At 34.2% G+C, this 143776-nt stretch overlaps 14 protein-coding genes, 1 long non-coding RNA gene, 1 other non-coding gene and 2 pseudogenes across 18 annotated transcripts; 10 read left to right on the top strand and 8 right to left on the bottom strand.

The window, feature by feature from the left end:
* Positions 1 to 793: 793 nt before the first annotated feature.
* On the top strand, positions 794 to 4863 carry LOC145601856 (AP2-like ethylene-responsive transcription factor CRL5; annotated as a pseudogene). Its single transcript, XR_014104453.1, has 8 exons — positions 794 to 1434; positions 1580 to 2222; positions 2334 to 2466; positions 2505 to 2802; positions 2904 to 2977; positions 3125 to 3175; positions 3258 to 3334; positions 3892 to 4863. The product of XR_014104453.1 is annotated as an AP2-like ethylene-responsive transcription factor CRL5 (transcript).
* A 6279-nt stretch (positions 4864 to 11142) lies between these two features.
* Positions 11143 to 12626, top strand: LOC145601607 (receptor-like protein 44). The gene has a single exon (XM_081657655.1). The coding sequence runs from the start codon at positions 11400 to 11402 to the stop codon at positions 12228 to 12230; it is 831 nt and encodes a 276-aa protein (XP_081513781.1). The 5' UTR covers positions 11143 to 11399; the 3' UTR covers positions 12231 to 12626.
* A 2860-nt stretch (positions 12627 to 15486) lies between these two features.
* Positions 15487 to 25315, top strand: LOC145601122 (DEAD-box ATP-dependent RNA helicase 16-like). Its single transcript, XM_081657065.1, has 15 exons — positions 15487 to 15717; positions 15804 to 15962; positions 16070 to 16159; positions 16258 to 16386; positions 16545 to 16645; positions 17885 to 17999; positions 18755 to 18886; positions 19124 to 19189; positions 19338 to 19514; positions 21027 to 21122; positions 22234 to 22371; positions 24120 to 24202; positions 24372 to 24409; positions 24493 to 24704; positions 24845 to 25315. Exons 1-15 carry the CDS (start codon positions 15553 to 15555, stop codon positions 24887 to 24889), a joined length of 1746 nt encoding a protein of 581 aa, XP_081513191.1. The 5' UTR covers positions 15487 to 15552; the 3' UTR covers positions 24890 to 25315.
* Positions 25316 to 26588: 1273 nt separating this feature from the next.
* On the top strand, positions 26589 to 31832 carry LOC145603016 (squalene monooxygenase SE1-like). The gene is made up of 8 exons (XM_081659150.1): positions 26589 to 27045; positions 28938 to 29049; positions 29184 to 29358; positions 29473 to 29641; positions 29818 to 30039; positions 30141 to 30416; positions 30578 to 30856; positions 31441 to 31832. Exons 1-8 carry the CDS (start codon positions 26800 to 26802, stop codon positions 31543 to 31545), a joined length of 1584 nt encoding a protein of 527 aa, XP_081515276.1. The 5' UTR covers positions 26589 to 26799; the 3' UTR covers positions 31546 to 31832.
* A 265-nt stretch (positions 31833 to 32097) lies between these two features.
* On the bottom strand, positions 32098 to 33519 carry LOC145602604 (uncharacterized). Its single transcript, XM_081658784.1, has one exon. The coding sequence runs from the start codon at positions 33517 to 33519 to the stop codon at positions 32098 to 32100; it is 1422 nt and encodes a 473-aa protein (XP_081514910.1).
* LOC145602603 (putative disease resistance protein RGA4) lies at positions 33519 to 34736 on the bottom strand. Its single transcript, XM_081658783.1, has one exon. It carries the CDS (start codon positions 34734 to 34736, stop codon positions 33519 to 33521), a length of 1218 nt encoding a protein of 405 aa, XP_081514909.1.
* Positions 34737 to 34784: 48 nt separating this feature from the next.
* Positions 34785 to 36196, bottom strand: LOC145602602 (disease resistance protein RGA2-like). The gene is made up of 2 exons (XM_081658782.1): positions 35524 to 36196; positions 34785 to 35086 (listed from the first exon to the last, which is right to left on the bottom strand). The coding sequence occupies exons 1-2, from the start codon at positions 36194 to 36196 to the stop codon at positions 34785 to 34787; spliced, it is 975 nt and encodes a 324-aa protein (XP_081514908.1).
* A 1032-nt stretch (positions 36197 to 37228) lies between these two features.
* On the bottom strand, positions 37229 to 39540 carry LOC145602980 (pentatricopeptide repeat-containing protein At3g49740 pseudogene; annotated as a pseudogene).
* Positions 39541 to 49048: 9508 nt separating this feature from the next.
* On the top strand, positions 49049 to 49154 carry LOC145603206 (small nucleolar RNA R71). The gene has a single exon (XR_014104737.1). It is a non-coding gene; the product is annotated as a small nucleolar RNA R71 (small nucleolar RNA).
* Positions 49155 to 70118: 20964 nt separating this feature from the next.
* LOC145601863 (putative pentatricopeptide repeat-containing protein At5g65820) lies at positions 70119 to 76000 on the top strand. The gene is made up of 2 exons (XM_081657946.1): positions 70119 to 72507; positions 75412 to 76000. Exon 1 carries the CDS (start codon positions 70466 to 70468, stop codon positions 72428 to 72430), a length of 1965 nt encoding a protein of 654 aa, XP_081514072.1. The 5' UTR covers positions 70119 to 70465; the 3' UTR covers positions 72431 to 72507; positions 75412 to 76000.
* Positions 73137 to 76540, bottom strand: LOC145601864 (DUF21 domain-containing protein At2g14520-like). Of its 2 annotated transcripts, XM_081657948.1 has the most exons (11): positions 76331 to 76540; positions 76030 to 76106; positions 75855 to 75938; positions 75653 to 75766; positions 75453 to 75539; positions 75209 to 75348; positions 75016 to 75103; positions 74687 to 74760; positions 74439 to 74560; positions 74076 to 74344; positions 73137 to 73989 (listed from the first exon to the last, which is right to left on the bottom strand). In XM_081657948.1, the coding sequence occupies exons 1-11, from the start codon at positions 76506 to 76508 to the stop codon at positions 73945 to 73947; spliced, it is 1278 nt and encodes a 425-aa protein (XP_081514074.1). In that variant the 5' UTR covers positions 76509 to 76540; the 3' UTR covers positions 73137 to 73944. The 2 variants fall into 2 exon arrangements, with proteins under 2 accessions (XP_081514074.1, XP_081514073.1); XM_081657947.1 differs by having other exon boundaries at positions 73137 to 74344.
* An 881-nt stretch (positions 76541 to 77421) lies between these two features.
* Positions 77422 to 82462, top strand: LOC145601666 (GTP-binding protein At3g49725, chloroplastic-like). The gene is made up of 13 exons (XM_081657717.1): positions 77422 to 77919; positions 78534 to 78598; positions 78710 to 78775; positions 78895 to 78984; positions 79130 to 79242; positions 79928 to 79996; positions 80450 to 80594; positions 80703 to 80758; positions 80841 to 80891; positions 81006 to 81060; positions 81144 to 81200; positions 81532 to 81651; positions 81747 to 82462. Exons 1-13 carry the CDS (start codon positions 77478 to 77480, stop codon positions 82227 to 82229), a joined length of 1812 nt encoding a protein of 603 aa, XP_081513843.1. The 5' UTR covers positions 77422 to 77477; the 3' UTR covers positions 82230 to 82462.
* A 2773-nt stretch (positions 82463 to 85235) lies between these two features.
* LOC145601099 (putative pectin methylesterase CGR2) lies at positions 85236 to 89341 on the top strand. The gene is made up of 7 exons (XM_081657034.1): positions 85236 to 85543; positions 86093 to 86274; positions 86469 to 86508; positions 86963 to 86992; positions 87596 to 87970; positions 88221 to 88276; positions 88977 to 89341. Exons 2-7 carry the CDS (start codon positions 86152 to 86154, stop codon positions 89127 to 89129), a joined length of 777 nt encoding a protein of 258 aa, XP_081513160.1. The 5' UTR covers positions 85236 to 85543; positions 86093 to 86151; the 3' UTR covers positions 89130 to 89341.
* Positions 89342 to 102668: 13327 nt separating this feature from the next.
* On the bottom strand, positions 102669 to 104957 carry LOC145602599 (ATP-dependent DNA helicase PIF1-like). The gene has a single exon (XM_081658781.1). It carries the CDS (start codon positions 104955 to 104957, stop codon positions 102669 to 102671), a length of 2289 nt encoding a protein of 762 aa, XP_081514907.1.
* Positions 104958 to 105083: 126 nt separating this feature from the next.
* Positions 105084 to 106226, bottom strand: LOC145602598 (uncharacterized). Its single transcript, XM_081658780.1, has 3 exons — positions 106089 to 106226; positions 105821 to 106004; positions 105084 to 105736 (listed from the first exon to the last, which is right to left on the bottom strand). Exons 1-3 carry the CDS (start codon positions 106224 to 106226, stop codon positions 105084 to 105086), a joined length of 975 nt encoding a protein of 324 aa, XP_081514906.1.
* A 7451-nt stretch (positions 106227 to 113677) lies between these two features.
* On the top strand, positions 113678 to 115883 carry LOC145601472 (1-aminocyclopropane-1-carboxylate synthase 9-like). Its single transcript, XM_081657489.1, has 3 exons — positions 113678 to 114096; positions 114205 to 114365; positions 114480 to 115883. The coding sequence occupies exons 1-3, from the start codon at positions 113818 to 113820 to the stop codon at positions 115444 to 115446; spliced, it is 1407 nt and encodes a 468-aa protein (XP_081513615.1). The 5' UTR covers positions 113678 to 113817; the 3' UTR covers positions 115447 to 115883.
* Positions 115884 to 129124: 13241 nt separating this feature from the next.
* Positions 129125 to 134442, top strand: LOC145601054 (uncharacterized). The gene is made up of 3 exons (XR_014104340.1): positions 129125 to 129578; positions 130166 to 130317; positions 134350 to 134442. It is a non-coding gene; the product is annotated as an uncharacterized LOC145601054 (long non-coding RNA).
* A 5668-nt stretch (positions 134443 to 140110) lies between these two features.
* LOC145602872 (transcription factor RAX1-like) lies at positions 140111 to 141742 on the bottom strand. The gene is made up of 3 exons (XM_081659025.1): positions 141525 to 141742; positions 141297 to 141426; positions 140111 to 140968 (listed from the first exon to the last, which is right to left on the bottom strand). Exons 1-3 carry the CDS (start codon positions 141658 to 141660, stop codon positions 140266 to 140268), a joined length of 969 nt encoding a protein of 322 aa, XP_081515151.1. The 5' UTR covers positions 141661 to 141742; the 3' UTR covers positions 140111 to 140265.
* Between the last annotated feature and the right edge of the window lie 2034 nt (positions 141743 to 143776).

Here is a 143776-nt window from a genome sequence, read left to right as displayed (position 1 = left end):
TTACTGTATTAGTCTATCCATTTGAGCTTGTCCTATAACACATATCCTTTGTTTAAAAAACTTACAAATTAAAGCTTATACTACCTTCGTCCCAGTTTATTTGCCTGTACAGTGTAAGGTTTATAGCGAGAGAAAAAATTGAATGGATAAGTAGTGGGATTCAACTTAAGAGAAAACATAGAGAAAAACATTTCTTTAATAGCAAATGGAGCTTTTAAGTTGATTAGAGAAATGAGTTAACTAGATTATAACATAAAAGTAGATACTCTATATATATATGTACGTGATAAATAAACAATTGAGGATAGAGGGGTACTAAAAGCCTAGTACGAAAACGAAATATATATCCCTTAGGTTGAGAAGAGAAGCAGTACTAAATAAATTTTACTATTTATGGCACTTTATATTGTATTCAATCGTTTAACTCATTTGTAGTAAAAAGTTGCAGCCTAATCCACCAGGTCTCTTCTTAATGAAAGTAGCAACTTAATTATTATTTTTTTTCAAAAAAAAAAAAGGAAAATTTGTGAATAAGAGAAGGGCGCGGGGTAAGAAGAGATAAAGCCAAAGTTGAAAGAAAGAAAGAAAACAATTAAAGAGAGAGAAAATAAAAGAATTGAAAGAAAGAAAGAAGAAATGTCTTTCTCAAACACAGATCCCTAAATGAATTGAAGTTGTTTGTTGCAGCAACAAGAAGGTTTTCATTGCCTCTCTTCTCCAACACTATCTCTACTTATATTTTTCTTTCTTCATTCTTTTTGCTTCATTTCATTTTTCTCTCACTTTTCAAATCCTTTTCTTTCCTCTCTCTAGGGATTGATTATCCATTGGATAATTTTAACTCTACTTGATTATTATTATTTTTATCATATCATTAGTTTTTATATTTTGGTCAATGATTGAGTTGTGTTTTTTTTTTTTTTTTTTTCTTTCTTGAGTAGAGCAATTTGACAACAAAACAACAACCTAGTTTAGTTATCATGAAGTCAATCAACAACAATGATGATGGAAGTAGCTGCAACCCCAACAACACCACCAACAACAACAACAATGGTTGGTTACTAGGTTTCTCACTTTCTCCTCAAATGAACAACATGACTCAACAACACCACCACCAACAACAACATCAACAACATCAAAATCCTAGTACTACTAGCTCAGTTTCAAGCTCACTAGCTACTTTAAACAGTTTATTCCCTTCTCATCACCTTTACCAACCAAACAACAACAATATCTACAATGTTAATTATTATGAAGGTGAAAACACTGATCATCAACTGCATGACAACAACAACAACAATAATAATAATAATAATAATAATAATCATAGCAGTAATCATCAACATCATAATAATAATCATCACAATTTGTTATACTCTCATCCTTTCTCTCTCATGCCTCTCAAATCTGATGGCTCCCTCTGCCTCCCTCAAGGTATCATATACTCTCACTTGTCTTTTACTCTTTGTTTTATTGCATGTTCCCAAATAATTAATAGTCACGTTCATAGTGTAATTTGAACACGACAAGTAAATAAAATCCGTATTTTTATTTTATTTTTGACTTTGAATGTGAAAAGGAATGGTGCAAGCTGCAATAGGGAATTGCTCTACTACAACAAGCTCTACCACAACAAATAATGGAACACCGAAACTTGAAGATTTCTTCGGCGGCGACCATCAACATCATTACGAGCAACAACAACAAGAAGTTGTGCACGTGCAACAATACCCATTTCACCCTCAGATAGTTGGAGATCATCAACTCCCACCACCAACAATGGGAGGAGAAACTGATCATGATCAAATATCAGCTGGGTTAAGGAATTGGGTACAACGGAGCTACATTGGTTGTATGGGATCAGTTGATCATCATCAAATCAACGGTGGAGATCAAACTGTGAGTGTGAGTAGTAGTGTTAGGCCTGGAAGTGGGCCTAGTGTTGGGCCTATGGGTGGGATAGGGTATGCTGATTTGCAATCACTGAGCTTGTCAATGAGTCCAGGGTCCCAGTCCAGCTGTGTGAGTGGGTCCCAACAACAACAACATCAGATAACACCCACCAATGTCACAGCCATGGCAGCTGAGTCGTCGTGTTTAGGGATTGAGATTAGTCGGAAAAGAGGAGGAGAGAGAATTGAGCATAGTACTAAGCAAATTGTTCATCGTAAATCTTTGGATACTTTTGGCCAAAGAACTTCTCAATATAGAGGTGTTACCAGGTATAATAATTAATATAATCTTTTTAATTTTTTTGTGTTTAATTTTACATTTATTTTTATTTTTAGTATGGTTTTAAAATGATTAATAATGTGACATGATTTGATGAACAGGCATAGATGGACAGGAAGATATGAAGCTCACTTGTGGGACAACAGTTGCAAGAAAGAAGGCCAAAGTAGAAAAGGGAGGCAAGGTTAGTCTTAATTCACACCTAACCCTTATCTTTTTTGTCACGTTCGTAATGTAATTTAAACTAGTTAAATATGACAACTAAATCCGAGCGTAAATAGTATGGTGTAAATTTTATCATTCTATAACTAACTTTGATTTTTTATTTTTTTTTCAATTTCGTTGTGGTGGCCTGGATGTCAAATTTTGCAGTATATCTAGGTAAGTCTTGCAGGAATATTTTCTTGATTTTTTTTCTATTTAAATTTTGTCTTGACACTTAAAATAAAGGAAATTCTAAAAAAAAAATGGACAATTATAGGAGGATATGATACAGAAGAGAAGGCAGCAAGAGCATATGATATGGCTGCACTCAAGTATTGGGGGTCCTCTACTCATATCAATTTTCCGGTATTCATTTTTTTTTAATTTTTATTATTATTGTTTGTTTTAAAGTAGACCAAAATTTCCTGTTTCTGAATATTTGGTTTTGAAATTGTTACTAAAAACAGTTGGACAATTACCAACAACAACTTGAAGACATGAAGAACATGACTAGGCAAGAATTTGTTGCTCATCTTAGAAGGTACAACATTTAATTACCTTCTATTTTTAACTTCTTATTAAAATGCACTAATTATATAATTATGTAATGTCATTTGCTATCATATGCCCATTTTAATTATCTTAGGTCAACAATTAATTATATGGTAATGTTATGTGTTTACTGCAGGAAAAGCAGTGGTTTTTCAAGAGGTGCATCAATCTATAGAGGAGTTACAAGGTAAAATGATTAGTCCTAGTTTAAACAATGCAACCACATTTAGTGCGAATGTATCATACTAATTTGATTGATTTTATTTCAGGCATCATCAGCATGGAAGATGGCAAGCACGAATCGGCCGAGTTGCCGGGAACAAAGACCTATACTTGGGAACATTCAGTGAGTTTTTTTCTCTAGTCCAAAATTAGTTAACACGCAATTGTTAGCAATAATCTAACAGTTGGTTAAATTAAAACTAAACCATGATAAAACTTTAATTATATTCACGTGTTTTGTAGTATAGAATATTTGATCAGCAAGTAATCATAATAATAATAATATTAAAGGGACTTCTTTATGATCTAGAAAAGGCCATCCTTTAAATCCACTAATAAGTGTATATCATCTTTTTGGACACTGGTGATATTATTATGATCATAATAATACTTGCGCAAGTATTACTACTATTACATGGGTCTTTTGATAAGGCTGTTCGTAAGAGAATATCTTTAAATCAATCCTTTTTTCTGTTGCCTTCTCAACATTCTTTCACTTTATTTTCTTAAAAAGCAAAGATCATCATACAAGAATTTAACTTGATCCTTTTTTTCTTTTCTTTTCTAAAAGAAACTCTTTTGTTTTTGTCTAGTACTAAAAAATTCTGTTTTTGTTTTTTAAGTGGATCAACTTGTTACTTTGATTATGAGTATTGAGTATGACTCCTTTTTTTTACTTAGGTACTCAAGAGGAAGCGGCCGAGGCGTATGACATTGCAGCAATTAAATTCAGAGGGACTAATGCTGTGACCAACTTTGACATAGCTAGGTACGACGTAGACCGTATCATGGCTAGTAGTACCCTGTTAGCTAGCGAGCTAGCTAGGCGTACCAAGGATCCACTCCCACTACCACCACCACCACCACCGGCACCAGAAAAGAACGTAAACGAGGAGGAACAAGAGAAACCTGATTGGAAAATCGTCCTTTACCATTCCTCTCAGGAACAACAACAGCAGCAGCAGCAGCAACAGATTGAGCAGGCCTCGATGGGAATGGGCTCAGCCCAAGCCCATGACACAATGCTGGGGTCAGCCCAACAAGAGATTGGTGGTGGGGCCCATTACTCTAACACGTCATCATTGGTTACTAGCTTAAGCAGCTCAAGAGAGGACAGTCCTGAGAAGAACACTAACAGCAGCTTGCCCTTGGCCTTCACAATGCCACCTTCAGCAACCAAATTGTTTGCTAATCCTGCAGCAAACATTGGCACTTGGATTAACCAACCCGTCGAGCTTAGGGCCCCTTCCATTTCCCTCCCTCAAATGCCAGTTTTCGCCGCTTGGGCAGATCTACACTAAGTACTCGTGTTTTGCTAGTGTTACCTATATTGCTAATTCCCTCGGATTATAGTCCTATACGTGTGAATTGGTACGTGGTACAATTTGCATTCCCATACCCGTACCACGACTAGGTAACATTGTTAGTTTTGGGGTATTTATCACGGTCATTAGATTTGGAGTAGTATTATTATTAACTAGTAGTAGTAATTAAGGTTAAGGAGGGTTAAATTTATTTCATGGTTTTTATTTGGATATGTAAGGTTAATTAATTTTATGTAGATCTTTTGATCAAAAACTGAAAGTAACAGTAAGGAAAGAAGAAAGCAATTTAAGCCTTTACAGGTGATCATTGAAATTCTATGAAATGAAATTTGACAAATGGGGACATAAATTCATCATTACATAGCATAATATAGCTTTCATTTTACCTAAGTAAATGACCAAATTATGCATAAAATTTGTTTTTTTGACTATGATATTTTTTTGTAAACACTTTTTGACTAACCCAAAAAAAAAAAAAAAGGAAATGAAATTTTAGTAAGTTCCTTTATTTTCCCCTCATCTATGGACATCATGATTACATATTTTATCTCTTTATCTTTAAAACACTTTGCTTTCTTCAAAGGTAACAGACATGTCATTCCCTGTGATTCAAAAAATAAGATTCCCAAATGACCAATTTTGTGATTAGATGTTATGTATATCTGCCAGTTTTCCTGTCATTTTTTTACTTTCATCTTTGTAATCTTGGGAACTAACATTTTTGCCATTTTCAGAATTTTTTCATATCAAAACTCTTCTTCCTGATAATCCATTAACTAGGATAAACGACAAGATTTTTGTAACTTTGTATAAGCGTGACTTGATGCATGTAATCTTTATGTGTGTGTGTGTTTTACACAGAAAAAGAAGTATAAAAAGGTGTAAATAAATCTTGTAAAATCTTTAGAAGAACTAGATTGTTTCCTTAATTTGATGCATAAATCTGTAAGACTACTAGCAACTCAATGAGTAGTTCATTCATTTGGAACCTCGATAATTCATCTTAGGGCTCAATTTTTTTTTTCCTTTTATTTCACGAGCTTATTATCTATTTTAGCACTTAGTTGAAAATTGCATGTTGAGCAAAATCTTACTTACAAAAGTACACATGATTTATAACATCAAAATAAGGTGATTTTATGACCTATTCTCGCGATTTAGTAGAAATAACTTTTTAAAATACATGTTGAGCATTATCTAATAAAAAAGTCCTCGTGATAATTTCGTGTTCCTATAACATCAAAATGAGGTCAAAGTACAATTAAACTAAAAGATTACTTCATGTCATAAAAAACTCGTACAGAAACTCCTTATTTCAAGTATAGACACAGTATAATAGCCTAAGATCGTGTTGGAAAATAAACCTAATTAATAAGTTAAAGTAATAAGCCTTATTTAGTACAAAGTTTAACTAGAGAATCTATAGCAAAAGTGGTACATGTTTACTTTTCTATATCATTGTTTCTTTTAATTTCTCCCCCTATATATATATGTAATGTGGTCTCTTAGGTTGTGAAAAACTTGTCATTGAGCTAAATAGGTACAAGTGTACAACCCTTACACAAGTAGACCATGGAAGATGGTGAGTCGTGCTTGGACCTCATTTCACGAAGATCAATACAAGGCACGAGGAGCATCTTGACTCCTTTTCTTATCAACTGATCAAAACACTTGTTGACTAGGTTAAGTATGAAACTGGCTTACATTACATTTTCATTACTTCCATTGTCTTGCATGCCATTTGTCATAAACTCATAAACCCATAAGGTCCAATAACTCCAATTGTTTTCTTTTGTTGCTAAACTGCTAGGCCCAATTGCATCATTGTTTACAAGACTGTTGAAGCCTCAGTAATCAGTAGGTGTTCGGCCCATTATTACCTTAATGGGTCAGGCAGCAAAGTTTATTAGCTGTAAAAATAACCATGAAACTAAAAGATACAGTAAAAAATTCATAGCAGTGGTATATTTTAAAAAAATATTAGTAAATAATTTTCACTCACTAATATTCAATGTTGAAATCAATACCCAAAAAAAAAAAAAAAAAAAAAAAGGGTGCTATATTTTAAAATAAAGTTTTCTTTGGCATATAAAATTTGGACTAGTCAACATAAACAAAAAGTAACATTATCTTCGTTAATATCTGGATCCTAAAATACCGAAAAAGACTTATCAATATATTGGTTCAATGAGACAAGGACTTATGTATGATCCAATATTTAGAAGGAGGCCCAACCTGTGCGAATTATACAAAATAGGACCAGGTCCAAATCTTTGAATATGAAAACAAAATATTTGGGACAAAAAAACAAATAGACCCGTGAATAATCCCCAATCATTTATACAAAAAGAGTTGATTAATACAGTATGTGCTTCAATTTCTATCTACAAATCAGCTTCCCAGGAGACACAAGAAAATTGAAATTTGTCTTGAAAATCAGCCAATCAATTTATTTGGCTTTCTTTTACTTTGTTATCCTCTCAAATTGCCCTAATTTGGACTTTGGGAGGCTTGTGTAATGTGTAATTGTGTTTCAATGAGAAAACGTATTGTTTTACACTTTTATATTAACGACGATTTTACCAGTTAAGTGTAGGCGTAGTAGTTAGAATTAAGAGTTTGTGTTCAAGTATAAACCTTTCCTATTTGAAAGTATAAATCTATTTCATGAAGTATCTTAAAAAATTACTAGTATAACTTTCTATAGAATGAGATCATCTAACTAATTAATTTGGTATGTAAAGAATATGAATATATGATGTTAAGTTGTTAACCACACATAGTAAAGTATTTACATTGGTTATCTTATTAAAGGGTTTTTTTTTTTTTTTTTTTTTTCCTTCCATTTGCATCCTAGTTGCTCCACCATTGGTCCATTAACACCTTTAACAAATTAATACACTAATACAAACGGAAACATTGAACATATATAAACATTGATTCAAGCATGTGTTAATATAATGGATTCTAATAATACTAACAAATATTAATATATCTCAAACGTCAACATCCCCAAATCCACCATTCTTTTTGGTTGAAATCATACGTTGATACATAGACGAAGTATACAATTTTATATTGAATATTAAATATATTACGATTATGATTGATATTCCATATTAGTTAGTATAATCCCTATTTGATTAATGAAAATTATCCTAAATACATAGCAGGCAGTCGATTTCCATTAATATTTCATAGATGAAAATAGTTAAAAACAAGAATGAACCAAAGAAAAAGAGGCAAATGGTTAATAAAATGAGCGCATATTACCTAACAAAAGCATATAATAATGTAAGGTAGCCCTCCAACATCTCCACTGGCCCATATCATGTATGTTTGGTGGATGAATAATGAATGTCAATGCAAATAAACTTACTTGTATTATTTGCTGTTAACTAAACTGGACTTGTCACATCCTAACTTAGCTTGGTTCTTTCCCTCTGTCTAGTCTCTTACGCATGACTTTTGAATACTCTACAATTTTGAATCTCCAAACTCTATTTATTACACACGTATTAACACACACCTACCAACAACATCATCATTATCATTTACTTCAGCATTTTAGCATTATAATTACCAAATCTTCAACCTGATTTTTTATGTTATGATTTAGGACATGTTTGAATTGAGGATCATGGATCTAAGATACATTAGAGCGATATTATTATTTAGTAAGTGGTACGGAGTACAAACATAAGAGAATAGACTAGAAAGGGTTGTTGAATGTGATGGTACGAGCTACGTACGTAGATCATTGTGGGATGATAGTGTATATGTAAGACCGTTAGTACATAAAATAGCTCACAAGTCGATCAACTTCGACTCAAGGCCATAATGAATATTCTTATGTATGGCCGTATGGGTAGTTAGATTTTGCTTTTAAGCATGTTTTTTAATACATGACTTATCAACTTTTATACTTCGGAAGTTCAGAATGTTTACTCGTTGATAAATTACATATGCAAAGTATTAAAATTTCATCGTTAAATTAATGTATTGACTAACATGAAAATCAAAACGTTGTGGCTAGAATTAGGAATTTTAGTGGAGGGTGGGACAAAGCACTAACCAGATCCTTTGGAATTAAACGAAAAGCGCAGTGTTGCTAAACTACTGCTGATTCATGTCGGACGTCATGGCTAAGTATATGAAAAATTAGTAGCACAAGAAACAGTGAAGCACCAAAGTAGATCATTTGTTGTGGAATAAATAGGACACATGGGTCCATTTAACTTGTATTCTGTGGTGTGATTGTGTTATGTTGTGCTTTGGACAATATACCCTAGTTTGTTAACTACATTAATTCTTAATTAACTCACATAATTATTTGTTGATACATTATGCTTGACAAGTACAACAGTACAACTGGATATTATTAGCATGTGCATACTTGTAAGTTCCAACCATAACACACCCTTAGCTGTAATGCTGTTAAAGATACTCCATTTTAAAATTAATCACAAATTTTTAATTCTACTAATCACAACTACTTTGTGAAAAATCTTCTCATATCTGAGACAAGAAGAAGGTCCGATCTGATGGATAGGATACTACATATTATAATTTGCTTGTACAGAAGATACATTAGCAATTTTTTGAACAACGGTGTATTAATAATGTATTCAATAATACTCGTAGTTTAAAAGTGATTTTTCTTGGTTCCAAGTGATTTTGATATCAATTATCATCATTCGCTCTTGTGACTCTCTAAACACCAAAAACATACAATACTCGTACTTCATATTAAACATTTCATGGTTGATAATCTTGACAGTATATGTACAAAGTATTTTAACGCAGGTTAATTGTTTTTCTTCTACGTATTTCAACTTTACTATAAAAATTTCCTGTCATGAAGATAATCACAAACTCGTGCAACTATGCAAAGCTTTTACTCCGTAAGTCATTAATGGCTAAGAAAAAGATCATGGTGCGTGACACACTCACGCATTATGCAATCATCAAAAGACTACTTTACCCTTTCAAAATAATTAAATAAAACATGGTTTTGACTACAACTTAAAAGCCACCAAATATGATTAGGATAAGCCCCGCCAAAGAATATAAAATATGTTTTGTGAACTTAATTCTTTATTCCATTGGACAAAAAGTATAATAAAATCACAAAGAGGACTGATTAAATCACCTATATTACGACTCGAAATTGCTAAAAAAGGGAGAAAAATCTTCTCCCTAATCACGCCTAAATGCACATGCTTGAGCGTATGATGTAATTCTTGCACCAAAAAGTTCTCCATTGTGCTCCTTTTGCAAAAAGCGAAATTATGATATCGATATGTTAGGGCAAATCTTAGATCTTATTTGTAGTATTACCTCCGTTGCATATTATTTTTTACAGATATTTTTCTTCTATACTGCTTTATGTTAAATTGCTACAAGTAATATGAAACGGAGGTAGTAAATTATTTTATATTTGTATTTTGTGTTTTTCTTTTCCAACTATTGAGATTTTAAAGTTGATCACTAAAGTGTGTTTTCTGCTTTAAAAGATGTAAATCTTAGGCTAATCATATGTGAAAATCATGGTATCACAAAATAAAACTGTGAAAATCATGCCTGGTGAATTTTATATAGACCTAATAAGTTAAAGTAATACTATATACTTTCGTAGTAAAAAAAGTTAAAGACGTAATAAGGGCCTAATTTCAGCTTAATTTCAGTTCAGTTCAGTTTATTTCAGCTCCAACTAGATCAATTCAGTTTAGCTCCTAATTTTATTCTCTTATAAAATATTCATTTCAGCTCAGTTCAGTTCCCTTCAATTCAGCTTAATTTAGTAAATGTGAACAGGCCCTAAACGACAATGAAAGCTAGAACAAATTGAATACAGAGTATTTTGAGAAGAGTATCAGAGAAGTATTAATTGACAGTACAATTACGAATAACGGTGTGCAACATTTGATTTTAACCGACATTTGGGTCAAGGTTTGATAAAGATGAAACGAATCAAGGGCTTTTAGTTTGATCCTTAGTCTTGTAAAAGATTTGAATTTTCTTTTCAATTCGGTCCAATTAGTTTCAATCGGTTCAACAAGTTCATAAGTTAAAATCAATTAACTTAAAAAAAAAGCACCATTATTCTCTAATATAGCAACGGATAAATCCCATTTTTTTAAAAGCTTATATAGTACTTCCTAGTTATTTAAAGTATCCCTAGAATTCCATTCATTTTTATTTCGGGTATTTTGAGATTCTCTCGGGATACAGATCTTGAATGTACTCGAACAGCCTGAGATACCTGCAAAAAATCGAATATTTTGTGACATGTTTGACATGAAATATGAGTAGAAAGTGTATAACTATTTTGAATAATATAAAACGGAGGTAGTAAATTCAAATCAATTCTAACAAAATAAATTTCTTAATATTTTTTTTTTTTGAAGACAACAAATTCCTTAATCTTTCAATGGATAATTTGTACTTTACGTTAAATCGTTGTAAATAATATAAAACGGATAATTTTTTTTAAGGTAAAGGGAAATGACTCGATGACACAACTCGCGCAAGCAAGTAGACTAGTAGAGAGGAAGTTGTGAGCAGAGGAATTTAGTGAAGTATAAAGAAGTGAAGAAATACAGTACTCCAGTACAGCGTTAGTTGTAAAAAGAAAGGGAAAGTTTAGAATGACGCATTAACCCTCGAATTCCATTCATTTCCATATTTCTTTCCTGAATTTCAGTTTTCACTTCTCTCCAGAAACCAACACAATACAAACTCAACCTCCCTCACATCTCCCACCTTCTCCACTCTCTCTCCAATTCATTTTAATCAAACTCCCCCAAAAAATAATATTAATCCACCAAATTCAAATTTAAATTTAAATTAAAATTCCAACCTATGAAAAAACACCACCACCGTATCTCCGGCGTGTTCTTACTCGTATTCTCTCTGTTCCTCCATGTTCACCCTTCAACCTCAGATCCAAGCGACGAAGCCTGCTTGTCCCAACTCTACGCTTCATTCGAAGACCCGGCCCATAATCTGAAAAACTGGACCCAACCCAACTTCGCCAACCCATGTAACGGGTTCGACTCTCACCTCCAAGGCGCCACTTGTAACAACGGCCGCATCTTCCGGCTTTCTCTCTCCTCCCTCTCTCTCCAAGGTACCATCTCCCCTTCTCTCTCTAAATGCACTAATCTCCAAACCCTCGACCTCTCCTCCAACTCTCTCTCCGGCGAGATCCCCGAAGAGTTAAAAGACCTTTCTAACCTCGCCGTACTTAATCTCTCCGGCAACCGTCTCTCCGGTCAGATCCCTCCTTCTCTCTACCTCTGCGCTTACCTTAATGTCATCGACTTACATGGGAACCAGCTAGTGGGGCCCATCCCTCAGCAGCTGGGTCTCCTTGTACGACTCAACACTTTCGATGTGTCGTATAATAAGTTGTCCGGGGTTATTCCGCCGTCGATTGGGAATCGGAGTGGGACGTTGCCCAGGTTTAATGCGACGTCGTTTCAAGGGAATAAGGATTTGTACGGTTACCCCTTGGAACCGTACAAAAATAGAGGGTTGTCTGTGATGGCGATAGTTGGAATTGGGCTTGGAAGTGGGCTTTTGAGCTTGATTGTTAGTTTTACAGTTGTTTGTATTTGGTTAAAGGTTTCTGAACAAAAGATGGCTGCTGCTGAAGAAGGCAAGATTAGCCACCATATGCCTGATTATTGATTTCTTTTTCTTTTTCTAATTTTTTTTTTTTATTTGCTGGGAAATTGTTTATTAGTATAAGATAAATATAGGTTGTTTAGTTGACATTTTTCCAGTTTGTATGAATTTGATCTTAGTTGCTACTGATCTTGATTGATTTTCAGAGGGTGGGGAATTGAGTTATGGTTTTTGTTGGTTGATTTGACTTCTTTTTTTTTTTTTTTTTTTTTTGGGGTGTTTTTTTAAGGAATTTTGTTTTTGTTTTTTTAGTTCGGAAATCGACAATGTACAGAGAAACGAATTGAACATGTGAGAGATTCATAAATTAGTACCAGTATATACGAGTTTATGTTGAATGCATTCATTATTTATTATTTATTTTTCTGAATTCTATCTTTTTCTTAATATTGTCGTGTTCGGGGTAAAAAATAATGTTGTGTATTTCAAATTTATGGCCTTGTTTGGCAATTACCGTCGTTATTTACCTAATATAATGAACATTCTCTTTGCCTTTCATTTAATTATTGGGTTTATTAGTTGATTTAATTGCCGATCATGCTAGTAGTTGAGAGTTTGAGACCTACAACTAATTTCGTATTATAAATTATGGCTGTCATGTTTTCCACCAAGATTATTATCTTTATCGAACTTAATTGTCTGAAATTATATTATCGGATTTGTCATGTACTATTGGAATTGTTCTTATCATCATATTATTTGACTATTAGTGAAATAAAGCCTAATTTCGCGATTGAATTTAAAAAAAGGTTAACGACGAGTCAATGAGTTTTGATGGATTTGAGGCAAATTGGCGGGCCTCTTTAAGTTTCCAAATACGACTATACGAGTACATGAGCAGTCCAACCATAGGCATGGTCATGGAATTTTGATGAGAATCATAAATTTGTTGAGATAGGAAGGCTAAGGACCACCCTATTATAGTTGAATACTAGTATACTACTTGAACCACAAGTTGTCATTTTCTGAGCGGGAAATTACGCAGGCTATGGAGAAAGTGACCGAAAGTTTCGTTGTTACTGTAATGCTTTAGTGCGTGATATCATTGGTATATTGCCATTCTGCTGGTATTTTTAGTAACGCTAATAATCATTCCACAGGGTCCTGTCGTCCCTAAATAACTCGAAGAATCAATTACAACTTACTTGTTCGTCAAAATCACATCAGATTAATTAGGCTTATAACTAGGATAAGTAATAAGGTATTGAAATATGGTAAAGGGATGACGTAGTAACAATCTTGATACACTAAACTACGTAAACTTACTAAACTCGGGTGAAAGAATAGTAGATTAGAGTACCTTTTAACGCGTAGTAAAAGTAAGGAGTGTTTCGATGTGTGGAGTGGCTCTTAGGATTGTTTTGGTAAATGCGAATATGGGGTGGTGGGAGACCAAGACCCTTTGGAATGGGGAGGAAACACTTTTGTTAATGTATGGGTTTCTTGAGATTCCATGGACGTGCTTTTTAGCCAGAAACATTCTCAAGGAGTATATTGCAGGTATTGTAGTATAATACTACTAGTATCACTACTATAGTTTGACCCACCTATCTACAGTACTCTCGTATTTTTTTAAGAAATATATTCAAGTTTTCCACTGTACTATTTTTAATTTTTTATTCATTTCTTCATTACATTGTTCACTTAAATTCTCTCTTTTCCCCCTCTTTAGCAAACATGAACACGACCTAGCTGCTGCTTGTTGGGTATAAATACACATGAAAATGTTCTGTGCACAATAAGTTAATGCTAATAGCCTAATGTTAGTAATGCACTTTTACCTCGATCATGTAACAGTATACTCCCTCGTTTATACAATTATTTTGGATATTCAGCATAGTTTGCTATCAAGACAGTGTATTTTTTTTTTAAATCTCTTGTGGTAATATTCGTCCCTATTTACGCATACAATATCTTAAAAATTTAATACAAGTGTCTTTAACATCTGTTGAAAATAAAGGTCAAAGACGTGACAGTTAAATCCAAAGGAATATATGATGCATTTACTACAAATTATTCCTTTTTCCGCCATACATATTCATAGTACATGCTTGTTCAAAATTGTTTTTATATTAAAAAAGTATATTATCCTCCCATTATTTGGCCATAAAAGCAGTCCTAATTTTAAATCTTCATTCCTTGATCAGATACTTGTATTTGACAATCTTGGTAGTGTAGCAATTTTGATCTCTAATAGTGTCTACCACTTTATCTATCCTAAACTCATATTTTTAAGAAATCTATCTTTAGAGGCCAATTGAAGCATAAAAACACAAACACCATCACCTTATGCTGAATGATGATAAATTGATAATACAAAATTTAACCATATGATCCAAATTAAGAAAGAGGTGTAATCACCCTTGTCATCCATAACTCTCAAATCCATTACTCTTCTTTTTTTTTGAAAGAAAGATCTCAAATCCATTACTCTTATTATACTACTAGTAATAACTAATTAATGCTAAAGTTTGAAAGTGATAATTGAACATGTGAAGATTAAAACACAACGAAACTTAAAAAACAACTTGATACTTAATACAACAATATAAAAAATATCAACATTGAGCTAATTGCAAAACGAGAAGAATACTTTAAATTGGAGGGAGTACTTCACTCAAATTATCATACACGATTGTACGCATCACATACATATAGGCAACTAGTACATTTTCTGTGCAATTGCACGATATAATAAGTTCTTATGATTTAAATATAATGTACAATAACATCACATTTAATCAAAAATATTCGTATGATTTATTGTAGGTTATACGAGTAAATTATAATAAAAAATATTATGCAATTTTGTCGCATTAGATAAAAAATACTCGTAAGATTTTTGTAAACAATAATTTAAGATAAAATTATTATGCACTCTAGTCACACAAAATAAAAAATATTCATAAGATTTTGATAGGCAACAAGAAAGTTCAACAATATACAGACTATATGTATTGACAATTGATTAAGGACATGTTTTCATACGATAATTTTCAGTTCAGTTTAGCTCTAATAATTTCGCTCCTAATTTCCTTCTCCTATAAAATATTAATTTCAATTCAGTTCATTTCAGCTCTAATAAAATGAGAACAGGCGTTAAGCATATAGCAGTAGTAGTCTACAAAAGCAAACATTGAACCTCTTTGCTTTTAGATATTTGGCCCAATCAGAAAGCCCTATACAATTCAATTGTAATATGGCCCGTGTAGATTAGTACCGGGTTCCACAAATCATTTCCCCTCTTTCTCCTAAGCGCTAAAACCCTAAACCCCAATTTCTCCCTTTACCACTCTTCTCTCTGATAATCTCCTAATCTTCATCAATGGAGAATTCATCAAATACTACCCAGAAAGAAGAAATTGAAGTAGACGAAGATAACAAGAGCTTCGAGGACCTAAGTTTGGATCCTCGTCTTCTTCGAGCACTTATTAAGAAAGGAATTGAAAAGCCTACACCAATTCAGCGTGTCGCCATTCCCCTAATTCTCGTAAGTTCTTCTTCTACATTCGTTAATCTTCAAATTGAACCCTAATTTTCAAGGAATTTGTTCAGAAATTGGGTGAATTTGAACAGGAAGGAAAGGATGTGGTTGCCAGAGCTAAAACTGGGTCGGGGAAGACATTTGCGTATTTACTTCCATTGCTCCAGAAACTATTTTCGGATACCGGATCGAATAACCGCCTCGGTCCTGCCGCATTAGTTCTTGTTCCCACCCGAGAATTATGTCACCAGGTTTTGAATTTAATTTATTTTTAGTGATTTATTCATTCTTTCATTTTTCTAATGTGGGTTTAATTTGGGGTTTTAGGGTTATTGATTTGTGATTAAAATTTATACAGGTTTATACTGAAGTGACGTCTATTATAGAATTGTGTAGAGCTCAGTTGAAAGTTGCTCAGCTTACTAGCACTATGTCAACTATTGAGATGGTTAGTTGTCATTTATAATCTTTTTTTTAGTTGTTCATTTTTGCTGTAATTCGAGCATGTTATTAATGTCAATTTCGTTTGTTTGTGAATTCTATCAGAAGCAGGCGCTGTCTGGTCCTGCGGATATTCTGGTGTCAACACCTGCTTGTGTGCATACTTGTTTGAAAGCTGGTGCTCTTCAACCGAAGGCCATTCAGGAATCACTTTCTATGCTCGTTCTCGATGAGGTTAATCTTGATTTTAGTATCTCTTTATTGTTAATAATGGCTGTCTCGTTTTTTTATAGAGCGGGCAAGCTGTGGAGAGTTGATGTATTAGTTTTAGGCTAGCAGTTATTTGTGGCAGTGATTATTTTCCGTATTTATAAACTTGTGTTTATGTTCAGGCAGATCTTCTGTTGTCTTATGGATATGAAGATGACCTAAGATCTCTTACAGCCCATGTCCCTAGACGTTGTCAGTGCCTCTTGATGTCTGCTACATCAAGGTTTGTTACTTTTTATATTTATTTATACTCCCTCCGTTACGATTTACTCGCAACAAAGAGGGAGTTTGCGGACTCCTAGGCAAAAGATGGTAAGTGTAATTAACAAAAAATAATGGCATGTGTTTAGTATTAATCCAACCCAAAAAAAAAAAAAAAAAAATCAAATACAACCACTTAGCACCTATCAGCAGCACCACCACCACCTAGCAGCAAACCACCACCACCACCTAGCAGCACCACCACCACCTAGCACCATACCACGACCACCACCACCACCACAATCGAACCCAGAACCACGATTTCGACCCACCACCATCCCTAATTTCGCCCACAACCACGATTTCGACCCACCACCGCCTCCGATTTCGACCCAACACCCCGATTTCGACCCAAAACCACGAATTTGACCCAGCACCACCCACGATTTAGCCCGCAACCCCGATTTCGACCCAGCTCCCAGCACGAACCACGAACCATATACAAACGAACCACCACCTATCACCAACCACCCACCACGAAGCCCGCGAACCCTCAACAAAACCATGGAACCTAGAAAACAATCAGATCTGGAAAATTACCAAGAGAAGTAAGAGATCGACAACCCCGATTTCTGGGTAAATAGAGCACCACAACAACCCCGATTTCTGGGTAAAGAGAGAGAGAAGGCGACGAAAACCAAGAGGATATCGATAGTGAGTTCCGGCGACAATAGATCGCCATGGTTGCGGTGGAGATTGGGAGAGATGAACAAAGAGAGAGAAATTTCTGGATAATTACAATGGAGTTGCGGTGGTAGTATGGTGGTGGTGGTGTTGGTGGTGGTTGCCAATTAAGATGATGATGAATTTGGATGGAAGGTGAATGATTTTGGTAGAAATGTTTAAGTTAATTAATGTTAGGGTTTAAGTTAATAAGATAAAATTAGAAGTTTAATTAGGGTGTTTAGAAAAAAAAAAGTATGGGTAATGTTGTAAAATCACACAAAAAAACTTACCATAAAGGGAAATAAATAAGTTTGTTGCAAGTAATGTGTACCGGCCATTTTTAGTAATTGTTGCGAGTAAATCGTAATGGAGGGAGTATTTTTTTCCTTGTTGATTCATGAATTTCTGTTATCTTTCTTGGCTCTTTAAGATTGATCAACGAATTAGTTTTTCTAGAGGTGGATTCCGTTGGGGATAACACTTTTATATGTATTTAATTATATGCCTGAGTAATATTTCTTTATTACCTATATAGTGCTGATGTTGAGAAGCTGAAGAAACTTATTCTACACAATCCCTATATTCTGACTTTGCCAGAGGTTGGTGGTACCAATGATGAACTTATTCCTAAAAACGTGCAACAATTTTGGGTAAGAGTTATTTTGTATGCATTATGATCTAATTATTATCCCATACTTCATTTTGATTGAGCATCCCTGTTTTGTGTCAGCCTAATTATGATGATATGTTAAGAATTATACTGAGGAATCATTAATAATCTCTGAAGAAACTCATAAAACTGGTTTGGGGATTTCAGAATTATTAGGACCTTTTGGGGAAAGAGTGCAAAGTGATAAAAAGATTTTTTAAATATGGATCTTCACATGGGAAAGACTTGTGACCCCCCAAAATTGAGACAGAGTCAATACTGAAGAGTAGGAAATGCCTACTGCATTAGTAATTTGAAGATATATACATGTTCTGTGTTTTTGTGATGGAGATAACTTCTATGTGGTTTGTCTCGGTGCCTTTGTTTTTTCAATTATACTATTTGTTTTGCGTTAGATATCGTTATGATTGTAGGGTTATATGAACACCAAGTTGATCTTTCTACTATTATCCTGTAAACAATAAGCAAACAAATTCTTGTTCTAATTATGACTCAAAAAGACTTTGCAGGAAGTTCTGTGAATTCAATATGTGTTCTGTTGTTTGTAAAATAAGTATACTCATGAACAGCTTCATCTCTCCACGTGTTTCCTCCTTGTGATTTTAATGTTTATGAAAGTTTAGGAATCATTGTGTTCCATTTTTTTTTTGCCCAAGATGTGTTTGGTGTCAGTTGTGGGTTATGTGCTTCTTTTATATTCTTTATGCAATAAATTTACTCTTTTTTTTTTTTTAGATTTCTTGCAGTGCTCATGATAAGTTCATCTACATTCTTGCTCTTTTAAAGCTGGAATTGGTTCAGAAGAAAGTACTCATCTTCACTAATACAATCGACATGGGATTTAGGTTAAAACTCTTTTTAGAAAAGGTATTGCTAATTCTTTTATAATACCTTTACAATGACTGATAATGATGTGCTCTATTTCGGGATGTTTGGCAAATGAACTTTCATTTTGATTATAAATGACTGAAGTGAGGATATAAAATTTGGGCCAAGTAATCATGAACCTTGCTCAAAGTTTGATTAAATGTGGCCACAATAGGTAATCTTGAGTACTGAATTCATGTCAAGATTTTTTTTTAAATATTTACATTTGTATGGCAGTTTGCTATCAGATCAGCTGTTCTAAATGCTGAGTTGCCCCAAAATTCTAGGCTTCATATGCTTGAGGTATAAGCTGTCTCCGCCATTGCTTTATCCTTCAATTCAGTTGGACTTTGTGCAACTTGTGCTTACCTAAGCCCTTGGCTGGCTATTTCCTTCAAAAATTTGGACTTTGGGACATTGGTTCTTGACCCTGTAGCTCTTTGTTGATCAGGAATTTAATGCAGGACTTTTTGACTACTTAATTGCAACTGATATCAGTCAAGCTGGAAAGGATCAGGAGGATAGTGAGAAAAAATCGGAAGGAAGAAAATCCAACAAACGCAGGAAGCCAAAATTAGATGCAGAATTTGGTGTAGTGAGAGGCATAGACTTCAAAAATGTGCACACGGTATATAATTTTATTTTATTTATTTTTTTTAATTTTTTTTTAATAATATATGCACTTTAGGTTGTTGATCTATGCTACTTTCATATATTCAAGGCCCTGTAAATCACATGTTATCTAACGTTTTGTTCATACGAGTCAATCTCTGTTTTAGCCTTTTGTGCTAGTGAACAGGTCTTTTCCCTGTGGTAGCATATGAGAAGGATCTCAGCTCCGACTTTTGCATAATTTAGTACTAGAGTAGCGTGTAACTACATGTTTGCTCTTAGGTGTATAGTTTGGTGGACTCTAATTTTAATTCAGAAATATTTATATACCTAACAAGACTTAAATTTGTGATCTGCAGCTCACATTCTCCCAACTAAATAAGGGTCTTTTTCGATCATTATGCAACTTGTTGGAAGGAGTAATAGATTGACTGTCAACAAAGTCCAACAAGTTTGTCGTTGGGATTTGTTGATGGTTTAGTCATCTTCCGCACATGTATTTTTATGATCCTAATCAATCTGTCATTGCTACTGTCAATCATTATTATTTGTAGTAGTTGTGTATTGATCAAAGTTTAAGGTTTTGGTTGCTTGTTACTACTTCTCTTGAGATTTTAGTTGTAGTGCATGATCTTGTTTTTACTTCTCAATGCTGTTATCCAAATTAGTTAATTTAATAATGATTTTATGTATGCACTAATAATTGTTAAGATTTTGATCTAGAATACTTGCATCTTGTTGGAAGATGTTATAAAAACACTCGGTGAATAAAAGTGAAATCGTAAAGGTTACAGCCAATCTGTAAGAACCATAAATTGATAGACAAACTGATTGTTACGAGTACCAGCTAAGTGGAAACTGATCATTACTCCACCGCGCATTTCTCTTTGCTATTTTCAAAGGGAAGACTTTTATTCAGCATTTTTATTCTTTGTTTTTGTTTTGTTTCTATTTGAAGTCAGTTTGTTTTTTGTTTTGTTTTTAAGTAGGGCTTTAGTTTGTCATATTAATAGAGATTAGATTCAAGTCTTAATTTACTTTTTTGATATGTGAAGTTGGGTAATTATAGTAATGTCAATGAAGATGGGGCATTTCCTAATTTTCTTTGCAAGCTATCTTTGGACAATTATGTTAACAAAAAACAGGATTTTGAATTTATGTGTTAATTCATTTCAATTATCTCCGTTCTTTGTTTAGGAGATATAAGCTTGAGATGAATAGGTTGTTGCTCTATGATGGAATTTGTCCTGGAAGCATTTGTAACATTAGCTGCAGAAATTCTTGATTGATCTCTGGGGCACATGATATGATTACTGTTTGATGCCAGAATGTGGTCATATTGACTCTTGAATTAGCTTTTTTGTGTATCACACAACATCAATTACATAATGTGCTGCTGCTATCTTATAGCTACATGCTATTCACACTTGACTTGGATAGAGTGATTATCTGCTTTGAATTACTTGAGTGGTCTTGTTGTAACACACTAACAACACCTGAACTTTCTCCTTTATTTGTTTGTTTATAGGTTATAAATTTTGAGATGCCTCAAAGTGTTGCTGGATACGTGCATCGAATTGGACGCACTGGAAGAGCTTTTACTACTGGAGCTTCTGTTTCTCTTGTAAGTTTCGTTAGGTAGCATCTACCTTGTTTTATATGAGCATTAAACAGTGACGATTTAGTGATTTCATTTTGTGACGACAGTCATATCTTTTAGTTAAATGCTGGAAAAAATGTTCAAGCAACACTTCCTGCTTCTTTTTTCTGTCCCTTATATTGGCTTAGGCATATAAATTCCTAATTTATAGACCCAGGATATGATAGGAACATGTACAAAATATATGCCAAACTCACTGGCAACTCCCATTTGATATATGGAGGAGTAATTAACCTTATATCATACCCGTTGCGGAGTGGTGACTTGACTCTTAAATCTCTCAATGGTGGTTCACATTTTAAGCTTCTCTATGTTTTGGGAAGATGTTTAAATAGTAGAGCAACCATTTTGTATCCGACACCTTGTCTTTTTTTTTTTTTAATTTGTCTTGTGTAATTCTAGAAATATTTATTATTGTCAAAAAAAACAAAACAAAAATAAAAATACAGTGAAGATATTGTCTGCTTTGATATGCAACATGTTCTGAAGTATGTTGATATGCATGTGGTTAGATGTTGCCTATTGCTTATGATGTTTACTCACCCTGGCCAGCTTTTTTGGGCTTTAGAACAAAATAATTTATGGATGGTGAAGAACAACATTACATTGAAATTGTGTCCTTTATGAGCTTCATGCTTATTAATTTTTTGATCCTTACTTGTAGATTGGTGAAACAATGCAGATGTAATCAACTGTTTATGCAGTGCAGTGCAGAGCTAAATTTTGCAAGTTCAACCCAATAATAAATTATGTGTGGCTTACCATGTGAAATTATTACAACTGCACTCACATATAATCAATCGAGTTTTCATTTTTTTTCTATGTTCTGGGAACCATATGGTTTATTTATAAACAAAAGTTGTGTCTTCACAGCGAGGAAGAACATATGTGTTATATTTACTGGTATTACTTGCTCATTGAGTTCAGTTCCTTAAATCATAACTGTTCAACATCTGATTTTTATTTTAATCTTATGTTTCTCCTATTTTGGTAACTTAACAATGAGCAGGCTTGTGCTTGATAAAATTATAAATGCTTTGGTTGTTGGTGTTCTGATATTTTCATTATATGGTAGGTCTCTCCAGATGAGATGGAAGCTTTTGATGAGCTAAAGGCCACATTAGCAGAGAAAGCAAGTGATGATACCAACTTTATTGCTCCATTTCCACTACTCACAAAGAATGCAGTGGAATCGTTGAGATATCGAGCTGAGGTATCTCTTTTGCATCTGTTTGTTACTTCATACACTGTATAACTAGTGTCAAATTTGTTTTTTGTGATTGAGGAAGGGGTTTGACTCAAATCTGAACAGTCAATATAGAAGATTGAAAGGAATGACCTCCACTGTCAAGAACTCCTCTTTGCTCTTTAGCCTTGCGCAATTAAAAATTACTTCTATCCTGAAATTGAGCACTTTTCATGATTTTTAATCCTTATACTGTTTTTAAAGTATATGGGTCAACAAAACTTTTTTCCTTAAATGTGACTGGCATAGATTTCCTCCTTTGCTTTATGAATTAGATTCAATAATTACTTTAATATAGTCAATTCGAGCCTTCATTATCATTGTGTTCACTCTTGATACTTTTCTATCATTAGTGTTTTCCTATCCTTCATTGGTCTCGCTTCTCTTTCTTTCAGTCCATTTCCAGTGGTATATGTGGTGATGTAGGTGGTCATTTTGACAAGTTTATCATATAAAGGATGGTATACCTCAGTACTTTGAAAGCCATCTCCATTAAAGAATAGTGATTCTTTGGAATAGATTGATTTTGGAGGTTAGGATTGTGAAAAAGACTGCTAGTCTATCTGTGCCAGAAGAATTGCTTAGCTTCTTTTGTTTGTATGAGTTATACTGCTCAGTGTTACAAGGTTCGCGGTACGTAGCCACGAATCGCGAACTGAGTCGCGCGTATTGGAAAGCGGAACAAACGCGACTTGGGTCGCTGGGGTTCGTGATCTGGATCGCTGAAGGAGGCGACTCTGGTAGCAGCTAAGCGGTTATTCTTCCTGTGCAACGTTCAATGGTTTCTTCCCAATATATCCAATGCATTTTCTCTCTCTTCTGATTTTATATCTTAGGAGTAGTTTTTTCTCTCTCCTCTCTCCTGTTTTACACAGTAGTACATAGGGTGGCGGCTAGGGTTCTAATCCAAATGGGCTTAAATCTTTGAGCTTTTTATTATACAAGTATATATTATGTACTCTATTTTCTTAAGCAATTCACTAACCTACATAAATTCAAGCTAGGATCGTACCTGATGCCACGTATCCGTTTCCGTACCGCGTTTCGAATCGAACCACGTACCTTGTAACATTGATACTGCTATAGTGCTTCTGAAGGGCTTATTCTTATGGGAGTGTCTTTGTTAGCAATTGTTGCTCTTGGGTTGACCTTGTAGATGTGATATGCAGACTGGAAACCAATGGAAGTTGGTTGCTGTATTAGGAAGTTAGGAACTGATTTGAAAATGGACCTCTATTCTTCAGATATTTTTGGTTGGCTAGAGGTTGAGAAAAAATTATATTGTTGGGAAAGGGTGTCGTGTATTCATCAAATTATAAAAGGACGAGATTGAGATAAAATGATTCTCGGGTGTTCATATGGTTTTTTGATTTATGGGTCAAAGCTGTATGATTGTTAATTTGTTAGCACCTATGTTCCTCGGACTCTTTCATTTACCTCACGTGTCCGTGTCGACACCGACACCAACACTTGGACACTTCATTTTTAACTAAAAACACAATTTTTTTCAAGAAAATGGGCGAGTCCGATACTTGGACACCCGTGCCTAATTGGACACTTCATCCGAGTCCAAGTAACATAGGTTAGCACAACTGCAGAAGTTATGTTCTTCATGTGTACACATTGTTGTTTTTGGAAGAGGAATAAATTGAGCTTACTTTTTTTCCCCCAAAAAGTCAAAGATATACTGTTGAAGCATTGGTTTCAATTTATAGGATGTGTTCAGGAGTGTGACTAGTTTTGCTGTACGAGAATCACGGGCACAAGATCTAAGGAATGAGATGCTCAACTCTGAAAAGTAAGTTTTGGCTTCTGCTGTATTGGCTATTTGTCACGCTTACTTTTATCTTAAAAGGACTGTTTGTACTTTGTGATTTGTGAAGCAATTCTATTCCTGTAGGGAAGCTATATGTTGTATTGACAGACTTGACACTGATCTTGTTGTTGCCGTGTAATTTTTTGTTCAGGTTGAAATCCCATTTTGAAGCTAATCCTAGAGATCTAGGTAACTAATAGTCTAGATAATTTGCAATTCCTGCTTAATTTTTTATATATTTGGATTTAAAAGAGAAAGTCTTGTCTACACAGATCTTTTAAAGCATGACAAAGTCCTCAGCAAGAAGGAACCTCCGGCGCATCTGCGTGATGTTCCTGAATATTTATTGGACCCAACCACACAAGAAGCAAGCAAGATTGTCAAACTTGCTCGAGCAGCAATGAGTAATAATAGAAAGCCTGGACAACAGGGTTTAAAGAGAAAATCGAGGAAGCGAGATCCCCTCAAGACGTTATCAGCCGAGGTATTTTCTTTTCATCTTTGGCAGAATCCTTCTTCATAGAGGAAAATGAAGACTTTTCCGAATCAGCTGTTCATTATTTCTGCTTAAAATGACAATTTAATTGAAGCAATGTAATTTTGATGTTTGCTTATTTATTGTAGGGACCAAAGCAACGAAAAAGGGTGAAGAGGAACAATCAGAAATGACCATGGATTTAGCTGAGAAATTATTCCAATTTTGGCATCATACTAAACGGCTTATACAAGTCTTGATATGGTAGGGAAATCAGGGTTCATAACTTGGCGCGATATACTGCTGAGAAATCTGTACTCCAGTTTGAACCTGCTGATGCTTCTCCAAATCTCCAGGCAGAGGAACCAAAATTCTGCTCATATACTCTGCATTTCCAGATTCATTTTGTTAGGTTGTAGAGAAAAATGTACTCCATCCGAAAATAAATATCACTATGATATGCAATTCGATGTTGTATAATGACAAACTAATTCGGATGAAGGTAATATTTATTCCCAATCTAATGCTGGCGTTTCTCAAGGTTTTTCATACCCATGTGTAATAGATTAATTTATCAAATTATATACTAGTAAGAAATTTTGGCTTTACGGTATCTGCTACTCTTCTAGCCCTCCTACTCTTCTTCAAGTCTGTATGCATTTGATATCCTTAAAGTATGCAACATATTTGGCCCATGTATTCATTGTGTATAATCGAAAATCCAATTCTAATATAGACTTAAAGCGCAGCATCTTGAGTATCGAAGGTAATTTCATGCATAACATGCTGTGGCTTGTGTATTGAGGGTAGTCAAATACGGATTGTATAGTCATTTCCTTTCACCGAGTACAATTTTTATTTTATTTTTATTTTTTTAATTTTATTTTTAAAAGTAAGATAAAAGATCCTACTGAACCGACACCTTTCACAGGTTTACCCGGCCTAGCACCGTAGGTCACTGCTTGAGAGTAGAGGGGGAGAGGTAAGGGAATCCCCTTACTCCCAAGCATTATCTAAATGATACTTGTATGAATAATTAGAGATTCCTTAATATGTACTTTGTATTACATAAAATCTACGCAACAATAATTTCCCTAGGAAAAAACTTTCATGGAAATTAAGTGTACACGAAAGTTAGGATAGTCTTCATATGGGCTATGCAACAATCATAATCGGAGTACTTGACTGCCATCGCCGTGTGGGGTCGTCCATTAAACACAAGCAATCAAAATGGAGAGACCATTCCTCGTTTCTATCTTGCACCTCGTGGGAAGCGTGGAGATCTCTCCCTTCTAAGAGTTCTAACGGCTGCTTGCCTAAATATTCTTGTAGTAGTAAATCTTTTACGCAGTCTGAAGTAGCATATGGGCTAACAATAGCTTACGTGTTTGATCCTAAATGGTGCTCCATGACTATAATGTATAAATTTAATTACTCTATTTGTTATTCCGTTCCATAATAATTGACTCACTTAAATTTGACTTTAATTTCTGTCTAAAAACATTTTTACGTGATACCATGATAGTACTTGTTTTGCATACACTACCCAAAGGCTAAAATCAAATTAATTTATGACTACAGTAGTAAAAAATAGTTACATAGTGTAAATTACTCTATATTATAGCACAAAGACGGTATAGTTAAGAAATAAAAATTACTCCATATAATTAAAAATCACGTGAATAAAACGGACCGTTTGCCGAGGAATCGAGACTCAAGAGTGTAATTCAAAAGTGAAAAGCAGTCACCTGAATAACCCGCGAAAGGAAAACAGACCCATGGTGTAGAACAAAACACGCATACAAGTACAACCTACCATAATTTTGGAGGAAATTAAATGAAACACTCTTTTTCCCCCAAAATTAAATCTAACCTGTATGACCCTTTAACGTCTTCTTCAACTATCTCTCTTCTTCATCTCCACCACAAATCCAAATCCCTACTTTTCAATCATTCATCCTTCTCAATTCCTCTCTCCTATAAATCATCTGCTATAACTGCATTCTCATTTTCTGGAGAAATCAATAACAATTATACTTATAATATCAAGAACAAGGGTAATTGGAGAGCAATTGAATTCGGAAATTTTGATTTCGTAACAAAAATGGTGGTAATTGATCAGTACATTGTTGGGATTTCCATAGTCTCTCTCCTAGGGTTTGTTCTCTTCTTCTCGCTTTTTCGTGACGTTAAATCTAAGAGCAAGAGAAAAGATGAACTAAATTCCGCCGGAATTCACTCGGAATCTGTTCGGAATTCTGATGAAGTTAGCTCTGTTTCCGACGAACCTGACGTCATCATCGTCGGCGCTGGCGTTGCTGGCGCTGCTCTTGCTTATACCCTTGCTAAGGTGATGCTTATACTACAATTATTTTCCTTTTTATTTTCAGGAATTATGATTGTTTGCCTGTCAAATTGTTGTTTGAGCTGCGTGGTTGAGTTTTTCTGGATATAAATTTCCACTTGTAATCTACTAGAGAAGTTCTGAACTCACATGGGATTTGATTGTTTAACTCTTAGTTTCAATTGATTATTATTGTTGTAGGAGACCGTGCAATTTCTGGATTTAGCTTCTTTATATTCAATTGTTTAAACCATTGGACTGTTCTAGTAGCATGTAAAATTAACAATATAATGTTCTTCTAGTCAAATGGGTTGAGTTAGTCGGTTTTGATTCGGGTCATAATTGTTTGAAACAATTCATCTGGAATCAATGTTCGAGTCAAACCCATTTTTAATGTTTTAAGTAGGAGTTTTCAAGTTTTGGGTTTAAAATTTGTGTTCGCATTTAGGTAAGCTTGAGTGAGATTACATAAGATTTCACCGTGCACGTGCCTTCATCTCTAGTTCCTTAGAGTGGTATGTGCCTATGTGGTCCTTGACTCCTTGTTAGTTGTTACAAATTTACAATGATAGAATCTGAACAATATGAGATAGACTGAGGAAGTAACGCTTTTCAATTTGTTAAAAGTTTTGTATATTTAGGATTAAAATAGCTCGTTAGTTTAGGTGATGTCAAGGTCCTGCACTTCTCTTGCAAATTTTAGTCTAGAAAAAACGTTAGATGACATTTGTTGCCTTTGTTACAACTGTAGTTGGGGACTATGAGTACATTGTCCTCACCTTATTATTTGAATTTATTGGGACTTATTTTGTTTGCAAAAGCAAAGAGTTGTCTATTGTATAGAATAGAATAAGACTCTGAAGCATGTTCTTTCTGTATTTTTGGTTACATTACCATCATCGGAGTTGGAAATATTGAGAAAATCTGCATGCGTTTTGCTTCATTTTACTGGTGAATTATGATGGTTATAATCTATCATCTATAATTGAACTTTTTCCCATAACAAATTAAGGTTTGCTACAATTGTAAGCTCAGTTATTTAATTATATGTTGGAGGGTACTTGACTTGCTTAAGTTCAAGAATTGTTGGTTATTAAGTTTTAGTGTGTTATTGCAAGTGTTTTGCCTTTGAGCAAGTTTGATTAAAGCTGAAATTCAAGACAAGGAGAGCTATGTTGAGTTGCTATGATTTTCCTTTCTTCAATGTTTGGGTATATACATGTAAGGGAGGTGCCTCATTGTGTGAGATCTAGAATTGGCGTACGTTGGCCTAAAGACTACATTAAGGTAGTGTAAAACTGTAAACTCCTAAACAGATTGTTTACCTTCTCTGGTTGCATATGGGGATGTTATTATCTCCCTTAGTTAGCTTTAAAGAGTGATTTCATAAAGTGAAATGGAAGATAGTTAGAATATCTTATTGCACCTATAATCTTGGAAATTTTAATTTAAGTATTTTTGCAGTTTATATATGGGCTAAAGTATATTGTTTTACGCACTTTACTCTTGTGTTGTATTTTGCTGTATATAATTTATTTTGAAGATAGATATTTTGACCTTTTTAGGTTTAAAACTTAAAACTTAAACTGCTAAATTCTTGGTTCTTGCCCTTGGGCATGCTTAGAATTGTAGAAGTAAGAAATTGCCAGTTATTTTCTCCTTTTTTTTGGTATGTTTTCCAATCAATATTTACTCCGTATAATCTAAATTTCTTAACTTTGATTTTTAAGTTGAAAAAAGTACATATTGACTGATAACATGAAATAACTTGTAGAAACCTTAATAGTCAAAATTATCAAATTCTACCGTCAAACGAAGACTATCTGTGTAAAACAAAAGGATTACTTGTTATCTTTTCTCCTCCTCTTTCCTGATCTAGACGTTTGCAGTGATTGCAGGATGGTCGGCGTGTTCATGTGATTGAAAGAGACTTAAGTGAACCTGACAGAATAGTTGGGGAGCTTCTACAGCCAGGAGGATACTTGAAATTGATTGAATTGGGCCTTGAGGGTATGCACAGATTCTGGTTTTGTTTTTATAATAGAGTCCTGCATTATTGTTTTCCAGAGTTTTTGCCTTCAATTATCTTCAGCAAGTGTTTTGGAGTTTTTCACTGTATTTATTCATCTCAATCTGAGTTTCAGACTGCGTTGGGAATATTGATGCACAGAGGGTGGTTGGATATGGTCTTTTCAAAGAAGGGAAGAAAATAAAACTGTCTTATCCCTTGGAACAGTTCGATTCAGATGTGTCTGGGAGGAGCTTTCACAATGGACGTTTCATACAGAGAATGAGAGAAAAGGCTGCTTCTCTTCCCAAGTACTTTTGTTCTCTCTTCTTGGTGTTTACTTTGTTTCGTTGGACAAAAGGTTTGCTATTGCATTATCTTTTGTACGAATTACTGAATCTCCATTTCCTTATTTTTTGTACCAGTGTGCGGTTGGAACAGGGAACAGTTACATCATTGCTTGAGGAAAAGGGAGTAGTCAAGGGGGTTCACTACAAGACCAAGAATGGTGAGGAGTTGAAGGTCTATGCACCTCTCACAGTTGTCTGTGATGGTTGCTTCTCGAATCTGAGACGTTCTCTTTGTTCCCCAAAGGTGATAGTTTCTTTGTAAAGTCTTAACTATGGTCATTGTCTCATGATACTCTATAAATCTTTCTTTATGTCTTTAAACTTGAGGACTTAATTTAAATGTACCGAACAAATTATATCTAGTTTTTGCTTTTCCCTGTTAGATGCTTCTCTTGCTTACTGTGTTGTCTCATTTCATAGGTTGAAGTGCCTTCACACTTTGTGGGGTTGGTGCTGGAGAACTGCCAACTGCCTTATGCGAATCATGGACATGTTATTTTAGCGGACCCTTCACCTGTTTTGTTTTACCCTATTAGTAGTACAGAAGTCCGTTGCTTGGTTGATGTACCAGCAGGGGACAAGTTGCCTTCTATTGCTAATGGTGAAATGGCCAAGTATCTGAAGACAGTGGTGGCGCCTCAGGTACGGTGGCAATATATATGCTGTCTTGTTACTTTCTGGTTCTTTTGGTAATTAGAATCCTTCCGGCATCATGATTCCAACAATTTATGTTACTGCTTCAGGTTCCTGCTCAAATTAGAGATTCATTTGTAGCAGCAGTTGACAAGGGGAATATAAGAACAATGCCTAATAGAAGCATGCCTGCTACTCCTCAGCCTACTCCTGGAGCCTTACTAATGGGCGATGCTTTCAACATGCGACATCCTTTAACTGGAGGTGGGATGACAGTGGCATTGTCTGATGTTGTTGTACTCCGAGACCTTCTGAGGCCTTTGAAGGACCTAAATGATGCAGATTCGTTGTGCCATTATCTGGAGTCTTTTTACACCTTGCGCAAGGTATATGCATGCATCATGTAAACATGACAACAATTACATGCACGCACACACAATTACATGATATACTCAAATTGAAAATGTGCGTGTGCGCGTGTTTAAACTGGATTAATATACTCAAACTTGATATACTAATAAGTATTAAATATCAACCTTTCTTGCAGCCTGTGGCATCCACAATCAACACTTTGGCAGGTGCCCTGTATAAGGTGTTTTGTGCTTCACCTGACGAAGCTCACAAGGAAATGCGTGAGGCTTGCTTTGACTATTTAAGCCTTGGAGGAGTGTTCTCAAATGGCCCAATTGCTTTACTCTCTGGTCTAAATCCTCGGCCATTGAGCTTAGTAGCTCACTTCTTTGCTGTGGCTATATATGGTGTTGGTCGCCTGTTGATTCCTTTTCCTTCAATAAAGGGACTTTGGCTTGGCATAAGATTGCTATCGGTATGGCATTTCTTCTCCATATGTAGTCTGATTTTAGTCTCATGTTACACGTGTTTTTGTAGCAAATTGCAGCTGATTTATGCTCTATTCGCCAAACCTAGCTTATAAGTATCTTCAAAGTTATTAAGTAAAAAGGGGGTTATTACTAGTTGAAGTTAAAATCTGTTAAATTAGCAATTGTTTTGGTTAAACTAGCTGTTGAACTAGATGAAAATTGCAAACCAAAGTCAAAGGTCATTATCTTTATGTCGGCATCAGATTGGAGTAGGTGTTTATGGACAAAGACAATATTAGAAATTAAAAAACATGTCGACCAGTAAGAGGAGCGCCTCCATTCCAGACCAGTAGCACCTAAACAATTTCCTTCAAGTACTAGTAGCCAAATTTAAATACTCCAATCCGTGGCTGTTATTTTTACCTTAGCTTAGCTGGAATGACTGCCAAAGACTTTGATTCCAGTCCCTTGTGAGAACCTTCATAGTTGTGGCTACCTTTTTGTTTCCCTCTTCTGCTAGCTATGTTCAATGAAGAGTACATATTTTCTTTGCCAAGCTGATTGAGAAAATCGTTAATCTCTGTTGCAGGGTGCAGCCGGGATCATCTTTCCTATAATGAAGGCAGAGGGACTGAGGCAAATGTTTTTCCCTGCAACTGTTCCAGCATATCATAGGCGTATTCATGTAAAGTGATGTTTCTAAAACAGTAAAGAAGATAGTTCACGCATCCAAAATTGCCTGCTATGGTGGTGCTGAATATACTAGTCTCTTTGAAAGTTAATCAGGCTTGTTCTTTATAAGCTCCTATTAAGAGCAAACTGGAGATAATTGTATTAAGATACCACTCCTATTTATTGAACTTCATTCATGATTATCAAAACTGTCATGAACTGTTTTATATGTATATTTTTCCATTGTGAATGTTAAACTTTCTACTTATGTATTTTTATTACGTATTTACATTTTGGATCTTAACCATATACTATTACTCGTACTAGTATACCACTTGCTGTCTAACTGTTTGATTAGGCCTAGAGCTCCCAATTAAATATCAGCCATTTTTTTTTTCCCATTCAAGCATCCTTTGGAAGCATAGCTCAAAAGAAAAAAGCACTTTTTCAAAAACGGAGAAGGCAAATGGTTGCAACTGAGCTTCAACGATGGCAATATTCCAGAAGCAAATATAAATGTTAGAAATGTATAAATACAGAAGCCGAAATTTTACATGAAAAATAAAATTTAAATTCATTTGTTAATGTCAACTTGAATGTGGGAAATCTTGTGATGCTCTGTGCCATTGATCTTGATGGCTTCCTCCAGCAGGGGGCATTCATTAATTATAATCCATAATTTGGTGAGTTGCTTCATAGCATCCTCTGCCGCTAATTTCTTCAACTTGTTGCATTTGGAAAGGACCAACAGTTGGAGAGATGAAAGGTCTCCTATCCAATCCGGAAGACTTTCCAGATGCTCAAAGCCAGTAATATATAATCGTTGCAGCGTCTTAAAGTGTTGAAGTTGTTCTGGAAGATTAATATTCGCATGTTGGTTTATCCAACCATACACCAACAAAGTTTTGAGAGAAGTGATTTTCAAAAGGGGACTTATATCTGGAAAATGATCTAGCTGATCATAACTCCCAATGTGTAGCACTTGAAGACAAGGAAGAAGGGGAGGCAACTGACGTATCATCTTGGGCATACCTCCTATATCAACAACAGTAAGACGAGTCAATGCTGTCAGGTCAGGGAGCGTCTCAATTTTTGGACATCTATGAATCGTCAATTCTTTTAGCGACGTGCAGCATTGCAGACCCTCTGGAGGATACTTTAAATTATCATTCAAGACAATTTGAAGATTACGCAATGAGGCTAGACCGCTGAGGTTGGGTAGAGACTCCAGGTTAGAACAACAACGTATATCCAACATTTCTAGACAACCCAACTTTGATAGGCGCTCTGGCAAGCAAGTCAGATTCTGGCAGTTTTCAATGTGCAATGTTCGGAGAGATGTGCAATACTCAATCAACTTCAGAGATAGACTTGTGAGCTCCACCACCTTTTCGATATGAAGATTCTTCAGGCAAGCACGGCTACTTTCATTGTCAAGTATGTTTAACACAGGAAGACCACAAATGTTGATTTTCACAATTAGCTTTGTAAGAGAGGGGAACCTACTTGGAGCTATTCTCAATTTTGGGCAGTCTTCCATAACTAATTCTTCCAGAGAAGGAAAGATAGTCATTGATGGCCTCGCCCTAGAGCACGGTTCACCCCATTCTGTTAAATTCTCAAGCCCACAAAGTTGAAGTATTTTCAAGCTTGAAAAGTATACGACCCCTAAGTTGGAATTGCTACCTGCATCCTCAGTTAATTCCTCAGCATTACAGTACAACTCTGCACCTATGTGCTCCAACCTATCCATATTTCTGATCCGAAGCCTTTCAAGAGAAGGCAGATTCCCCAATGTTGGCAATGTTTGGCACCTCTTACAATCACTAAGCTCTATAATCTTTACCAGGTTGTAGACTGCCCCCATTCTCATAAACCAAGATGGAAATTTCTCACCTCCATACCTTTTGAGTAACAAAACTCTCAAATTACGGGTTGGGTACAAGTCATCTAACACCTCCTCATGCTTTACCCAGTCACTGTCACTATTCCACATTAGCCCAAACTTCTTAACTCTCGATTTCTCTGATATCTTTGCATTTTCAGCATCAGTTTGCTCTTGATGAGTTCAAGGCCGTGAATTTTCAAAAAGCCACTCACGTGAGGCAAATATCCCAATTCTGAAATCTGAAATCCCCCGTCACTTACCCACAGAGGTGGAAGGGTTTGCAAACACCTCAACTGCTTAATCATCCCTGCTGGAACTTGGATCATGCTGTTAAAAAAAAGATGCCTCAGATTAACCAAATTAGCTAATCCTCGAGGTAACTCCTTTAACAGTTCACAATCTCTTAGAACCAAAACTTGTAGGTTGTATAATTTTGTGATAAATTCAGGCAACACCTTAATTGGAATACTTACCAAACTAAGGTTCTTTAAACACTTCAATCCAGGAATAGATTTTGGAACATCTTCTAGACGTACCTTGTGTAATTCTAACACACGTATATACTTGACATACTCTAATAATCCTCTAGGTAAACTCTCAACGATGCATAGTGAGCGTAAATTTTCAACAACTGATCTTTGCAAAAAATCTGATGTCCCTTCCACGTGTCCATATATAGCCACATGTCGAACATCAGATATGGTGGTTGTCGCCTGTTTACCTTCTTCCAATAACAATGTCTCGTGCCTAGAAACTGATGTTGCTAGGTCATGCACTAGGTCATGCATAGTGTATAGTAGTACTACATCTCCAACTTCATCCCTTTCTACTTCCTGTAAGAAGGAAATGTTTAGCAACAAATTAATATATCCTTCAGCAATATCCTCCATCAATTCTCTACTATCAGATTGTTCAATTATGCCCAGAGCCATCCATCTACATTTCAACCATATTTTACCCATTGTCTCGCTCTTTGTATGCACAGCACAAAAGGAAAAGCACTTCTTCAAAAATGGAGATGGCAAATGGTTGTAGCTGAGCTTCAACGATGGTAATATTCCAGTATCATCATCCTGTGGTAAATCCCATAGCTCGCTTTGCTCAATGTTCTCCCACTCGTAAGAATGTTGTTTAGTTTGCAATATTCCTCCAATGGTCTTTATTGCTAGAGGATTTCCCTTACATTTCCGAACAATCTTTTCACCAGTGGTTTCCAACATAGATATGTTTTCCAGAGACTTATTTGCAAAGGCAACTTGTTTAAACGAAGACCAACTATCATCTTTTGAGAGCTCTGGCAATTCATGAGTTGAAGACGTGTGCATTGTCTGTGCAACATGTTTATCTCTAGTTGTTACCAAAATCATGCTTTCCTAAGAACCACCAATACTTTCCAGTGAACTTTTCATTGCATTCCAAAGACCTTGATGGGTATTCCAAACATCATCCAGCACAAGTAAGTATCTCTTTCCATAAAGTTTTTCACCGAGTTTTCTTATTACTATTTCGCTGCTGGCATCCCTACTATTGCTTCCATTGACAAACTCCAGCATACTAACTAAAATCTTTCGGATGTCATAATCTTGTGATACAACAACCCAAATTCGTTGTGCAAAATGATCCGTCACTTGTTTGTTCACCAAAACCTTTTTTGCTAGTACAGTTTTGCCCAAACCTATGCATCAAATTTTTATAGCATCAATATCTTTAACGGATGGATGAGAAGGATGAATTTTACAAAAGGTTTTCACTAAATATGCATATATTTTTCCACTAAATATGCAAAAATGATTTTTGAATTGACAAAATTTATCAATTTTTTGATAACAGAAATTATGCACGTTATATTCAAAATTTTTGCACATCAAATTTGATTTTTTTTTTTTTTATATTTGTATTTTCACATTTAACTAAAAAAAAATATGTACATTTAGTTTAAAATATATGCACATAAAATCCTTCTTATCATTCTCATTATAAAGAATTTCTCATTTAACCTTAATTATCCAGAATTAAATACGAAGCCTGATTAAAGTTTTAGTCATGGTCAACAGTTACTGTTGGATTACCCTACCGAATAATATGGTAAAAAAAAATGAGTAATAAGATTACCTCCAACTCCAACAACTGCAATGACAGATATATGGTCGTTGTCATGATTGGATGATCCGCATAGCTTATCCACCAGCAATGCCTCGTCGTGATCCCTCCCTATGATGTTATGGAGATCAACATGCTCTCGAGTTTGTTGTAACAGACCTTTAGCTGAACCTGAACCCAATTCGAAACCCCTGGAGGGGAGCTGCGTACCAGAGTAAGAAGTACCAGCACCAGCAACAGCAGCAGTAATATTGACAACGGTGTGAGCATCTCGCTCAGCCTCTTCAATGGCCTTGATGACTCTGTTAATCCGGTGAGCCATGGATTGCCGGGAGATGATGGGGTTGGATGATGAGAAAAAGAAACAGACCCTTCTTTTCAAAGGGATCTTTGAACCAAGCCCTCTTCGGACTTTCTCATAGGCTAAAAGATCAAAGATATCTTCAGCATCATAGGCTATGCGTTGCACTTTTTTCAACCACAGCTGAACAGGGCTGCTTATTGGTTTATGAGAAGACCAATTCTCAACACCACTGTGCAGCAATGTGCTTTGTATCATCTGCAGCTTTTCGACCAACTTGTTTAGGTCATCCTTAAACCCCAGAGCTAGGGTCATCTCTTCCGTTGCCCTTCCGGCCACTATCTTCAGAATAGAGGTGGCCGCATCTGCCAAAATGCCCTCCATTATTTTTCAGAGAAAGCTTTTGATCGATTTCAATTCAACGTACTTTTTAAGGGAGAGTTGAGTGAGTGTTTGTAGAGGTGTTCTACGTTAATGCCGCTATAAGATCATTGGCCAAAATTGAAGATGTTAGATGTATATATAGATTGAGATAACTTAGAGAATAGTTTTCAGAAATTATGTCAATTTAATTTGCATCCATTCTTTACGTGATCAAAGAAAAACTATAAACAAAGAAAAGTAGCAATACTTTATTCATAAATCATTTCCCACACTAAGCATATTTATTATTTCATGTATGTGTTCATCAGTTAAAAGGGAGGAGAAATATCAAATTCGAACCTCACCGCAGGTTTAGTACACTTGACTTTGTTTAAATGAGAAAAGTATCAGAATCTGTAAAATTCATCAAGAAAAGCATCTAAAGTTTTGATGACATACTTTATTATTCTTCGTGATCAAGTTAATTTGAAAGAAGATACAATAGTACCTTATTCCTCAAAACGAGCCCTTGGTATATTTTATTAAGATCATTTTTTTTTTTTTTTAATCTATTTTACGTTCACAGATATAGAGATATACTCATTTTAAGAAGCATCTTATAAACTGTAAAAAAAAAAGCAAAGGGGCAAAAAATATATAGGAACAGAGGGAATACATACAGTGGATGGATGGTGTAGGTCGATTTGTTTTAATACAACGCCAGATTGCTACCTGCTAAAGCTAATAATCTGTGCTATTCCCATAAAAACAATAAACAAGGACTACAGTCAGACAAAGATGCTGAATATATTAAGGGGATTGAGCTTGGTTAGTGTATGTATGCAGTGAGGGTGTGAGGCAGTAGCAAGCAATATCAATGGACCACAGAACTAAAGGAGGCGGCATCTCAGGAGATGTACGATTTCTGAAACGATTGTCCAAGGTCGTCCTCTTTCCTCTTGAATTTTCTGCATTAAGAGCTCTGATTATTTTGTTCACTATCTACTAAAACCACCCCAAACCAAGCTGGCGCTAATGAAGTTGTATTAAAGAAGATGGTGTAATTACATTTACTTCACTTCATATGAAGGGTGACTTAGGGATTTTCTAAGCAAAGCTCAACAACAGTATCTTTTTGTCAAATTGATTTTTCGACATTACTATGGCTTGATCCAACTGCACCCAGGTTGCTTTACAACACGAACTGTTTTCATCAACTCCCTAACTTGAGCTGCATCTTCCCATTGTCCAGCGTTTGCATGAATATTTGACAGCAATACATAAACTGATGGGTCGTTTTTCTCAGTTTGAAGAAGCAACCCAGCAACAATCCTTCCTAGCCTTACGTTTCCATAGACAGCACATGCACTAAACAAAGTCCACCAAATATTGGGATTAGCCTTGTAATCCTCACTCTCAATTAGTCTCTCCATCTCATCAACATATCCAGCTCTCCCTAACAGGTCTACAAGGCAAGAAAAGTGATCTACTCCAGGTTCCAATCCATAATCATTGATCATTGCATTAAATATGCGAATGCCATCGCAAATTAGACCAGTACGGCAGCAAGCAGATAAAACAGCAGTAAAAGTGGCTTGGTCAGGTTTAAGCCCAATCTCATTATGCATCAATGTGAAGTACCTGACAGCTTGTTTCCCCTCTCCATATTGTGCTAATGCAGAAATGATGGCATTCCAACTCACAATGTTCTTTGTGCTCATGCATTTAAATACCTTAACAGACCAATCCAGGAGCCCACTTTTTGCATACATGGTGATGAGGCCATTTCCCAAGGAAATTTCATTTATAAATAATCGTCTTAGGATGTAGCAATGGACCTGCTTTCCATGACTTAAGGCTGAAACACTGGAACAGATGCTCAATACAATAGTTAGAGTGTATACATCTGGTCTAATTTTTGACTTCTGCAGCTGAAGAAACAGTTCAAGAGCCTGCACAGGGTATCCATTTAACAAGAATCCCGAAATAATTGCATTCCAGGTAATCAGATTCTTAGAGTGCATGCTGCAGAATATTTGACAGGCCAGATCAATGTCACCTTGCTTACAGCATGCAGACACCAAAGCATTAATAACTTCACTTGTTAAACTGAGCCCATTTTTCAGCACAAGGGCATAGATCATCTGGACAATTTCTAAGCTACCTGAGCTAGCTAAGAGGGCTCCGATTGTATACTCGTCTGGTACAAACCCAGTCCTCTGCATCTCCATATAAGCTAAGATTGCTAATTCCATATCATTGTTATGAGCATATCCAGCTATCATAGTGTTCCATGAAACAACATCCTTCACTTCCAATTTTTCAAATATTTTTCTAACAGAATCTAATAAATCATGTTCAGCATACATGGCCATGGCAACATTGCTCACAGCTGTGCAAGTTTCATAACCTGCCTTAACAGCCTGAGCATGTAACTGGAGGCACATGTCGAGTACCAAACCCGAGCTCATTAGGCTCACAAAAGTTAATTCAGTAGGTCTTAACCGAGCCTCTAACATTTCTTGAAATATAACCAAAGCCTCTTCCTTCCTCTCAAGACTTGCCAACCCATTGATCATTGCATTATAGGTAATCACATCGCGCACCATCTCATATGCATCTTCAAAAACTTTACGAGCATCAATGGAATTTCCAGAGTTAAAATACATTGTAAGCAAAGAATTAACCGCCGAGCTCCAACCCAAAAACCCACTCTTAAAGACCAACGAATGCACTTGCTTCCCAAAGCCATGTAATTCGACAACAGAACACAAGCTAAGAACGCAAGCAAAAGTGTAATTATCATGCCTCACACCCAATATATGCATCCTCCTAAACAAGTCAAATGCAACATCATCATACCCAATTTCAGAACAACCAGTAATTACAGCATTCCAAGGTGCAACATTTCTCAGAGGCATTTCATCAAGCAGTTGGCAGGCATAATCAACCTGACCCAACTTAGTATATGCAGATAACAAAGTAGTCCAAGAGTAATTATCAGGGGTACCCAATTCAGAAAAGACGGTTCTAACAGAACCCAAGTCCTCAGTTTTGGCATAGAGTGAAAGGAGAGTGTTTGAGACATGGGGGAAACCTTTAAGTCCAGTGAAAATGGCATGAGCATGAAGCTGGTTTCCAAATCTGGAGTTGGGTATGTTGGCAGAGGAAGTTAGAGCAGAAGAGAGAGAATAATGATCTGGGTTCAAGCTATCAGATGAATGAATTTGCAGGAAAAGAGAGAGACAATCATGGTGACGATTTGAGCGGGTAAGTTTCGACAATTGGGAGTTGAGTTTTATGAGTTGTTTTGCGGCATCCTGTGTTACAAGTTTAGCTCTTTGGGTGTGGCATACCAAATTCATTAGCTTGTTGCATCAGAGTCAAGAGCTAATTACCAATTAGTAACGATAGGCCATTGCCCCATATATACTCAACATCAATGCTAAATTGATAATCAAAGTTATCAAACACGATAACACATCTCGACTCGACCTACCCCGCAAAATTAGCGGGTTTGGGTAGCAATTCTGAGCTTAGAGTTCTATTAAGTTTAACTTGAAATTGGATAAAAATTTCATATGTGGGCACAACTTTAGGCGTAAACAGTTCAAAGTTCGCTTCTTTAACTCGATATTATGCGGATTCAGGCATAACTCACCATTACTTGAATTGGGATTACTTTATTTTAGCCAAAACGTGAACCAACCCATGATCAGCTCCATTTTAAATAGATTAGGCAATTTTAATATGATATGACTAGTCTTTAAAACAAAAATTAACATAATATGACTAGTTGACCACATAAAGAGAAACTCTCAGACTCAACATGATACGAGCACAAATCAAACTTAAATATAAGCAGAATAAGTATACTACTCATATTGTTTTGAAAAAATAGGAGGCAAAGATTGGCTTGCTCGATCGCTCCAGATTATCCAAATATTGGCTCGTTCGAGATCATTAGAGGTTGACTCATTTTGACCAGGTCACATAAAGGTGTAATTATTCTTTTTTTTTTTTTTGAAATAAGTAAAACTAAAACATCATTTAATTGCCCCTTCCTCCTTCTGACCTTCAGTCTTCACTGTCGGGATACATCTTAGGGTCATATAATGACGTTTGAAATCATATATGACCATTATATGTTGTCAAAAATGTCCGTGATAGTCTTGAGTTCACGAAATCGGTACAAGTTTCGAACTGGTCAAATATTCTAAAATTGAAGGCTATTATCCACGATTTTTGAGGAAATTTTGATGTTACGGTGCCCGGTGGCGAAACGTCTTGAGACCCTGGAGAATACATCTAAGGGTCATATAATGACGTTTGAAATCATATATGTCCATTATATAATGTCAAAAATGTCCGTGGTAGGCTAGAGTTCACGAAATCGGTACAAGTTTCGAACGGGTAAATTGATCATTTTAAGACAAATTGGATGGTTCCACCCAACCAATAGGATTCCCGGAGACTATTAGAGACCATGGTAAACATGTCAAAAAAATTTATTTTCAGGAGTAAAAAGGTCAAAAAATTCCAAAATTGAAGCTATTATCCACGCTTTTTGAGGAATTTTTGATGTTACGGGACCCGGTGGCGAAAAGTCTTTAGACCTTGGGGGATACATCTTATGGTCATTGTAATACCCCGTATTTTCATACGTATTTTCTAATTAATTAGTTAAGAAGTATTTTATAAAAAGGGTATTTAATAAATTTATTATTTGGAGCCAAAATAATATTTGAATTTTGGCGCCAAAAGCATTTTGAAAACTGATGGGCGTTAGAACGGTCGCTCATTCCACACTCAATCAAACACATTTATTAACAAACACCTTACAAACCAAGCATAATGACAAGTAAGAGTTCGGTCCACAAGGAACGGGATATGGTTGCTAAAGATCTTAACACTTAAGCTAATTCGAAGTCAATGGTGAATTGGGTTTCGTCAAGTAGACAAACAAACTATGGTTCTAAATCAATGGATTAAAGACACTAGGGAATGGAATCCACTCAACCAAGGCAATTAAGCAAACGGGAGTAAAATAGACAAGTTATAGCAAGGACTATATGTAAAATCAACCTCATGCAATAGGAAAACAACTCACACTACTAAACTTAGATTCCTCATTAGTCTAGCAATAGATGATACATAATCAAATTACAATAAGTAATGACATACTCAATTTACACTTCCATGTCAAATTAGGCACATCATGCTATCAAATTCCTAAGTCAAGGGTAGCTAATCCTATCATGAAGAACTAACAAGCAATCTCATATAATCAATTTAATTGCAATACAAACATCAATGTTCCTCCCATATTTGCATAACTAACCCAAAAGGTTGAGCTTCACCCAACCCCTAGCAAGAAGACTACTCACAACTCATATTTATAAACATGCAATCAACAATTAGGGTTCTAACTACTTCAATAATTGGAAGAAAGTGGTTAACGATTGAAATAACTATCATCCAATAACAAATTACCAAGAACTTAAGAAGATTTAAATGACATGCAAAAGCAAATGAAATCAGAAATTAAGTAGAAAAAGGTTGGAGAAATTACTAATTGAAGCTTGAAATTGAATAACAATGGAGGAACTTGTCTTCTACAATGATTGAGATTGAGAATTCCCAACTAATAATTGAATCTAACTAATGATTTGAGAGAATTTATGTTTCTACAACTACAAACTAAAAGGAAGCTCTGAAAACTTGGATCCCCCTTTACAATAGAGTCTAAGGGGGTATTTATATGACCCTCAAATAAAAAGGACGGAGAAAACAAGAGTCGGGATTTTCTGCAGGTGCGCACGGACGTGCCAGGGGTGGCACGGACGTGCAGCCAAGGTGGCACGGACGTGCCACCCTAAGCACGGACGTGCAGATTCGGGCAGTAGCTCAGATTTGGCCAGGCTAACTGCACGGCCGTGCAGTTTATGGCACGGACGTGCTGGCTGAGATGCACGGACGTGCTGAATCCTTGCACGTCCGTGCCAAATCGGGCAGTAGCAAAGTTTGACTGAGACTGTCCTGCACGGCCGTGCAGGACATGGCACGTCCGTGCAGGATCTTCTAGGCCCTTTTCTTCACATTCTCTTCAGTTTTGCTCCTTTGTTACGGCTTCTGAACTTGGTTTGTCATCCATATGCTTCAAATCATCGGTTTTTGGTCCTGAAAACTCAACAAAAACACTAAAAACCCGTGAAGCAAGGGATACACAAAAATTGAATGAAAATAGGATAGAAAGTGAACCAAAATGCTAACATTTCAAGTAAACAAGGTTCAAAAATCACCCTAAAATCGTATCAAATAACAAGTTATCAAATCCCCCCAAGCTAAGTTTTTGCTAGTCCTCGAGCAAAACAAACATGCCAAATTAAGAAGGAAGATTACTTGCTAATGATCAAACCAAGGAGAGAAAACTCAAACACAAATCCGCATGGCAAGAACCATAAACACTTTTAGCACAAGTGAAAGCAATTTAAACCCCTAAGTCGCCTAAGAGGACGAGTTTTTATCTCGTGAGGGTTTCCCTTGAGCTTAACCCACAACTCACACAAACCACACCAACTGACATAGCACATTGTTGTCCTCAAAGTGGTCAAAACACACAAAACCGATATTTTTATTGCCCAAGTCAACTCATCGGGATACAAAACACAAGCAAAACAAGTGAGCAACTTTCAAGAATTACCGTTCATACAAATGTGCACCTAAGTTGGGGGTAGAGAGGCGAACTAAGCAAGGCTGCACTAGGATACTTCGTTATACCTTTTACTAGTTCATTAGAGCACGTCTAGATAGTCCAAAGTTGCAAAGCCCTTTCAACTACGCTCTAATTCGGGAATTTACACAAGAAACTTCAAAATAGAAAGCGTGTGGGAGGCATCCACAAATTGACCTCTAGAATAGAAAAAGTGAAAATTTTGAGGATTTTGGAGGAGTTTTATTTATTTATTTATTTTCACTTCTCCACTCTCCCCCTCTTTTTTTTTTTTTTTTTTTTTTTTTCATTCATTGCCCTCGCCTCTTTTAACTTTGAGCGGCTCTTTCTTTTATTCGAAACATGTGGCTTATTATGCCACTTATTACACAAGATATGCATAGAACTAATTCCCTAGCAGAGTTTCGTTTCGGGGAGGAAGGGAGACACACCAAGGGCACAAGGGACCGCAATTTGATTCAAACATATCCTACTTTGGGCAAATTAGACAATATCCTATGCTAGACGTGCAATTGAGCATTCATCGGTTTTCATTTCATATACACTAGTGCAATCGAGATTAATAAGCCTCTAAATGACCCCAACTCTTGCACACACCCTTCTAAAAGAACTTTACTCATCACTCAAGAGTCAAGCAAGCAAATCGTATAAGCATCGTCATTTGAGTCTCATCCAAGGGCTATTTTTCGGTTTTTTTTTTTTTTTTTTTTTTTTTTTTTTTTTTTAACTAAAAGTAAGGCATAGTAATAATAATAAAATTATTATTATCACCATTATTATCATTATTATTTAAAAAATTGCCTACTACTTCCTTTTCACAAAAACCTTTTCGTACTTCCCTTTTCATCAACACCTACAAAAGACATTGAAAGAAAAGTTAGTAATAATAAAGTGATGGAAATTAAGTAATAGCTTATTGAGAGAGAGAGTTGAGATACTCGGGTTGCCTCCCGGAAGCGCTATTTTAACGTCACTAGCTTGACGACCTCCACACCTAGGAGATAAGATTACATTGAGTTGATTCTAAAACACCCACATGAGCACCCTCGTAGTAAAGCTTGAGGCGATGCCCATTCACCTTGAAAAATCTCTTGCCGTCCATATCCCAAACTTCCACGGCTCCATGAGGAAACACTTCCTTGACGACAAAAGGCCCACTCCACCTTGATAAAAGTTTCCCGGGAAACAATTTCATCCTAGAGTTATAGAGGAGTACCTTATCGCCCTTTTGAAATGCTTTCTTTTCAATGTTCCGGTCGTGGCAATCCTTAGTGCGATTCTTATAGTTCCTGGCACACTCATAGGCTTCCAACCTTAGCTCTTCAAGCTCATGCAAATCAAGCCATCTTTGCTCTCCCGCGCTAGCCAAGTCGAAATTAATCTTCTTGATCGCCCATTGGGTTCGGTGCTCAAGCTCCACCGGTAGATGACAAGATTTTCCATACACTAGCCGGTATGGAGTTGTGCCTATTGGGGTCTTGTACGCCGTCCTATATGCCCATAGAGCGTCGTCAAGCTTTTCCGACCAATCCTTCCTATTCTTAGCAACCGTCTTCTCGAGGATTAGCTTTATTTGACGGTTAGACACTTCCGCTTGTCCACTTGTTTGTGGATGATAGGTAAGGCCGAATCTTTGGTGGACCCCGTGCTTTCTTAGCATCTTTTGAAAAGCACTATGAACAAAATGTGAACCATTATCACTCACCACCGCCCTTGGAATACCGAATCTTGGGAATATGACTTTTTTGAACATCTTCATGACAACCTTGTGGTCATTGGTTGGGGAGGCAATGGCTTCCACCCATTTTGATACATAGTCGACCGCCACAAGGATGTATTGATTTCCATGAGAATTCGGGAATGACCCCATGAAATCCATACCCCAAACATCAAATACCTCAAGCTCAAGAATCGGTTGTTGGGGCATCTCATTGCGCTTGGATATGTTGCCGGTTCGTTGACACCGGTCACAAGTCTTCACAAATCCCCAAGCGTCCTTGAAAATGTGAGGCCACCACAACCCGCTATGCAAGATTTTCAATGCAGTTTTGTTGGCTCCCATATGCCCTCCACATGGATCGGAATGGCACATCTTGAGCACTTCTTGCACTTGTTCATCCGGGACACACCTACGGAGCAAACCATCTACTCCTCGTTTGTAGAGAATGGGATCATCCCATACATAATGTCTTGCTTCTCTTTTTAGCTTCTTCCTTTGATTCTTGGAGAAATCGGGTGGACATTCTCCACAAGCCAAGTAGTTCACCAAGTCGGCGAACCAAGGAAGCTCCTTTTCATTCAAAATGTAAAGCACATCATCTCTCAATTCATCACATATAGGGATTTCATCATCGCTAGCTTGCACATTCTCTAGTCGGGAAAGATGGTCCGCAACCACATTCTCGGCCCCCTTTTTATCACGGATTTCAACATCAAATTGTTGGAGAGATAAGACCCACCGAAGAAGACGTGGCTTGGATTCTTTCTTTGCAATAAGGTACCTAATGGCTGCGTGATCGGTATAGACAATAGTTTTGGAACCAATGAGGTAGTTCCAAAACTTCTCAAAAGCATGAACCACGGCAAGAAACTCTTTCTCCGTTGTGGTGTAGTTCCGTTGAGCTTCATTCAAGGTCTTAGACATGTAGTAAATCACGTGAAGCTTCTTCTCTACCCTTTGCCCCAATACTCCTCCAATCGCAACATCACTTGCATCGCACATAAGTTCAAATGGCAAATCCCATCTTGGCCCTTGTACAATTGGAGCTGAGATTAAGGCCTCCTTTAATTTGTTGAAAGCTTGGAGACACTTTTCATCAAAAATAAAGATGGCATCCTTTTGAAGAAGAGCATTTAGGGGTCTAGCAATTTGTGAGAAATCCTTGATGAATCTTCTGTAGAACCCGGCATGCCCCAAAAATGACCTTACTCCTCTCACATTGATTGGTGGCGGTAGCTTCTCTATCACTTCAACTTTGGCCTTGTCAACCTCAATCCCTTTGCTCGAAATCTTGTGACCAAGGACAATTCCCTCTTCCACCATAAAGTGGCATTTTTCCCAATTCAAAACCAAATTGACCTTCTCACATCTTGCCAAGCACTTGCCCAAGTTGGACAAACAATCCTCGAATGAAAGGCCCCCTACCGAGAAGTCATCCATGAAAACTTCCATTTCGGCTTCAAGCATGTCCCCAAAAATACTCATCATGCATCTTTGGAAGGTTGCCGGTGCGTTGCAAAGCCCGAAGGGCATCCTCCTATATGCAAAAGTTCCATAGGGACAAGTAAAAGTTGTTTTCTCTTGATCATCCGGGTTTATAGGGATTTGAAAGAAACCCGAATAACCATCAAGAAAGCAGTAATACTTGTGCTTGGTTAGTCTTTCAAGCATTTGGTCGATAAAAGGGAGAGGAAAATGATCCTTGTTGGTGGATGCATTTAGACGTCTATAGTCTATGCACATCCTCCAACCGGTCACCGTTCTAGTTGAAATGAGATCACCATTCTCATTTTCAACTACGGTCATTCCTCCCTTTTTAGGGACCACATGAACGGGGGAAACCCACCTAGAACTCGAAATGGGGAAGATGATGCCGGCATCAAGGAGTTTGGTGATTTCTTTCTTCACCACCTCCCCCATTTGAGGATTGAGTTTCCTTTGCCTCTCAATGGAAGGCTTAGCACCCTCCTCAAGTGTTATGTGGTGCATACATAAAGCGGGACTAATACCTTTGAGGTTATCTATGGTATAGCCTAAAGCACCTTGGTGGTCTCTCAAAACACCACATAACATTTGAGTTTGGCACTCATTCAAAGAAGAATTCACAATAACCGGAAAAGTTGAATTGGGGCCCAAAAACTCATACCTTAGGTGTGATGGTAGAGGTTTCAACTCTACCATTGGAACACCCTTACCTTCTCTTGAGGTAGCTACTTCTAGTGCATCATGTGTTGTGATTCCCATGCACACTTGCTCATCGCTTGATTCCGTACTTCCTTCAAGCATCTCCTCATACAATGCCATCTCTTTGCTTTGGTCACCTATCTTTTCCTTGTTCAAAAGGACATTCTCAAGGGCATCATTAGTAGTGAGCAAGTGCTCATGCATGGAAGTTACAATAGGATCAATAGTATCAATCATCATGCAATTATCAAGATTAGAGCTTGGATATTTCATGCTCTCATTCAAGTCAAATTCTATTACCTCATCTCCTACTTTTAGTGAAATTTTAGCACTTTTAACATCTATTAAAGCACCCGAAGTAGCAAGAAAAGGTCTTCCTAGAATTATTGGAATGTTAACATCTTCGTCCATCTCTAACACAACAAAATCCACCGGGATTACAAACTTTCCTACCCTTAGAGGAACATCCTCTACCTTACCCTTTGGGAATTTAATAGAGCGATCGGCCAATTGTAGGGTGATGTTGGTGGGTAGAAGTTCCCCTATCCCAAGTCTTTGGTATACCGAGTATGGCATTAGGCTAACACTAGCCCCTAGGTCACACAAAGCATTATCAATTTGCATCTTGTATATCGCACATGGGATAGAAAAGTTACCGGGGTCTTTCAACTTGGGTGGCATCTTATTCATGATAATAGCACTACAATTCTCGGTGAGATTCACCGTTTCAACCAATTCACACTTTCTCCTTCCACTCAAAATGTCTTTTAAAAACCTAGCATAATTAGGCATTTGCTTGATAGCGTCGGTAAAAGGAATTGAAAGATGAATTTGCTTCAATGTCTCAAGAAACTTCCCAAATTGCACATCTAATTTGTTTCTAACAAATTTATGAGGATATGGTAGCCTTTGCAATTGTTTTGTTTCCCTCTCTTTTTCTCTTTTCTCTTGACTCTCTTTCTCAAAATCATTCTCTTTTTCACATTCTTTTTCTTTCTCACATTCTTTTTCTCTTTCACTCTCTTGATTTTTCTCTTTTTCTTGCTCACAATCACTCTCAAAGGGAGGCTCACTCATGTTTACTCTCTCATTGCTTTTCTTAGGAACACTATCTTCCAACACCTTCCCACTCCTAGTAGATATGGCATTAACGGGCCTCTTAGGATCTAGTCCTTGGGGTGGAAGTTTGGAAGTGCTAGCCCCTTCCTTCAAAGCATTGGACAATTGTGAAATTTGAGTTTCAAGCATTTTATTATGAGTCATTACTTCATTAAACTTCTTGTCACTCGTGGCCATGAAAGTGTTGAACATTTTAGCTTGACTTTCCATCATTTCCTCTAGATTAGACTTACTAGGTGATGCTTGGGCATAATAGTTATCTTGGGGAGCTCTATTACCTCTCACATTTGAATTGGAAGCATTTTGATTAGAAAAACCTCTATTGTTATTGTTGTTCCAATTATTCCTATTATTAGAGTTCCCCCCTTGGTGATATTGGCCTTGATTCCCATAATTCCCTTGATTATTATGGTTATGGTTACCATAACCACCTTGTTGGTTGTAGTTACCTTGGGGATTTTGGTCCCTTTGGTTCCTATTACCCCATTGGTTTTGGTTATGGTAATCATAATCATTTCCTCTTTGATTATAAGCATTTCCCCCTTGTTCCCTTCGATTAGGTGGTAAATATCTTTGATTGTCATTCCTATGTCTATTATCATAAGACAAAGCATTGACCTGTTCATTTTCATTATCATTACCCTCTTCATAATGGGATTGGGGTTGGGAATCATAATTACAAGAAGAGGTATCATGGTCATATGACCCACAATTTTCACAAAACAAACACCCATGTGGCATGTTATTAGATGTAGAAGGAGAAGAGTTAGAATTCATACCTCTCCCCTTAGATTGGGAGGGATGCTCTTGTTGTGAAGTGGAAGTCTCTAGCTTTGCCTTGATAGATGTCATCTCCTTGCCAAGATTGGCTATTTGAGATGTCAAATTATTGATGGCGTTTAGGTGATCGACGGAGTAGACTGCATTCCCTCCTTTGCTTAAAGACTCCCTCTCTCCTTCTTGCCAATCCATGTGGTGTCTCACCACATCCTCAATTATCTCGATGACTTGTTCCTCCGTTTTGTTCATAATCGGGCCACCCGCTCCCGCATCCAAGCTCGTCTTTCCTTGTGGGCTCAATCCCCCATAGAAAATTTGAAGCACTTGATATGATGGAATGCCATGATGAGGGCACTCCCTTTGATATTCTTTGTATCGTTCCCATGCCTCATATATGGTTTCACTACCCCTTTGACGGAAGCCTTGGATCAAAGCCCTTGCTTCGGCCGTCTTCTTTTGAGAATAGAATCTTCCTAAGAAGGCCGTGGTGACCTCGTCCCAAGTTCTCAAGGAGTTAGGCCTCACCTCCTTCTCAAGCCATTCAAGAGCCCTTCCTATCAAAGAAAAAGGACATAGCTTTAGTCTCACAAACTCTTGAGTTACCCCATTTACCTTGATTGTGTTGCAATATTTCTCGAACTCGTTCAAGTGTGCAAGAGGGCTCTCATGTTTTGCTCCACTATATTGCCTCCTTTCAATCAAATTTATCATCGCGGGCCGAATCTCGAAGTCATTGGCTTGAGTGACGGGTGGAGCAATGCCGCTTGAAGCTCTATAAGCTCCCGGAGTTCCCAACTCCTTTAAAGGTCTTTGAGGTGGTGGTTCCGCGTCACCCATTTGATCTCGATCCTCCTCGAAATTGGTCTCTCTAGTTGGGGGAGTAATGAACGGCCTAGAACCGGTTTTTTTTCTCCTTCTATAAGTTTGCTCAATCTCGGGATCGTAAGGTACCAAGATCCTGTTATGAGTTCTGCGCATACACTCTCAACAAACGCAATTAGTACCAAGGCTACAAGTGTAGCCAAAAAGAAACAATTCTTTTTGAAATTTTTATGGTTTATGGTGAACTAGACTCAAGTAATCAATTAGCAATCAACAACACCGCTCCCCGGCAACGGCGCCATTTTGATGGGCGTTAGAACGGTCGCTCATTCCACACTCAATCAAACACATTTATTAACAAACACCTTACAAACCAAGCATAATGACAAGTAAGAGTTCGGTCCACAAGGAACGGGATATGGTTGCTAAAGATCTTAACACTTAAGCTAATTCGAAGTCAATGGTGAATTGGGTTTCGTCAAGTAGACAAACAAACTATGGTTCTAAATCAATGGATTAAAGACACTAGGGAATGGAATCCACTCAACCAAGGCAATTAAGCAAACGGGAGTAAAATAGACAAGTTATAGCAAGGACTATATGTAAAATCAACCTCATGCAATAGGAAAACAACTCACACTACTAAACTTAGATTCCTCATTAGTCTAGCAATAGATGATACATAATCAAATTACAATAAGTAATGACATACTCAATTTACACTTCCATGTCAAATTAGGCACATCATGCTATCAAATTCCTAAGTCAAGGGTAGCTAATCCTATCATGAAGAACTAACAAGCAATCTCATATAATCAATTTAATTGCAATACAAACATCAATGTTCCTCCCATATTTGCATAACTAACCCAAAAGGTTGAGCTTCACCCAACCCCTAGCAAGAAGACTACTCACAACTCATATTTATAAACATGCAATCAACAATTAGGGTTCTAACTACTTCAATAATTGGGAGAAAGTGGTTAACGATTGAAATAACTATCATCCAATAACAAATTACCAAGAACTTAAGAAGATTTAAATGACATGCAAAAGCAAATGAAATCAGAAATTAAGTAGAAAAAGGTTGGAGAAATTACTAATTGAAGCTTGAATTGAATAACAATGGAAGAACTTGTCTTCTACAATGATTGAGATTGAGAATTCCCAACTAATAATTGAATCTAACTAATGATTTGAGAGAATTTATGTTTCTACAACTACAAACTAAAAGGAAGCTCTGAAAACTTGGATCCCCCTTTACAATAGAGTCTAAGGGGGTATTTATATGACCCTCAAATAAAAAGGACGGAGAAAACAAGAGTCGGGATTTTCTGCAGGTGCGCACGGACGTGCCAGGGGTGGCACGGACGTGCAGCCAAGGTGGCACGGACGTGCCACCCTAAGCACGGACGTGCAGATTCGGGCAGTAGCTCAGATTTGGCCAGGCTAACTGCACGGCCGTGCAGTTTATGGCACGGACGTGCTGGCTGAGATGCACGGACGTGCTGAATCCTTGCACGTCCGTGCCAAATCGGGCAGTAGCAAAGTTTGACTGAGACTGTCCTGCACGGCCGTGCAGGACATGGCACGTCCGTGCAGGATCTTCTAGGCCCTTTTCTTCACATTCTCTTCAGTTTTGCTCCTTTGTTACGGCTTCTGAACTTGGTTTGTCATCCATATGCTTCAAATCATCGGTTTTTGGTCCTGAAAACTCAACAAAAACACTAAAAACCCGTGAAGCAAGGGATACACAAAAATTGAATGAAAATAGGATAGAAAGTGAACCAAAATGCTAACATTTCAAGTAAACAAGGTTCAAAAATCACCCTAAAATCGTATCAAATAACAAGTTATCAAAAACTAATCATTATTTTGGATAAGATTTATTATCCATTTATCTTATCTTAAAAACCGGATTATTTACATATTTCGGATATTTTAATTAAAGCAAAATTATATTTTATTTATTATATTAAATGGCCGAAAATTCCCATGTATTTAGCTAGGAAATTTGGATTTTCTATGTATAGAAAATCTGATTTTCTTAGTTAATTATTGGTGAATAATTGGTAATTAATTAATTATTTAATTATTCTATATTATTTACACAATTATTTTTATTCCTTAAACCGAGCAAAATCTTCCTAAATACTAGTAAGAGAATCTTCTATTTTCCTTAATTCTAATTCTCCATATTTTTAGTATCTAATCATCATATTCTCTTGCCTTTTGTTCCTCTTGATTATTCCCCATGTAATTCTAATTTCCTTATTATTTTTCATGACATACATACATTCCATATTCAAGTATATACAATCACCTTAATATCCAAACTTTCCTTAATTCTTTATTCACTTCTCCAAGTAATCTCTTAAACCCTAATTACCATAATTCTTCCTACATTTTCCTACCATAATTCATGCTCATACTAGCCTATAAATACCCCTTCATACCTCTCACATTCTTCACACCAATTCTCTTCTTTTCTTCTCCTCAATTTTACACAAATCATCCCGTTTATCTTTGAAGCCAATTTTCGGGCACTTCTGGTCAGTTTTTGGGGTATTGACGTTTCACAGAAGATTGTTCCTCTCGAAAAATCCTTGAGGTTAGGCTCAAGAATCACCCAATTCGGAGTTATATCAAAGGAGTTATAGCCTCTGCAAGTTCTGCCTATTATTTCCTACGCAAATTCAATTCTTCTCTTTTCCTTGGTTTCTTATCTTTTCTTCTTCTCTTCTCTTATTTAATTATTATTATTATTATTATGGGAGATTAATATAAAATTATTATGAGTAGTTTTAATTATATAAAATCATATATTTAATGATGTTTATGAGAAAATAAATTAAAAGGTTCATGTACATATAGTTGAGGGTTTTTAATTATTTGTTAACCTTATATTGATTAAGGTTATATTTATTTGTAGGGTGTGTTTGATCAAGATTCTTGAGGTTCTTTTGGTGTGTTTTGCTATGAGGTTCTTTTGGTGTGTTTGCTAAGCAAGGATCAAGGTACGTTAGGTGGCTAGATACCTTTGAAAGTGATTGGTTTGAATAACATGTTTTATATGATTTGATTGGTGATTGAATTAAATTGATTTGAATTATGATTTTGAAATAAATTATGTTTGAAGGTATTGATTTTAATAAAAGTATTTTTAAACGATTGATTTTTAAATCATGTTTTGAATGGTTTGATCGAATTACTTATCATGTTTAAAGGAATTGATTTGAAAAGTTTATTGAATTAAATAGAAGGTTTTTCAAGGAAGAGTTATTGATTTTGAAAAGTATTAATATGAGATTTTATTCTCAAGTATTTATTTAAAAGGTTTGATTTTGAAAGTATGTGGAAGGAGTTTGAATTATATTGGAATTATTGGATATTAAAAGGATTTATATTGAACCATTGAAATATTATTATTATTAATGCTTTATAAGCATGTTGGTAATCCCACTATGAGGATTTGGTTTATTGATAAGACTATGGACTTTGTATGACCTAGTATTTCCTCAAGAATAGCCTTGTAATATAAGGAGACTAGCTTGGGGGGTGTGCACACTTGGGTGAGAAATTGGATTTAAAGAAATTGGTTCAAAAAGGAATTAGATTTTTAAAGGAATTGGTTTATCAATTATTTTGAATGTTGAATCATTGGAATTGGTTTTGAATCATGAGTTTTGGAATTATTGGATTAATTATTGGAATTGGTTTAAAGCATGTTTGCGAATAAATTGAGTTTACATTATCTTGCACTTATCGTACTTAGCATAATTTGCTAATCCGTATTTCTTATCTGTTTTGGTTCGCCCTGTTTACCGTAATGGTAAGCAGTGTTGACTATTTTCAGGTGGAGTCATGAATGTGCATATGGGAGTCCCGGGATTTGCTTCACCTAGTTTAGGAATGTTGGTCTTGTGTTTATTTTGAGTACTCATAGCAATATTACTATTTTTATAAGTATTTATAAAGAAAGTTGAGTTTCCGCTGCAAAGTATTGGTTTATTTTAGTAAGTTTGAGTAGCCTTGCGTAATCACGCGGCGGTAATACGCCTAAGTCTATCTCTACGGTATAATTATACGTATTATACTGGTATTTCCGTAGAGGGAGATTTGGGGTGTTACAGTTATATAATGACGTTTGAAATCATATATGACCATTATATGTTGTCAAAAATGGCCGTAGTAGGCTTGAGTTCATGAAATCGGTACAAGTTTCGAACGAGTAAATTGACCGCTTAAGACAAATTGGATGGTTCCACTCACCCAATTGAACTCTCGGAGGGTATTAAGGACCATGGTAAACATCTCGGCAATTTTTATTTTCGGGGGAAAAAAGGTCAAAAATTTCCAAAATTGAAGGCTATTATCAACGCTTTTTGAGGAATTTTTTATGTTACGGGGCCCGGTGGAGAAAAATCTTGAGACCCTAAGGGATACATCTTAGGGTCATATAATGACGTTTGGAATCATATATGACCATTATATGTTGTCAAAAATGTCCGTGGTAGGCTTGAGTTCAGGAAATCGGTACAAGTTTCGAACGGGTAAATGATCGTTTTAAGACAAATTGGATGGTTCCACCCAACCAATAGGACTCCCGAAGGGTATAAGGGACCATGGTAAACATGTTGATAATTTTTATTTTCAGGAGAAAAAAGGTCAAAAAATTCCAAGATTAAAGGCTATTATCCACGCTTTTTGAGGAATTTTTGCTATTACGGGGCCTGGTAGCGAAAAGTCTTGAGACCCGGGGAATACATCTTAGGGTCATATAACGACATTTGGAATCATATATGACCATTATATAATGTCAAAATTTCCGTGGTAGGGTAGAGTTCACGAAACCAGTACAAGTTTCGAACGGTTGAAATTGACCGTTTTAAGACAAATTGGATTGTTCCACCCACCCAATTGGACTCTCGGAGGGTATTAGGGACCATGATAAACATCTCGGCAATTTTTATTTTCGGGCGAAAAAAGGTCAAAAAATTCTAAAATTGAAGGCTATTATCCACGCTTTTTGAGGAATTTTTGATGTTACGGGGCCGGTGTCGAATAGTTTTGAGACCCTGGGGGATACATCTTAGGGTCATATAATGACGTTTGAAATCATATATATATGACCATTATATGTTGTAAAGAATGTTCGTGATAGGCTTGACTTCACGAAATTGGTACAAGTTTCGAATGGATAAATTGACCGTTTAAAGGCAAATAGGATGGTTCCACCAACCTAATTGGACTCTCGGAGGTTATTAGGGACCATGGTAAACATCTTGGAAATTTTTATTTCCAGGCAAAAAAAGGTCGAAAAATTCTAAAATTGAAAGCTATTATCCACGATTTTTGAGGAATTTTTGATGTTACGGGGCCCGGTGGCGAAAATTTTTGAGACGCTGGTGGATACATCATCTTAGGGTAATATAATGACGTTTGAAATCATATTTGACCATTATATGTTGTCAAAAATGGCCGTAAAAGGCTTGAGTTCACGAAATCAGTAAAATTTTCGAACGGATAACTTGACCGTTTTAAGACAAATTGGGTTGTTCCACCCATCCAATTGGACTCCCGGAGGGTATTATGGACCATGGTAAACATCTCGGTAATTTTTATTTCCGAGAGAAAAAAGGTCAAAAAATTCTAAATTTGAAGGCTTATTATACACGATTTTTGAGAAATTTTTGATGGTACGGGGCCCGGTGTCGAAAAATCTTGAGACCTAGGGGGGATACATTTTAGGGTCATATAATGACATTTGAAATCATATATGACCATTATATGATGTCAAAAATGGCCGTGGTAGGCTTGATTCACGAAATTGGTAAAATTTTCGAACGGGTAAATTGACCGTTTTAAGACAAATTGGGTTGTTCCACCCACTCAATTGGACTCCCGAAGGATATTAGGGACCATGGTAAAACTCTCGGCAATTTTTATTTCCGGACGAAAAAAGGTTAAAAACTTCTAAAATAGAAAGCTATTATCCACGATTTTTAAGGAATTTTTGATGTTACGGGCCCGGTGGTGAAAAGTCTCGAGACTCTCGGGGATACATCTAAGGGGTCATATAATGACGTTTGGAATCATATATGACCATTATATGTTGTCAAAAATGGCCGTAGTAGGCTTGAGTTCACGAAATCGGTATAATTTTCGAACGGGTAAATTGACCGTTTTAAGACTAATTGGATTGTTCCACCCACCCAATTGGATTCCTGGAGGATAGTAGGGACCATGGTAAACATCTCGGCGATTTTTATTTCCGAGAGAAAAAAGGTCAAAAAATTCGAAAATTGAAGGCTATTATCCACGCTTTTTGAGGAATTTTTAATGTTACGGGGCCGGTGTCGAAAAGTCTTGAGACCCTGGGGGATACATCTTAGGGTCATATAATGACGTTTGAAATTATATATGACCATTATATGTTGTAAAAAATGTCCGTGATAGGCTTGACTTCACGAAATTGGTACAAGTTTCGAATGGGTAAATTGACCGTTTAAAGGCAAATTGGATGGTTCCACCAACGTAATTGGAATCTCGGAGGTTATTAGGGACCATGGTAAATATCTCGTTAATTTTTATTTCCAGGAAAAAAAAGGTCAAAAAATTCTAAAATTGAAGGCTAATTATCCACGATTTTTGAGGAATTTTTGATGTTACGGGGCCCGGTGGCGAAAAGTTTTGAGACGCTGGTGGATACATCTTAGGGTCATATAATGACGTTTGGAATCATATTTGACCATTATATGTTGTCAAAAATGGCCGTAAAAGGCTTGAGTTCACGAAATCAGTAAAATTTTCGAACGGGTAAATTGACCGTTTTAAGACAAATTGGGTTGTTCCACCCACCCAATTGGACTCCCGGAGGGTAATAGGGACCATGGTAAACATCTCGGTAATTTTTATTTCCGAGAGAAAAATGATCAAAAAATTCTAAAATTGAAGGCTATACACGATTTTTGAGAAATTTTTTATGGTACAGGGCCCGGTGTCGAAAATTCTTGAGACCTTGGGGGATACATCTTAGGGTCATATAATGACGTTTGAAATCATATTTGACCATTATATGTTGTCAAAAATGGCCGTAAAAGGCTTGAGTTCACGAAATCAGTAAAATTTTCGAACGGGTAACTTGACCGTTTTAAGACAAATTGGGTTGTTCCACCCACCCAATTGGACTCCCGGAGGGCATTAGGGACCATGGTAAAAATCTCAACAATTTTTATTTCTGGACGAAAAAAGGTTAAAAAATTCTAAAATAGAAGGCTATTATCCACGATTTTTAAGGAAATTTTGATGTTACGGGCCCGGTGGTGAAAAGTCTTGAGACTCTGGGGGATACATCTAAGGGGTCATATAATGACGTTTAGAATCATATATGACCATGATATTGTAACACCCCAATAATTCTCTCTTAAAAACCTGTGAGAAACCTGTAAATAACCTGAACAAATCCAAGAGAATTACTGGTGTGCTACCGCCACGTGTTCAAACGTTAAGGCTATCTCAGAAGTTAGCAGCGGAAAACCAAAACAGTTTTAAATAAACCTCAAAGCAAAGTATTTAAATCAAAATAAGTATTACAAGTTGGAACCTTTAAGGCCCTTATTCAAAACCCAAAAGTAATAGTAAGTAATTAAAATTCAGTGTTAAGACAAACTTAAACCAAGAGAAATAGTGTCAAATAAAATCGAGTTAAATAAAATCAAACTTGCAAGGAACGCGAAAATAAGCAACCAACTCTCTACTCAAGATCCCACAACCCTGATGAATGCTGCATGTGAGAGAACCTGTGGTTATTCTGCTCCCCAATATTACAAGTGTAAAAATTGGATCGTCACAGGGTCATTTGAAGGCGAAGGCCATGACCAAAGAAGGACACACACACACAAAAGCACGCAATCAGCTAAGCTGAGTACATACAAGCTGCAAAGCAAAATAAGGAAGTACTTAACATGCTACTAATAATCAATCATACGCATCATTAAATCACAAACTCAACACACGACTCGATTATTTAATTTATTAAGACTCCACTAGCTAATAGTAGCGAACTCATTTCAATTTATTCATTGGATTTAGCAATAGACAAGGTTGTCCAACCCATGTCCCATTTGGAACATCAATAAAGAAAACCCCATGCCTCCTTTCGGAAACATCAATAAACATCCAACGACCACGGGCGCGACTCCGTGACCGTAGTTAGTATGAGATCTCACCTAACTCCTAGTTTTGAAAAAGTATTTGAAATAAGAGACTCGTAGATCAGACGGCCTCGAGAAAAGTACACGGCTAATACCCCATGTACCCCAACCCCTGATTGTCATTACTCCAGAAGTGCACCAATTCAGAGTTTTATTGCTCATCCATCTTGCACTTTACGTGATTTACATGTTTAGACTTGGTGATGACTCACATGCATAACAATTCAATCAATCCAATATCAATTAAATCAAGTAAAACAACTTTTCACTTTCAATTCTTGATTTATTAGTGGCAAGCAATATTTATTATTTATTCTTTTACTACCTCGGTGTATAAACACCTTGAGTGCATAAGGCACCCCAAACTCTTGACCTTGTCTTATAAGACATGAACCATTCCTTTACTCATCCTATTTCATTAAATCATGAATAAGTAATAATTAAATCATTTCACCAATCACATACCTTTGCCTCTAAGCACACCTTGCATAATTAGTACATAACCAAAAATTGCAATAAGAAATAGTGCACATCAAATGAAATTCACAATGTATAACTAAACAATTTCACCCAGTCATCCCTAGACATGATGCTAAGTTCTCGATCCATCCTTAAACATGCACCTAAAAGCAAGGTTTTGTAACTTGTACGTACCTTGAGTAAACAATTCGATTGGCCACTTTAAAGACTAGAAATCACCTTCTACAAAGTCCTCTCCTAAACCAAATAATAAAGAATAAATCAATACCAAAGCAATTAAAATTACAGCAATACTAAAGTATTTAAAAACCTCTCAAACCATTAAAATAAAGTCCTTAAATTAATCCAATTAGCCAAAACTAATAGTACAACATCCCAGCTACAAGTTTAGGTGTTAAAATCATGAAAATATAGTGTTTAATAATAAATTACAGCAACTTTAAAGTGGTTAAATAAATCTGAAAATTTGGTTTAAGCATATAAAATAACCCCATAAGCATAATTATTTGAAAAAGCCATCATATAGCAATTTAGTGTGTTAAAAACCCAAAAATACATCAATTCAACGCAATTAGAGGCTTCAAAATAGAAGATACAAAATCTGAAAATTTATTAATAATCAAAATAATTGAACTTCAACATAATTTACATATAATATAATTAGATAATTTAATTAGTACGTTTTAAACCCTAAAACCATGAAAAATCAACGTTTAAACCCTAAATTTATAATTAAACCAAATCTGAAAATTCATTAAATAAATTAAACATGATGAAACTCATAAATTTATAAACTTTAATAACCCAAGTATAAAATCAAACCATGATAATAATAATTCATGAACAAAATTTCAATAAAGATTAAAACTTTAATTAAAAAGTAATAAGAACAAGAGAAGGAGAAATAAGGGAAGAAGAAAGGGAGGAGGAAGCAAACTGCAGGGGGGGTGGCAGCAGGTGGTCGGCGGCAGGGTGGTGGACGGCGGCAGGGTAGTGGCGGCGGCAGGGCAGCAGGGCAGCGGGTTTTTTTTTTTTTTTTTTCTTCTTCTCTTCGTGAAAGCAGTAGGAGGAAGGAGAGTGAAAGTTTGTTTGTTTTTTTTTTTTTTTTACGTGAGAAGTGAGGGAGGAGGGGTATAAGGGTTTTTATTTTGGGCTTTTTAATTTCCTAATTAAATTAGGAGTGGTATTCCTAAATAGACTAGGATTATTTGTAAATCAATAATAAAAAAAACACTACTCTATTTAAAAACCTCCATAAAATAATTTATTTAATAAAATTACCATAAATATAATTACAAGAATAACATATAATTAAATTGTAATTAAATTAAAATGTGGGGGATTACAGATATGTTGTCAAAAATGGCCGTAGTAGGCTTGAGTTCACGTAATCGGTACAAATTTCGAACGGGTAAATTGACCGTTTTAAGATTAATTGGATTGTTCCACCCACCCAATTGGACTCTTGGAGGATAGTAGGGACCATGGTATACATCTCGGCGATTTTTATTTCCGAGAGAAAAAAGGCTAAAGAATTCTAAAATTGAAGGCTATTATCCACGATTTTTAAGGAATTTTTTATGTTTAGGGGCCCGGTGGCGAAAAGTCTTGAGACCGGTGGGGATACATCTTAGGGTCATACAATGACGTTTGAAATCATATATGACCATTATATAATTTCAAAAATGTCCGTGGTAGGCTTGAGTTCACGAAATCGGTACAAGTTTCGAACGGGTAAATTGATCGTTTTAAGACAAATTGGATGGTTCCATCCAACTAATAGGACTCCTGAAGGGTATTAGGGACCATGGTAAACATGTCGATAATTTTTATTTTCAGGGGAATAAAGGTCAAAAAATTCCAAGATTGAAGTCTATTATCTACGCTTTTTGAGGAATGCTGTTACGAGGCCCGGTGGCGAAAAGTCTTGAGACCTTTGGGGATACATCTTAGGGTCATATAACGACGTTTGGAATCATATATGACCATTATATAATGTCAAAAATGTACGTGGTAGGCTTGAGTTCACGAAACCAGTACAAGTTTCGAATGGTTGAAATTGACCGTTTTAAGACAAATTGGATTGCCTCCGAGAGTCCAATTGGGTGGGTTGAACAATCCAATTTGTCTTAAAACGGTCAATTTACCCATTTGAAACTTAAATGATGACTATGGCTTGTAATATTCTTGCTATTCCGGTTTCTTCTGTTGCTTTTGAGTCCGCTTTTAGCACGGGAGGACGTGTTCTAGATTCCTTTCGCACTTCTTTGAGCACAAAAATGGTAGAAGCTCTTGTTTGTGGCCAAGATTGGATGCGTAGCTCTAGTGTCCCTATTACTATAGAGGAAAGCTTTCTTGAGTTGGAAAGTATGGAAGAAGAAGTTGATTTAATATACTTTATATATAACTTTATTTTACTACTTTGTTATACATAATATATTTGATATGTAATTATTTTTTTGCATTATTCGGTTTTGTAGGAATTAAAGACTTGGTTTTGGAGCAACCAACGATTATTATTGATGAGACAATTGAAGTTTCGGATCTCACGAGTGAATGAAACACGACCTCCAATCCCATTTTAATTTGCATTGTGGCTTTGTTATATTATTGTACTTTGTAATTTGTATGTTTTTAATTATGTAATTAAAGACTTCCCCTAAACTTTAGCTTTTACTAGTACTTTAATATGTTAATACATGTAGTTTAATATGTTAAAACAGGTTATAAACAGCAGGTTTTTACTAAAATGTAGCAGGTACTCAAGGGCTACATTTTACAGAATAGTATTTCTAGAAATGCCTGAACAGATTTTACAGGATTTCTAGCAGAACATGTTTTTTTTTTTTTTTTTTTTAAATATATAGTCAATCACTATAAATCTGGAAATCTGGAATTTTTACACAAAAAATGCAGCAGGTTTTTTTATTAAAATAAATCAAATTACAACAGGTATTAATACATAAAATTAAGTAAAAATTATTAAAAAAAAAAACCAAATAGAGATCCGGGTACCCATGTCCCGACCCGAATAATCCGGGTACCCGGGGACATGGGACAACTTATCAAGTACCTGAAACTCCGGGTACTCGGGTGTTCGGGTACCCGAAAACCCGGGTACTCGGATTAGGGACCATGATAAATATCTCGGCAATTTTTATTTTCGGGCGAAAAAAGGTGAAAAAATTCTAAAATTGAAGGCTATATTATCCTTGATTTTTGAGGAATTTTTGATGTTACGGGGCCGGTGTCAAAAACTCCTGAGACCCTGGGGAATATATCTTAGGGTCATATAATAATGTTTGGAATCACATATGACTATTATATGTTGTCAAAAATGTCCGTGATAGTTTTGAGTTCACGAAATCGGTACAAGTTTCGAATGCGTAAATTGACAATTTTATGACAAATTGGATTGTTCCACCCACCCAATTGGAATCCCGGAGGGTATTAGGGACCATGGTAAATGTAACACCCCAATAATTCTCTCTTTAAACCTCTGAGGACCCTGAACAATATTCAAGAGAATTACTGGCGTGCTACCGCCACGTGTTCAAACGTTAAGGCTTTATCAGAAAATAGCAGCGGAAAAACTAAATCAGTTATAAATAAGTTTCAAAACCAACGAATGAAACCAAATTAAGTCATACAACTTGGAACCATTAAGGCCCTTATTCAAAACCCAATAAAAGTAGTAAGTGATTAAATTCAGTGTTCAAATAAATTCAAACCCAAAAGAAATAGTGTCGAATAAAATCGAATTAAAATAAATTCAAACTTGCAAAAGAAATAAAATGAAACAACCAACTCTCTACTCAAGATCCCACAACCCTGATGAATGCTGCATGTGTAAGAACCTGTGGTAATTCTGCTCCCCAATATTACAAGTGTAAAAATTGGATCGTCACAGGGTCATTGAAAGGCGAAGGCCATGACCAAAGAAAGACACACAAAGCACGCAATCAGCAAAGCTGAGTACATACAAGCTGCAAAATAAATTAAGAATTCCATAACATACTACTAATAATCAATCATCATGCATCATTAAATTATAGACTCAACACACGACTCAACTATTTATATTACTAAGACTCCATTAATTAATAATAGGTAAATCATTATTTTTATTCATTGGATTACGCAATAGACAAGGTTGTCCAACCCATGCTCCATTTGGAACATCAATAAAAGAAAACCCCATGCCTCCTTTCGGAAACATCAATAAACATCCAACGACCACGGGCGCGACTCCGTGACCGTAGTTAGTATGAGATCTCACCTAACTCCTAGTTTTGAAAAATATTTGAAATAAGAGACTCGTAGATCAGACGGCCTCGAGAAAAGTACACGGCTAATACCCCATGTACCCCAACCCCTGATTGTCATTACTCCAGAAGTGCACCAATCCAGAGTTTTATTGCTCATCCATCTTGCACTTTACGTGATTTACAGGTTTAGACTTGGTGATGACTCATATGCATAACAATACAATCAATCCAATATCAATTCAATCAAGTAAAGCAACTTTTCAATTTCAATTCTTGATTTATTAGTGGCAAGCAACATTTATTATTTATTCCTTTACTACCTCGGTGTATAAACACCTTGAGTGCATAAGGCACCCCAAACTCTTAACCTTGTCTTATAAGACATGAACCATTCCTTTACTCATCCTATTTCATTAAATCATGAATGAGTAATAATTAAGTCATTTCACCAATCACATACCTTTGCCTCTAAGCGCACCTTGCATAATTAGAACATAACCAATAATTACAATAAGGAATAGTGCACGTCAAAGGAAATTCACAATGTATAACCAAACAATTTAACCCAGTCATCCCTAGACATGATACTAAGTTCTCGATCCGTCCTTAAACATGCACCTAAAAGCAAGGTTTTGTAACTTGTACGTACCTTGAGCAAACGAATTGGTATGCCACTTTACTAACTAGAAATCACCTTCAATAAACTCCTCTCCTAAGCCAAATAATAACATCTCAATCAATACCCAATCAATTAAATTTACAGCAATACTAACTTACTTTAAAACCTTCAAAATCCAAATCAAACAACACTTTAAAACCTTCCCTTTTGTTAAAATTAAAGGCTTATATATAGTTCTTTAAATTTTTCTTCATAAAAACCTTAAAATACACTCTTATACATGAAATTACAGCAAGTTCAAAGTCTAATAAAAATCTGAAAATTATATAAAAACCCCTAAAATCTCTCTTTTTAATGGGTGATTAAACCCTCTTTATAAAACATCAAAAGTAGTACTTAGAAACTATTTCCAACACTTGAAACTTCAATAAAAACATATATTTATGCTTAATTAACTTTAAACATAATTAATTTTATTAATCAAACTCAAGGATAATATTTTAAGTATGTAAAAACTTCGTTAAAACCAAAAACTGCCCGAAAATCATATTTAGAGGCTGAATTTGGCCTCGAGAGGGTGGTGCTCACTACCAAAGGTAGTGAGTCTTTCTTAAAACGTGGTTTCCACATGGAAAACACTACTTTTTTGTCAAAATCGGATGAGTTTAGAACCTGGTCGGGATTAAAACGGGATTAATATTAACGAACGGAAATCTAAAAATTAAAACACGAATCTATGTGTTCAAAATAATCTGGAATTAAGTTAAACTAATCAGTAGTTATAATCACCAAAATTTCAAAACATCATTACTATAAAAGCCCTAAATCAATTGTTCATAAAAACCCTAAAATCATGATTTTCAATAAATTGAAACCCTAGGTTTATAATTCATAAAATATGAAATTTATAACATAAATATAATCTGAAATTTATAATCTTTATACCATTAAAATATAATTTGATACTAAAAATATAATCTTTATACTAAAATCAAAACCCAAAACAATTAAATTAACATTAAGCAAAATAATGAAACAAAGGAGGATGAAAATAAGACTAACCTTTTTGTGTGGGAAATTTTTGGAGATTCATGGGATATTTATAGGAGAGAATTATTGTAGGGTAAAAAGAAAGATTGGGCCTCATAAAAATAATGGGTCGATTAAGTAAACAAATGGGTTAGGCTTGTATGATTGGACATAAATTGTAGAATAAAGGTGCATAAAATAATTTGTTCAAATAATTTTCGACCCAGATTAATAATTTGAAACTTTTGAAATTAAATTATGAAAAATAACAAATAAATATTATAAATAAAATAAATTTTCATTTATAAAATATTTAAAAATACGGGGGATTACAATCTACCCCTCTTAAAAGAAGTTTCGCCCTCGAAACTTAACCCAAAAGCCATAAATTTTCCAAAACCATTCAAACTTTTGTGTTTTATACTGCTGTAAATTGATTGATTCTCAACATGCACACTCAACAAACTGAACTTTATGCTTAATAGACTCATACTTGGCCAAAGTTTACATACTTTAATTGCATGTAAATACAACAATAGTGCATATTAATAAGCAAAATAATGCAAACTCAAGCAATAAATAGCATAATTGAGGTAAAAAGCGCGAAATTACATCGCATTCTACCCCTCTTAAAGAAAAGAGTTACGCCCCCGTAACTCACCACAATAATATCATTAGGCATTTCTTTTTCATTTCTTCTTTCTGCAATAATTTATCCATAACTTGTTATTCTATAATTTCCTCAAATTTGAATAGCTCAAATCATAGGCACTCAATAATCTCTTTAGCTCTCCTTAGCTAACAACCAAAGGCTATTAAGAGCTGTAAAAATCTTACAGGTGACACTATATTTCAAATGAATCTCCAATGTAAACAATATATACGCAATCTCAAGATCATGGTAGGGTAATTGGTCTCATAAGATTTGTCTTGGCAAGAAGCATTATCATTTTTTTCCATTTTGTTGCAACACACATCCATTAAGTAAAAACTTCAAGGCCACCACTCCTATTAGGCAAGACTAAAACAAGTGCAACGATTAAATGTTCTTTAAGAGTTAAAAGGCTTGTTTACACTTCTCATCTCATTCAAACTAACTCTCTTTCATCAATGTATATACAACAATCCTCAAAAGTCCTTTACAGCCCTCTTTAAACATCTAATCCCAATAAACAACTTATATCGGTCACATTGTTAGGTGTAGACCACTTACTCACCACTTGAATTTTTTTGTCCCAAAATGAAACTTACTTTCATTAATAAAAATTCACACTTCGAAAACTGAGCATATTACAAGTCGTCCCTAAAATGTCACAGAATCCTCAAATGTCTATTATAATTCTCCTCACTCTTCAAGTATAGCAAGATATCATTAATAAAGCCATATATATATATCGAATTACTGTACTCATGGAAATACTCGATTCATTAAATCCATAATGATTGTTAATACATTATTAACCCAAAAGGCCTGATTTATATTTCCATGTTTATAAATCCATGGGCTCCTCAAAATTTTTTTTTTTCTCTCCAGCTTGGTTTTCAAATTCTCCTAACGAAAGTCAATTGTCTCACGAATCGTATCCCTATTCTCTTTCCACCAAAGTTATGCTCCTCAAATTCTCATGGCAATTCAAAACAACAAAAACTCATCTTTCACTACCTAGTTCTACAAAAAAGCAGGGTCTCCACTCTCCTTAAAGTATGCGGCTTGACCAAAGCAAAATTCATACACTCTTCTCGCGTAGTTTATCATCACCAAATATATATATTCATCAATTCTCCAAGTATATTCCTAATTTGATCATAAGGTTTCTCAAATAAACACTCATTGGTTGCAAAAATTGAAGGAGATATTAAATAATAAAAATATAGATCTTACCAATAACCTAAAGCACCAAATAAATAATAAATAACATCATTAAATAAGCATAACCAAATAGTCACATGCTTCATATAATGATCATCCATACATACACATTACATTGCACAAATCATCACAAATTAATCTATATTGTATTCTTTAATCCTTACACATGATTCTAGGTGATCACAACACCCAAATTTGCATGATTATATAAAACATATACAATTAAATATAACTTGCATAAAAACTACATTCAAAATAAATGGCACCAAGAATTAAATTATAATGCACATAGAAAGAAATCATCTGTCCTATATGCCCTTCTTAAGACTACCCAAATCTCACACATAAAATAAAATAAATAATACTAAGGATCAAAGAATAAAATAAGTACGCAGATTCAACTAATTTAAAAAATAATTAATAACATAGTAATTTATAAAAATACATATATTTTATTTAAACTGCCGAATTATTTTAATTAAAATAAAATAATTTTTTTGAAATTAAAGTTTAACCTTAAATCACGTCATAAAATCCAGAATCATAAGATTTAAAACATTAGGCGCCCAAAAACTTTTAAAGTAACTTTAGTGGTAATTAAATCGAACCAAAGCTAGAGCAGAATTACCACAGGTTCTTACACATGCAGCATTCATCAGGGTTGTGGGATCTTGAGTAGAGAGTTGGTTGTTTCATTTTATTTCTTTTGCAAGTTTGAATTTATTTTAATTCGATTTTATTCGACACTATTTCTTTTGGGTTTGAATTTATTTGAACACTGAATTTAATCACTTACTACTTTTATTGGGTTTTGAATAAGGGCCTTAATGGTTCCAAGTTGTATGACTTAATTTGGTTTCATTCGTTGGTTTTGAAACTTATTTATAACTGATTTAGTTTTTCCGCTGCTATTTTCTGATAAAGCCTTAACGTTTGAACACGTGGCGGTAGCACGCCAGTAATTCTCTTGAATATTGTTCAGGGTCCTCAGAGGTTTAAAGAGAGAATTATTGGGGTGTTACAGTAAATTTCTTGGCAATTTTTATTTTTGACGAAATATGGTCAAAATTTTCTAAAATCGAAGGGTATTATCCACGATTTTTGAGGAATTTTTTATGTTACGGGGCCCGGTGACGAAAAGTCTTGAGACGCCGGGGGATACATCTAAAGGTCATATAATGACTTTTGGAATCATATTTGACCATTATATATTGTCAAAAATGGCCGTAATAGGCTTGAGTTCACTAAATCAGTACAAGTTTCGAACGGGTAAATTAACCATTTTAAGACAAATTGGGTTGTTCCACCCACCCAATTGCACTCCCGGAGGGTATAAGGGACCATGGTAAACATCTCGGCAATTTTATTTCTGAGAGAAAAAAGGTCAAAAAATTCTAAAATTGAAGGCTATTATCCACGATTTTTGAGAAATTTTTTATGGTACGGGGCCCGGTGGTGAAAAGTCTTGAGACCCTGGGGAATACATCTTAGGGTCATATAATGACTGTTGAAATCATATATGACCATTATATAATGTCAAAAATGTCCGTGGTAGGCTTGAGTTCACGAAATCAGTACAAGTTTTGAACAGGTAAATTGATCGTTTTAAGACAAATTGGATGGTTCCACCCAACCAATGAGACTACCGGAGACTATTAGGAACCATGGTAAACATGTCGACAATTTTTATTTTCAGGGGAAAAAGGAAAAAAATTTCCAAAATTGAAAGTTATTATCCACGCTTTTTGAGGAATTTTTGCTATTACGGGGCCCGGTGGCGAAAATTCTTGAGACCCTAGGGGATACATCTTAGGGTCATATAATGACGTTTGGAATCCTATATGACCATTATATGATGTCAAAAATGTCCATGGTAGGTTTGAGTTCACGAAATTAATACAAGTTTCGAACGGGTAATTGACTGTTTTAAGATAAATTGGATGGATGCACCCAACTAATAGTTTTCCGGGATACTATTAGGGACCATGGTAAACATGTCGAGAATTTTTATTTTCAGGGGAAAAAAGTCAAAAATTTCCAAAATTGAAGGCTAATATCCACGTTTTTTGAGGAATTTTTGATGGTACGGGGTCTGGTGGCGAAAAGTCTTGAGACTGTGGGGGATATATCTTAGGGTCATATAATGACGTTTGGAATCATATATGACCATTTTATGTTTTCAAATATGGTCGTAGTTGGCTTGAGTTCTTGAAATCAGTACAAGTTACGAACGGGTAAATTGACCGTTTTAAGACAAATTGGATTATTCTACCCACCCAATTGGACTACCGGAGGGTATAAGGGACCATAGTAAATATCTCGGCAATTTTTATTTTAGGGCGAAAAAAGGTTAAAAAATTCTAAATTAGAAGGCTATTATCCAAGGAGCACGGTTTTTGAGGAATTTTTGATGTTACGGGCCCGGTGGCGAAAAGTCTTGAGACTATGGGGGATACATTTAAGGGGTCATATAATGACGTTTGGAATCATATATGACTATTATATGTTGTCAAAAATGGCCGTAGTAGGCTTGAGTTCAAGAAAACGGTACAATTTTCGAACGGGTAAATTGACCGTTTTAAGACAAATTGGATTGTTCCAGTCACCCAATTGGACTCGCGGAGGATATTAGGGACCATGGTAAATATCTCGGCAATTTTTAGTTCCGAGAGAAAAAAAGGGTCAAAAAATTCTAAAATTGAAGGCTATTATCCACGATTTTTAAGGAATTTTTGATGTTACGGAGCCCGGTGGCGAAAAGTCTTGAGACCCTGGGGGATACATCTTAGGGTCATATAATGACGTTTGAAATCATATATGACCATTATATAATGTCAAAAATGTCCGTGGTAGGATTGAGTTCACGAAATCGGTACATGTTTCGAACGGGTAAATTGATCGTTTTAAGACAAATTGGATTGTTCCACCCAACCAAACGGACTCCCGGAGACTATTAGGGACCATGGTAAACATGTCGACAATTTTTAGTTTCAGGGGAAAAAGGTTAAAAAATTCCATGATTGAAGGCTATTATCCACGATTTTTTAGGAATTTTTTATGTTACGGGGCTCGGTGGCGAAAAGTCTTGAGACCCTGTGGGATACATCTTAGGGTTATATAATCACTTTTGGAATCAAATATGACCATTATACGTTGTCAAAAATGTCCGTAGTAGGCTTGAGTTCACAAAAAAACGGACAATTTTCAAACGGGTAAATTGACCGTTTTAAGACAAATTGGATGGTTCCACCCACCCAATTAGACTCCCTGAGGGTATTAGGGACTATGGTAAACATCTCGGCAATTTTTATTTCCGGGCGAAAAAAGTCAAAAAATTTCAAAATTAAAGGCTATAGTCTATGCTTTTTGAGGAATTTATGATGTTACGAGGCCCGATGGCGAAAAGTTTTGAGAACTTAATGGATACATTTTAGGGTCATATAATGACGTTTGGAATCATATATACCATTATATGTTGTCAAATGTCCGTGGTAGAATTGAGTTTACGAAATCGGTACAAGTTTCAAACGGGTAAATTGACCGTTTTAAGGCAAATTGGATGGTTCCATTCCAACCAATTGGACTCGCGGAGGATATTAGGGACCATGGTAAACATCTCGGCAATTTTTATTTCTTGCGAAAAAAGGTCTAAAAATTCCATAATTCAAGGCTATTATCCACGCTTTTTGAGGAATTTATGGTGTTGCAGGGCCCGGTGGCGATAAGTCTATATCCTAGGGGATACATCTTAGGGTCATATTATGACGTTTGGAATCATATATGATTATTACAGGTTGTCAAAAATATCTGTGGTAGGCTTGAGTTTATGAAATGGGTACAAGTTTCGAATGGGTATATTGACAGTTTTAAGGTAAATTGGATGGTTCCAGCCACCCATTTGGACTACCAGAGGTATTAGGGACCATGGTAAACATCTCGGCAGTTTTTATTTCCGTGCGAAATAAGGTCAAAAATTTTCAAAATTAAAGGTTATTATCCATGAGTTTTGAGGAATTTTTGATGTTATGGGAGCCGGTGGCGAAAAGTCTAGAGATCCTTGGGATAGTTCATTCTCCAACTTCAATCACCTCATTCTGTTTGTCTTTCATGGTGCTCATGTGAAGTCGTGAGGAAAAGCGGTATCCTTAAAACCCTAATCAACAGAAAAAACTGTCAACGACAGAAAAACCAGAAATTTCATCTAATATTCTCAGCTTTCGTGATCCTAACTTATAGAGAGATTAGAAAGGGAAGATAATAACAATTTGTCATAGCTTTGCTGAAGCCATCAAACTCCTGAACAGGTAAAAATGTCATCTTTTATGTGTTAATAGCATCTCAACTCCATTGATTCGACTCTAGGATTTCAATTAAGATTTCGTTTTTGAATTTTGATTGAATTTATTGATTCAAGTTATCAACCACATTGGTAAATTGAGAGGGAGAGAAAATGCGTAGATTATCATTGTATATCTGCAAGAACAGTCATCCTTCTCTGTTATTACCCTCTGAATACTATGCTGGATTAACATTTGTTGCCAATTACTCCAACACTTCTTCCCCTTCTAATAAATTCCCAGTTCGTCAAAATCAATTACCCCAACTCAATCCTGAATTTATGAACCCGAAAAATGGGTTTGGATTGGTTCATTTGGATAGTGATTCACAAAACAGTATTGCCCATGATCGTAAATTTGATGAATTTGAGGCTGATGTTGAAAAAATTTATCGAATTTTGAGGAAGTTCCACTCTAGGGTTCCAAAATTGGAGCTTGCTTTACAAGAATCTGGTATAATTATGCGTCTCGGGCTAACGGAACGGGTATTAAACCGATGTGGGGATGCGGGGAATTTAGCTTATCAGTTTTTCATATGGGCATCGAAGCAGCCTGGTTACAGGCATAGTTATGATGTCTATAAGGCCATGGTTAGGACTTTAGCCAAAATGAGGCAGTTCGGAACGGTTTGGGCAATAATAGAGGAAATGAGGAGGGAGAGTCCGCGGTTGATTACCCCAGATGTGTTTGTTGTGTTGATGAGAAGGTTTGCTTCTGCAAGGATGGTTAAGAAGGCAGTTGATGTGTTAGATGAGATGCCTAAATACGGGTGTGAGCCTGACGAGTATGTCTTTGGGTGTTTGCTGGATGCGTTGGCTAAGAATGGTAGTGTCAAGGAGGCAGCCTCACTTTTTGAGGATATGAGGATGAGGTTTACGCCAAGCCTCAAGCATTTTACTTCCTTGCTGTATGGATGGTGTAAAGAAGGGAAACTGTTGGAAGCAAAGCATGTCTTGGTCCAAATGAGGGAGGCCGGGTTTGAACCAGATATAGTAGTCTACAATAATTTGCTTAACGGCTATGCAGTGGCTGGGAAGATGGCTGATGCTTATGATCTTTTGAAAGAAATGAGGAGGAAGGGTTGTGAGCCAAATGCAGCATCTTACACAGTATTGATCCAGGCGCTTTGTTCCATGGAGAAAACCGAGGAAGCAATGCTAGTCTTTTATGACATGGAGAAAAGTGATTGTGATGCTGATATCATAACCTATAATGCCTTGATTAGTGGATTATGCAAGTGCAGAAAAATTGATAAAGCCTATGAGCTTCTAGATACTATGCTTCGGCGAGGCCACACCCCTGATCAAACTACTTATCTGCATATACTTTTGGCTCATGAGAAAAAGGAGCAGTTTGAAGAGTGTAAGGAGCTTGTGGATGAGATGAAAAAAATTGGTTGCTTTCCAGATACTAAAATATACAATACCTTGATCCGTTTGGCATACAAGTTGGGGGAGGTAAAAGAAGGTATTGAACTTTGGAATGAGATGGAGGCAAGTAGACTTAGTCCTGGGATAGATAGCTTCACTATAATGATTCATGGTCTTGTTGAGCAGGATTGTCTAGTCGAAGCTTGTGACTATTTCAAGGAAATGATTAACAGAGGGCTTTTATCTGCTCCCCAGTATGGTACTTTTAAGGACCTACTGAACTCCCTTTTACGAGCTGAAAAGCTTGAATTAGCTAAAGATGTGTGGGAATGTATCATTGTAAAAGGATGTGAGTTGAATGTCTATGCATGGACAATCTGGATCCATGCACTCTTCTCAAAGGGGCATGTGAAAGAGGCATGTTCTTATTGCTTGGAAATGATGGATGCAGATGTGATGCCAGAGCCCAGCACTTTTGCAAAATTAATGAAGGGCCTGAAAAAACTGTATAACAGACAAATTGCTGCAGAAATAACAGAAAAGGTGAGGAAGATGGCAGCTGATAGACAGATTACCTTCAAAATGTACAAAAGAAGGGGAGAGAGGGATTTGAAGGAGAAAGATAAAGCAAAAACTGATGGAAGAAAGAGGATGGCTCGTCGACGTCAGTGGGGCCAAGGTCGTAGTAAAGTTGACATTGTTATTTGATGAATGGTGCGTGAGCTTTAAAAGCTAAACTTAGATGGAGTTCTGTTTGTAAATTGGAAACATGAGCCCCATATCAGGTACATTTTCTTGCCAACCACAACTCATTAACTTCTGTTATGCCTTGTTTACTTTTTCAATCATAGTTAGTTTCACCTTTATGTAATTTCCAGAACCTTTAAAGAAGATGCCTTCTATTCTGTCAATTTTGTAACCCAACGTTTTTCTACTTTTGTTGTCATAATGTAAGTCATTTATGTCTTTCAAAATATTTCTCAGATAGGAAAGCTGATATCTGTACCTCCTTAGACTGTTAGTCAATCTCTGGATTGCATACTGATTGACTTGGTTCTGTGTGAAGCTTAGTTCTACCAACTACTTATCCCAAGACAGTTAGAGTATTAGGCCCATATGCTCTTGATTGTGCATATATTCTACATTTCTATGGATAATTGGACATAATACTCAAGGGAACTGCATTCTGTACTAGTTGTGCCTAGAGGCTAGATCAGTCTTTTGAGGGAGCAGGATGTTCTATAGGACTATATTAGAGTAAAGCAACGTGAATAAGGAAAGTGGGAGGACAGGAAGTCAAGGAATTTTTATTTTGAATATAAATAGGTTTTTTCCAACAGACATGCGACTTACTGTATTAGAAATAATTTTTGGTTTTCTTGGTTTTATTTGCTGCGCAATATTGGAGATTTGACATTGCTTGGCTTGAGCAATGGGAGGGACTTCTCAGAGTGCTTTACCTGTATAGGAGGTTCTCTATATTGCAGATCCTTATGGCTGTATCACCTGTATGCATGTTTGGAGTTCTGAATAAGTCTACTCCTGTTGAGGGAATAAACTGCACTTCTTGTTAATTGCCATAATCTGAATCAGAGCTGATTTTGAGGGTTGTGCTGATCTAGATAACATAGGTAAGCAAAGGTCTCAAAGTTGAACCATGTTTCTATTTCTTCCATGGCCACAGCAGCACAACCTTATTTTATGCTGATCCCTTGTAAATGTGATGCTTGATTTGGTTTTTATGCCCATAATCCCATTCCTAGTGTTCTGGTAACTTATGCTTTTGTGTGTGTGAACTCTGTGAAGTGGCTTCAATAGGCATCGTATCCCTACTCATTCAGTCATGCCTTTTATGCATCAACCTGAATGCTGTTAATCTCACACAGGTTCTCATTGTGGTTATGCTGTTATGGGTCATTCCTGTTGAGCTTAGCATTTGTGTAATACAGAAATTATCAACAATTAACCCTCCTTTTTACACCAAAATAACAGGAATGTAAATATTGTTTGCAAGAGCAAAGTACAGTTATTTAAAAGAAATACAGAAATCATACTAGTTTGAAATATCAGTATCAATACTTCCAGAATATTATATTACAGCATGATTTTCTTTTTTATTGTCACCACAAAAAAAAAAAAAAAAATAAAAAAAAAAAATTCTGGTTAAAGAATAAACTTCGCAACTAAAGCAGCTATGTTAGCACCTGATCCTGATTCCTGTGTTATAAATTCTCTTGTCTGTAATCAGTCTCATCATATATTTCCTCCTGCACATACAACAGAACCAGGAATATAGAAGGTTTAGAATCTTGGCATATATTGAATAGTTATATGCTTTTATAATGTGACTCACCTGTAGCAGTTCTTCTATGACATCTTCCATTGTGATTATGCCGATAGCTTCTCCATCTCCTGAGAGCTCAGAAAGTTGTTTCTCTTTGATGTCCAAAATTTCAGATTCCACATTTTTTGACCACTTTTTTCCTTTAGAAGTTTCTCTATGAAATTCATGAGTAGTCTTAGGCAAGCTCTTCAACTTCTTCAGTGACCTCTTGCTTCTCAATTGCTTTTCTTGGGGTAGTTGTTTTCCATCCTTCTCCACTTTCACCTCTCTCAAAGGTTCTATAAATTTATCATAATTGAGGAAGGAAATAAATTGGATGGAAGTTAAGAACTTAAGACATTAGCTTTTAGAGCATAAATGTACATTGCATACCTTCCTGTGGATGTTTGCTGGCTGACAGCTCTGAGTCACTATTTCTAACAACAACAGCCATATGACTATGGCCTTTTTGGAATTCATTGAGTATGTCATACAAAGGCATGTTTTCTGAAACCCTGGGATAGAAAGCTAAATTATGAGATAAAAACTTAGCACCTCTTTTCTAAGAATTTGTATTATGGCATGCATGCTGCATGCCACATTCTAGCCTTATATTTTATCTGTGTAAAAAGCTATTGTACCTTGGGATTTTGCGAAATGTGACATTCTTTACCGGCACCTTGTCTTCTGGGTTAATACTCAGCAAATTCTTCACCTGCATTGGCAAGAAGCCATTGGAGTAAGAGGGCAAGACATAAACTGCACCTGCCTGAATTTTTTGTATTTATCCTTATGAAAGCAATATGCATTGACAAGAAGCTGTCACTGACAGCTTCATTACTACAACTTCATGGTATCTCAAATTCTCAACATGTTTCAAGTTTACTAAAGATCATCACAATCAATTCTGCATAGAAGTGAAACTGGATTTGTCAATTTTACAACTTCAAAGATAAAAGTGAAAAAGTACCAGGACAAGGCCTATGATATTTGTTGGATTCTCATAATAAACTGGAACCCTGCTATGTCCTTTATCCAATATCATATTCATCAAATTCCTGTCATATTACAAAGAAAATATGAGATTTTACTGCTTGGACCCCGACATATTCATTTCCATCAGATTCAAACTTCCAAAGAGATCTTGTGATAATAAAGTTCACCTGTCAAGATTAGAATTAATATCGATGGCAAAAGTGTTTTCTATAGGAGTCATAGCATCTCTTGCAGTTTTTTCTGTGAGTCCAAGTGCTCCACCTATGATAGTAGTCTCATCATGGGTAAGTTCTCCTCCTTTTCCTGCCTGTTCAGCTCATATGTATAGAATATGGATTATCAGCTTATGTTTCGTTGTCTTGTTTACCAGGTTTCTGTTCATTAAGGAATAAATTGTAAGGTGCAGCCTACCTCATTTCCATGCAAGTCAACTAGAGTTTTCAATTCAGCTCGCCGAAACATTGCTTTGTGTCTCTTCCCCAACAAAAGGTCCAATAGCTGGTAAAGGAGAGAAAATGAGGAAAGGACGTATGTAGATTCTGAAATATACCTGTTATTTGGAAGGGAAAATAAGGAGAGAAATGGAGAGCATATTGAGTTAGTTCTATCACCTTGCTTATCGGATATGCAACAGGGAAACAAATCCAGACAAGAACTCGAACAAGAGGGGCAACAGCAGCACCAATTGCCAAGCCATACCGCGAGCAAACAGCTTGTGGGATGATCTGTAGTGCAACATAATATTAGTTTAAATCTGATTCTGGTTTCCAATCTTGGTTAAGAGTACTAGTTATAGGCTTATAGAGATCCCACCTCACCAAACAATAGTATCAGTGTCACTGAAAGAAGAATAGCACCCCAGGCTGCAACCAAACTGTCAAGAAATATAGGAAGGGCCTACAACAATGTCATTTTTATCAGTTTTACTTTTTTGCATACATACCAAAATACTGATCTTATTCAACACTCTTTCTTTATGGTAAATTACCTCCATGGCTGCTGCATTGCAAATTAAGAGGGTGCAGAGCAACAAGTGCTGTCTCTGGACAACAGGTAATATCTTTGCTGCATACAAAAAAAACTTACTACTGTTAAATGAATGAATTGTACTGGTTTCAAAAAAAAAAAAAAAAAAAAAAAAAAAAAAAAAAAAAAAAAAAAAAGAATTTTGCTGCAACTGTTCATTAAACTATAACATAAACTATATCTGGTTGAAGAGAACAGGGCTTTACTATTCTTTTAATTAACAATTTTAAAGACGAAGCAAAGAAACAAGGTGTGGAAATTACCAGCATTTTTACGATCAGAGGGAGATCCAGCTTTAGCTATCACTTCAAGGTCTACAAGACTGAGGGACATGAGTCCCAGGGTGAGTCCAGACATCAACCCAGCAAACACTACCAGTATGAAGCATATCGCGATTCGTATGAAGAATTGTGAACTGCAACACGAATACTGCACTGCCATTCAACTTCACTGCCTCGCTTTTATTCCTTTCTTTCTCGTATTGATTATGAGCTCTCAGGTTTTTCTGATCAAATGAAAGTGAAAGAAAGAGAGTTCAATGATTTTAACAGTCTTGATTGAGATAATGTTTCAAGATTTTTTCAAATACTGGAAACGTCTGGAACCGGAAGCTGACAACTTTTTGCCTGTATTCTCTTGGTTGCTTATATTGAAAGAAAGGACAATTTTTTAAGGCCCGCCAAAAGTGTAAATCAAGAGTTAAGCTGGAATAAAAGTAGGTTTGATTTGATGAACAGAATCAGCAGAAATCTTTTGAAATGAGGAAGATTTGGTGCTGTTCCTGATTCCCTGCTTTGTTGTGTACAAGCATATATCCACAACTCACCATCTTCTATTTTGGGCTATGTCAGCATGTCACCTGTAAATTCTAGCATGTCTGATAGTATTGTTTAATGCTATATTTATCTTTTTGTCAATGTGTCAAGGAATTCTTGATCTACTTATCTCTACACAAATAAAAACCCGAAACATCAGTTGAGAGTAAAATTGCGAACTTTACCTTATTTTGCACAATTTAACACAATAGACATAGTATTGGGTCATGCCGCTAATGGGCAGCATGGCCCAAAGTAGGTCACCTCCTTTCTTAATTACGAGTAAATGAGTAATACGAAGAAGTTAGATCATGCCAGCTTATGTGTTATGACTTATAAGTCGCCTGTCTTGCCATTTTGATCTGTACTAAACACGGTCCAACAATGACCAAGGAGACTTGAGCCACCAACGGGCTTTAGTCGGACCATGCCTCGAGTGTGATACAGCCCACTGGAACCATCTATTGCCAGATTCGCCAATGTTAAACCTTTTTTTTTTGAAAGCATGTTAAACCTCCTCAACATCTACGACTACAAGTCTCATTCAGTGATCTAATTTTCACAGCAACATTCATCAAGAAACAAGAAAACAAGCATGATAAACAAGAATCAATTAGCAATCAAAGGAATTTCCCTTCTACAATCACAACTCAGGCGGCTTTCTCAACTTCAATCCCGTCATTTCTTCTCTCAATTTTCTCTCTCCTCACCACCTTCTTCTTCCCCTGCAATCCCTTCTTCAAACCCATCTCTCAAAACCCCATTTTGCCCCTTCTCTCACACACCCTCTTTGTGTAGAAACTCAAATGAGGAAGACCCAAATCGAGGTTCTGAAGGTACTCCGAAGCTTTTGGTGGTTCAGCCACGTGTCCGACCAAATGCCAATTTACAGGCCAAGCTTAACGAAGCTCTTAACCTGGCTAATTCGTTGGATGAGCAAAGAGATGGTTACTTTTCTACTGATTTGAGTCTGAAACAATCGCCCCCGCATGTTGTTGTTCAGAACCCACTTTCTAGTTCCGGCAAGGGCCGCTCAGGTTGCTTCTTAGTCTTTTGATCTAATTTCGCAAAATTCCCTTCTAATTTAGTATTTTGTTAAATGTAACCATAAGGGGTTACGTAGGAATTTATGACAAAATCACGTGTCGTCATATCTTATTTCTTATCTTTAGTGTAGGCAGTTGGGTTTTAAATGGGGGTGGGGTAATCCAAAGTAGAACACTGGGTTGATATGTGTTAAGCAATGTACTTCGTAGTAAATTGGTAAAAATGTCATGTACTCATATGTACGTTTGCGGCATTTTCTTGTATGTGCTTTTGATTTACTCTCTTGATCCTGAAATAAAGTCACACAATGCTGTTTTGGGATAATTAGAAAAAGTTGTCACCTTTACTAAAATCGTAATGGCTTATGGTTTTTCCTTGAGCTGTTGGAATAGTATGAGAATTATTGATTTGAGAAGGTTTAGTTTGATGATGAACATAGACAGTGATTGTGAAATAATGCCTGATATATTTGAGTTTGACATAAATTGGTGAGTTGAGGGATGGGGTGAATAATATTGTGATGGTTTTGATTTGGTGTATCTGTGTATATGTTGAAGATAAGAGTGTGTAGATCATTTTGATAATGCACTTAATACATGTGCAGATACATTCTTTGGACCGGGGACAGTGGAAAACGTTAAATGCCATATACATGCCATTGAATCAGAGGCAAGGAACTTATAATCTTATTTGATGTCTGTACAAGTGTCAAGTGATACTATATCACTTACATATTATGGATTAGCTGTGTTCTGATCCATTATCATTATGTTCACGTAGCAAGGTGAAATGGATGCTGTATTTGTCAATGCAATACTGTCTGCAATTCAGCAGAGAAATCTGGAAGTAAGTTGCTTAACTTGTACTTTGTATTTTTTCAATGAACCAAGTAAAATATTGCAAGGGAAAATTTTAATTGTTGTAGTATATTGAGTACTTATGAGTGAGCATTCATTCTGTTGTAGAGGGCTTGGGAGAAACCTGTGTTAGATCGTGTGGGCCTTATTATTGAGATTTTTAATGCTCATGCATACACTAAGGAAGCAAAACTTCAGGTATAGTAGTTATTGTTTTCATTTATTCGTTTTCTGTGGTTTCCCTGATTAAATCAGAAGTTAATAAGTTATTACCTTGCATTTATCAAGATATGACTTTGTTTTGGAACTAGCCAATTTTCTTCTGATCTTTTTAGACTTTCAGGCTGAGTTAGCAGCTATAATGTATAAGAAGAGTCGGCTTGTTCGAGTACGGGCTTCTGATGGACGTTACACTTTTGGAACAAAAGGAGAAGCTGAAGTTGTGAGTGCTCGAGGGTAAGTCCCCTACCCTCTTTATACAGAATTGTCTATGTATACTCTGGAAGTTTAATTGAAGCTTAGAATTTGTTGGGCTGGTGGCTAAGAAAGTTGATTTCTGTAATTTTGCCATTGTTAAAAGTAAGCTAAGTTGCTTTCTAGTTTTCACGAAACTTGATGTCTAATGCCAGATCTTAATACTAAACAGCAGGAGAATGACAAACTTGTGAAGGACACAATGACAATTTTGATCTGTTTTATTAAGTTAGTTATACTTGATCAGGATTTAGATTGTTCTTGGTTATTGCATCCTAATTCCCAAAGTCGAGTGGGCTGCGTATGGATTTCTGATTTATAGTCTCTATGGGCCTATGGGGTAGGTGTCCTTGAAAAATGAGATTAATAACTGATCGAGTAGTACATGATGATTTTGGGCCCTTCTAAACAATGTTGTTTCATTTGTCTGTTTCATTGTGTCCTTGTTATCTTCTGACATGAGCCAGTAACCGATTTTACCTGGGCCATCCTGGCAATGAAATCATGAAAACTGTTCTGCTGCAGTGGGGACCCTTCACATGTTATTGAGGTCTATGTCTCAGCTGTTTCTCATTTTAGCTTATAACCTTTTGAGCTTGATTTTATTCATTGGTCTCAATGGTCTGTAATTGAAAGCATTTCTAATTTGCATTATTTCCCATTACAGGAGAGGAAGTGGTGGTCGTGGTTTTATAAGTGGTGCTGGGGAAACCGAGCTTGAGCTTCAACGTCGAAGGTTTACTTCTTAAATCAGATTTTACTAAAACTTTATGAACTTGGTGATTACTTTTCTTGTCATGTGAAGGGTTGTATTTGTTAATGAAGGATGCAGTGCATATTGCTATGTGTTAATAATAAATCATATCGAGCATCATACCTGTCTAGTTGTTTCTTAGTCTTTCTACATATAAACCCTGATTTGTGTGGATCATGGTTGAATCTTACAAATTGTGTGATCAATGCTAGACTGCTAGTCCTGAAAGCAGTGTACAGGCTAAATCACACACTTTGGAGGAGCTCTAGCTTTTTTGCATGGAAGTGTACCTAGGACTTTCTCATCGCACTATATACTTCTCCATGAGCAACTCTGTTACATTACCTCATGCTTGGACGACATGTTTATATTAGTATGTGCGGATAAGCTTCTACTGAAATTGCAGTGAACTTAATTTTGGACTTACAATGGCAGAATCTCAGAAAGAAGGAAGCGCCTGCTGGCTGAAATTGAAGAAGTTCGTAAAACACGTGCTGTGCAGCGTGCTGGTCGAAGAAAGCAAGGTGTTTTAGATGCTCCAGGGCTTGCCACTGTTGCTGTAGTTGGGTACACTAATGCTGTCAGTGATCAACACCTCCTACACTAAAGTTTTCCCTTGCCTTTCTTTTGCATCTCAGAGATGAATTATTTATCTTATGTTTTTGATTGGATAATTCTTCAACTACAGGGGAAGTCTACTTTAGTTAGTGCGCTCTCAGATAGTGATCTGTATAGCGATGATAGGTAAATTCATTATCATAATTCAAAAGTGCTTCTTTTACATATGGTGTAAAATTATATCACCATGTTGGTTCAATGTGTGCAGATTGTTTGCGACAGTTGACCCAAGAGTCAGAGGTGTTGCTCTTCCTTCTGGGTAATTAACTGCATAGGGAGTCCCCAACATTCATTTCCTGTGGCTGGTTTTGGAGTATGGTGAAGTAATATGGCATCAAATTAGACCTAACCTTATGAGATTATTTATTTTCAGGAGGAAGGTCTTGCTTAGTGATACAGTGGGATTTATCTCAGATTTGCCGGTTCAAGTGAGTTGACAGGACATGTAGCTTATACTTGTCCTTATTTAGAATATGTGGTATATTAAAATTCTAATGTGCATAATTTGCAGCTAATTGAAGCATTTCATGCTACCTTGGAAGAAGTTGCTGAAGCAGATCTACTTGTGGTAATTGTCTTGTATATCTAGATTTTGCATTGTCAATGCTATTTTCATTAATGATCTGGGAACCAACAAGGTAGCTCTATCTTGTAGTTTAGACCACGAGGTAGTAAACTAGAAATCCTACCAGTTACAGTGTTTGGGGATGGGGTTTTCCCTTGCCCACGCCCCCTTCCCTTCAGCATGGCCTGCAAATCTGGGCTGAGTTCCATAGGGATCTGGCATAATAGGATTTTCTATATCTTCCCCAAAAATTGCATAAATGATTTATAACTGAATGTGCTTCGCTCAATGATCATGAAACTTTTTGGTGATTGATTATGCACATGATGGACAGCATGTTTTGGATTCCAGTGCATTGAATCTTGAGGAGCAACGAGAAGCTGTATTAGATGTCTTGCGACAAATAGGTGTTTCAGGGAAAAAGATTGAAGACATGATTGAGGTTTGGAACAAGGTACATCGATATCTTAAATCTTTCCAATTCTTTATTTTTTCTCATTCTCCATTGATATTATATGATGAATTAAATTTTTAAAAATAATTTCTCAGATTGATGTTGAAAGAGATACAGACACTGGGGTTGGAAATTTCAACGATGACAATGACTACAGGTTCGTACAGGATGAAGATGAAATAAATGATGAACAACTGCAGGAAGAAAAAGAGGAGAACCAACAAAATGACGACTCAAGTGAATGGCTTGGATCAAGGAATGGCAATGAAGATGAGGGAGATCAACTTAGCTCTTCTAAGATTTTGACTGGAGTAATTGATCAGAAAATAGAATCCTTAAATGAAGCAAGCATGAAGGAAGATGGCCCAGACACTCATTCCGAAAGTAAACACATTCCACATGTCAAAACTTCTGCAGTAACAGGGGTAGGATTGCAAGAGCTGCTTGAGCTCATTGACGATAAGCTGGTGCAGATAGACAAGGAGCAACGTTCTTCACAGAGAGTACTGGAGAAGAGTGAATTTGACCGTAAGTGGCGGCCTATTCAAGCTGAGAAGGTGGGTATTGCCGTGGAATAATAACGTGCTTTTTTTCCCTTCATAATAGGCACAACTCGTACAACCATACAAATAATGTGCATGTTGGTTATACTCCATACTAGTTAATAGTAACTAACTGTCAAAGAGGTTACCAAAAAATGTCGGTCTTTTATTTTCATGTAGAATTTTGTATCTTACAAGTAGCCCAACTATTGTTAGTTCTCTTGTTACGATTTTCTATCACATAAATAATGTAGTTGGATGTTGAACTGCTTTTGTTGATTTGGAATACTTGATTAGGAAGAGTCAGTGTTGTATACTACGTATATAGAATTAGAAAGTATAGATTCCTATCATTAAGTTGGTTTTTGAGCACTATCTGGAGAGTTAGGGCATGGAGGGTTAGAGTGATGGTAAGTTAATTTAGCTATGTAAAAAGTGTCAATTTGGTGGCATTTCACCTAAATTATTCTGACTAAAGGAAAAAAAAATCCATGGTTCAATAATTTATTTTAAGTGAATGTTTGGTATTGGTGTGAATATTGAAAAGGAAATAAATGAAAATAGCACAGTGCCTAGCTAAGTGTTGGGGTGTTTGATGGTGCAAGGGGGTGTGAGGGCATGGGCACAAGACATGTGCACCCAAGGCCAAGGCATACAAACAGATATTCTTGGCATTTGAGGGTATGTCGTCTTTGCCTTAAAACATGATAATTAAGGATGGAAAAGACATGAATGAGACTGTTCGGACACTAAGTATGACTCTCTAAGTCCTTTGGGAATCCTAGAAGTATCGGGATGCATAATCTTGCCAAGTGAAAAAGTGATCTATGGAAGCCAAATTTGAAGGCTTTAATACACGAAATCGAAGCAATTTAGGAGGTTTCGGGACCCGGTGTCAAAAATTCACGAGATAATATGGGATGCCTCCCGGGGTCATATAATGTTGTTTAGACTCATATACGACCATTATTCAGCTACATAAAGGCCCCATGAAAGCTTATAGCCAATACAAGTGGCATGTACGAAAACTCAAAATTGACAATTTTAAGGCAAAGTGGATGGTTCCATCTACACAAATGGACTCTCGGGGTCTGTTGGTGTCTATGGGAATCATTTTGGCAATTTTTTTTTTCAGGTCCAAGGCGTCGAAAAATTTCAAGATACTAGGGAATACATTTTGGGTTCATATAATGTCATTTGGAACCATATATGATCATTATATGTTGTGATAAATGTCCGTGGTGGCCTTGAGTTAATTGATGAAATCGGCCTAAGTTGTAAACAAGTAAATGGACTGTTTAAAAGCAAATTGAATGGTTTCACCCACCCAAATGGACTCCCAGTGTGTATTGGGGTCCATGGGAAGCATTTCAGCAATTTATTTTTTGGGTCCAAAGTTGTCCAATTGAAAGATAATACACGATTTTTGGTTAAATTTGAAATTTTTTTTCCAAAAATAAACTAAATGTGTGAGGTGGCCCCAGGGATCATATAAGTTGGTTTGAAATCATAAAACACCTATAAAGATGTTTATAAGGTCTCAAATACGAGTTTTGTTTGATTGAATTGTGTTGCTATTTCGAAATTATGTTACATTATTATTGGTAGTAGAAGAGATGTTTCCAATAATAACCCATGTCTCATATGGACTCATTCATCTTCTTTTGTATTGTTTGTTATTCCCAAATTTATTATAATGTTGATTTTCAATATTATGTACTATTTAATATATTTCGAAAATTGAAGGCTTCAACTCACGCTTTTTAGCCAAATTTGGAAATTATTAAAAACAAAAAATGAAGTAGATGTAAGAGATGTCTCCCAGCTAGGGTCACAAAAGCTGGTTTAGAACCATTATAAGCTTACCAATTTATCTATAAAGTCCTAAAATTGAATTTGGTTCTATTACAAGGTTATTTTGAAAATCTCGAATGTCAGCTACTCAACCATTTATTTTCCTTAAATCTTCCATTAAACTTAAAATATCCTCTTGAGGTCTCATAGGGTCCATGGGAAGCACCTCGTCAAAATTATCTTAAACTAAAGCCTATAATCCACATTTTTGAACAAATTTCGAAAAAATTTTGCAAAATTGAAATGGATTTGGGAGGTATCCTGGGTTACAAAAGTTGGCTTTAGACTAAAACAAATATGCCATTAGATCTATAAAGTCTCAAAAATAAGTTTGGCTCCATTATGAGGCTATTTCAATCTTGGCCTCTTAGGGGAGAGTTGCCCAACCTTTTTCTCTCCCTTAGAAATCCCAAATGACCTCTTGAGATCTAGTGGGATCTATGAAAAGCCTCTCATCCTCCTTCCTTTTTAGATGCAGAAAAGTTGAAAATTATTCAAAATTGAAGGCTATAATCTACACTTTTGAACTAATTTTGGAATTTTTTCCAAATTTCAAGTGGATATAGGTGGTGTTTATGTAAGTTATAAAGTTGGTTTGAAACCATTATAAGCCTACCAATATGTTAATTAAGGCCTGTTTTCTTCAACTTAATTTCAGTTTAGTTCAGTTCCTAATTTCCTTCTCTCATAAACAATTCAGTTCAATTCAGCTCAGTTTAGTAAATCAGAACAGACCCTAAGTCCTCGTTATGAGTTTGGTTCGGTTATAAATCTATTTCGAAAATTTGTTATAGTAGTAGTAGTTACAAGCTGCAAGCTTCCATAATAGGCAGTTATTAACAACATATGGGCTGTTTGGCTGACTGTTACATAGTTTAATCCCTTTCAAGATCTACACAAAAATCTGTATATATAAAAGTACTACATAATGAAAACCTCCTTCCTAGGACACCTTGTACATTGCTTTAACAAATGTAAAATGTCTGAATAAGATCGATGAAACAAGGACAAAAGTACCCCTTTAGATACAAGTAATTGCATCAACGCCGACACTTCTTAACACACAGCAACAGCAACAGCAACAGCAAGTGGGCAGCAGTGAGTGTGAAGAGTGAGAAATAAAGTTGCAATCTTTAAAAATAAAATAAAATAAAATAAAATAAAATAAAATGAAATGAAATGAAATGAGCCTTTAACAATGGCTTATTCTGCGCCCCACCGCGTATTATAAGATCTTCACTCTCTTCTGATCTTCTCTTTCCACCTTTCATACAATAAACGCGCTCTATCACTCTGTTTTCCCTCTTTCTCTCTCCTCTTTAAACAACACTATCTTCACTCTCTCTTACTTTTTTCGCATTTTCTAAAATACCCAACTCATTTTTACATTCTTTATCAAATACCCACTAATTTTATACTTGCAAGATAGGAAATTTTTAAGTGGATCTGGATTTATAAGTGCATCAAATTATTCAATTGTTGGATTGGTTAATGTGGTAATCTCAAACCCCATTTCTTGTGATTTCTATTTCTTTTAGTTGTGATTAGTAATTTGTTAAACTGGGTTCTTCGTTTTTTGCGGAATTGATATTTTATTTTATTTTTATGGATCTGTATTGCTTCAACATCTGTTTATTTATTTATTTATTGTTACATTTTTATATGGTTTTTAGTCAAGGGCGAATCTATATGGTTAATAATTCGATTCTTTGAATTTCTTAGTTGGTAAGATCTGTGATGCTATGCTTGATTGATGAATTGCATATATTATACTAAAAAATGTTGTGCACATTTATATGATGATTAGTAATAATGGGGTTCGATTAAATTTTGGTGCTTGGTAGAATAATATCTTGATTTATCTATGTATTGATGTGTTTATTTCTGATTTTATAATAGTTTGAGTTATATACAATTCGCCAGCTTTTAATCAAAGATCTCGTTTTTGATAATGTGGATTCTTCTTGAGATGGTTCACTCTTAGATGTAGTAAACTTGATTTGTAGCTTAACTCATGTTATGTTTTTCATTATCTTTAATCTCAGGTAAACTTGTATCATCTACATACATTGGAGTATAATTTTACTGTAAACAGAAAGAAGTCATGTCAAGGAGACCTGTAAATCCTACTCGCCGTTTGGTGGGCAATGGAGGGTTTCCGCTAGCAGGAGCGTTCCCATCAAAGACACGCTCATCTCCCTTGGTTTCGGTGACCCTTGTTGCGTTGGTACGTCTTTGACATTCTAGCAGTTGCTTCATCAATTGACTGTATCTTCACCAGATTAATGTTTTTACGTCGTTTATAATTATATCATAATCATCTGATACCATGTATCCTGTCCATTTGTCTAGATATATTGATACATGATATGTGTACTTCATAGATTTTGCTTCTAACCCTATCAATATTTTTGTTTGCAGGGTGTATTTCTTATTGTTGGGTATCTATACAGTGGCTCAGGTGCGTCTTGCATTCTGCTCTATTTTTTTCGTAACTGTTATCTTATATGCCTATGATATGATCATATTGAACTGTATCCGATTGACATCAATCCTTTCTAGATTCCATATTTCTTTACAGAAAAGCTGCAATTCTTCCTATCTTTTAGTATTTTGGTGGAGTAGATATGTTCCATAAACATGTTTACTAATCCTTGAGCTGTAGATTGAACATTGAAACTCTTCTAGACTACATTGAACAAGGACATGCAATTGCCTAGCTGATTTCTTAAACAAATTACATTTTTGCTTCTTGTTTTTATGGAAATTTTACGTCTCCGTTCCATCTTTTTCTTCTTGCTTATACAGTGCCTCCTTAAGCATTTGATGTCAATCTTCAACCCTTCCTTGGTTCCCTCCTCCCCCTAAGGATTATTTAGTGATCACGTATTGAATTGGTTTTTTGTATCTTGCAGGTAAAAAAGACATTGTTAGCAGAATTGAAGGTAGATACACTTGCTCATTTCAAACATTTGATTGATTTCCTAGCACATATCTTCTATTGGTTTCGTTGATTCATGTCTCATTCAGTTTAATATTTTGTATGATTTGTTTGCTTTTCTTCTGTGTATATAAAGGAAAAGAAGCTATGTAATCTTTCTCTTGATTGACATAAATTGTGTCCGCAGTTATCAATTGTCAGTCAGAACCAAAATTATGCTAAGCTCTTTAATGCAAATAGGTTTCCACTTCTTTTTTTTTTTTTTTTTTTTTTTTGGATAGCAAGCAAATTGAATTTCTAGGTTTTTTAGCTCTTTTAAATCAAAATCTACTTTCTGTATAACAGAAAACTTCGCCTCTTTGTATGAAGCTTCTGGTCAATGGTTTAAATATACATTTCTAGAGGTTTTGCTTGGAAAAGCAGTTCAGCAACACTTAGTCTGCACCGCAGCCCAGTAGTTAGCAACTAGACATTTTTTGTTTGTTTTTACATAATTTGTTCACCTCTAGTAGTCTGGTTACTCTTTCTACTTTCCGATTTTAGCCTTTGCTCTGATTGATGTAACTGATTTCTGAGATGTAACTTTTATTTTTCATCTCTTATGCAGGTGAGTTTTCTGGAACACTCGAACTTCAGAAGGCAATACCTCTGCTGAAGAAAGCTTACAGTGATGGCATGCACAAGGTTTTGCATGTTGGGCCTGATACTTGTTCTGTGGTCTCTAAGCTATTAAAAGAAGAGGATACTGAGGCATGGGGTGTGGAACCATATGACCTAGAGGATGCTGATTCAAACTGCAAAAGTCTTGTGCGAAAGGGCATTGTGCGTGTTGCTGATATCAAATTCCCATTGCCATACAGATCACAATCATTTTCATTGGTTATCGTCTCAGATGCATTAGATTACCTCTCACCAAAGTATCTGAACAAAACTCTTCCAGAATTAGCAAGAGTGGCTTCTGATAGCATAGTAATATTCACTGGTATGGCAATATCTTTTTTTTTTCCTCATTCAATTTTATTTCTTAAAGCATTGCAGCAACTCATTGGAAAGATTGTGCCTTCTTTAAATAATTTCATGGTTTCATACATGCGGGCCTTTAATGCAAGCTTTGAGATGAATTCTAATAAACTTTTGTAGATTCCTTGATGCTGCTGCTTGAAAGGCCACTTTGCTTAGCTATCAAACTTTTGTTTAGTTACCTATCTAATGTTATATACATATATTTGTAGGTTTTCCTGGTCAGCAGAGAGCCAGAGTTACAGAGCTGTCCAAATTCGGACGCCCGGTGAGTTCCCAGTGACTCTTACCCAATACCCAATCATTGTTTATTTCAGAATTTGATCTGCATAGTGTTAATTGTTAACAACAACAAAGCCATAGCCTTTTCCTAAAGAGAAATTGGGTCAGCTGCATGAACCAGTAGTCTATCTTATGAAGTCATCCACAAAGACTCTCTCCATTCGCTCTATTGTTAATTTTTGACATACAGTATAATTTGAAATGGATCTCATTACTTGCTACCCTCTTCTGAAAGTTTGAATTAGGAAATATAATTTCAAATGTTTCCATCCCTTGAATTGGCTATTTCTCATCATTGGATCCCCAAGGAAAAAAAAAAAAAAAGGAGGGAAACAAAAGAGATTACCAGCTTGGCCTGAAATGAAAGGTGGATTATAGATAGAGATGGTATATCCATCTCAGTATAAAATGTATCCTTTACATACATAGGGCCGATAGGGGCATTATGAGGTTTTCCTGACTAATGGGGGGTATTGGTATTTTTTTTTTTAAAAAAAAAATAAAGAATCCTTTGATACTGGGTGAATTTGTCTATATATGAGATAAGATCATCTTGACTCAGGTGTTTGGTCTAATATGCTAATTATCAATTTTGACTAGCGTGCAAAGTGCAAACTTTTAAGCTGCTTAATATGTGGGAAGCCTCAAGTGAAATGACACTTTGTTTCTGATGATTCTTCCTGTAGGCTAAAATGCGCAGTCAGTCCTGGTGGGTGAAGTTTTTTGTTCAGATTGGTTTGGACGTAAATGAAGCTGCTGCCAAAAAGTTTGATCAAGCTAGCATCAAAGAGTCATACAAGCCAAGCTGCCAAGTATTCCACCTGAAATCGTTTCATTAACATTGCAAGGGCTTTAGCCTTTTTAGGTGCTTGATGCATATTAATAGAAAGGGTGCTTCAACACAGAGTATACACCTTATGTTGTGTAGTGCTAGTTTGGTGTAGGATACGTTGATTCAAAATCACTTTTTGTTGTGTTATTCACTGTTTTACAAATCCATACATTCAATATTTATTAATCAAAGTGCGGAAATTATTTATTTTATGGTTTATGTACTGATTAGCAATTCAGAAGTATTTTTTGTTTTTGAACTGAAAAAACTGTCTTACAATCCTCCTCTTTCCTTGATGAATGAATACTATCTACCTCGTAGATGGAAGGTGAGAACTCGATCAATAAATTCGCTTGACTATGCTTTGTGAGAGAAGGAACAGTGATGTTATAATAAACTCACTTCATAGTGCATGAGTTTGTTTAGGGATGTTAAGCTAATAAGATAGCTTAAAATGGCCACTCCAGAGCCTAAATATGATGCAATAGACTAGCATTTATGCGTATTGTAGCATCATTTTAACAAGATAATTCTCATCAAAATATTCTCAAGAAATCAAAAGAATAGAATGTATGGGCGTAAGAGTAGGGCAATCTTTTATGCAAATAATAACGCAATATGATGTCAACTAATTTAGTTAGTTAAAGTCTTGATAAGTACATGGTAGTGACTTGGGATTAAGTCTCGTCTACATCATTGCCCTTTATAGTTTTTTCTAGTCTAGACGCACAAAAAAAAAAAAAAAAAAAAAAAAAAAAAAAAGGGTAATATATCTTTCAGTGTGTAGAAAATTTTCTATCTGTTACTATTACGAGTAATACTTTATGATCTACGGAGTACAAAGAATACTCAGTAAATTAACATAAATTTAATAGTGAAACCTTTAAAACCATGCGATTGAACTTATACTATACTATTTTTACTAGTTAAACTGCAGCACCTTGAGCTTCAAAAGTGCTGGGACACTTGCAGAATACTCAGTTACATCATTGAAACATCATGAGCTAAGGTGAAAGAAACTGCACAAATTGAAACATCCAAAATATGTGTTGGTCCACCTTTGAATTTCTTCATTGCATATTTTCTTATGGACCAAAACAATGAAATTGAGGTGGAACCCTCAAATGTTGGAATAAAAAGTCCAATGGGCAATTTGGTTCTACTGACTAATTTTATTTGGATTTCTAGGAAATCAACTTGAGTCTATACCAAGCGTGACTTAAATCAAACCTTATTCGAATTCACGGTCCAGCTCAAAAATCCGATGTGACAACTCTAAAATTTTACGAAGTCATGATTCGGCTGAAAAACCCAATATGAAAACTCTAATTTCAAGTAAACAAGGGAGCGGAAAGATAATACTTCAATGAAGGTGATTGACTAAGCGCTTGCTCACGAACGTGTGGCGAATTCTAAACTACGGAGTACCTTTTTTTGTTCAATGAAATCATGTTCTTACGCTTTCTATGTGGTCATAGATTTGCCAACTCTGATCATAAGTACATAGTGAGGAAAACTAACTCATCGACGATGAGGGAGATTGACAAAAGCTCAATACTGACTGGGGCAAATTTCAAACTACAAGAGTTTGCTTTATAGTTCCAAAGTATCAATGTTCCTTATCTTTCTGTACAGTCTAAAATTTGTCAACTGCCATGCAACTATGGTAGCTTTAAAAGTCAATCCGTCTCTGTTGGCTAATAAGTATTATGATGAAATGCTTGTATAATCTAACCATAACACATTATTGCCGTATGAATGTCATTTATCATATTTTTTTTAATTCTAACGGATAGTAGTTAAAAGTCTGAGATTGAATACCGTCTACATTACTAACTTTTGTAAAATTGTAAACATTAAAAGGAAAAAAAAACATTTCTATTGATTTTACCATGGTAAAACACATACATTAAGCAATGTTCCTTACTACCACAAGTCCACAAGCAAGAAATGAGATTTGATCTTCATAATGTTGGCCTTATACTCTTATAATCCAGGTTTTGTGGTCCAAACCCAGTTTTTTGTTTTCTCTTAAGGAAATGTTTCTTTGGAACCATTCCTTTTAAATTGAAACAGTGTAAAACTACCCCACCCACTAACCTGGGTTTTTTATTCGGGCCAGACAAGCCCAGCTTCATTTTGTATATGTTTCGGATGCCTCTTACAAAGTCCAGATGGACTAAGACCCATGTAGCTTTATCCTATTAGAAATTTAAAATAACACAATAGTACACTACATGTGTAGTTAGAATGTTAGATTAAGAAGATAAGGACAACAATATCTTACATGTATAGTAGTTCATATACAGACAATAATTTTTTATATTGAGTAAGGCCGTAAGGATGAGATTGGTGAGGTTCGTATTTTATACTTGTACTTTATACAATTGCATTGGATGCCTTCACATAAAATAAGTTGCGAGTATTGTGACATTTAATACTTAAATATATAAGACTTTTAATGTAGGACGATTGAAAGAAATGTAACATTATATGCTATTACTTGTATAGCGTAAAACTTTGATCTATGAAGTTTATGGAATTCACTGATTCACACTTCACATCAGGCAATGATTGTGTGCAAAAATAATGCAAAATTGCTAGAAGATACACTATTTCCCCACCAAAGAGGGATTTTAATGCTTTATCATCTACCTCCTCTGAATTGTCTCTATCCTAATATTATTAAGTAGCTTCAAATAAGTGTATCTTTCACTGGATGTTATATGTTCTCTCTTAATCAATGCTTTATATTTTAAAAATAAGGAAATCATTTCGTCATTTAGATATTTATTTATAAATTACTGCTTTACGTAAGAAAAAAAAACCTACTAATACTACGTAAGATACCGGTGTTTCTAAAAAACCGGTGCATGCATGATGATGAGAAATGAGTTTATACTCACTCGTATTTTACCTAAGCCATCGCAGTTCACTTATATATACGTGTGTGTAAGGACGTTATCGAGGCAATTGAGTACCTCGATTGCATTGTACACTGATCTAAATATTTTTGCTATCTTAGATATAGAGTAATTTGTAATCATCCATCTTTATTAAAATGAATACTGATTTTTACTCTATATAAATTTTGTGCAATGTAATATTCCTTGTTAAGAGCGAGCCCACAACACCACAAAGCCACAAGGAGATCAGGTGGGAGATTTATGGCACAACCACAAGGATGGATTTTAATTGGTCCTTGAGTTAGGGTTTCTCCCTTCTCCCATCCCCTCTCCACATAGTAGCCCACGTTGTCTTAATGAAAGCTATATCTCTCATTTTTCAAAATATTAGGTAATACTACTTGACCTTTGTTACAAATATTTGATCATATATGTTATCATATATTCCACGTTAGAAGTATCTATATATAACGACGATCATGTGAAAAAAAAAAATTATGAAAATGCAAGTAATAATAAGAAGATTTCTAGATCACACTACTACATGAAGTTATGTTAACTCTAACAACTTTTTTAAAGTCTAACTCTAACAACTTTATTAACAATTGATGTCAAAGATTAAAACGTACAAAATACATGTTATCCAAATACGAATTAGTATAATAATTGTCGAAGTAAAATTGTCAAAGTTGCAGAAAGAGTGAAGACTGAACTAAAAATGCCCGAAAACAGCCAAGAAGTCCTTGTAATACCAGCTATTTTTAGATGCTGATTTAGTAGAATTAAAGTCCATCCAATTAAGAACCAAGTGTTTCTTTCAGAACAGTTGCATTTTTTTGTCTTGAAATATTCAAATACTTCTATTGTTATTATTATTATTATTCATTTCTTAACAGTTGGCATGAAAGATGAAGCCATTTTCATGTGATAGTCTTCTTCATCTTGTACGTACTATCACTTGCATTGCTTGCTTAATTACTTAGGAACTTGTTATATATATATATATATATATATATATATATATATATATATATATATATATATATATATATATATATATATATATATATATATATATATATATATATATATATATATATATATATATTAGCTCATTTTGCACCTAATTAATATCTTTGTTTTTGGGCGGTTCCATGCAACGGGGACAATACATCTCCAGCATTGTTTGACTAAGACACTCTTTCATTTAATCTCACGATATTGATCGCTATTTTAATTTTCTCGATCTTTCTCTTTACTTAGCTATATTCGTAAAGGATTGAAAACGTCGCGTCATGTTTAACATAACTCTTTAAATGGTATCGAGTCGTGATGAAAATTATTTTTAAAACATATTTTAGAGTGTGATAATATTACATTTCTATACTTTTTTTTATAGCTCATACATACATAAGTTATATTCGATTCAGTATTTTCTCACCTAAGAGATTAATCTCCATAATTTTTCTCAATCTTTGTCCTCACTAATGAATTCATCGATAGAAAAAATATCAATGTGCACATCAAAACATTGTCCTGTGTTTACAAAAATGTATTTAGTACTTAACAAATTAACATATACTCCGTACTAGAATATAAGTACATGTACTTAAATCAACTAGGAAGAGATTAACCGATCTTTGTATTTCTCTATAAAGTATACTTAACATATGTTAGTAGAAATAAATATATTATACATAGTACGGAACATTAAAAAAAATGTAACGTAGAAAAAAAAAAAAGTCAAATTTTCAACGGATAAACCACATTGACGAATAAATAGATATGTTCAAGTTTTCGTATCATAAGAGAGTAGTTACATGTCATGTGTAAATTTGGTCAGCAATAATCAACATAGAAATAGGACCAGCCAAATCTTATTATTGAGGGTCGAAGAGACCAACTGCAAGATTTCAAGGGCAATAGCTACATCCTACATGTCTTAATAATGTACATCTTGATATGCAGTTGAAGCACTTAAATGAAACAATTTAAGGTCAAATGATAAGATTCATAAAATTATTATTAACAATAATAATGTTAGTTCAACATGTATTAATTATCTAATAATTCTTGAGAAGTTGAGATCAGATTACATGAGATCTGCTAATTATGCATAATAATTCAATTGGAAGAGGCATAAAATATAGTGATATGTATTCTTTCAAAAAAAAAAAAAAAAAAAATATAGTGATATGTATATAGTATTACACAAGAATTTCTCAACATGGCATAACATAAGTAACCAATAATTATGTTATGATGATCATAATATAAAATGATATAATCTATCTATGATAAAAACTCTAGTCAAATCAACAACAAACGTATTGTATTTGTAGAATCCATACGAAATAATTCTCCCAAAAGATATGGCATGAAATTGCGATACTGTTTGCAAAATAAGCTACTCATCATGATCAACTGCCTCTCTTAATTTAGAATAAGGTTGGTTGATTCTAATTAATCATTCCCCACATGTTTGGTCATAATCGCTAGTTATTGTAAAATTGGCATGCTGCCCCCACATGTTTTGCTATAAGGAATTCACATATTTCACCAGAGAGAGATTTTTAGGCCCGTTTTCTTGAACTCATTTTCATTTCATTTTTCAATTCAATTCAATTTAATTTAGATCTTCTTCTAATCACCTGATTTTCACATATTTAAACTTAACCGGACTTATATGAACTTATCTAAAATTTTTTAAACATAACTTATCTAAAAGTATTAAAACTTATTTTAGTTGTAATTTGAACTTAGATACCTTATCAAAATCTTTTTTCCCTAAACTGAACGTATCTAAACTGAACTTATCTTAGTCCTGAAATAAGTGAAAACAAGGTGAATAAAACAGACCTTTAGTTAGTTCAGTAAGTTTCCTTTTTATATTTCAGTTCAAATCAGATCAAATGTAATATTGTTGATACTAAAGGTAAGCCTAAGCTAAGCTAGTATAGAATATATGAAGACAAATTTAAAGGACCTACTGATATCATTCAATTGTAAGTAGAGAAGAACAAAAATAAGGCATGGTCATGTCCCCTTCTAGGAATATTAAAGGATACCACCTTGGACGTTGAGGTGTTTCATGGTCTCCTAATATTTGGTTAGTAAGAATAGTCATACTACAAAACTATAGAGTCAATTTGTCACATCTAAATTAACATGTCAAATAGGTCGGATTATCTAATTAATTTCAAGGCAAAAAATTTCAAATCACATCAAATTTGTTTCAAGATCAAAGGACTTTGATTCAAATCAAGTCTATTTATAAATAGTTCACCACGTATTTGTTCGGATAATTTAGATATATGGATACATAAATTTGATTTTTGACAAATCTATTTACATCAAATCAATATTAACTTATTATGAACTCAACCTAATACATGCGAAGTATGTTTTTACTCCATATGTGATATGTATATAGTTGTATCATTATAATATTTATCCACCTTGTAAAAAATTTATTGCTAGTAAGTATAATTTATACCAATTTAACTTTTACTGATTTAATTATTTTTCATAACATATTGAATACACATTTATTCTTGGAAGGTATTGTTGGGAATGGAATGGGGACACCACATTGACCAATTCACATGTCGTAACGAAATTCTTAAAACACTATCCATGTGGTCCTTTCAATAATACTCCCGCCTCTTTTTTTTCCCGCCTTATTCTACGCCATTTCTCCTTGGGTTAGCAAATTAAAATTCATTACATGTAGTCAATGAATAGATTGTTAAATCCAACTACCCGCATTTTTAAATTAAACGACATATTTCTTTTAATTTGACCTTCTATGAATAGTTAATTTAACATTTTAGTTACAATGTAACGTCTATTTGTATCATAAATTTAATACTAAACTAAGCATAAGAAACTAATGAGAATGAAGTATGTACATCTATAAGTCCTATAACCTTTTCATAAAGAATAAAAGAAGCAATAATAATAGAACATTCGGCTTGTCAACTCACATCATATAATGAACAATAACTAATAGAGCATAAAAACAATCGTGGGCTTCAACCATAATTAAGGTTAAGTGTTTTTGGTGTAAATTAAAATCAATTAACATATATAGTATATATCAAGAGCCAACGGGATGAAGGTCACGAGTTCAAATTTCATATACCCCTCTTTTTAATTAACTTCTAGTTGAGTTGATCCTTTAACAATAACAAATTATAGGCGAATTTCATTCACTTAGTTCTACTTAAAGTATACGAACCATTTATCTTAATTTACTTTGTAATAATATTTGCACTGGTAAATTGAATTCAAATAACTCTTATTAACTTTTATGATAACTTATCTCATTTCACTTACATGTAAAATAATCATTGGGAAAAAAACGAGCATAAAAAAACCCAAGCTTTCAAAATTTTGACTAGCCTAGAAGGAGCACACATAGAAAAGCATCCCACATTCCCACGCTTATGCAATATTTTGGTGATGGTCTGGCCATTGGGAGACTAATACCATATGAGTGACACTTAAAAATTGTTGGAGTCTAAAGCAAGATATCTTTCTACCAAATAATTCAATTGGAAAACTTTTCCTAAACAATATTATAAATCCAATTAGCTTAAAAAGTTAGTGACCAAGTTTAAAAGTAGTTAAATAATACACCTCTAATAGCCTAATCTAGTATTCTCCAACATGAACGTAACAAAGGTTACTTCCCATGCAACTTCCTCAAGCAAAAGATGGAATAATTAGTCAAAAATATATCAGTCGTCAGATAAATTTAAGTAGCTGTTTCTCACTGAATCTGGTATATGGGAGATTTGTTGAAGCACAATAAGAATATTTCTTGAGATTCTACCTTTTGATTTTTGTTATTTGGGTGGAAGAAACTGCAAGAATGTTAAAAAGTAGGAAACATAAATCGGTAGTAAGAGATTTCTATTCTATCTTTTTCCTAACTCAATCAATTTTCATTAACAAAATCTGGAAAGTATGATCATTTATTCAGAACTTTGTCACACTGCATTTACATGATCAAGATCTTGCTCCGTGTTTTGCCTCTATCGCCTTGACTAGTTAATTATTGATTAATTACCAACATTAATTCAGATGTTTATTTATTTTAATTTAATTAGGTTGTATTAGTATGTACGGACTCTATCTGTCTATGTGTCTCAGCTAAGCTAGTACATACGCATGCTTATTAATTAGACGTTGTCAAATATTGTGACCGGATAATCTGAAATTAGGTTCCCAAATCATACTTCATATTTGATTATTTAGCCGTTGCTTTTGAAATTTCGGTCATTCTTTGTAAAAATAGCTAGTACTTGCCTACTTGGTACTTTAGCAACATTTTAAGAAAATGGTGTAAATAAGGTACAAGCGAGTCAACTTTGTCAGGAAACAGTCTAAAAAATTCGAAGTACAAATCAAGATCAATGAGTGAAACTACAATAAAATGACCGAGGGACTATAGTTTACATATCTATCTTTATGTCGACTTTAACCAACAATTAAAGACACTCAATTATTCACGAGACAATATAAAAATTTAGAGTATATATGTACGAGTCAATCCTAATAATTAAACAATTACGACTATATTTTATGTTATTACCCTCTTTCAATAATTAGTAAGTTTGAACACCTTAATGATTGTGTATACTTAATTACAATATTAAAATTTGGCAACTTCATGTTAATAACAAGATCTCTCATGTGTAAATTGCGACTAATTGTCTCACATAGAAGAGGGTAGGGAAGGATAATCAACTTAGTTATAGCAATATTGATCATTTCGGTAATTTTAAGATGCATTATGTTAAGATTGTATGTGCCTGGTTAGACTTTCTTAAACATCTGTAGCATATTAATATATTATCCATTATTTCCCCTCAACATAAGTATATTTTTTTTGCCAAATAAAGGAAGTTCCTTACTAGAAGTTCAAGCTCAAATCTAGGAGCGCCTATTGTTACAATTTCCTATCTTCTCAAATCAAAACTTTTAATCATTCTAAATTTTGCCTTGAAAGGTGAAAATATATAATTACCTCTAACAACTACAAAATCTAGTTAGTTCATAATGTCCTTATATTTTTATTTAATTTTTTCTAGAGTTATTATTACTATTCCATCATTCATCATATAAGTGAGGTTGACCAATTATCAGCCCTTTGAACTTTAAATGGGCCCCTCATTATTCAGGTAGCTACAAAACCAACGGGCCGTTTGATTGGTTTGCAGTTGTTGAGTTTGATCATATTTGGAAGTATAAGATTAATAATTAATCTTAATTAAAAGTTAGATTAGTTCACACAGACGGCTTCAATTTAATCGGCAGTTGCTAATTAACTACTTCATGACGCGCAATTCTGTTGATCTCAAATAATAAGTATGTTTGGAGCATTGCATCATTTGCATGAATATATACAATACTAAGTACTTATTTTTATATATTCTTGACTTTCTGACCTAATTGAAAAACGAAAAGAAAAAAATAAATAAATACATTAGATTCGCCGAAATCTCTAAATTATGCACAGGTATCATAGGTACAAGGTAGGAGACACACGCAAAATTGCGTGTGCAAGATAAGAAAGCTATATGACTCGATATTCATTTTTATTTTCCGAAATATTATCTTCTAAATTCTAAATATAAGTGACTTTATAAATTGATGAAATCATGGATATGACTTCCTTTAAAAAAAGTTAAAAAATAAAAAATAAAAAAAAAAATAGTTAGCTTTTAACTTTTAATAAACAATGGCAGTTTATTATTATTATTATTATTATTATTATTATTATTTATATTGATGGTAGTTATTTTCAAAAAAAATGAAGGTAGTTTTTTTTTTTTTAATAAAAGATGAGAGGGGTATTTTGGGAAGGAAAAATTTATCACCCAAAACCCCCTTTCACTTTATATATTACTATAGATAAGAAAGAGGTCAACGGCCTCAAAGATGAAGTTTATTATCCAAACTTGACTACCAAAAAATACGGTATTTCTTATTATCGACTTGGAGTATACCTATAAAGTACAGTTAATTGATTAGCAAAATTTGGCATATTTTTGGACATTTCATGTTACCTTTGCCTAATTGGAGCAATTAATACTACATCACATGAAAAGAGTAGGCAGTATGGTGATTTTTTTTGTTCATTCGTACTTTTTCATAATACATAATTGGCCCGTATAATTACTTCAACACTTCATTAGATTAAAAGCTAGTACATTGGACTCAATCTTTCACCAAAGTTTGTCTTTATGAAGTACATGAGAATTTCTTCCAATTGAAGAGAGCTTCAATATCTGGAACTATGTTGACTAATAGGCATAAAAAATTGAAATGAACTACAACATTTAATTTTATCCCACTTGATGCTCATTTCTTAGCCATTTTAACACAAGCCACCAATTCAACATACTTGTTTGATGTTTTGCCCTCCGACTTTGTCGACTACATGTGAAAAGGAAATTATCTTTTTTCCTGGAAACCAATGAATATAAGAATTTAATTTCAAGTACATTTCCCTTTTTTTCATTGTGTTAAATTTCAACACTCACCTACTTCAATGAATTAAGTTAAAGTACATTAGCCGTCATACAATTTTAAGGTATGTTCAACAGAATAATGATTTAAGACTAAATATGTGGAAATAATATGATAGAGTATAAAGTATTATGCAGTTGTTTGCGACGAATTAAAACACATATTCAAATATGTAATACAAAAAAAGAGAATGCTTAATAATTCTTTGACATTTTGAAGAACTAATTTCTCTATTGTGATTTGAGATTCTCAATCACCAAATTTTAAAAAAGTGATGTATGTTTTAAAATAGCTAATTAGCCAAGTACGTAATTAGTATAAACCTAATCCTAATTCAAAGCCAAAGCAAGTAACAAAAAGGCAAGTCTAGTCTTTAGTAGAGAACAATTATGCATGGAAAGAAATGTTGTTACTAACAACGTTGACTTTGAATAATTTTTTTAATTTTTTAAGGTTGCTTGCTGAAGATGGGTCAAGAAACAAAAATAGAGGAAAAACTAAAAACAGATGCTAATGGAAAGTTTCTAATTTTTTTTAAAATTTATTTTTTAAAAGAAAGTGGCAGACAAAACTTGTAAAGTGGGGCAACCCGGCAGAAAGACAAAGGATTACTGTTTTGGGTCCGACTTTGCATGGGCCTTGTGGGTCAAGTATAAACCTTGTCGCTCAGATATCCTGTCGGTTTGGCTTTCTCATTTTTGTTAATGTACTTCTTCTTGTCTACAATTTTACTTTGATTTCCTTTAATTTTGGCGATTTTTTACTTTGAAATCAAGTAAGATTAGTTCATCCGTTCCAAATTTAACTCTTACATTTCGTTTATTAAAACTGAATTAAAATGAATAGAAAAAAAAAGAGGTGGTGTGTAATTGTGTATGGTACGCTACAAAAGAGAAAATAAATAAATTGTATGCGACATATATATATACTTGTTGCAATTAACTGAACTAAATTGGATTAAAATGAAATTTATGGCAAGTAATATAAAGTAAAATTCAAGTAGTTACATTTTAGGTATAGTGCCTTCAAGGCAAAGACTTTTAAATTATTTTATCTGTGTGCATTGTATAAAGAAGGTAATTAAGATTCTTGCAACTACTAAACTGTATTAAAAGACTAATGGTAGAGTCTCAATTGTTATTTTTAAGAATCAAATCACACATTTCATTTTGTTGTTGTTGTTGTTGCTGCTGCTGATGTTGATGTTTTTGCAATAAGTAATTATATTATTATTTTGGTTTACAATTCAAAATTAGATGATATTTAATTGACTAATTAAAAAAATTGTATATGATAGTTTAATTAAACTATGGGAATTTTTTTTCAAGATGTTTCACTAAGCTAGTAGACATATATAGCTAATTAATAACATTGTGGTCCATGATTGAATTATATTCAGGCAAAATATTTTATTGATAGATGTTAAAATCAAAGTTTCAAATTGAAATCGAGATTGTTTTGTATTAAGTATCAATACGCACTCAACTGCCAATCCATACATAAATTGTAATCACATTTTCAAAGAGGAATGAAAGAGGAAAAATCGCTTATATATTTTCAGCAATGTTTAAGTGGTTGGAATTTCCTATAAATGTTACTACATCGATAAATTTGGTAATATTAACTTCTATCAAAAGATTTATATTAGTAAATTCTTAATATACCAAAAATTAAATGAAACAATTATTTCAACAAATTAGAGGAGATATCACATTTGTCTACCATTTTCAAGACAATTGTTATTGACTAAAAAATATTGCTCCTCCATACAAAAACTAAGTGGCAAAGTATATTATCAACCCTATCATAATCTTTTGATTGTTTCATGCATTTGTTGAAAAATTAGCACGTAAACAAAGCCTTTATGTATTATTATACGGAGTAAACATTATTCACTTAGTCTAGTGTCGACTTTCGTACAATTGTCTTATAAACTTCGAGACAGCAAAATCATAAAGCTAAACAATTTCTCGAAAGTTTAAATCCTCCTTTTCTTTTGTGCTTTGTTTTCAGCTTTTTACTAACCACCTTTTAGTAAGTTCCACCGACTTTATGAATAAAAAATAAAATTAACCACATTATTCTTTTCCCGGATGTTACGTAATCACTTTTTTTACCGCACGTACACTACATGCATATTATAGAACCATATTAAAAAAAAAAAAAAAAGAAAAAAAAAAAAAAAAGAAGAGAGAGAGAGAGAGAGAGAGAGAGAGAGAAGATATAATAAAAATTTATGACATAATGTGTGATCGGTCATTAATTCAGAATCAATAATATTACGGAGTAGATTATTGAAATTAATTGAGATTCTAATTAATTAAGTTTTGTCTAATCACCAACCAAATCCACAAAATGAAGTAAAAAAATTATACGAACTAGTTCTCATAAATATTTGATGGAGATGCGTAGCTTTCCTACAAGAATATGGTCGGCTCCGAAATTGGAGCACGTTCTAGCTGGTACTTACTATAATGGAATTAGTTCACATTTACTTTTATGCTAAATTGGGGAAATTAATTTGCTTGAACTACGGCATTTATCACTTAAGCAGTGTTAGTTCATGGCAAGTCTGCCATTACTAGATCCTCCTATAAAAAAATATGTACATATATATCTTATATTAATTTGTGTCCAATATATCCTAATACAAAGATTATACAGTAGTATAGTTTTATTGATAATGTTTAGGATATTAAGGGTATGGTTGATCTAAGACTAAGATTTGAAGTTATTCTAACAAGCTAAGATAGTGCACGCCATGCGTGCACAATATAAGAAATATGTATGTAATATTATAGTAGTGAAAGTTATAAAATAATAGGTTGAAATTATTACAATTAGTAGTAGCAATATATACATGATTGGAAAAACAGAAATTACTACATGAAATTAACTTTACAAACATTAGTCATTAGAAACACCGGGCGCAATAATTTTGTTCATACAATATGCTTGTCACAATTCGTCTATCCTGCACCATGTTAAAAAGATATATATATTAGAATCTAGTTATAAGATGTGTATAACAATTGCAAAAGATTATACTTGGAAAAAAAAATAGTGTGAAGCATAATATTAATTACCGTGTTTCTAAACTGCTAAGTAAAATAAGGCAGAAGAACTTCTTTATAAACAACGTTTTTAGTGAACACACCATCTTTTCCTTGAATGCTGCCGTTGGTAACCAAGATCTTAGTCGTTTGCTGGGAAGTCCCTCTTGATAGTGCAACATACAACTGGCCATGACTAAAAACATGTTTGGGAAGATAAATGCCAACATGAGGAATGGTTTGACCTTGAGATTTGTTAATGGTCAAGGCAAAGCACAATTTCACTGGAAATTGTTTTCGAATCATTTCAAATGGTAACTTCGCATCTTCAGCTGTTTTTAAAGGAATGCGTGGAATGAATACTCGTGTACCTTTGCAATGTCCAGTCATGATTTTTGCCTCTATAACATGATTCATTAATTGACAACATATTAACCTTGTCCCGTTGCATAGGCCGCTACTTGTATCAATATTTCGCAAAAGCATTATGGATGATCCAACTTTCAACCTCAAAAGATGTGGTGGCAAACCACCAAATGACAATGAATTTAAGAACTCTTGTTGGTAAAGATTTTGACGGTCTTCTGGCACGGAGTCAAAGGAATAATATATTTTTTCATCTCCGGCAAAATCATTTAGTATCTTCTCATTTAGCATATCAACCTCATCATTTGTCGGAGTTATTATAGCCCTCTCTACCATATATGTCACATCCCCTTCATGTTCAGGTAAGTTTGGGAATACCTGATGGATTAAGTTATCAATCGAGTTCTGGTTGCCATTTGGGATGCATAATGAAGATGGTAATTTAATCATGTCTTCATTAACTACAGGCTCCCTTCCATCGCCAACTCTTAAAAGAAATGCTGCAAATTCTTCATCATGTCTGGATCTCATATTTTGAGTGAGGTGAAGTTGCTGAACATGCCTCCAAAGTGTTGATTTAACTAAACATGCATCAATGGTTTGAGCTTTTGTTCCTTTAGTCACAACTGGAAGAATTTGCCTAAAATCTCCACCAAATACTACAACCTTGCCACCAAATGGAAAGTCAACCTCCATTAGATCTCTCAAGCTGCGATCTACAGCCTCATATGCATGTCGGTGAGTCATAGTAGCTTCATCCCATATAATAACAGCTGCATGCTTTACCAATTGTGCTTCAACATCTTGTTTGCTAAATTTCCACGTTGATGAATCATGCAATGTTACTGGAATCCCCAAAGTTTTATGAGCTGTTTTACCTCGATGTAATAACGTGGCAGCAATACCTGAGCTAGCTACAGCAAGACCAAATTTCCCTCTTAGCTTAACAGTTGCAAGAATGGCACGATATAAGAAGGTCTTACCTGTACCACCTGGACCATCTACGAAGAAAATCTGATTTTTATCTCCATCTATAGCTTCCATTATGACATTAAATGAATGGCGTTGGTCATCATTAAGATGCTCAGCACAATGCACATCTTCTGGTGGAATGGGAGCAGAGATTTCTTCATGTATAGCCCTGGCTAATTGTATGTTGCCATCTAGTTGCATGCTTATGTCTGGGAGGTCGAAGTCACTAATAGTGCTGCCCAACTGCTTCAACATGCGATCTATGTCGTAAAGAACGGAGTCACGAACAAATGATGTGCTTGGAGGATTGGAAAAGGTATAATCTTCAGCCATAAAATGGAAGAATTCATCCCATAAAGCACGAACACCACTTGGTTGGCAATAAACCAATATCGTGGCAAATAATCTTCTCAAGGAAGATGGCATTTTAGAGTTTGATGCTTCTTGTAAACAATCATGAATGCTCGCATCATTCTCCATAAGACCTAATTTTGCAGCTGCTTCTCTAAAAGTGGGAAAGGTAACTCCATTGACGGTTCGTAGATGCTGGAATGATTCAGGGCCTTTGATATGATTAAGTACCTGTCGCAAGAAAAATCTCTCTCCTTCCATTGGTGATGTTGTGTATATTCTTCCAATCACTTTCAGGTTATTCCTCCTCTTCCTCCATGTATTTGTTGATGTCATCCATCGGTAATGCCGAGGAAAGTCTTTATAGAGATAAGATCTTGCCTCAGGATCAATGGCATTCATCTTAAAGAAATCTATGAGCATGGTTTGGGAATTTTCTGGCATTTGAAGGATATCTTCGATAGATTGATTTGTATTAAATCGTACCTGGTGTCTATCTGGAAGATGGAGTTGTAATCGTTCCACAGAAGGATACATTCGAGTGATTGGAAACTGATAAATTCTCCATAAGGCCTCGGGTGCACAAACCCACCTAGCATCCACAAATTGTTGAATCTCATTGTTATCTGCTCCTGCTCGTACTTCCATGGAAACACGATCAACACCCTTGTGCACATATTTGTACAGATATTTGACACTCTTGATGCTGCTACAAATCTCAACATTTATATGACAATCATACTTTAGTAGTAACCATGGATTATAGGGAACAACCTAACTATTATCAACATAGGTTGAGCTATTCTCATGCAATGGCACAGCAGCACGATCACTGCGACGACGGTAAACAGGGTAGGAGTTATCACCTTGAATAGTGCTTGCAGAAAATGGTTTTGGGAATTTTCTCTTACAAACTCCATTTTCCATGCAAGATGAATTTCGGTGTCCAACACCGCATGGGTTATGGATCATGTGTTTGAGAACAGCACTATACAATCGTGGCTCCTCATCTCTATCTGGTATTTCAGCTTTCACGATTTTGTCATATTGTTCGGGCGATCTTGGTTTGTCGTTTTCATCCAAAATGAGTAACATGTGAACATGTGGCAAACCTCTTTTTTGAAACTCAACGACATAGACATACGCCACAACATTCCCAAGGACGCCTTTATCAACAACATCACTCTTGAACTCTTCAAATTTTGCATGAAATATCCTAGTGATTAAATCAGGTCGGTCTTGTGCTGTTTGACCGGGTAATAACTCTTCCACAATTTCTTTCCATGATGGGTTGCATGTCATAGTGATGAAAAGGTCCGGCTTTCCATAATTTAGAACTAATGCCATTGCATTTTGATATTTTTCATTCAAGTCTCTTGGACTTCCAACAAATGAAGAAGGTAAGACGGTTGTTTTCCCAACATTTACTGTTAGTGATTTAGGGTAAGAAATTTGTAGTAACCATAATGTTTTAAATTATATATATGTAACTTTTCTAAAAAAAAAAATACCTGGATTTAGTTCTCCAGCAGCCAAACAATCTTGTAAGCCTTGGTATAGTTCAGCTCTTATGGTATGTTGATGGTCTCGGATCCATCTTAGCTTATTAGCCTCAATTTTGACAAAATTGTCAACAACAAATTGTTGGAACAGTCGTTGTGCAAGCAAAATGATTGAAATAGAATGTGGACGTATCTGCAATAAAAAGCATCTACATGGATTAGAAATTATTACGAAAATCAATTTATTAACACATATATGTGAGTGTAGTAACATTACTTGGAAGTAATAGGCGTAGAAAGCTCGGCACGGAATTGTTCTTCCATTATTGTCAACACTATTAATCGACCATCCATAAGAACCATACGGAAAAAGTAATGGATATTGTAGGGGATCATAATATCCTGCCGTGTCCATAATAGTCATTAATTCACCAGAATTTGACTGGACTAAAATATCTCTCGGATTCAAGTTTGCAACTTCTTCTCCACCGACAATCACTGCAGCAACCGAACTTGGGAAGCAGATGGTAAACAATATTGTGGTCGATTTGAAGGTTGTTCACGAATGTGAAGTGCACATTGTTGTATGTCTTCACGCTGTGCTAGAGATCGAAGAGTATGGACAAATGGATTGCATTGATCCAGAATAGCCTTGATTCTTTGTATAATGTCTCGTCGCAACGTGCTATTCTCTGCTAATCGATTCTCAATCTCATGTTCAGTGTCATATATGTACAACTGAAGGAATCGTGGCCGGCAATCTGACCCATTAGGGAGTAAACCACCTATCTTATGATATATGGAACCTTGAGCTCGAAAGGTATATACTCCTTGTTGGGCATTTGCTAAACTCTCATCTATGTGAACACCCATGGAAGTGAAGGCATGTATGTGATTTAGTTTTCTAAGATTATGCCTAAAATCCACTCCAATAGGTGTTTGATCAGTGTATAATGATAGCAATTCTGCAGGAACTGGTATAGTTGGCAAGATTATCTTTTCGGACAGACAACAAATCTGTGAAGATTCTTTATGAAAAAGTCGAGCTTGACAATGTGAACATAGTCTTGGAGGACAAAGTTGGACATTTGGGACTCCTCTTTGCTCGCGAAAATTTATTGCAGATCGAGGATTCACTCTTTGCCTAACTATTCGTTCATCAACGGTGTTTGCATGCATGACATTATGATGGTTCGTGTTCGAAGTTCCACTACTTTCGCCAATTTCTCGAACACTATTTTGACAGTTGCCCATTGCTATATGAAAATTCAATTTTATAATAAAATGTGAGCATTTTTAAAATCTTATCTTAGATCTTACTGTAAACATAGGCACATTCAAACTTTCTAAAAGATGGGTGTGAAATAATGATATTGATGATGATGAATGCGAGCTATGTGTGTTTTTTTAATTAGTATTTGTTATAGTTTAACAAATTAAATCTTTGCAATTTTTTTTTTGCTTTTTGTTAATTAAAATTACTGTTACTTTTACTAAAAATGCAAGCAAATCAGTTGTATTGCATGAAATAATGCAACAATTAATTTTTGTACATGATGATATGTGTTTATGATAATAAATAAATAGTAATCTTAATTTTATTATATTATTCGGCTGGTGTCGTACAAAGATAGATAAATAAAGAAGTAATTAATCAATAAGCTTGTGTATAACATTGTCATCATTAAGTAATATGAACATTTTAAAAGTCTTAAAAGTGAGACTATATCAAACTAAGTGATGAACTCACATGTAAGTCTTGAGATGGGGTCTGCAAGATTGTCTCTAGCATTGGAGTTAATTTGATTGGTAATGTCTCTTAGAGAACATGCCGTAGCATTTTGTCGAGAATTCCTCCTTGAATTATATGACATGCGCCTTTGAGCATTTCTTGTATTAGCCTCTTGCGTAAGCTGTTCAGGAGTCATTCTTTCTCGCCTTAATCTCCGGTAATTTGATGAACTTGGCCTTTGATTTTCCATATATTGGTACCTACAACCCATTCATTTAAGGGAAAAAATTTTATACACTTGATCAAGAAATAAAGTATAAAGTATTTCATAAAGATTTGATAAATTTTGATTGCCAATATTACAATTTAAATATCCGAAATTGTCAAACTGTAGATGCTTTGTGTCTATCTATATCCTATCTAGATTAACAACTTTTTAATGCTTGAGTTTTTGGCATTAAGCGGAGTGTTGCATTGAAAATTTATTTTCAAATTTTTACAATTCATTAGCACGCTATGTACATAATGTCGAACATACATACTGCAATATCTTATTCACTTTTATTAAAAATATTTGGCAATAATCCACATTCTTAAAATTGAGACAACAATAATACGAATTATTACTCTGGTATTAATAATTCACATGTATCTTGTCTATAGCATATTAGCATGTGCAAGAATAACTCAGTTTCTTTTGTTAACCCACGGTTTGTAGTAAAAAGTACTTGGATATTTAATTTTTTGCTCACTTAAAGGAAGACTAATTCGAGTAATGGGACCTTAAACATGGAGAAATCCAAACATCAAAACTTATATATTAGCCATTCAATGCCATATGAAAAAGACTTAGGATTAACAGACTTGTATGAAAGATATACGGAGTACTATTTTGACAACTCTACAATATCATATCATACAACTTTGTAATTGCAATTCACTAATACCCCAATTAAGGTATGAAAGATGATTATTAGTTACTAATGGCTCTTATTAGATGATTAACAATAGTTAAAAAAAAAAGTAAAAAAGAAGAAAGAAAGAAAGGACCTGCAAATAAATTGATGCAGTCGATCGAGCGGGACCTAAAAAATCACAACCCCAAGGTATGCTCGTAGTACTGTCGTACAGGCCGCTAGCCGAGTTTGCCCACTTTTGTTTGCTGTCAACACCAATCAAGCCTTGTAGTGGTCCATTTTAAGCATTGTGATAGTATGTTTTTGTTGGTAATATACTAATATTAATGTCAATCAACTTTTTCTATAAGTTTATCAATGTAATAAATTAACTATGGTTTCTTTTGAGAATAGATAATGAGATAGAAAAGAAAGAGGTTGAAAAAAAGGAAAATGTAACCATCAAGTTAGATGATCAAATCTTAAACGAAACTGCTTACATGTTAGTTTAGTATCTTTTTTCAATTTTTTTTAATGTTTATTTAAATTTACTATATTACCCTTGCAGACTTTGTTTTGAAAAAAGATAACTGAACGATTTTTAATGTTTTACAGTAGATTTTAAATAGCCTTTAAAAAGGATAAAATTATAGCAGTTAATACATTAAAAAAATTAAAGAGATTAAATTATTTATTTTTACTTTAAAAATAATTCCACATAAACCACGATACACATACACTTTTGTTTTATTGGAGTTTTGCTTAGTCAAAGTATCTTATTATCATGTTTTTGTTAGTTGTACTATGAAATAAGGAAGTGGTTTACAATTTTTATTTATTTATTTTTTTGTTAGTTGTTCCACTTCGATTAAATGCACTAAGTTAATCAAATTTCATTTTCTGTCCTCTTATCTATTTCTGTTAAGGGGGTAATGACTAATGAGATGAATTAAGGGAGAAAGAATTAAAATCTATTTGAGTATAGAAAGTTAATTTACATATAGTCTGATCGATAATCATCTATTAGTCGCGTCAATAGAATTAAGATAACTTTTTGCCAAGCTAGAATTTTTTTTCATACTCCGTATATATTACTAACTTAATCCTTTATATGTATAGTATTAACTTAATCTTCTTATAATGTAAGATAGTCCAAATTATTATGCTTAAACTATTAAGAACAATATACGTCGTATTATAGTTGCATACTCTAAAACTCACATTCATATACTTATTAATTTAATTTTTTTTTTAAACCGTGGAGCAAAGAGATTTGTTGTCATGTTTTTTTTTTTTTTTATGGATTTTGTTCAATCTTTGTTTTTTGCCATCTAATTTAAAAATAAAATAAATAAAGTATTTGAAATTCATCTAATAAAGTACTATACATATATATATCTAATAAAATCTATATTAAGATCTATAGAATATAATATTTACATAAAGGAACTCATCTACTAATTTACATAAAGGAACTTATCAACTAAAGTACTTAAAAGAGTACTAATAGAAAAGGTGTCGAGATTATCTTAAATATGTACAATCTAAGTAAGCAAACACATATACACATAATAATTCCTAAGAAATAGTTGAAGTTAGATTTTCGCCCATCTTATGATTTTTCCACTGAGTTGCTAATATCATTATGTATCCTGCAATGTAGAAGATTGAATTAGAGGTAGTGGCATTTAGGGAAAAAAAATTATTATGTATTCTACAATGTAAAAATTATTAATAATTAAATGATAAATGTAGTACAAACCTTTGGAGTAAATGTGCACATTCTTCTTCCCAACTAACGGATGTCACAAAGTTGACTTTGTAGGGTAGTAGAGGAGAATGCGTACTTGGAGATATTATTGTGAAGACATATGCATTGTACAAACACAATTGACACTTCTCCTTAAGTTTTGATCCCTCATTTACCTATAACAATATAGTGGGACAACAGTTAAAAAATGAATGAAATTAAATATATAAATTAAAATAGTTGAAATCAATAATAAATATTGTAAATATTCATGTAAATGTATTATTATACCGGTTCAATCCATTCCTTAACTTCAGAAATTGTAGAACGAAGAAGAAACTCAATTTGTTTGTTGAACAATATTAGACGCATTGATCCACTTGAGTCTCTGATAGTAATTGTAAGAGCAACCCTAACAAAATATAAATGAATAAGAAAGCTACGACTAAAAAAATATAATGTTGCAAAAACTTTAAATAAAATTAAATAAATAACTCACCCTTGAATAATTTGAACATCATTTTTGTGACACTTATAACATATTACTTGACCAACATTGTAGTACACCTTATTGTTGCAAATAGAGCACGCGTCATACCAATTGAAATTTTTTTCATTTATATCAATCAACATTCCAAGTATTCTGTAAATTTTCCCCTGAAACAAATGACACGTATAAAAAAAATATTTAATAGACATTTAAAAATAGCTAAGTGATCTAGTAATGCAAGGTAAAAATCATGATAAAAATGTAGGTAAAATTGAGATGAAATTACTTTTGGCATTGATGGAAATTGAGATATTATTGTACGTCGTGCATTTGATATTGTAAGTGCCTTATCCAATGAAAGATCACTTGCTTGTATCCACTTGACTTTTAATTGTGCAAAATGATCATTGTGAAACCTGAGATTAATACATATGATACAGTAGTGAGTGGGAAAAAAAAATTAAAGATAGTAACACATACATTACGTTTCTTTTATATTATGTAATGTAATGGGTGTCATCGTTTTAAGCCTATCAAGAGTATCTAGTTGTTATGGTGATATTCCAATTCTTATCCTTTTTAATGTCAAATAATTTTGTAGGTGATAACATATATATATCAAATAATTAAAGTATATATCTACACGTTTTTGGGGTGATTGTGGTTTTAAAAAATTGTTTGATAAAATAGAAAAAGAAAAAGGAAAATTAACTATTACATTAATAATCTTAATCACATGAACAAACGTAAATAATTTATAATGGAGAGGCAATAGGAAATTATTGGACTATATTATAATTACCTATAGTAATATTAATAAACAACAAATTTTTCTGTCAAAAAAAGAAAAAAAAATTTAAGAGTCACACACTCACACGCTAAAGAAAAAAAAAACATGCTCATCAAAGAAACGACAGTTTTTAAGAGTAAAGAAAAAAATACTCACCACTGCATCAAGCTAGAAGAAGTAAGATCATTGTGGTTTATATACAACCTTGTGTATTTGCCCGTTGTTAAAAATAATGACCCTGAAAAATATAATGAAGTTAAGGTAAAATTTAATAATGATACAGTAGATAACACAAAGAAAATATAAAACAAATAAATTACCATTAAAGTATTTAATTTGTAGCCCACACCCTAGCAAGATGTTATTTTGGTGAATGTTTTCCAAAATGTGTTTGCCGATTTCATTCACAAAATCATTCCATAAGGTCAATCAATCTCATAGCAAAGCAACTGCTATAATAAAATTTATTATGTTAGTAATGAAAATATATAATATTTGGATAGATTAAAATAAAAATCTATAATTACCTTTGGTCTAGTATAACAATGTCTTGTTTAATACTCTCTCCATTGTCAATCGGGATAGTTCCAGTTGAATAAATGATAATTCCCATGACATCTACATTATAAACAAACAAAAAATTGTAGAGTTAAAGTAATAAATGAATTTAAGAAAAAGAATCTATAGTATAATCAATAGACTACTTAAAAAACATCAAATTTTAATAGTATTATAAGAAGAATAAAATACCTATCAAATTTTTTGCAAAATTTTTGAAGGAATTTACACCATGTAGGGAAACTAAATTGTAGAAACTTTTTGGGAATTCGTCATCATTTGTATCAATAACTGACACCTTTGTTTCTCGAGTTATATTCAATTGGTATTGATTTGGTATTAACCTTAACCAATCATCGGCATCAATTACATGCGCACCTTCAAACGAATATACCAATCCTTCTTATAATTTTCCAACAAACTGATCGACATCATTTGAGAATATGACACATTGAATTGGCTCTCCCTAACAACATGAAACAAAAAAAAATAAAAAAAATTATAGGAGTTAGTAAGTTTTGTCAGTAATAAAAGCATGAGTTAACACAAAAAGTATAGAGAAATAATGGCTTACCGTAGCGTCAATTAAAATCATTTTCCATATTTTTCGACCATGTCTCGTATTTTGAATGTCAAACGATCTGATAAGCCGGGCTTTCACATTCCACTTTCGAGAATATGGATGTAAATATATAAAAGGTGCATATGGTGTAGACATATTGTAAGTAAACCTCAAAAATATAATCGTTGAGTTTTAACCATAAAAGATTGAGAAATAGACTTAACTTTTTTTGTAAGTGGAGTATGAATTCATTCAAACTTTATGAAGATGAACTGGGAGCAATTGAGAAATTATCCATTTATTTGTTTTACCAAAAAGATAAAAAAACAATATTTTGTGATTTTTTTTTTTGTAAAAAAACGTTAAAATAATATGCTGTGAAGATTTTTGTTTTTAGTGGATTGTGTTTTTGTTTTTTTTTTTTTTTTTTTTTTTTATAAAAGTTAATTTCTTAAAAATAAATTAGGAAATTGAGAAGGGCATTTTGGGAAAACACTAATTTATCACCCAAAACCCCCTTTCTCTTTATATATTACTATAGATTATGATAACATGCATTAGATTTTTTTTTTTTTTGTAGTCTTCAATAATTTTTTATATGAGCTTTGCTCATATCTAGTTAAACAAATACTAGTATGAGTAATAACAAGTTGTGCATACATTTAGCATAGTTTACAATACAATTTTTAACTAGCAAAAAAATATTCATCGAGTACTGATCCGTCTCAACTTTAATCATTAGTAATAATTTATAAGTCGTTTATTATTAACCAACGTTATCAAGGGGATTAATGTTTGAATCATCAATGTGATGACACCGAGTGTAAATGTGTAATACGAGTATAGGATAAACATAAAGCACTTTTTTCTTGTTGTTACTCGTAAAATGGGAGAAAGAAAAGGCCGTAAAAAACAATAGTAGATAAAAAGGAACAAAATAAGCTAAGATTTGTCTCTCATTTTCATAATAAGTGGAAGCCAAAAGGGTCCCACAGAAGTAGCTAAAGCTGACATGGCAAAATGAGTTTCCTATAAATAGTTCCAAACTCAGCACAATCAGTCATAAACTCCTCCACTTCTATACTACAACAACAACAACTCATCCTCTCTCTAAAACACTTTCTCTCTCTACAACTTCATCAATACTTCGTTTCCACACCAACAAAAAAAAGCTCATCACTCGCTTAATTCCAGCTTGCATTTCATCAAATCTCACTGTAATTTTACAATGACAATGCTCTCGAGCTTAGCTGGCACCAACAATCATGGTCAAGATTCTTCTTACTTCCTTGGTTGGGAAGAATATGAAAAGAATCCGTATCACGAAATCGATAACCCGGATGGTATGATTCAAATGGGTCTTGCTGAGAACCAACTCTGCTTTGATCTTTTAGAATCATGGCTAGCTAACAACCCTGAACCCGCTTCGTTTACGAAGAATGGTAAATCGTGTTTTAGAGACCTTGCTCTCTTTCAGGATTATCATGGTCTACCCGAGTTTAAAAAAGTAAGTTACATTACTCGATCGTACATCAATGAATTCTCTTCGTTCCATGAATTTGTTTGTTTTTAAAAATGTTCAATTATTGATGATATGTACCTTTGCTTGTTACAGGCTTTCGTAAATTACATGTCAATGTTGAGAGGAAATAAAGTCACATTTGACCCTAGTAAGCTTGTTCTTACCGCTGGCGCTACTTCGGCAAATGAGACCCTTATTTTTTGCTTGGCCAACCCCGGCGAGGCGCTTCTGTTACCAACTCCATACTACCCAGGGTGAGTATATGTTAATTTCTGATTTCGTACATTTATAATTTTTATGTTACGAGAAGATAGATAGAGAAAATTATTGGACCAACTTATTGAATGTAGTACGTTGTATGATTTCAGGTTTGATAGAGATCTTAAGTGGAGAACCGGGGCGGAAATAGTCCCAATTAAATGTTCAAGCTATAATGGATACAAAATCACGAAAACAAACCTCGAAGAAGCTTACAATTCCGCTCAAAGGCAAGGCCTAAAGGTAAAGGGTGTCCTAGTGACAAACCCATCAAACCCTTTAGGCACTACCTTAACAAAGGAAGAAATCACGCTTCTTCTCACCTTTGTATCAACAAAGTCCATTCATTTAATCAGCGACGAAATCTACGCTGGTACCGTCTTTCCCGGGTCCGGGTTCATGAGTGTCATGGAGGCACTCATGGACAAGAAATGGGCCAGCAACAAGGAGTTGATTGAGCGTGTTCACATTGTCTCAAGTTTATCCAAGGATTTGGGTCTCCCTGGATTTAGGGTCGGAGCTATCTACTCCAATGACCCACTTGTTGTCTCAGCCGCCACAAAGATGTCAAGCTTTGGTCTCATCTCGGCTCAAACTCAATATCTTCTTGCAGGACTATTGTCCGATGTTAAGTTCATGAATTACTACATTGGTCAAAATCAAAGCCGTCTTAAGTCACGACACTCTAAGCTAGTGTCAGGACTTACGAAAGCCGGTATCAACTGTTTAGACAGTAACAGCGGCTTATTTTGTTGGGTGAATTTAAAGCATCTACTTGACGCCCCAACATTTGAGGCCGAAATCGAGTTATGGAAAGAAATAGTTTACAATGTTAAGTTGAATATTTCTCCAGGATCATCATGTCACTCGGCTGAACCCGGTTGGTTCCGTGTTTGTTTCGCGAATATGTCCGATGATACGTTAGACCTTGCCATGCAACGCATTAAGGATTATATTGATGTTAAGTTCAACAAAAATAGTCATCATGCTAAGAGGAATGCTAGAAGAATGAGGTCACTAAGTAAATGGGTTTTTCGCCTGTCGTTCGACGGTGATAAGGTGCCGGAAGAACGATAGTTTGAGTCATCACCACCATGACCACCACCCACAACCAGTGTGAATCTCACATTCTTCATCAAATCAAAACAAGTAAATTATTATATATTTTTTTTCTTAATTAAGGATTAATTAGTGTGAACACTAAGCATGTGTCCATGTAATTTTTCTTTTTTCTTTTTTTTTTTTTTTTTCCCGCCGCTGCTGTTTTTAGTTGCTTGATTGGCAGGGTACAAAATTTCTGTTTTTGGAAGGGTCGGCCTTGTTTTTGAAGGAAATTGATTGATTAACAATTCAATTCCTTTTTAGAGGAGAGATAAAAAAAAAAAAAAAGTAAAAAAGAGTATAATTGTAGAGTCTTCAGCTAGCACTCGGTCCATGTGGACACGAAGTGGCTTTGATATTAATTAATTACCCATTGTTTACATTATTCTTTCTTGGAAATAATAATTGATTTTTTTTTTCTTCTTACAATATTATTACTCGTTGTTGTTCTCTTTGAAAAGTCAACTAATTTAGTTAATTATATTTCGTAATTTTTACTTCTTAGTGGTAAAAATAAAACCCATTTTGTGCCTATACGTGATCCAATGATATCGTATCAAATAAAATTCACGACCTTTTCAATGAGGGAAAAAAGTTACAGATGTAATGCTCAATTGGTCATAACATAATTAGAGGAATAAATGACTATTATATTTTTGGCTACCTCTTTTTACTTTGATAATACTTTTCCTACCTATATGCAAAGGTTAGAGGCTAGGAAATATACAACAATACAAGAATACTTTATATACTTAGCAATTCTAAAAAATTAAAAAAAAATAAAAAATAAAAGCAGAGATTCTACCGTTAATGTTCTAGTTGGTTAGTTAAGATCCCGTTGAAAAAAGGCCGGTAATGAAGTTATTATTGATATTAATAATGTGATGCATTATGAAATCCTATAATTGGGTTGGTGGTTCTCGTAGTTATTTACAACATACTTCTATTATTAATTTCATTAATATAATTATTAATTTTTGGGGGGAAGGGGGATGATAGATAATAAATGCACTAATAATATAAACGACCAAAAAATAATGCCACGTGGACGTATATACATCTTCTAGATCAGTTTATGTTGCTTGATAAGTGCACAAACGTGTAGTAAATGGTTAGTTGTTACTAGTAGCGGCGAGATTAACGGCGAGTTTGGCCGGTTTTACTACCCCTTACACTTAACCGACCACCACTCTTTTTCATGGAGTATGTCTCATTAATTTTAATTTTAATTTCTCTCTAATTATTTGGTGGAACGTCATTTGAGCCGTTATAGTAGGATTAGGAATTTAATTTCGTGGAAAAACTTTATAATATAATCATATGAAGATTATAATATATGCTTAGGGATAAGCATAAATGGAAGGAAATAATGATGAGTATAGTTAGGAAGTAATGAAGAGTTAGTAGTGTTCGTTGCCTCGTTGGATCTTTTTAAGAATAGGAGAGACAAATCTTTCTAGTGGTAAGATAAAATCTTTGTAAAAGCTAACTTAATGATGAATTGAAACTATCCATATAGTGCATTGTATTTGAATGCATGGAATTATGGAATGGTGTGATGAATTGAGTGAAGACCCAAGTCATTCATGTTTACCTACTTAAGGCTTGCTTAATTAGTTACTACCACTTGCTACAAGTACTAGTTTCATTCAATGCTAATTAATTCTTTCCCCAATATGTAAAGTTCTTCTAGTTTGGACATTAATTATTGTCTCACAAAATAATCAAAATAGGAAGAACTTTTATACATGATCTAAGGGAGCGCAAGTTTTCAATACAAAGTATGAACTATCGTGTCAATTGCAAGTGTCCATAATCCCACACCTGACACCCACTCTGAAATACGGAGTAAAATTTAAAATGAAGTATTTTATATTATTTTGTTCGAGTAACATAATTTATGGAGTTAAAAATGTGAAACTTAAGACTTTTATGAACTTAAGTCTTTTCATAACATGTTGGCAACCACTAACTGAGCAACTTATTAATCCAGTCCGAAGTAATTGTTCATTTATGTTAAGTTGACTTTTCGTACTCTTTAAAACTTACTTGTTGATGGTCTCACCCAAGACTATATGAGAATAGAAAATTAGAGGTCGAAGTATTATTTTGAAATAAAACCATGAGAGGAAGTTGCAATAACAAGTAATATCAACCAACAACACACCAAGTAGAAATAAATAAATATAAAATTACAGGAAACTCCCAAGTCAACCAACCTGGTGTTGGCGGTGGATGTTGGAAGTCAGGTTTTTTAATAGCTTGATTTTGATTTTCGATCTTTTTCTATGTTGCAAAACTAATCTAACGACGGAACGTACGTTTAAGGACTAGAGCATCAGCTAAAGTGCTATCTGCGCAAGTTCTATGTTTTATTACGTCATTTTAAGCCAAAATAAGCTACGTATTCTCTTCTAGTGCATGCCTTTAGTTAGCAAATTTAATGGATACGGAGTATAAGATTTAGCTAGAGTGTCTATATATTCTTCCTTCATACTCTTATTAATCAATTTCATCCCCCTACAATTTAATAAGTAAATAGCATTTGTATTATTATTCATCAATCCCTATATTTATATTTTAGTGTTTAAATAAATAAAAAAAATAATAATAATAAAAAAACACTATAGTGTAATTGTTTTAATTAAATTCTAATAAAGTAGTTAGGACAACAAAGTCCACAATTGACAATTTGTAATGGACCACTCAATGATATTTCCGATCAAGGTAAAAGTTAACTCTTATTATGAGATGGTATTAGGGTTGTTAAACATATACAAGTACTAGTAGTATGTATATCTTTTTGACATTATTTCACTGTGTAGAGAACGGGTTTAAAATAGAAGAAAAAACTTAAACATATATACACGGTAGTATCTTAAATTATTTATGAATGAGATAAAATACTAATTTCTCCTCCTTTAAAAGAAATTTACTATCGCACATCTAATCTCCATTGAGGTTCTAGATTGAAACGAGATACCACCTTGACTGAGTGGTGACAATTATTAGGTTTTACGTGTGTTGGATTGAGCCTTAGATAACTCCAAGATGATGATGAGATTTACTTTGACTAATTGGCCACCAAATTATTAGTTTGGAAAGCATGCCAATATATGTTGGCTAGGTATTTTATTTTCATTTTACTACATATGAGTTGAGCTAGCTAGATAGAGCTAAATCTTATTGGTGTAGTTTGACTAACCCACTTGACAGATTGGTCAAAATTAAGAGATGATCAAACTTGACCTGATTTAGTAGAAAGTCAATCCAAATCAAACAGAATTCACTATCATTATTTTGAAAAATATATAATGCTTCTTAATTACCATAGAGATTCCGAACTTAAAAAATCCAAGTAATAATTATTGGCTATAAAAGATGAATAGAGCCTTCCTTGACCGGTCGAAAAAATCTCTACTAACATTTATTTATTGACATCAGAATGTTATTTTAGATAGCTTAGCAATGGAATCTGCAGGAAAATGTCACTGTATTAGCGACAAGTTGAATCCATCTATAGATAATTAGCGTAAAAATCAAATCCTTTGTCAAATAACAAGTTTTAATGAGCATAAACTCTAGATAAAAGATTTAGAGGTGACGACACAAAATCTTCAACTCCAAATATTATCTTGTATTATTCTCCTATGGTCTTCTAATGATTTTTTTGGTTAAAATATACTTCGTAGTACTTTAAATATTTATATAATTAAAATATATCTGATTTTATTTTACAAATTAAAATAAGTTCAATTCCTTGAAACGCGGCTATTCGCTTACGATTATGATCCCATGATACTTGCATGTGAGTATGTGACAAGTGGTAGCTAGTTTGGTTGCGTCCATACACTATTACCACTAAATAATAAGTTAGGAAAACAATTTTTATTAATATTATAATTATTATTTTTTTTTTTAATAAAGGTTTAGCATGAAAAAAAGTATTTTTAATAAAGGGTCTAATTATGGAAAATTCTAAATGAAATACTTGAACAAACATAGAATTGAGAATTTTGGTCGATTTTCATGTTATACCTTTGACTATATACCATGTGCCTCAAATATTTTTCCTTGCTTAATTCACTCTTACTCGTGATACTTTATTTAATGTACCTACTATTTATCGATCAGACTTTGGTATACATTAATAGATTCAATCATAAGCTAATAATCTGCTCCCATGATATACTTAAACATATTGATCACTAATTTAAGCATATGCATATACCCCCTTAATACCAAACAATATATAATATTGGATCCTTCATATCTGAGTAATTATTAGAGATGATCTAATAACGTACCACCACAAAATTAAAAATCATTCATAGATTCAATAGACATAATATGAACGGTACGATTAGTCTTTTATACGTATGAGTGTACCTATGCTCGTGCAATGTTTTTCATATTCGTTATGATGCATTATCAGTTCTTGTCATGTATATAACACGACATCGTTTTAGGTACATAAATATACAGAGTACAATATAATTCCAATTTTTTGATATAGGAGTTAGTTCGTTCTATATTTTACTTAGTCTTTGTCAATTTGATTTGGATGGTGTTGTAGTCTAATTTAAATCATTTTAACAAAGACAATTTATTATTAAAATTCTTTACATGAGATCATAATTTATATATGGATCAACTATTCAATTTCCTAACTGGGCAGCATGGCAGTTTGAATCAATGATAGAATTTTGGAAAACTTTTGTATTCATCCGGTTTTCAGTAATTTACTGTACATCGGGTACACTTTTGTCAGATTTAGTGTTACTTTTATCAAATTTAGTGTCACTTTTGTCAAATTTATCAATGAAGCATAAATAACTCTTATATATGTCAGGGTAACTTTTGTGCATTTTAGTGTAACTTTTATACATTTTATTGTCACTTTATAACGGATGTTCAGTAATTTACTGAACATCCGTTTTATTTATAAGTTTGTGTTTTTTATACAACAACCCAATCAAATTGGGGGATCATCCACTAATTATTCAAGCATGATCAGGGTAGTTGGGATGAAGATGACTAATTATAGGAAATAACTTAATTAAGATGATCAAGATTATTATTCTATAGTTGGATATGATTCTAATTAATTAATCAATTAATGTTGGTTCTGTAAGTGACCAACATAAAGTGTTACTGTTTGGTATTTAACCTAGATCAAAAAGAGGGGGCATGACAGTTCATTAAAGCAACATAGAAGGTCAATAAACTTGGCTAATTGTCATTATGTCAAAGAAAATTAGCCAAATTGCAGACAAAAATGCCTTAGATTGTAGGAGCTGTTCCTCGACAAATAAACCTAAAGACAGTATTTTGACACTAATTTGTCATCCTTAAGGACAAGACTTATACGGACCAAAAAGAATTTGACTAACAAGTTTATTTAGGTTATTGTTGTTTTATCTGTCTAATGTGTACAGTACGTATCTTGCGTGGAAACTCTGCAGAGTAGTCAAGTGTTACTAATTGTTTTGCTATTTGCTTGTACTAATGAAGTTCCATAAGAGATGATGATCAAGCAAATTAATCATGAGTTGAGAAGAGCTCGATCAATTGATTTAAAAAATGTACTTGTACTCGACTTGACTTGAAACTGTTTGTTCAAACATGAACTTCTCATAATTACCTTGAGTTTTATAAGCATTGCTCAACCTAAGCTCTAATTGAACTTGGGTATAGTCTTTTAATTTATACAAATGAATTTTTACTTTAAATAAATGATTTAGAATTATATTTTTTAAAAAAAAAAAAAATCAATCGAAATAATAAACCCTAATTCAATTAGATCATAGCTTAAGTTGAGAAGAAAAACTCAATCCAGATGGAATAATATTACTCAATTAATCTCATTAAACCCGTTATTTCGTCTCATAATAGTACAATGATTAGGTGGGTTATGAAATTAGGCCCATAATTAATATTCAACAGTGAAATGATACATATGCTGTATAGGTGTAGTATAGCTAGTACGCTACACATATTTGAGCGAAGTACTGTGTGTTTGATTTATACAACTATACTAGGACAAATTAAAATCACATGTAAAATTTCAAATGTATGTATTATTTTCTTGCATTGTTTACTTGTCATACTCGTTTTAAGACTTTATTAGTTATTATTATTATTTTTTTTTAATAAATGACATCCATCTTAAATTCATGATTTTCAAGTGGAGTATTTAGAATGTAGTAGTAAATTTAAACCTACCAAGAATTAAGTCGATGAAAGAGCTCCCAAAGACCAAGTATGGAAGGGAGTCATACATGTGGGAATCACATGAAGAAAGATGGGTGTAGGCAAAGCACATGCCTTAAGGTAACTATATACAACACCTGCATAATACAAGGGCGTATCCCTCGTGCCCAAATTCAAGGGGCAACCTGGTATGCCCTCCATCTTCCCATGCTTCTTTATATAACAACATCAAGGGACCATCCCCATTATATTATGGTCTCTAGGCTCCTACATAATGCTATATATGTATATTAACTACATACCCTTTAATAGTAGGGCTAACCTACAAATATATCCTACAAGTACAAACAAAAATATTTTTAGGATGACAAATAAAATATTTATAAGCTATTTAAGTCTACTATCAATTGCTTTAATCAACAGCTGATAAGGAAGTCGTGTTAACTTAAATTAACAGTGTGTTTTAGTCCGTATGAAGCATTATTATAGCATTTATTGGTAGTATATATAATCCTTTTACAAGTAATTTGGAATGTTTTTGTCTCAATTTCTATTCAAATTAGCCAAAGTTAGGCCCCGTTCTTTAGAGCTGCTCTGCTCTGCTCTGCTTTGCTCTGCTGAAATCTGCTCTGCTTTGCTCTGCTCTGCTTTCAATCTGCTCTGCCCTGCTCTGCTCTGCTTAAAATTAATACTTAATATTGAATTATTATAATAATAATGTATATTTAATAATAATAATAAATAATTAATACTTAATGATAATAATAATTAATATTTAATAATAATAATAATAAATAAATAATATTTAATAATAATAATTAATATTTAATAATAATAATATATAATTAACATTTAATAATAATAATATATAATTAATATTTATTAATAATAATATTATCTAATATTTAATAATAATAATAATAATAATTAATATTTAATATTTAGTAATAATAATATTAATAATAATATAATTAATATTTAATAATAATAATATTAATAATAATAATATAATTAATATTTAATAATATTAATATTATTAATAATAATTAATATTTAATAATAAAATTTAATGATTATAATAATAGTAATAATAGTAGTAGTAGTAGTAGTTATTGTTGTAATAATAATAATAATAATAATAATAATAATAGTAATAATAATAATAATAGTAATAATAATAATATTAGTAATAATAGTAATATTAGTAATAATAATAATAATGATAATAATAATAATGAAATCTGCTCTGCTCTGCTCTGCTTTGCTCTGCTCTGCTTCAATCTGCTCTGCTTTGCTGAAATCTGCTCTGCTCTGCTCTGCTTTGCTCTGCTCTGCCCAGAAGCTCAAAAGAACAGGGCCTAAGGCCCTGTTCTTTTGAGCTTCTGGGCAGAGCAGAGCAGAGTAGAGCAGATTTCAGCAGAGCAGAGCAAAGCAGAGCAGAGCAGAGCAGAGCAGAGCAGATTTCAGCAAAGCAGAGCAGAGCAGAGCAGATTGAAGCAGAGCAAAGCAGAGCCGAGCAGAGCAGAGCAGATTTCATTATTATTATTATTAATTTTTTCATTTTTTTTATTATTATCATTATTATTATTATTATTATTATTACTAATATTGTTATTATTACTAATATTATTATTATTATTATTATTATTATTATTATTATTATTATTACTACTACTACTACTACTAATACTATAATAATAATTGTAATGCTTTATTATTGTTATTAAATATTAAATATTATTATTATTATTATTAATTTTAATATTATTAAATATTAATTATATTATTATTATTAATTATATTATTATTAAATATTAATTATATTATTATTAATATTATTATTATTAATATTATTATTATTAATATTATTATTATTAAATATTAATTATATTATTATTAAATATTAATTAATATTATTATTAAATATTAATTATATTATTAAATATTAATTATATTATTATTATTATTAAATATCAATTATATACTTCCTCCGTTTTCTTTTACTTGCAACACACCTTTTAAGCATGCAGTTTTAGGAGATGATTAGTGAGGGTAAACGAGCGATTTTATCAATATAATTTTTACACGAAAATTAGAATAGAGTTAAGTATCATTTGTAAAAATTATAATGAAAAATTTGTCCATTTACATTACATAAACCAGAGCTCAAAACACGTGCCACAAGGCTGTGTTGCAAGTAAAAGAAAACGGAGGAAGTATTATTATTAATAAATATTAATTATTATTAATAAATATTATTTATTTATTTATTATTATTAAATATTAATTATTATTATCATTAAGTATTAATTATTTATTATTATTTTTATTAAATATACATTATTATTATAATAATTCAATATTAAGTATTAATTTTAAGCAGAGCAGAGCAGGGCAGAGCAGAGCAGAGCAGATTGAAGCAGAGCAAAGCAGAGCAGAGCAAATTTCAGCAGAGCAAAGCAGAGCAGAGCAAAGCAGAGCAGATTTCAGCAGAGCAAAGCAGAGCAGAGCAGAGCAGAGCAGCTCTAAAGAACGGGGCCTTAGTAGTCTAGTAGGCCTTGAAATGCCGATATTTGTTTTACCAAACAAAATGGAGGGGGACCGACCTTAACATGTCATATAGTGGCTTGTTGGCTACTAGCTAGTTAGTGTTCTTTCTATGACCATCTTTGTTTTTTTCTATAGTATGCACTTTCTTATATAAATTGAAATGATTGAACTGTATATATAATTATATACAAGTATATAATTATACATATGATATGAGAGGCATTTTACCTCAACCGGCCCTTTTATTTGTCTCATTTACAACTTTTGCTAGAAGGATTATTTGCGATTCATCTCGTGTTCATGTCCCATTTTCTATCAAGTGGCAATATTATATGGAATAATTATTTATTTTAATTTTTAATTTTAATTTTTATTTTATCTTCTTATTTCTTCGTAGACATGGCGTGTCATACCAATGTAGTGTGAGCTTTGCAATTAATGTATCTCCCTCTCCGTTTTGAATAATTACAAACATTACATAAGTTGTATAAAAAAAACTAACATTATATTATTTTGATGATTTTAACATAACTAATAACAAATCTATCTGAAAAACAGAAATTTTGATGACATTATTCTAATATAAAATCGCAACATAATAGAATTATCTATCTACTTTACATTTAGATTATATTATTATTTAATTGTACTTTTTGTAGTAGTGTTCTTATTAATAAAAGGAAGGGTTGAAGGCTAAGGCTAAGGATTATCCACTCTTTAAGGCCATTTACAATGATATACTTCATATCATCATATGTCTTTTATTTATGTAAAATAAATTCACAAAAAATTATAGTTCAGGACCCAAACAATTTAAACAAATTTTAATTCAGATCGACGAAGATTGAATTTATTGAACTTGCCCTTATAAATTACCAACACTATTTCAAAATAAAATTACCCTCCATCTCCAACATGTCTAGCTACAAAAAAATTTAGATCACCAACTGAATTTAATATTTTATTGAATTATGTAATTACTCCGTATTATATAGTGGCATAATATTCTTCCACACTTCACCTCTGGCTGTTTACATCTATACATTATATTGTTGGATTAAATAGTAAATTATATACCACTTGTATTATACAAGTAATTTATAATACAAGAATGTAAGTGGTATATATGAGAGGAATCCAGAAAGGATCTTCTATAAAAACAAATAAGTTTGATACATTATATGATTGCAAGCATATCATACCTACTAAAAATACCAATATCCCCGTCCACAAATAAAGGAAAAAAAATATAACTATCTGGAGTTGAGTTCTGGACTGCATTTATAATGAAATAAAAAGTATAATACTTGCCAACAATATCAGATCAGCAACAAATAGTATTGCATTGCAACAGATAATAATTCCAAAATTATCTCCAACTAGATACGATTCCTAGTCGACATGTGAAAATTACAGCCCTATTTATTTGCCACATTGGAAATATCTTTTTTCTTAGGCAATTTTTTATTTTATTTTATTTTATTTTATTTTATTTTATTTTGATGTTGTATATTTCTTTATTGTGAGCATTATGGGTGCCCATGATCAATTCAAGTTATTCTTGATTTTGTTCTTGCAAGTTGCAAATGAGACTAGCTAAGCTAGAGTTATAACAATGATTTTGTTGTGTTAATGGGTTGTATAAATGAAATGTATGTTGTCGACTATATGTATTTAAAATAGTGATAACTTAAATTTTTTATTTTCCGCTTTAGTATGTCGTTCTACTTGCTCCACAATAGTATGTCGTTCTAATATATTTTCCGATATTAAATTTCTCACATCTCTAATAAGTAATAATAGGTTATTATTGGTATAGTTTTCAAAAACTTTCTAAGAAATTTGTTAATCAAGCTTGCTAGCTAACTCTAGTTTCTTGAGAAAAATGGCTGAGTGGAGAAAGGAAGGGATGTGTTGGTTGATTCTTCGCTCGCAAGAATGCAAAATTCCACAAAACATAGAGATAAGGAAGCATTTTTTGTCACCTAAAAATAGAAAAAGAAAAAGAAAAAGAAAAAAAAAGTGCCCTAGCGGAGGGTTAATATGATGACTTTATTGTGCTAACCCTTTTTAAGGGCAACCTTTTTTATATGTTTGCATTGCTTCCAAAAAGTTGAGCTAAATTGCCATACTTTTTACCCAAGTTTGACAAATAGTACTCTGTATCATGTGTATGTAGACACGTACAGACGTACTCCCTGCATCCTATGACATTCTTCTCATTTGCCGTATGTGGATTTTGTTACGACTGTGAAACAAATTTTTCGTTGGGGTTATTTTTTGGATTATAAGGAGATTTCAATATGGAGATGTCATTTTTGGTTGGAATGACCCCAAGGGTGTCCTAGGATTGGCAATTTATGTTACATTGATTGTGTTAGTGGCAAGACTTGCATCGTATTCGGGCTTTAAGAAACTTTAAATGGGCCAAATTCATTACACCATAGCCTTAGGCCCTTAATGGGTTCCCATGCCCATAGTAGGAAGCCAGTTTGGGCCAACAAACAATCCTCAATCTGCAGTTTTATAAATTCATTTATTTAATAGTAAATGACTACTGTAGAAATTATGACAAAACCATATGATGTTCATTTGAACATACAATTTTTTTCTTTTTTTTTTTCTCTAAAATAAACCAATAAAAAAATGTCAAAATTAGTGCATGGGATGAAACTATGAAAGTCATGGAAATTAGTAGTACCAAAAAGAAAAAGATTTAAGATTGGTGGTGGAATTCAGGGATCAGAATTATGGCTTAATCAAAGCCTAATAATTCAGCCCAGAGAAAATACAATAATACTTTTTGTTTGCAGTGGTCTCAAATCTACTAATCCAACTTCCTACCATAACTTGGCCTTATAGGGAGTATATGGTTTCAATCAATATTATAAAACCCATATCTTCATAATGTGTTCCTTAATATCCATTGAATTTTCTACATTTGGTAACGAAATCTTAATAACTTGTCTGATTTCGTATATTATAGCCTTATAGATAATTTTTAGACTCGACAAGGTCATGCTTTAAGGTTCTTTCCATAGTCTCTAAATGTTTCCAAGAAGCCTACTTGGTGCCCTAAACCATCTAATTCATGCATTAACCCCACCCCTCATTATCATATTTCAGGATGCAAATATGGTTTTTAAAAAAAAAGTTAGCAATAATATAAAAAGTTAATATGATACAATTATTGTGTAACTGAGGGAATTTTATGGAAAGTTAGCTACATTAAAGGCTTATTTAACCATTGTTTATAAAATTATATAATTCGTGTTATATTTAATCAAAGTACTTGTAAAGTTGTAATACTTGTTTGAGTTGTTTCTTCTATTGAATACTCCATATTTGTGTACATTTTTATTCATGATTCCAATAATTTCGTGATACATATTCACATAGTCCTATTTACAGTCAGAACGATTATTACGAATAAATGTATTTAAAATGTTAATAACGATAGACAGATAGAGTAGTATAATGATTCTTTCTATCTTTCTCTTCTAATAGGATGAATTATCCTTTTTTTTTTTTTTTTTTTTTTTCTTTTTCTCTCACTCCTCTAGATAAAATTGAGCATCCTCTTACAAAGTGAGAGATATATATTCCCTTTTTATTGCGGATTATTTTGAAAAATGGCGCTTTTCAACCAGAAGCCAAAACCAGGTATTCCTATTCTCCCTGCATCTCTTCAATCTCCGTATTTAAAATTTCCGTCGATTTTCTGCGAAATTCAATCGGCTTCTTCTGCTATTTAATTTGGTTTTACAAATCAATTTCTTCTTTAATTAACTGTGTATTCATTCGATTTTGCCATTTTTTTCGTAAATTTGTTGAATGCTTTGTTGAATTGTTGGCGATCATCACTTAATCGAGTGATACAGGTAAACCTAATTTAATTATGTTAATACATTGTCAGATGTCAAACTTGGATTGATGATGATGATGCAAAATATCAGAAATTATGGTGTACAGCCTACACTCTACAGGTATGAAATTATGACGTCTTCTTATTAATTGTGCAAATTTTGATGTTCTTCAGATTCTATTTCTTCTTCATTTGTGGTTAGGATTCTTAGGAGGAAAATTTTAACATATCTGTCTATATGAAGCCGTTACATATAATTAAACCCTAACTTTTGAATTTGTTGCATAAAATGTATAATTGGTAAACTAATGCTAATTTTTGTCTCATTTTGAAAAAAAACCGAGCATGACTCGAGTATTACTACGTAGTTGTTTGAAATTAAATGATTCACTATTCTTAGGTCTTGGATTGTATCTGACCAAAATTTAATGGCTCGTTGAATTGGAGTGGTTTTTTCCTCATTATGGTGAATTGGTTGATAGTAGTTAGGTTTCGGATTGAGAGGTTTAACACAAAGAGCATTTATGAATTAGTTGGGATAAGTTGCCTAGCTTCTTGAGTGGAACTTTTTTGAGGTTTTGGAATAATGTTCATGTATGGTGAAAAAATTCGAGCGAGCATTTTTTTTTTTGTTAGGATTATTTCAAAAATAGAAGTTTTCTTAGTAGAAGAAGATTTCTGAAATCCACATCCATGGTCATATTGTTTGAAAATTTTGATTGGCGGCCAAACTAGGCAAGATTGCCAATGAAAAATTGTTTTGCAATGTGACCTTAGTAAATCTCCAACTAAATCAAACCTTAGGTTGTGATCACTTCTTGATTATAATACAATGTTTTATCTTTTTAAGATTTGGTTTTCATTTCCTTACTTCTGCATTATATCATATATATTCCATTTCATGGCTCATTTAGTGTAGAGTTACTTTGTGGTTGACAATTTGCTGCATATATGTTGTTTTATCTTGGTTAGATTTTGTCTTTATTTAACTTGCTAAATGTATTTAGTTGAAATTAGTCGATAGTAATCCCTTGTGGCCCTGTTTAGTTTGTGTAGTTTATCCATCATACCAACATACTTTACTTCTATTATACTTTTTTGCTACCTTCATACACTTACTATTCACAATAACATGTTTATTGATGTTTGATTTTCAATGTGTGCTCTGCTCAACGTGCATGCTGTAATTGTGGATAAGAAAATAATAAGGTGATTTCTATTTCTAATATTACTCTTTTTTTTTTTCTTTTATGTTATGAAAGATTGTATGTCTTTGTGACAGAGTAACATGATGTGTTGGGAGGCCAACTTTTTTCTTGTTGCTAAAATCTGAGCTGATATAGAATGTTTGAAGTCTGTGATTCTGGTTCGCACTGGATGTTTTAGTTCTATGATTTACTCAACCGTGCAACTCCAAATCATGCAACTTTGTCATCAAATTATTTGCAAAATCTATATGGATCCAAAATCTAGGCTAAAGGTACTTCATGTTCTCTCCTTTTTCCATAATCTTTGGCTCAAGGCATTTGCTTCAATTGTTGAGAATGATTTCAGCAATTAGTATAGTATTCACAATTTTATGCATTACAGCTGTCAATCTTCTGTAGTTGTACTGATTGGTACATGAGGTCTGGTTGTACAGTTATAGTCATCAGCTAAGTATTGTCATTGGATTTGCAATTCATTATCATTGATGATGAATTCATAATATCCTTTCGTTTGCGTTTCTGATGCTCTTTTAACTTTAGCTCTGAAATTGTGGAGTAGAAGTAGGTATTCACAGAGTCTTTAATATTTGTCATTGCTGCTTTAATGAAAATATAGTTCTGGCTGTCTTGACACAGAGATCTAATCCTTTGAAGGCAAAAATTATGTGTAAACTCAGTACCTGAGCGTAGCTGTCCTCAATGTAGGATTTGGTGAATGCAAGTGGAAAAAAAAATTAGAAACATACTCATAATAATAGTTGCAGTTCAGCTCTTTAGTCTGCATTTTGCTTTTCTTGTTGTTGCTTTTTGATTAATTGAAAGCCAGTTTGATCTAGGTTGATTTTTATTTTTGGCCCAGGAATTGAAAATGAAAGAGATAATTTGTGAACTAGTGTTTTCAGAACAGCCAAACAGGAGTTGGGACGGAAAAAAAACTTGTCTGACTGCTAGTGGCTATCATTGGATCAAAGTTCTTATGGAACAGAAACTTGGCTGCTTATAGACCTGCAGGTAATGTCTTATCCTCCGCTCTTTTATAACAATATTACCCATCGCTTTGTGGTAAACCCAATAACCCATTGTTCTGGTGCTTGTTGTGTCTTAGTATGTGTTTCTGAAATTTGCATAAACAATTCAACTAAAGGTTTTTCACCAGAATTGTGATGATAGGTGAAATGTATCATGTCTTTTCACCGTAGTTGAGTATTGTACATTCTGTCTCTTGAGAATTTAGAGGAAGGGGGGTAGTCTTATTGGGCTATATTGGCCTCTTCAGTAGAAAAATTCATTAATCTTGTAGTGCAGAAATCCAAGCCCATCTTATGATGGCCAGGAATCCACAAACGATGTTTTCATAATCCAATGCCATTTTGCCCCCAAGAATTCTAGAAACTAGAAAGCATTAGCAAGTCTTATGTTTAATCAATCAGGAATAAACAATTGTGGGCCTATGGCTAGTCAAGTTTTTTCTTTTGAAGCAATTGTTATTCTTTCTACTTATATATCTACTTCTTCTATAGTGGAGTGTGGCTTAGCCCAATTTGGGCTGCCATTTTTAGGGACAGCGCTGGGGCCATTCTGGGGGCCCGAGTGTGGGTTTTGGGGGGGGGGGGGAGGTGATGACCCGACTACAATAGCCTATGTCTTTGTCTTTGACTTTATCCCGCCCAATTTCTGGGACTTGGACAAACCTTTCTAGCTTGAAGCCGGTCCAAATTTGTTAGGATGTAGGTTGTCCCAACAATGATTTCCTCTACCGCAACATACTATGTATTTGCATATAATATCTATTCTATTTTATCAGTTTTATATATGTAACGGAAATATTTATATGTCATGTGTCTTTCTCATGTATTATCATTCCTCTTTCATTATTCCATAATTTTCTTGTCTTATAGTAATGAACAAGACCAGTTTACAATACTTGTACAGTTGTACTATTTATTTAATGTGGAAAAAAAGGGCTCTTAGTAAGAATGAGGGTAGAAAGCAAAAGATAGAGCCTTAGAATAAGCCTACCAAATATAAACAATCACTATATCCAAAATGTAACTTGTCATTTATCTGATGGCGCAATTCAACACCTTTATTAGAGTTAGCCTCCTAGCAGGAAGCGTGAAATTGTTGAGTTCTTCAAATAAAGAATAAATCATTTTCACAAGATAAAAACTTGTTTTATAATATACCTGGGACTCTGGGAGTATAAACAGTGTACACATTTGGCTGTTGGTGTTATAACCAGAATGATTTAACTTTATATATTTCAGAGATATTCTCATGTTAGTGAGTGTCGACATTTCCAATATAAAAAGGTGCGTGAAATTCATTGATTATTTAGGAAATTGATATAAAATTGAAAAGTTTGTTAGTAGGGCCGTTATCTGAAATATTTCTGACCTCTGAGATTTTGGCAGATTTATGTGGGTTTTTTCTGTCCTGCATATTCTCACTCTAAAATTATTGATCTTATATTAAAATGAGTTAATTCAATTTGTTAGCTTGCACAATTTTTAATTATCATGATTAGTCTGCTTTGTGTGAAAGCTTTATCCACGTAGTTTGTTTTTTCGTCTTTTTTAGTATGAATTTTTAATTTTATTATGTTGAAATGTGATACCCTAAGCTTCCAGTTTATACCCTAGGAATGTGACACCATTTAGAGAGGCCAAACTCACCCTTAGTGGCAGGCTGTCAGCCCTTCACCTTTAAGACATGATTAAGGGTGGACTTAGATGTGATGAATAATTTAAAAGGTGCACAGAGTCTTGGGACAAAAGAGATGTGCACTTATTGGCAGGCTTTTTACAGTTTAACACTACAAGTTGCTGATTTGGTGTCTCAACTTTTTTTTGCATTTTTCCTATCAAAAAGGAATAAAAAAGGCTTTCAAACTTATGATCTCAAAGACTTAAATTGTGTAGAAATTCGCTATTAAGAAATTTTAGGTGGGAAATGTCTAATGGGGATAAAAATTACTTCTACGATTCTATATTGTTTGATCACTTAACTAAAATTTGTCATTTCCACCATACCATCTATCAATATTATACTTAAGTCATTAGATTTTCCTAAAACTTGTACATCATCTTATAAAGATCATTAGAATGAAACTGAGGGGTATGTTTTTACAAGCCACTGATGAGCCAACCCACAAGTTTGGCCTCCAAGATCCTCAACAATAATTAGGCATGGCTCCAATGTCATGCATTAATAACATAAAGATAAATTCAATAAGAAGTCCATGTTTGTAGTGAATAACTTTTGTATTTAATAGGGTGGAGAAAGAGTCTTACAATACTAGGGATTGTTTCAGTTTAGAAAACTGACTAAAGTGGCTTCAAATTCTGAAATAACACTTAGGAAAGCAAAGGAGTAGTATTTGATACCCACAAATGAGAGGGTAATGGATGCACCCTTGAAAGTGTACAAACAAACTACTAAGGGCATAATTTGAGGTGTTGAGAATGCTTTGGGAGTTTTTTGTGGCTTTCTTGGTTAAACTAACGTTTAAAGAGTAAAAAAACTACTTAGAGTGAATCCTTTGAGTCCATTCTTGAAGATGAGTTCTTCATTTGGAAAGCATTAGCCTAATTAATAGAACTCTTGGAATTGAGGTTGAAATGGGCCTTGTGTATTTATCTATTAGCTTTTCTACCTCTTTTACATTTAAAAAAAATCTTATGTCCTGTTATAGTTATACAAAAGCTATTAGAGACAATGCGAAAACATTAGGTTATTTAGGTATGATTTCTCTGACGGTGAGAAAGGGAGTTTGGGGATAAGATGGATTATAGGGTTTGAGTGGAAATGAAAATTGGTGCTTAGAAATTTGCTTCTTTATTGTCAATTCTTTGTTTGAGCTGTGATTGTAATGATAATTAAGTTGAGAATGTATACCAAAATTGCAGCCCTTACCAATGCTTTTCCTCAACTTAGTCATTTAGGAAATACAGCGTTAAGACCTATCTATTTCCAATTAATCACAGATTTATTTTTCCAAACTCAAATAAACTTGACAATAGTGCTTTTGGGATTTAAACTCTAATTACCTTTTCTCTATTTCCTCAATGACTAACACCTCAACAGTGTTTTGGAACTTTGGAATTTTGGACTATGATTGGTCAAATTTAGGGAAGAGATCCTATACTTGTATTATTTTTGCTTTCCTTTAAGTGATTCAGTTGGTCAGTCTTACCTGGCAAGGACAATGGAATCCTTGTTGTTTTTGCACATCCACTATTCTTTTTTATCAAACTTATTGCTTAGATGTTTTTTTTTAAAAAAATTATTCTTGAGTTACTTTTTGATGCTTCACGGTTTTCAAAGTGGGTAACTTTCCTTAAATCTCGGTTTTTACAATTAAATTTTTACATAGCTCATCTTTCGGAAACAAAGAGAATTGTGATCATGCTCTTGATCAACTTGGATGCTGTAGTTTTGAAATTAGTTAAAACAATGGGAAAAAACCCAAAACCATCTCTAAGTTTATGATAGTAAAACCATCTTTAAGGTTAACAGCTTAACACCTTAGCACCTTGTAACCTTTTATGATGCAAATTATTTTTCATGTAATTAACCTTTTAGTATAGTATGAAATCATCACTTAAAAAATTGCATAAATTAATTGTAATTCAATTGTAAGGGAATCACATCACAACTATAGTTTTTTTTTTTGGTTGTAACTTTACTTCTCAATTTTCCTAGATTGATATCAATAAGGCACTCACCCAGTTCTTGTCAATGTACTATCTACTGAATCAGGTGTTAACTAAACATATATTGTAGTTTCATGATCGTGCTAAATGGTGGAGTGCAGCTGTAGCTTTGTGTTTGAAGGATGTACCTTTATTTTTATCTTTCATATTTAATTCCCATCTTCATTTATATACTTTCTTTCTCTTGTTTTTATATGAATCTAAACTATCATGGATTTTTAGGTAACCTTTTTAGTGCTATTTTTTGCATTGTTTTTGCCCCCCGTGCACTAAAGCTTTTAAGACGATGGATTTGTTATAAGTGACCATGAGGTTGGTTTGGGCACAGATAATGGAAGCAATGGCTTCATCTAGGAGCAAACACAAATGGTAGTATAAGAGGAAGGGAAGGATCTTTCATTCTATGGATCTCAAGGGGGACAACTCCTATTCAAGGCTTTAATCAAGGGTAACATCTTAGCACTTGCATATTCATACTTGATTTATGTTAGTACTACTTTGTATTTTCCCATTATTACTTCTGCAATTTCATTACTATTACTTCGGATAATATAAATTCTTGGGAAATTGTTTTAAATTCCAGAAATAAAATAGGGGTTATGAAAATATTTTGACTGGTTTGGGGTTTTGTAAGAGATTAGATGTAGTCCAACATTGAGATGAGGTTATCATGGCTTGTTTTTAATATTTTAAATTAGTCTATAAGGTCTTATTCTCAAGGCTTTTATAAAGGATAAGAGAGGATGAAAAAATTTCACTTTCAACCTTTTGTTCTCTTCAACATAATCATGTTATTTTAGGGAACATCAAATCCGCACCATGGTATATGCCCGAAATTACCTAGTGAAAATGCTACCAAGAGTGGGCTAGGCATCCACTCTCAAAGATTTTGATTTGTCATCAACAGTGAATTCTGCACTTGTTTACTTTTCTGGTAACATGTTCATGTATGCATAAATACTACAACTACTTATAGGAAAACTACTAATTCATCTAATTAATCATGGAACTAAGAAAAAGGCAATACGTTCTTTCTTTGGTTACTTTTGACTACAGTTTGATGATTAAACATTTTTCTTTTGGAAGAAAGTCTAATTAGCTGATGCAAATAATTGTGTGCTACTGTACTGCCTAGTAGATGGATCCAAAATGTTAGAATGTCAATGGAGTGAAAATGAGTGAATTTGATCCAAATATATTAATTTTTTTTATTAGTAGAGCCTACCTAGACGGAAGAAAGTAGGTGGGGCAGACATTGCAGATAAATTAAGGGAAAATCGTCTGCGTTGGTTTGGACATGTAAGACGGAGACCCGTGGGTGCACCGGTGCGAAGAGTGGAAGAGTGGGATCATGGAGGGATTAAACGAGGAAGAGGGAGACCAAAAATGACTTGGTTGGAAGGAGTGAGGAAGGATATGAAGTGCATGGATTTACGTGAGGATGAAGTTTTGGATCGTAAGGGATGGAGGAGAAAGATTTATGTTGATGACTACACGGAATAATCATATTTGGTTCATGTTAGCCGACCCCACTTTTGGGATTAAGGCTTTGATTGATTGATTGATTGATTAGTAGAGCCTACCTAGATATGACAGGTTGCTTGGAGAATTGGCCTTGTTGTTCGAGCCGTACTTTTCGACATAATTGAAAATTTCAACCTTTGTTTTCAAAGTATGTCAACTGTGCATGTATATTACTACTATTCTTGATTTTATTTGGCTATTCACAGAAAAACAAACAAATAAAAGAAGAAATATTGATGTAAAAGTCAAAAAATAATTATCAAACTGATCTTATTTGCAACTACTGCTTCCTGGTAGTGTGAGTATCTCTATCAAATCCGTACAATATTGGACTCTGAAAATTAAAATATAAATTATAAAACCTTATTTGGACATGTATATCCATCAAAATTGTCAGAAATATGTAATTATTACTTTGCTTGAAATTTATCCATATTCTTGGGGTGTTAATTAGTTAAATTTTACAATGTAGATTCGCTTTATATATTGGGAACTTGAGATTGAGTATTGTCAATTTGTACATTATTATCTTTTGCAACTCTCTAGACTCGTTTTGTATTTTTATTTATTTATTTATTTATATTCACGTCTTTGAAAAACATTTCTATCAATGCACATGCATATTAAATAAGACAAAAGGATTCTATTTTGTGATTGAAGTGTATGACATGAAGTTATTTTTTGTTAAAGATTTTATTTAGATTGTTAGGTGGGTTTACTGATATTGCAAACGTGATCTGTGTCTCTTAATATGATTTGCTGGCTTAAAATCCTTGAGCTTTTCCTTATATTACTCCCTGAAATTGGGCCCTTATCTGAAGTATTTCATCAAATACTGATGACCTAAAATGGTTTTAGGTTTTTGATGTGGGGGTGATGTGGTATAGGTGTGCCCGTGTGGGGCTGCCAGATGTAAGGAGTCACAGTCTACCTTAGTTTCTTTGTATGTACGTCTATGAATTGTGAAGTTTTAACTTTGCAAAATGATGCTCTTTAGAGTCTCATACATTCGTTGTGTACATGAAAGTTGTTCCGTATTAGTTAACTTAGTTATATAAATAGGGAGTTAATCTCCTCAACTTAATTAGTTTTTGGCACGTGTAAGAACACTATTGCATTTCTTGGACCACAAAAGGGGTGCTTTAGTCCATTCACTGTCTTGGAATTATACTTACATGTTTTATACTGATTAGCTTTGTAGTTTAGCATCAGCAAATGATAAGGCAGACCTTTGAATAACTCTACTAGTCTACCACCAAGTATTATTCATGACATTTCCTTTTTGTTTTTTAGACTGAAGACCTTGATGTTCTAGCCATATACACCGTATCATCGACTCTGTCATGAATCCCCTATTTCTTCTGCTAAAACGTAATAGAAACTCAAGGAATGCATACTTTTCAAATTTTGCTACTTTCAGACACCGCCTTTAATATAGACTTGAAGAGTCATTAGGTGTGCAATCAGTGATTATGAGCCGTTAGATTAAGCAACAAGCTCTTGCAAACAAAGCAACGAGGAAATATGTAAGTGTTTGAACAGTTAGGTGTGCATCTGTTATCTTATTCAGTCCTAGACGCATCTTGGTGAAAGGGTGAAAAGTTCGAATTGATAGTGATATAATCAAATAATGGATACCATAGTTGTAGTATTCATCGTCTAGTATCCCGAGGACTTAACAAAAGCCATTACAATTACTTTAGTTGACTAAGCACACCATATCTTTTAGATTATATTTCATCAAGGCAACTACAAGTAAAAGAGAGAGACCAGGTCAATTTTTTTTTAGCTTTTGTGCTTTCATTTGTCGTTTATCTTTTTTGACTTGTGCTACACAGCTGATATTACTCCTCGCCGCACCCTTCGGAACCAAGAGCCATGTCCATTTTATTTTACTGTTTACATTTTTGTAATTTCTTCAGACTGTGTAACGTGCACACATGACACATCCAAGTTTCAGGCATTGATATTTTATTAGTCACAATTGGATATTTTGCTTGATTTGTACCCTATTAATAGTATATTGTGGATAATTTTTTGTTGTGTAAGGATGATGAAGAACCCTATCTAGTAAGCACCTCCACCTTATGTACTTGGATTTAATATTTATACTATTTTTTGGTGCATTAAAAAATTGTTTACAGATTGCTTACCAAAGAAAACAAAAATGTACTGTTTTCCGTTTTAAGTTCTATTAGGAAATTTTGTAAGTGTATTAGATATATATCCACTAATAATTTTTTCCTCAATTCCATGTACTCCCTCCTTAATTTTATGTGAATTGCAAGAAGATGATGAGACAAGGGGAGTACATGATGAAGTCAACCCCCAAAAAATAGGTCGGTTATGTAAATTTATCAAGGAAGCTTTTTCTATTTAATAAGAACACATGAGATGGATTTGCATTCCTTACATTTGTTATCCCTATAGAATGTGGATCCGCCTTTTTCAGACGTGGTAAATTATGACCAAAGCCGAAATTGAATTGGTAATAGTCTAACCTATGCATGGATTGAATGTCTACAAGTTTTTAATATATCTCTTGTATTTCTCCGTATTTTTTTAGTATAGAAAGTAGGCCTGTAGCCTGTTAAAAAGAAGCAAAACAGAAAGGAAAAAAAAAGAAGCTAAGAATACAATAGTTGTTATCCAGGAAAGAGCAATAAAAGGAAGGGCAATAAATAATTGCTGACCAAACAGGAAAGAACTTGTTAACCAGCGCATTTAGGTTGTTTTTAGTGAAAAAAACAATGGATTGATGTTACTCTATTGGGTAGTTCTGGGACTTACTTTTTAATAGTTGTAACTTGTCCAGCATGATTGGCATGCAGCTTTTTGTCATTAGATTTCTGTAATATGCCATGTTTTTCTCTGATGGAATATTCTTACTTTGATACCTGTCAGATGCAAAAATAATAGGTTTGGAGTTGAATCTTAAATGTGAAATAAGAGAACATCAGCGCATGTTAATATGAGATGATTAGCCCTCTTCCCTCGGAGAAAGGTGTTACAGAAATTGGGTATTGAATCTTGATGAGTAATGAGGAATATTTTGTAAGGAGCTGAATTCTATGATCTTTAAATGCTGCTACAATCACGATTGTACAGCATGCCATGGATCACAGTCAGTTATATTCTGGGGAGTGGATTTGTTTATTAGTTACAGCAACACGTAGACCAGTTATATATTTGATTTGTGCAGATTAATAGCACAACAACAAATGAAATAAAACCTAAAAAATATGCTCAGAAAATACATTGCTTTCTTATCATGTTAGAGGGTCTAAAAGATGCATCTCTTTAGAGGCTAGATTTTGTATTGGAGCCTGGCTTACTTTTTTGTTAATGTAAGATATTTTCCAATAGCATAATCACCTTTATTTTTGTTTGATTGGGGTAATAAATTAGTGACAATGATGATAATATGAGTACTCACTCCATGGCAGATCAAGCTTTGGGACAGTGTTAACTCAGTTGTGGGACAAAGGGAGAGTATAATTTTGCTACTACAGCAGTCACCTTTATGGTCTGTGTACTTGGGGTAATAAATTAGTGAGAATGATGATAAAGTTGTATTCACTCTGTAGTAGATCGAGCTTTGGAACAATGTCAACTCCGCAATGGGACAAAGGGAGTATAATTTTGCTAGGGATGACTGAGATCTCAAGAGGCAGGAGGATGTGTGGATACTGGTATCTTGGCCTTGTCTAGACTGGGTAGTTCCTGAATTAGACTTCCACAAGGGCTGGTATTATTCCCAGATCCTTGGCTTGAGTAACAAGCAAGAGCCAAAATAGGAAAAATCACCTACACCATAATACTGACAGAAAAGTAAGATTGATTGCATGCTTGCTGTCTGCTTCATTCTATAACCCTTAAGGTACTGCGAAATATAAGAAAACAAAAGGATAGTTATTAAGAATTCTATCTGATATATTTTTCTAGATTTAAGTTTTATTTTGGGGATCTAATTGATGTTAATTATAATTTAAGCATATAGTCATGACTTTTACCCTTCATATGATATTAACAATCTGGCATTATTTCTGTACTAGTAGAATTTTTAATTCATAATCTCTGATTATCCAATGATGCATGTTTAATTACCTGTGATTGATCATAAAATATAATATGTTCAATAAGTTATTGTAAGATGATTGCAGGCTGATTGAATCAGTATATTACGGGAAATAGCCTTGGTTGCTGGCAGAAGTATAGACAGGAAGATAACTATAAGAGAATGCAGCCATTTTTTGATGCCCAAATTGCAAAGTTTGAGCAAGGTGTGTCCAAATTAAAGTACCTTTTCGACTATTATACTGCCTTTTCTTGCAGAACTGGGAAAATATTGTTGCAAAGTCATTTAACCCATGTATTTTAAGTGTAGTTACGTTGTCTAGATAATATCTTATACTGTACGTTCTTTCATGAGACATCTTCAGAAAAGCTTCTGGTTTCAAGGTGGATAAACTAGCTGTACTGTACTCAATAATCCTAACTTTCATGACATAACTTAAGCTAGCTCTGATCAAAATTTTAAATGCTGTTGATTGGGAAAATAAATGAATCACAAACATATGCATATTTCATACAAAAATCACATGATATATCAATGAAATTTACTGTGAACCTTATCCTGAATTCCGCAGGTACAAATAATTTACACCATATTATGCTACTCTTATTATTGCTATCCTAAGAACCTGGGACACAATAGAGCCTACAGCATCCCATTCTGATAAGCGTCGAAACTGGATGCAGGTGTGTTGACTAGGGAGCTCATGTCTTCCCAGCTGCTGCTGCCTGTGGAATTGCTGGTGGCGCTACTGTTGTTGCCTACCTCAACACCAGAATAGCTCTCGTTCCCATCAAATCTTAATTGATTACTTAAGTACGCTTCAAATTCTGCAGGAAAACTCTCCTGTCCTTGATGCATATTCATGCTCACACCATTCACGTCGTAATCTGTGTTTAGCCATTGGGTAAAATTCACGTTTGTCGTGGAATTTATGGCTACTGCTGAAGATGCTTGAGCATTAGACGAGTCTAGAACATAAAGCTGGTCTTGAGTGGGATATTGGTAACTGCCACCGTTGTTTATGAGCTGAGAATCGTCATAAAACTGTCCCCCGATCTTGGTCAGTAGTCTTGTGAGCTGATCTTGATTTCCGAGATGATGAGCTGCAAGACTTGGGTGCATCATAGGCATGGATGTTTGCTGCTCAGCCCAGTAAGGTACTTGGTTCAAGGTTTGATTAACCATAAAAGTCTCGCTCTCTCTCTTAATCTCCTGCTCAATGATACGGCAAGCTGTTTGTTCCTTCCTTTGCTTTGCCATCAGCTTCTTCTTCAGCCTTGTGTTCCAGTAATTCTTGATATCATTGTCGGTCCTTCCAGGTAATTGTGCAGCAATGATAGACCATCTGCAATACATAATTAAAATCAACGCATATTAGAATCATACTTCCATAGTTCCATCTAAGATTACAAACTGTTTATTTATTTACTTTTAAACTCCATCAGAAATAGTATCTTTTCATAGTGGTATTATTTTATGGCTACACCAAGACTTCCATAATTGCATCTCCAAAAACACCCTTCTAAAAACCGTCTAGTTACCGGAGTTATAGCAAGATTCATGCTAGTGTTTACTTTTCCTTTATACTACGTATCTATTATCATTCTATCTCATTTATTATATACGAGAAATATTTTTTTAACGATTTAGAAATGGGCTTGATCATCAGTTACCTGCTTCCAATACTGAGGTACAAGCTGCATATGATATTCTCTTCATCTTCAGTAAACCCTCCATGCTTGATATTAGGTCGGAGATAATTCAACCATCGAAGGCGGCAGCTCTTTCCACATCTCTTAAGGCCTGAACCAACCAACAATTTGTTGAAAACTCAGGTTAGTAAAACTGAAATAAACTTTACTAGTGAGATAATTTTTTTTATATATATGATCATGGCTTACCAATTTTCTGCGGCAGCGCGATCCAGTTACCTCCAGTTCCCTTCTGCTCTATATAAGCCTTGAGAGTTGCATCTTCTTCAGGTGACCAAGGACCTTTCTTTACGTTGGCCTTATCACAGCAAGGTGCTCTTCCCATCTTATTGTTTTTTATTTTTGTTTGTTTTCCTCTCTTTTTATCTTTGTTTGGTGTGGAAGTTTGTGCAAAATTTAGCTCTTAAATTGGCTGTATAAATTATGATGATAATTGTGTCGTATAAAAATGTGTATGAGAGTATATATAATGGTTAGTGAGGGAAGACAATAATAGCTGGAGAAAGAGAGATATGGAACAAGTCATTGGATTTCAAAAAGGAAGATTAGAAAAAAGGATCTAACTTTGTGAATAAAATAATGGATAATTTTGAAATGTTTAGAAAGTAGATCAGAGTTTTCCTCATTGTCTTTCCTAGTCTAGAATCTAATATATCATAATTTTTTGCTTTTTTAATCCTTCCTTTCTTTATACTATCTTTCTTCCACATTATGGGTACTAATTAATTAATAATGTTACATAATAATACAATTAGGAGGGGGCCTATGTACTAGAAACAATGTGAAATCAGAAAAGACAAATAGACCTTAAGATATGCTCATCAATTATTCTACCTTTGTTCCTATAAAATAATATGTAAAATGTTTTTCAAGAGAAATTTATCTCCTCTAAAGTCAAATGAAGTTTTTCTTTCTACTATTCTTGTGGTTTTTTTAAATTATGCATGGTGTGTAGGTGTGTAAAATAAGGAGTCCACTCTCCACTTTAACATATCATTTGTCTGACACATTTTTGGGTAAAAAAAATTGATTGTTATTGGAGTAATATTTATCAGAAGCGGATCATCAGAAATTCAGAATGTGAAAACTATTCTGATGTATCACAGTGTAAAAAATATGCTTAAATGATGTCTTTGTAATTGTGACAAGGCAACATGCGGAGTATATCTAAAGTATCGCGTAGGTAGAGTCAATGTAGAGGTGATAAATGAGTTTTTTCAATCAAGTTGGTACCGTTTATATTTGGATGATGAATCATAATGTTTGGTCAAGTTGGGTTTTGTATAAAGTGATTGAATCGTTCGTACTTGTAGAGGAATGAACTAATGATATTAGTACGGTCTAATTTTTCTTAATGTGATTAATTACAAACTCTATACAACAATATTAGTACGGTCTAATTTTTCTTAATGTGATTAATTACAAACTCTATACAACAAATTATACGCGACTATGCGAGGTTGAGTTCAAGTTGATTTAGTTTTGTGATTAATAGTAAATTGACTTTGGTCCGTAAATTCTGAACTCTTGCTTGATCTTCATAGGCTGGGCGGCAATATTTTCTGGTCAGACTTTGATTTTCTTTTTTCGCCCGCACATTGGATAATGGGAATTTTGGGCAAGGTTTACATGTTTATATTTTCATTATAGGTTCCATGACTTTAATCAGAAATTTAGGACCACCAAGTTATATTATATGGTTTGGTACTTTGGTGTTTTTAAGTAAACTCCTTGAAGCTTTGACCTTATTCATTTTCTTCCCCCAACCTTTTTTTTTTTTTTTTTTTTTCATAAATCGTTTTCTCTTTTAGGTGAATGAACAAACCCTATCCTTGATTTCTAAACGTTGCATGCCATTCAAGGCTACGATTTCCAGTAAAGATCAAGTACAATGCACATCATTTCGTAGAATCATGCTGTAAAGCTAATGCATTTTCATGATTGGAACTATCATTACTTTCTTTTTGTGAGCAATCAAATTATCGTTTCATTAGGGTAGGTCCCATAGCTATCCTCATTGTCAACCTTTTTATTTCTATATCATCTAACCTAACATTAGAAAGAGAGAGAGATTCACAAGTCACAATGTCAAAAGAGAGAGATTCACAAGTCACGAGAGAGAGAGAGACTAAGGCCCCGTTCTTTAGAGCTGAGCTGCTCTGCTCTGCTTTGCTCTGCTGAAATCTGCTCTGTTTTGCTCTGCTCTGCTTAAAATTAATACTTAATATTGAATTATTATAATAATAATGTATATTTAATAAAAATAATAATAAATAATTAATACTTAATGATAATAATAATTAATATTTAATAATAATAAATAAATAAATAATATTTATTAATAATAATACTTCCTCCGTTTTCTTTTACTTGCAACACAGCCTTGTGGCACGTGTTTTGAGCTCTGGTTTATGTAATGTAAATGGACAAATTTTTCATTA

This window comes from Chenopodium album, chromosome 21, assembly GCF_948465745.1.
Source record: "Chenopodium album chromosome 21, dcCheAlbu1.1, whole genome shotgun sequence".
NCBI classification, from domain to species: domain Eukaryota; kingdom Viridiplantae; phylum Streptophyta; class Magnoliopsida; order Caryophyllales; family Amaranthaceae; genus Chenopodium; species Chenopodium album.
The sequence above is the reverse complement of the archived record's forward strand: the minus strand, read 5'-3'. Positions and strand labels throughout refer to the sequence as shown.

What these genes read in the sequence shown, in the direction of transcription:
- LOC145601607 (XM_081657655.1), top strand. Translation starts at nt 11,400, where the DNA reads ATGAAAAAACACCACCACCGTATCTCCGGCGTGTTCTTACTCGTATTC.
- LOC145601122 (XM_081657065.1), top strand. Translation starts at nt 15,553, where the DNA reads ATGGAGAATTCATCAAATACTACCCAGAAAGAAGAAATTGAAGTAGAC. An exon ending in CTATGTCAACTATTGAGATG is followed by an intron (nt 16,160 to 16,257) that starts GTTAGTTGTCAT and finishes GAATTCTATCAG; the next exon opens with AAGCAGGCGCTGTCTGGTCC. An exon ending in ACTTCAAAAATGTGCACACG is followed by an intron (nt 19,515 to 21,026) that starts GTATATAATTTT and finishes GTTTGTTTATAG; the next exon opens with GTTATAAATTTTGAGATGCC.
- LOC145603016 (XM_081659150.1), top strand. Translation starts at nt 26,800, where the DNA reads ATGGTGGTAATTGATCAGTACATTGTTGGGATTTCCATAGTCTCTCTC. An exon ending in GATTGAATTGGGCCTTGAGG is followed by an intron (nt 29,050 to 29,183) that starts GTATGCACAGAT and finishes TCTGAGTTTCAG; the next exon opens with ACTGCGTTGGGAATATTGAT. An exon ending in TTGGCATAAGATTGCTATCG is followed by an intron (nt 30,857 to 31,440) that starts GTATGGCATTTC and finishes TCTCTGTTGCAG; the next exon opens with GGTGCAGCCGGGATCATCTT.
- LOC145602604 (XM_081658784.1), bottom strand. Translation starts at nt 33,519, where the DNA reads ATGTGGAATAGTGACAGTGACTGGGTAAAGCATGAGGAGGTGTTAGAT.
- LOC145602603 (XM_081658783.1), bottom strand. Translation starts at nt 34,736, where the DNA reads ATGCACACGTCTTCAACTCATGAATTGCCAGAGCTCTCAAAAGATGAT.
- LOC145602602 (XM_081658782.1), bottom strand. Translation starts at nt 36,196, where the DNA reads ATGGAGGGCATTTTGGCAGATGCGGCCACCTCTATTCTGAAGATAGTG. An exon ending in TGCAGTTGTTGGAGTTGGAG is followed by an intron (nt 35,087 to 35,523) that starts GTAATCTTATTA and finishes TTTGATGCATAG; the next exon opens with GTTTGGGCAAAACTGTACTA.
- LOC145601863 (XM_081657946.1), top strand. Translation starts at nt 70,466, where the DNA reads ATGCGTAGATTATCATTGTATATCTGCAAGAACAGTCATCCTTCTCTG.
- LOC145601864 (XM_081657947.1), bottom strand. Translation starts at nt 76,508, where the DNA reads ATGGCAGTGCAGTATTCGTGTTGCAGTTCACAATTCTTCATACGAATC. An exon ending in CTCTGATCGTAAAAATGCTG is followed by an intron (nt 76,107 to 76,330) that starts GTAATTTCCACA and finishes TTTTGTATGCAG; the next exon opens with CAAAGATATTACCTGTTGTC. An exon ending in ACATTTCGCAAAATCCCAAG is followed by an intron (nt 74,561 to 74,686) that starts GTACAATAGCTT and finishes TTTCTATCCCAG; the next exon opens with GGTTTCAGAAAACATGCCTT.
- LOC145601666 (XM_081657717.1), top strand. Translation starts at nt 77,478, where the DNA reads ATGATAAACAAGAATCAATTAGCAATCAAAGGAATTTCCCTTCTACAA. An exon ending in GAAGTTGTGAGTGCTCGAGG is followed by an intron (nt 79,243 to 79,927) that starts GTAAGTCCCCTA and finishes TTCCCATTACAG; the next exon opens with GAGAGGAAGTGGTGGTCGTG. An exon ending in CTGAAGCAGATCTACTTGTG is followed by an intron (nt 81,201 to 81,531) that starts GTAATTGTCTTG and finishes CATGATGGACAG; the next exon opens with CATGTTTTGGATTCCAGTGC.
- LOC145601099 (XM_081657034.1), top strand. Translation starts at nt 86,152, where the DNA reads ATGTCAAGGAGACCTGTAAATCCTACTCGCCGTTTGGTGGGCAATGGA. An exon ending in CGGTGACCCTTGTTGCGTTG is followed by an intron (nt 86,275 to 86,468) that starts GTACGTCTTTGA and finishes TTTTGTTTGCAG; the next exon opens with GGTGTATTTCTTATTGTTGG. An exon ending in TGTCCAAATTCGGACGCCCG is followed by an intron (nt 88,277 to 88,976) that starts GTGAGTTCCCAG and finishes TTCTTCCTGTAG; the next exon opens with GCTAAAATGCGCAGTCAGTC.
- LOC145602599 (XM_081658781.1), bottom strand. Translation starts at nt 104,957, where the DNA reads ATGGAAGTACGAGCAGGAGCAGATAACAATGAGATTCAACAATTTGTG.
- LOC145602598 (XM_081658780.1), bottom strand. Translation starts at nt 106,226, where the DNA reads ATGGACACGGCAGGATATTATGATCCCCTACAATATCCATTACTTTTT. An exon ending in TCTACGCCTATTACTTCCAA is followed by an intron (nt 106,005 to 106,088) that starts GTAATGTTACTA and finishes TTTTTATTGCAG; the next exon opens with ATACGTCCACATTCTATTTC. An exon ending in TGCTGGAGAACTAAATCCAG is followed by an intron (nt 105,737 to 105,820) that starts GTATTTTTTTTT and finishes AATCACTAACAG; the next exon opens with TAAATGTTGGGAAAACAACC.
- LOC145601472 (XM_081657489.1), top strand. Translation starts at nt 113,818, where the DNA reads ATGACAATGCTCTCGAGCTTAGCTGGCACCAACAATCATGGTCAAGAT. An exon ending in GTCTACCCGAGTTTAAAAAA is followed by an intron (nt 114,097 to 114,204) that starts GTAAGTTACATT and finishes TGCTTGTTACAG; the next exon opens with GCTTTCGTAAATTACATGTC. An exon ending in CCAACTCCATACTACCCAGG is followed by an intron (nt 114,366 to 114,479) that starts GTGAGTATATGT and finishes GTATGATTTCAG; the next exon opens with GTTTGATAGAGATCTTAAGT.
- LOC145602872 (XM_081659025.1), bottom strand. Translation starts at nt 141,660, where the DNA reads ATGGGAAGAGCACCTTGCTGTGATAAGGCCAACGTAAAGAAAGGTCCT. An exon ending in CGCGCTGCCGCAGAAAATTG is followed by an intron (nt 141,427 to 141,524) that starts GTAAGCCATGAT and finishes TGGTTGGTTCAG; the next exon opens with GCCTTAAGAGATGTGGAAAG. An exon ending in TACCTCAGTATTGGAAGCAG is followed by an intron (nt 140,969 to 141,296) that starts GTAACTGATGAT and finishes TATGTATTGCAG; the next exon opens with ATGGTCTATCATTGCTGCAC.